A 144179-nucleotide genomic window follows, 5' to 3' on the forward strand; every position below is an offset into this window, starting at 1 on the left:
ACCAATGAGAGCCAGAGGAACCAGGAGCTGAAAGCAAGGTTCTGATGAGAGATGAAAAGGATGGGCTCTGAGAGCAGAAGTCATGGTGAGCAGTGTTCTGAATCTAATCTTTATCTTTTAATATTTATGCATATATACAATTTGGGTCCTAGCACAAGATTAATTTTTGCAGAGATTTTTGTATGATAAACAAACACATATGTTATTTAATATTCCTATTCTGAAGATTCCTTAACTTTCAAATTTTAATTTTTCCAAGTTTTTTTTTTATGCCTCATGACTTCCTTTTGTTAGATTTATTTGGGTCTGAGAGATTAAAGTTGACTATAATTATTGTTATTGCTGCCACTATCATCTTTTTGCAGTAGTTAATTTTGACTTTAAAATTTTAGATATTTTTTCCATTTGGTACATTATCTGTGGCATCTTTAATTATAACATAGCTTCTCTTTTTATCCCTATCCACACTGTGACACCGTGCTTAAGTCCCGAGGATAGAAAGACAAAAAAATAGTCCCTGTTTTCAAGATCTCAGTCTAATGTGGGAGACAACATGTAAACAACTATGTACAAATGAGATATAGAATGATAAATTGGATATAATCAACAGAGGGAAGGCATTTTCATTTTCTAGGTCTTTATTTTTAAAATGTATTGCTAGTATGGAACTTTTTTTTTGCTGTTGTTCTTTTGCTCATTTAACCCATCTTTTTTTTTTCATTTTATTGGGGAATTAATCTATTTGCATGTAAAAATGTTCTATCTTTGGCTTTTGTATCATTTTTCCTCATGAATATGTTCCAACTATTATCTTACTCAGAGAACCATCCCTTCTAGCAAATACAAAAGAAAAAAATAGGTAAAGCCAATAGACTGTTTGACAATACATACGTTTCAGATCCAAAATTTCCCACCTCTGACAAGAAAAGAAGGTACATTTTATTATCTTTTTTTGGTACTAGGCTTGACCATTATAACTAAAAAAACCATTCAGTTTCAGGCATTTGTTATTGTTCTTTCCACTTCCATTGTCATTATTTATGGTTTTTCCTCATTTTTCTTACTTTATGTCCATTCATGCCTTCCCATGTTTTTTTCTGGATTCTTTAAATTCATGATTTCAAATAGCATAGGACTCATATAGCACTATAAAGTTTGACAAGCACTTTACATATATTATTACATTTGCTTTTCAAAACAATCTTCTACGGTAAATTATCATTATCCTCATTTTACAGATGAGGACACTCCAGTTAGGAGATTGAATGACTTGCCCAAGGGCACAGCTACCAAGTATCTGAGGCAAGATTTGAACTCAGTTCTTTCTTACTCCCAGGGTACCATTCTATCCATTATGCTACACAATCCATGAGCAATTACTTTGTTTCCAGTTTTTTACTACTATAAAAAATGCTGCTTTGAATACTTTAGCACATATTGGTGGGGGTGGGGGTGGGGAGGGGCAGGTATCTGACCTCCTTACCATAACTACCCACTGTAATCTTGGGTTGGAGAGTATGGACATTTTAGTTACTTTCTTAGCATACTTCCAAATTTATTTCTATATCCATTCACAGTAAGAGTATAATCTTAAGGCACGTGTTTTCATTTATTTAGGGTTTTGGGGGTATTTTTCTCCTTTCCCCTCTTCTTTTAAATCAGCAGTTTATTTTTCTTTCTTTTTTTTCCCCAGGGCAATGGGGATTAAGTGACTTACCCAGGGTCACACAGCTAGTAAGTGTCTGAGGCCAGATTTTTAACTCAGGTTCTCCTGAATCCAGGGCCAGTGCTTTAACCACTGTGCCACCTAGCTGCCCCTCACAATGTTTTGCAGACATTATTTGACCATAGTCTTTATCTACAGGCTACCTCTCACTTCCCAAGTTTCTTGGGTTTGTGCTATAGTTTTATTTTCCTCCTTTCTCCCCTTTCCCTTTTTGGCTCAGAAACAATTGTGGCTTAAAATCCTCCCTCCCCTCATCTCCAATTTTTTGAGTGACATTCATTTGAGGTACCCTTTCCTGAAAAGGGTCAATTTGCTTAATTCCCTTCTTTATTCTTATTCTATTCTGAAATCTACTTTCCCATTCCTAAACTATATGTTTCTGCATACTTTCCCCATTTTATGTCATGTAAGGTAGGGCTCTGTTAGACAAATTTTGCTGCTTTGTACAATTCATCTATTACTGAGACTGAAGATCTTGCCTACTCTCACTTTTCCCTTTCTAGTTGGTTTTGTTTGGTTGATATTTAAAAGGGAATTTTGTCCAAAATCTTCACTCCCAGTCACTAAATTGGCTCTACTCCATGGCCTTAAATTTGCTACTTGCCCATGTGAAGTTGCCCAGCTAGTCAGCCTTGGATTACTCCTACCATTGACTGACTACCTCTGTTCCTACTTATATGCCACTAAATAAAGCTGGGAAAAAACCACAAGATTGTGCTGAATGGCTCACATTGCATCATCTCAACTGGGCCCTCACTGAAGCAAAGTAATCATTTTACACATCCCTAATTGTTTCACTGGGGCAGCTAGGTGGTGCAGCAGAGAGTGCACTGGGCCTGGAGTCAGAAAGACCAGAGTTCCAATCCAGCCTCAGACACTTACTAGCTGTGTGACCCTGGGCAAATCATTTAACCCTGTTTGCCTTAGTTTCCTCATCTGTAAAATGAGCTGGAGAAGGAAATGGCAAATCACTCTAGTATTTTTGCCAAGAAAACCACATGTGGCTAAGAACTGGAAATCAAAGGAATGTCTATCAACTGGGGAATGGCTAGGGGAAGCTAGGTGATGCAGTGGATAGAACACTGGCCCTGGAGTCAGGAGGACCTGAGTTCAAATCCGATCTCAGACACTTGAGATATACTAGCTGTGTGACCCTGGGCAAGTCACTTAACCCCAACTGCCTCACCAAAAAAAAAAAAAATATATATATATATAATTAAGAATCGGGGAATGGCTAAACAAGCTATGGTATATGATTGTAATGGAATATTATTGTGCTATAAGAAATGACAAGCAAGATTTCAGAAAAACCTGAAAAGATATACATGAACTGATATATAGAGAACAGAACCAGGAGAATGTTGTACACTAGTAGTATTGTTTGATGAAGAACTGTGAATGACAACTACTCTCAGCAATAATACATTTCAAGATAATCCCAAAGGACTTATGATGAAGCATACTATCCATCTCCAGAGAAAGAACTGATATTGATGGAACTGAAGCATGCTAATTTCATTTTCATTTTTTTCCTTTTATTCAAGTCTTCTTATAAAAAATGACTAATATGTAAATGTTTTACATAATTGCACATGTATAAGTTATATCTGATTGCTTACCCCTTTAGGGAGGGAGGAATAGAATTTGAAATTAAAAACTTTAAATAAAAATGTTTATTAAAAGAAAACCCCATGGGCTTCATTTATAAGATCACATAGAGCTAGACACAACTGAAGAATGATTGAACAACAAATTGTTTCACTATAGCACTCACTACGGAGACTTTTCCAAACCTTTTCATACCTCTCCCTCCCATGCCTCTCCCTATTCTCACCTTTCCAGAGAACCTTGCCTCATATTTTACTGAAAATATTTAGGCCATTCAGTAATTGAAAATTCTACCTTCTACAAAAAGCCTTGCTTCTGTATGTGTCTTGTTTATACGCTGCTGTTTGCATGTTGCTTCCCCATTAGACTGAGCTCTTTGAGAGCAGGGTCTGTTTTTCCCCACCTTCCTTTGTATTCTCAGGGCTTATCATTGTACCCAGCACATAGTAGGCCCTTTATAAATGTTTGCTGACTAACAATACTACCTCTCAACCTACGCTTCTTTGCTAACCCTCTACTTTAGACATGCTTAGGAGTCCATATACCTCTTTCTCTAAGAGATAAAGTTCTGCTTGGAGATAGGGGCCTCTTGATATTTCAATTTCAACTGAACAAAACTTTTGTGAAGTTCCTTGTGTTCTTCTTTGTGTGAACACCTTCCACGCCAGGTAAAAGTGACCTCCCAGTCTCCAGTCTTTCCCTTTGCTCTCAAATCACTCTTTTACAGTCTACCAGGGGTAGAAAGGGATAGAAAGCCCAGAGAGGGAGGAATATATATATGTACGTTTTCTTTCCTTTAGTTTCCTCTTCCCACCTGAACAAACCGTGCATAATCTTGTTTCTCCCCACTTTCTTTTTAATCCATAAGGGAAGACTGGTTTTAGTGTATACTGTCAATTTAGTTTTTATCCTTTCCTTCGCAAGTTTTTTTTAAACTTTCTTAAATTTCTAGCTCATTAGGTTCATCTGTCCCAGATGAACTACTTAATTTTAGAATATGATAACTTTTTTTTTGTTGTTTTGCAGGGCAATGAGGGTTAAGTGACTTGCCCAGGGTCACACAGCTAGTAAGTGTCAAGTGTCTGAGGCCGGATTTGAACTCAGGTTCTCCTGAATCCAGAGCCGGTGCTTTCTCCACTGCACCACCTAGATGCCCCCAGAATATGATAACTTTAAAAAAATATTGTCTTACCCTCAAAACATATGAAATGATTCATTGCTTAGTCTTTTGTTAACTACATTTATTTACCTTTCTGGTGTTTGTCACATTTAAAATGCACATCAAATAGCCAACTAATCTTTAAACTCTTTTAAAGGAACAATTCAAGGGCTTCCTTTAGATGAAAATCCTCCCCCCACCCCCCATGGATGATTAGGTTAAGTTTAACAAGATATTATGAGTGTATCCTAAATTCACTTCTTTGTGAAATATCAAATTCCCATCTCTTCTTGAATGTAAACTCTTTGAAGGCAGAAACTGTTTCATTTTTGTCTTTGTCTTTCCAATGCCTAGTAAAGAAACTGGGTATGTGGTAGGTGTTTAACGAATGCTTGTTGTTTCTCACTGACAATGAATTGTCTGGCACTATTCAAATTGTTATTTGTTGAAGGCTGAAGGTATTCCCATTACCACTTTGTAATATTTGTTGTTACATTTAAATTTCACAGTTAAATAATTGCAATCCTCAGATTCTATTAATCTTTGTTCTGCTGGCAATACTTGGGAGCAATTTTCCTGCATTATTTCCTGCTTCAATTCATTATTTTTTTTCTTTCAGGAAGACCCCAAACCTTCATATCCTTCATATCTTATCTCTAATGTCTACCATGTTTGCCTGTCTATAGTGCATAATTTTCCCACACTGTTCTCCTTTGTCTTTGTTGTGCTAGAATTTCCTTCACACCTATATTTTTGAGTTCCAAATCTGGCATTACCCTTGTGGGGCATTACCCCACAATTTCAGAGCCTTTATTTTTGGGGAAAGATTCCCTATTCTGTATCCTAAATTACCTATCCTAGCTTATCTTTTTTTCAGAGCTCTGAATTCTACCCATTTCCCCTGATAATTTTCTTAATTATCTTCTAAACAATTCTGAAATAGTTTGCTTTCAGTTCATCATTTTTTGGGGGTGGGGGAGATCCACTAGAATACTCTTGATTTCTTTTTTGGAATGGTTGGGTTGACTTCTATCACTGCATAATCCTTATTTAATGGCTTGTGTCTTTAGTTTATTTCCAACATTTCTCTGATAAGACCCATTGTCATTTGCCCTGTCTCTTCTCATTCGGACTCTGAAATGGTTGGCCCCTTCTTCCATGCAGTGATACATGTTTCTTTTTGTTTAGAATAGGCATGGGCAACTTCATTATGTTGAGGGGTGATAGCTTCTTGCTCCACAGAAACTCCAGGGGTAGAGGATCATAGCTGTTTATACCACCATCCCTTCTATCAAAAGGGAAGACCAACTGTACCCTCTTATGTCCAGTTGTTTTCTCTTTCCATCATGGTGCTGGATTAATTCAAAGCTCTCTCCCAGGGGAGGTCAAGCAGGGTCATTACCTTGAGTGAGGAGGAAGATAAAAGTCATCATAACTAGTGCTTGAAATCGAGGTCTGCTTTGTAGGTCAGTGAAAGGTGAGGAAGTGAGTCCTTTATTTAACTCTTAACCTTTTTTTATTCAGAAGAGTATATTGTGTGAAGGCATTTCCCATCTTCTCTTATCATTGACATAATTTTAATCACTAAATACCTGGCATATCTGTTGTTCTTTGGAAGCATCAGGGTTTGTGAATTTAGTCAAGAGTAACTCATTGTACCATCTTGTTAATCACATGTATGACAATTATATTTTTACTGGCTCTTATTTGATACATTGCATTCCCAGCTATGAGACTATAATTCCTATTTCTGAAATTATGGTACAAAGATCCAAGTCCTGTGCTTCAATATCATCTGAACCAGATGTTCCCTGCCCATGCTCACTCTCTTCTGAAGATCCTATTTTCATTTGGCAATAACAAAACTATCAAATTTGTGTTTCTCTAGTAAGAGTTCATAACCTTCCCCCTGTTTTGAGCCCTTTGAGAGTCTGGTAGACCTTATGGATTCCTTCTCAGAAGGTTTTCAAATGTAAAAACTAAAATACATAGGATTACAAAGGAAAACAACTATAATGAAATAGTTACCTATCCATCTACATACATAGACCCATGAAAATACAAGTTCATGGACTTCAGGTCAAGAACTCTTTGCCCATAGCTACATAATCCCTAAGGAATAAGGCTTCTTCTTTTTTTGTTCCCTACCTTTTTGCTCTCCTCTGTACTAGATTCCATCATAGTCATGCCCTAGACACTTCATCAGAAAATTCACCATCCCATGAGATATTGCATCAACCTTGTGCTTAGCACAGCACCTGGTACATAGCAGGCACTTAATAAGTATTTATTGACTGACAGACTTCTTCCAGTAGAATTTCTACGTGAATCACTGGAAGTGGGTATTTACATTCAGGTTTGGCAAGTCTTAAGAAGCTGCTCTCCATTCTCTCTCCAGACACATACAATCAATGGGAAGACAATGTACTTCCCAACTGTCATGGCTACACTGATATCCCCCAACTGACTCTTAGGTCTGGTATTGCATACCCTTTCTTTTTGTATAATGTGTGAATCATCCTCATTTCCTGGAGAAGCTGCTTTCTTATTAAAAGGTTTAGTTCTACATGGTGGAAAGCCTTTCTTTTCTTTATTATCTCTTTCCAGCTGTCTAATAAGAGGCTTCTTCAGATTTTTCTGCTCTCCCCTGCCCCCCTCCCACTCCCAACTAAAGTTCACCTTCCATTCCTTCAAAGAAATACTTTATTCTTCCTGATAAGCTGGAGCACAGAATAATTTACTCAGGTCTTTCACCTTCTGTTTAGGGAAACCAATCTTTAATCTGATGCATTGACATAAGTACAACTACAGCACAATCTCTTCAGGTTATTGAACATTCTTCTTGCCCTTTCACATTTACTGAATATATCTATTTCTCTTGCTATTAACTCACATGGTTACCTGCAGTGGCAAACTACCTCTTAGCTCTGCCAGTATCTGCTAGTATCTTTTTAATAGAGTATTTAAAAATTAATTTTATCCAATTAATAAGCCTTTTCCCATCTTTGACCTCCCCACTCCCCAAAAAACTGGAAAAAGAAAAACAAAGCCTTTGTGACATAATCAAGAAAACAAGTTCTCACATTGGCCCTGTGTATAAATATCTCATCGAATCATGGTTAGTCATTGAACATTGAAAAAGTCAAGACTTTCAATGTTGTTCATTGTTAAAATGTTATTGTAGAATAATTGTTTTATCTAGTTCTGCTTACTTCACTATGTATCAATTCATACAAATTTTTCCAAGTTGCTCTGAAACCATCCACTTCATCATTTATAATGTGTTGGTATCTTGGGGGGGAGGGGGAGAAGTGTGTGAAGCTTTTTGACCTTTATGTGGATTTTGGCAATCCCTGGGGCTACATACAGCTTAGATCTATTTACCTGCATCATTCTATAAGCTGTTTCTATCCTTTCTTCTTAACTCTCATTACTAGACAACAGCCATGGTTTAATTGCATCTTGCTTTCTCACTGTTCCATTACCTGTTGGCTTTCAACCACATGGCACCCTTATGAACATCAGAGATTTTAGTAGCAAACACAGCTACTATTCGTTCTTGAAATGGGGTTTCCTGAACTATAATCAAGAATGAAAACTTTTGATGATCACTGCATTTTAATAGCTATTTCCTCTTCTTAGAATTGTAATTGTTTTAAGAAAAGGATGGGGAAATGGTATGACCTACTCTTTCATATTTAAGATATACTTCAACAAAGGAAACCAGTCTTAGGAAAGGAAAAAGGGAAAACCACTTACCCCAACTTCCTATTATCAATAAGGGATGAAGAAATTCAGGATGCAGCTTCAGGAAATAAAAATGAAATCAGTTGTTCTCAAGTTTTTGTCATCCATTGTCACAGTAGGGATACTTAGCAGAATTGTCCAAGCTCTTATAGTGGATCTCCTGAATTGCAGAGTTCTTAATAAGCATAATTGGTTCTTCAGATATGATCTATGGAATTTCATTATGACTATCACTTTTGAATCAAAGTCATTTGTTGTACAAATATGACCATTATGCAGAAAGATTAACTAAAATGAATGTTTTAAGCAAGACCTCATAGCTACCAATATATCAAGTACATTATTACAGAGAACAGGTAAATACTAAGTATTAACTTTATCATTTGTACATCGGATGTCTGTGAGCATTTGGAACTTTCAAAACGTTTTTCTAAATGTATTTTTTACCCCACTGTTTCCAGAATACAACTGAAACAAGTATTGTGATTAAACAACCCCTACTCCCACAGCCACCCCCACAAAAACTAGGAAAATGTCTAAGTCTTCACTACATTTCAAAAGCTGAACAATAATCTGAAGATCACATTTCAGGTTAGATTCAGAAGTTATTAATGAAATTTGGCAGCTTTATGTCATCATCTTGTGCTAGCAAGACACCAGCTTAGAGATTTTTAGCTTCAGACGCTCAGGAAGAAATTAAATCAAAACCAGATACAGCCCAGTGATGGATGATATTTACCTCTGTTCTGCCTTGGGTAACACTCCCCTAAAGTCAGAATATGCACAGGTACTACCCTCCAGAGTCAACAGATGATCAGTGGAGTTAAGATGCTGCAGAGATCTTAGCAGTAAGTTATTGCAGGAAGGTACAACAAACAAGGGAAATGAATGGGAAAACTGAAGAACATGAAGAAAGGCAGCATAAAACTAAGTCAGAAAGAAGAAAAGAGTTTAATATGACATAAAAGAGGACAACTAAAAGGGAACTAGAGAGAAAAAAAGTAGTGGATTCATCACAAATACAGTATTATGTTTGAAGAAAATCATGTCAGTTTCCTTTGACTTGTTTTGGGATGTTTTGCATTATATCTGTTGCAATGGGGTTGAGTTTGCTTTGGCTGTCAGAGATGGCAAATTTCAAAACTAAAGAAGTATAGAAAACAGACCTTTCTATTTGAGATTCATTCAGAAACAATATACAACAAAATTCAAATTGTAGGACCTCATAAAATGATTCTGTTTTTTTAGACAAGAATTGGACTTCAATTAGAGACAACACCTGTATTCAGGGTGGTTATAGTAGGAGCACTGGATTTAGAGTAAGAGGATGCAGGTTCAATTTCCAGATCTGCATCTTAATATTTCTGTGATTACAATCCTGTGATCATGTATTTTGACCTAGTCCAGCCCTGATGTTACAGGTGAGGAAAGTGAGGCCCAATAGGTGAAGTGAATTGCTCAAGGTCACATGGGCAACATTTGGTCACCTTTCAGCTTCTTAACATAAGGAAAAAATGATAAGGAAAGATGTGTTGTCCCAATAGGTGAAGTGAATTGCTCAAGGTCACATGGGCAACATTTGGTCACCTTTCAGCTTCTTAACATAAGGAAAAAATGATAAGGAAAGATGTGTTGTCCCAATAGGGTCAATTTCCATTAAAATTTAATATCATTAACACTCAGATTTGAGCTTCTTCCAGTCAGATAGCAAGTGAGCTGGAAATTGACATAATATATAAAATAAATTATAGTAAAAATTTTAGACCACATACTGAAGCAGCAAACTGAATAGGAGGAGTCATTTCACAAGAAAGGCTAAGAGCTGATTGACTGTTTAAAGCCTTGGGGCACTAAGTTTATGTGTCATGTCTCTTGTTAAAATAAAACTATACATCTATCTCCCAATTTAAGCTATGTGAAAAACCAGATTTATGAGCTATATTACCAAGAAGTAGCACATAGTAACTAGAACTCTCAAATAATCACTCCAAAACCCAACAAAAAACAAAAGTTGTATAAAGCTTTCAATTAAAAACAAAAACCATGAAACATTCAGAAGTAATTTTGAAGGGCTTAAAACAAGATAATCATGGTCTTCAACATGAATCCAGGTAGGAGAAAACCTAAGTACAGTAAAATCTTTATTTGGAGGGCCCTATGTAGGTTACTAGCCCACCAACAGAGAGAAACTAAGACACAAAAGGCCCTTCAGTACATATTGAACACCTTGGCCTAGATCAATTGCTCTTTCAATTAAATTACTTTTGTGTAGCAAATTGCCAGTCACAGTCTTTAATCTGGAACACATCCTATAAAAAGATCCTTCTTCAGTCTCCTTTCCTAGATGCCTTTCACACTAGTGCCTCATAATAGGACATACTTTTTTTTCTATAATCACATACTCATCAGGCCCATCCACTTTCCCTCTAAACTCCCAAGAAAGACACTGAAGCTGTTGGTTGCTGTCATCCCCAGGTGCTTAAATCTTTGTTATCATACTACTTCCACTTTTATCACTATAGCACTGTCCCCTGGGAATTGTGGATTGGTCATTATTAGGTCATTCCCCTAGGAAATTTTCATGGGAGCACTGACCTAGCAGTCCTAAGACCTGTGATTGTAGATCTTTCTTTGACACTTACTAGTCATATGTGAAATCTTGGCCAGGTTCTTTCATGTCACTGAGGCTGTTTCCTCATTACAAAATAAGAACAATTCTTGCCCCTCCTATCTCACAGGGGTGGTGAGGCAAGACAATTTTCATGAAAATGCTTTGAAAACTGCAAAGAACAGAAGCATGTTACTATTATCCAGAGGCTTGGGAAAGTCCATGGCATCATAATCTAGAGCTAGAAGGTTTCTCAGAGACCATATGGGCCACTCTCTCTTCCCCACCATCTTACAGAGGAGGAAAACTGGGGTCCATGGATGTAGAGAGACACCTCCAAGCTTAAACAGTGTTTGTGAGAGAATTTGAACCCAAGTCCCTCTGACTCTGACTCTGAAGCTGGTGCTCTTTCCCTTAAATTATCTCACAGTTCTCAATAGAACCTTTGATCTATTAGCCATAACTTCTAGATCTGTAGAACTGCATCTGTCACAAGATGATTTTCCTTCAAACTGACTAGGTCTTCTCTCTCTTTACAGAATCAAGAGGACTTAAGGAAACTGAAACGTAAACAAATCAAAAGGACGGTGGTGGGGAATTTCCAATACACAGAAAATAGAAAAACTCTGAAATAAGAGGTAAAATAGATGCACCCTCTATTAAGGACAATACTCAGGTAATAGAACAATCTATTCTTCCAATTGTGACTATTGAGATATTACTAAAGATAAACAAGAATGTGGTTATTTACTTTCTAAAAAGATTTACTTTATAAAAGTGGTCAACAGAAGTGATCACCAGGGACAGCTAGATGGTGCAGTGGATAGAGCACTGGCCCTGGATTTAGGAGGACCTGAGTTCAAATCTGGCCTCAGACACTTGACACTTGCTAGCTGTGTGACCCTGGGCAAGTCACTTGACCTCAATTGCCTCACCCAAAAAAAAAAGAAAAAAAAGAAGTGATCACCAGAAAAGAATATCCAACCCAGTCATGGTTCTTTTTTTAAAGTGGTAAAATTTTTTTTCTTAGTAATTAAAAACTTTTCCTCCCACTGAAAGCATTAGGTCTTAGAAAAAGTAGGTGGATGGAAAAGTAGGATTTCATATCCTATTTAAAGAGATGAAGAAAGATACAGTGAAACAAGTATGAAAAAAAAATGCTGAAATTAGTTACTGATTTTCTCTATGCCTTGAGCCCAAGTCACTGGCTATTTCTTGTGAGAGCAGCAAAAACACAAGAGGGTAGTGGGGTGGGAGAAAGGTAGTGTTGGTCCAAATGAACTATTAAGGTTTTCCAGAAAAACAGTCTAAGGGGAAAAGTTAAGGTATACTTTACAATATACATAATTGGTAGATGTAAATAAATTGCCTATAAAATATTTGTTTCAAATGAGCAGGAAATACTATCAATTTTGTGCTTTAAAGTTCAGACTGAACTAGGGGTGTCTCACAAAATTAATAACACCTCATATTTATATGGGGCTTTATGGTTTATCAACTATCTTTTCCTCATAACAAACCTGAAGGTGGATAACCTAAGTAGTAGTAGTGCCTTGCCTATCGTCACATAGTAAAATTAAGAGCTGGGCTTTTAAGGTAAGTTTTCTGACCCCAAGTTCTGTACTTCTTTTATTATTTCACACTGCTTCTGCATAGAAGTAAGCTTCATTTTGCAGCTTTCCTTTTAAAAATATAAAGTATAAATGAAAAATCAGCTAGGCTTCTCACTTCATCCACAAAATACTATCCTGGTGCTAAATATTAAAATCTTATTCCAAATAAGTAAAAAAAGTATCCAAATTTAACAGGGAAAAATGATACCAAACAAAACCATGATCTATTAAGATTTCAGGCAGAGGTTCTACATTAACTAAAACCATTCTGTATTTTTATTCATATATTTTGTGGTGTTCACATATTTTTTTTTTGTTTTTGTACAGCAAACATAACACTGTAGGCCATGAGAAGCTGCAGCACTATTGTTTAATAGCAGCAAGTTATATTTTATATCAGGATATCTGAATAATAAATAGTCTGTTTCTTTGGATGTGAATGTTTAAAATGAAGTACTGCTGCAGCTTCATAATGTGATTGCTATTTCACAGAGCTTATACACAAAAATATATATGCAATCTTTGTCTATATTTTATACAAATACAACAGTAGTTTGTGAATACATTTTAAGTACATATACATGATAAGCAATTTGATTTCCCATATCACAGGATAGCAATTTTAAATGCAAGAGACATATACAAATTCAGTCTGGAATGCAGGGTTTTGTGGGTTTTTTTTTTCTATTTTGACTCAAAACTTTATCATTAGAATATTTTAGCGTTCAAGTCCAAACACTTTTTTTTTTAACTACCTTAATACAATATCAGCAATTCAACTCACGTTCGGGTACGACATCATCCTTTTCCTAATGGTTTCCCAGTTTCTTTTAAATTCAAAGGGCTTCTAGTAACATACAGTATGTTCTTCACTCCACACTATATATATAAAAAAGCCCATTATTCATTTTAACTAACAGTCATCTTATGAACAAAAGTTGGGCTTGTTCTGGTAAGGTGTGAATGTCCAAGATTTTCCTTTTGCAAGTGCATATGAATACATTGTGGTGTTGTAAAAGTTCGTTAATGACAAATTAAGTCACAGTATAAAAATATATCATACACCTATAGGTCTAATATAGTCCTTTTTCTATGGGTAAAAAGACATCTGAATGAGACAGGAAGGTTTGTAGCACCATGAGGAGTTGTTTCCCAAGTTACATTAGCAGCATGATCCAATAGAACAATATTGCAGGAGTGTTTCTGAGAAGATAAACATTCATTCTGGTTCAACTGTACCACTGAAGCTTATACTGCAAAGTGTTTATATATGATTAGCAATAGTTCTGTGTCATTTCTAGGGCTAGATAACTGTTATCAAAAGACACTGCCTTCCAACCATAGAGCACTGACAACCTTATTGCATAAGGGCCTTAAGGATCACTTAAATACGCCTTTAACTATGTTGGTTTTATTCTGTCTTGCTGTATAGCGGTTGAGGATCTTCAGGATAAACCTACATAATGTTATGTAAGTCTATATAGGAAAATAAAAATCAACAGATTCTCTGTGGAGTAGGATGTGTAGAGAGATGGCTGCTGAAACAGAGCATGAGGAAAAAGACAAAGTTAATATAGGCACCTACTTATCATAGATTTATAATAATCTATCATAGCTAATTATGAATATTTAAGATAATTGTTTAAAAGATCTCCTCCAAAGTCACTACATCATATGGTTTTTCAGTAGGCTAGGAAAAAACTTTAATGGCCTGGGGTATGGGTGTGTATATGTTTTAATGTACCCGGGGAAGACAGTGTGTTTTGAAACATGGAAATCTAGTTTGAAAAATTGTAAAACCTCATGAAAAAACACACTGGATTCTGTGCAATATAGCAAATTGATAAGAAAACACTGTAAAATGTACCTGTTTAAAATTAAGTCTACCATTTTTGTACACAAAGCAATATATGAAAGGCCTACATATATGTAATCTAATGGCACTTGAAACAAATAATAAAGATTTTATAATAAAAAAGCATAACCTATAAGACAATTTCTTAAAAGGTTTAGGTTTTCTTTTTTTTTGAAAGTGCTATATCTTGTAATATGTGTAACATAGAGGTTGACCAAGCTTTATTTTTTAAAAATATTGGCCTATAATACAAGTATTGCTCACTAGACAAATGATCCTGAAAATATGTACTCTTTAACATTCATTATTAGCTTAAAATAAAGCACTCAGCTCTGGCTCATGTTTCAGTCAGTATATGGTTTTTAAAAACCGCTACTGTCCAAATTAACACAATATATCACTATATTCCACAATTTTACTAATAATAAAGCACAAGCAACAAGTAGACAAAAAAATATAGTTTTGAAAGAAACACTACTTGAAATTAAAGAGTTGCACAAAGAGTGGTGCACGATCAGCCAGGACACATAAAATATGATTTTAAAATTTGAACTTGGTATTAGGGCTTTAAAATGGAAATTTTAATAGTGGCCAATAGATAAAAAGATAATACTCACAATATACTAATGTGTTAATATTGCTTACATATCAATCTGCTTCCATAGAGGCATACTTCTGTGTTCAGTGACAAAAAGTGAAGTCACAAACAGAAATTCTAATTGAATGGGGTTCCATATATTGTCTGAGGTCCAAACTTCCAAGTGAAATATTTTTATTAATTTCCATCACCACCTCCACCCCCTTTTTAAAACCAAGCTAAGGCACTACCAAAAATATTAAGAATAATGATTCTGGTTAATGGAAGATGAAAACAGCATTGGCAATAAGTTGTTGTTAGTCAAGTCTAATTGTAACAAACATCAACAGATAACAATATCTTTTTTCAGAATGTAAGAGCCAATCCTGTGCCATATCCTGGTCAGAATTCTGTGCAGTTCAAATAAACTAGCATGTATTTTTATAGGTGCTCTTCCCAAATTGCATTAATGACTACTATAGCCAATTTTAAACTAATTAGGCTAGATTCTCTCCTATTTTGAAGTATAATTTCAAGCCTATGGGATTGCAATAGGCGAAACTGGGAAATACGTGAAAATTAAGAGTATGCTAGTTTAACACTAGTGTCCCAATAGATGTTCTTCCATGTATTTGAATTACAGGTCTTCAAAATATGGGAAGAATTAGGGTTAATATCAACATATTGCCATACCCCACCTCCAAAAAGGTCAATTAATCCTGGTACTCCCTTTATATTAGGAAAAAAAAATACAGCCTACAAAGGCCAATGTCTCAATTCATTAATCCACTCCTACTGTTTAAAAACAAATGACAGAATAAAGCAGTGATTCCACATTTGCTATTTAATTTATAGTTGCTATTTAAAAATATATATTTTCTATTTCTTTGTGCTCTGTCACCATTTTTTTCTTAACGTGGCGAGAAAAGCAATATTGAACACGAATCATTCAGCTACAGTTTTAGATGAGCAATCTGTTTCATAGAAACTAAAGGAAGCAGGAAGCAGAGCTAAGCATCCACTTTCAGAGCAAACAGTCACCTACACAAAATGTTTAGTGACAGTTTGAGAATGTCATAAAAGGTTTTTCCTCAGTAACACATCTCGTTTTAATGCCTTTGGAAGAAATATTTTTTATAAAAAAGTTATTTTTAGCAATAAAATTTAAATATAAGTATAAAAAAACTACACCTGTATATTGCTCCCAGGATTAACAAAAACAGGAGCAGGATAAAATAAGTAGGAGCCGTAGCTCCTTAAATGGGAACAATTTTGTTTTTGTGAAGTGCTATATATACAGTGAAACCCCCTATTTACATTATTACAATTTACATTTCCTCACAATTTACACCTCCTCTCCCTGCCCCAAGTTTTAAAATATGCTATGTTGCTACTGTATTAGATTCAGTAATTTGCACAAATTTCTCAGAAATTCTCGGGACAATACCCCCATTATTTGAGTGAAACTAGTCCATTCTAGCATGTGCTGTTCTGCTGAGTGCTCGGCACAATTTTTCTTTTTCCTTTTTAAAAAAAGAGATCCACAGTTCCTCTGACAATCCCATAAACCTCATAAGGCTACCTATAAAAAAGTCTGCTGGGTTGAATTCCAGCTGATAATGAGGAAAGAGCTTTAATATTTTGTCCTTTGAGAAGGTACTTACTCAAAATGGGTAAAGACCATCTAATTCAATTAAGATCCTTATTAAGCACCTATAAGGTGGCAAGGCACTTGACTTGGTGATTGCAAAATGTTCTATGGTTACTGAGACTATATTAACTAGGATTTAACTTGTTCAACTTTAATTTGTCTCGTCACTTTCTGCCTACTTGTAATACCCCCTCCCCATTTCCTGGAGAAGTGTAAAAGTGGGGTTTTACTGTATATGTTTAGCCATTTATAACTTTGTATAATGCCTCCAAGATACTTGCCATGCACTTAACTTAAAATTCCTTATTACAAATGGCAAGAAAAATATGCTTTTACCGTGGGATTGGGCAGGTGTGGGGAGAGGGTTGAGATTTTTTTTTTTGTTGGTTTTTTGCTTTTGGCTCTTAAGACTGGGGAAGAATTAGAGTGTATTAAGTAAAAAGTGGTGTAAGCAATATGCTTTTACTTTACTCCTAAGAGTCCTGTTTTAAACCTTGGCAACAGGGGAAATTGTCCCTAACCAAGTTCCCGGGGTTAGCAGGTGTGATTAATATCTTATTGCTCAGGAGAATCACACCATACAAGCTGAGAAGATCCATCCTACTACAAACATACCTGACATTTGCAAATCTACACTGGCTCTCTGATTGTTGGCTAATTGACAATCAATGTAAAGTTTCTGGCTGGACCTGACCCACACTTTGGCTGTGAAAGGTGGAAAAGATTGATGAGGTCTACGGATTTGAACAGACTCTGAAGACTCCAATATGCCTTAATTTTAATACCACTAAGATGAAAGACAGCAAGTTAAGAAGTTGAAAGTTGAAAAATGACAGAATAATCTGTGGTACTAATTAGTTACTGAATACTTTTTTTCAAGGTCAATCATTACGTTCTTCCTACCAGTGCCATGAAATAGTATTATTTCATGTCAGAATGAAGATATTTATTGACTAGAAGAGCATTATTTCTTGAGAATACTGTTGCTTTGTGTTTAAATGGCTGTTTTAAAATAATCTTAATGTTTTAAAATAAAGACCACAAATATTTTAGCCAGACAATAGCAAGTCTTCAAAACATACTGACCTGAAATTGTGATAGCAAATAAAAACATTTTTTTTGCCACAAAAATTTGGATTCTTAATTCATAAGAAACATTTAAATTATGTATCAAATCAAAGCTACTTAATAATTTAGGAAGTCTCCAGGTATCCCTCAAAATTTTGAAAATTAACATTAAGTTGAAAATCTTTTTTTACTGAGCCAAACATTAATGGGTAGAGCCATTATTATTGGATAAAAATGAAAGGATTAATGTCTGAAAATTTTTAACAGGGGATATACTGAAGTTTAACAGTAATGGCTTTTCTATATCAATTATTTTGTAAAGCACGTCAATTGGCAGTGAAAAGACGACAAAACACTTTGAGACTTAACCAAGGTAAACATAATTGAACACAAACGGTTTCAGAGCTCATTAAAAAAGTTAGTTTCAATTTCTTACTGGCTTAATGAGATTGGTATTATACAAAATAAGCAGATTTTATAATGTCTTAATGTAGGCACTACATTAAAAATGGTCACCTAAGGCATTTCTACAAATAAATTTTTTAGTAAGACAGCTTTCTGAGTCCTATTGGAAAGCTTGGTGAAAGCGTGGTAGGGTGGTGGTTGTGCTTAGACTGCTTGTGAAGGCTGCTGACAGGGAGTGCAGAGAACCAAGGCCTATACTGTTTGCAGGATCTTGAGGATCCTGGGTCTGTGGTGGAAGCTGAGCCAAAGAAGAATGTGTCTCCTCTTGGGAATAGCTCAGTCCAAGATTCCCCACCGATACAGAAGGATTATAGGGTGGGCCATTTACAGGTATGAAATTGAACAACTGGGAAAAATCCAAAGATGATGTGTTTAGAGGTTCACTAATTGAAATGGAGCTTTTGGATAAAGACAGTTCCCCAGATCCATCATCTAGGGGTCCTACTTGAGGCTCCAAGCCTAGTTTAGATGAAGATGCTTGAGAATCCTGGGATGAGGAAGGCATACCACTTTGTAACTCCATTAAGTAACTCTCAATTTCCCCTTTTAATGGCTGTTCTTTTTCAGGCATAGAAATTGCATATGAGGTAGAACTGAGTGGATATTTCAAAGATAGATGGTGGGAAGGGTGAACAGATTCCATATCAATTGGGCATGTCATTCCCAAAGGTAACGATGTGGTGACCATTTGGTGTGCTGATCCAGAACTCTGCATGGACTGAATTTGTGTATTATAAAGATTTAACTGCAAAGTGTTTGTAAATGGCTTTGATGTTAGTTCACTGGAAGGTAAAGACATCACTGGAAGCAGCTCGTCTTTTATAGGCACAGAAACGTTGCAGGTAAAGGGATCTAGAAGGTCCATTGGTTCTGTTTTGACCTTCAAAAGTTCTTGATTGTGACTCTTTTTCATATGCCGAGTTAAATGATCTTTCCGTCCAAACCTTTGTGCACAGTATTGACAAAGGAAGTCCTTTCTTCCAGTGTGCACAACCATATGTCTACGGACGTCCTTGCGGGTATAGAAACGGCGATCACAGTGTTCACACTGGTGCTTTTTTTCTTTCACCCCACCAGAAGACTTGCCTGCGTGAGTTTTGAGGTGCTCCAAAAGCACCCCTGTACTTTCAAAAGTCTGCAAACATACCTTACAGGTAAGGTCACCACTTGTTGCAGCATGCAAGGCCAAGTGACGTTTAAACCCAAGCTTGGTATTATAGTTCTTGCCACATTCTTCACACTTAAATGCTTCTTTGTTGGGGTTGTGAGTATGTAGGTGATTCTTTAGATGATCTTTTCGGTGAAACATTTTCTCACAATAATTACACTTGTGGGTTTTCTCAGGAGAATGAGTAGCCATATGCCTTTAAACACAGATATATTCTGTAAGTAATTATTTTGATCAAAAATCACATGTGCTCACTTTTAAAAAGGAAGCTAAAATCCTATGCTAAAGTTTCTTCCCAACAGAACCTTTTTAGCTTACAATATGATACTACAAGGATAACTGAACATATCTAAGTTATAGCAAATCTGAGCCATTTAAGTTGTCATTATAGTTTTTTGCTGGCTTTTAGCCAGCGTAACAAAGGCAAATAGGTAAGACTGAACATACTCACGTAAATGTCCATAACCAAAAATTCTCAGTCCATACACTTTTCTTGTAGCAATTCCTTGTACAAATGGAAATTCTATTCTTATTAAGCTCTTTATTAAAAAAAAACCCAAAGACATTAACATATAAAATAATGCAATTTTGGAATTCTAAAAACAATCCAAAATCTAATTTACTTAACATTTCCTCTCTGCAAATCAGCTGAAGAATGTGTATACAAATAAATACTTTTACAAGGGCCTAAAATGGCCAACATAATAGAAAATATAATCTGAAAGATAAAGAGAGTTTAATACCTTAGTAATTTGTACTTAGAAACAAAGGCCTTGGTGCAGTCTTGTTGCGTGCACTTGTAGGGCCTCTCTCCTGTGTGAGAGTATGAATGAACCTTTAATTTCTCAACACTGTTAAAGGCCTTGTCACACAGTTGGCAAGGAAAGTTTTTTCTTGGTTTGGTTTCACCACGCTTACGTTTCCCTGAAGGGACTTTCTGGGTATCTCTTACTTCTGACAAATCACCAGGAATGACAGTGGCCATCGCAGCCTAAACCAGGCCTTCTTGTTGGACACTTGGGAACTGCCCAACTCCACTAAATGATTTAGCTTTAGATGGCTTCTCAAGTTTCATGTGGTCGTAAAAGAAAGCAAAAGGGGACTGGAAAAAAAAATAAGAAACAACTAGTTTGTAACTAAACTTAATTTATTTTTTTTAAAGTTTACTTGCTATGTGATGCTTCTGAATTTAAAAAAACCCATAAAACTGGATTCAGCTGGTCTAATGTAATATCTGTAGATTTCTTCACATTTGTTAAAATTATATATAAATGCATTGCTCAGGATGAACAGTTCCATATCTGCCTTGAAACTCCACCTAACCAACTTTACATTTTGGGATAATAATAGTGTTTTAGAGAAATCATTGGAGACATCCACACAAAATTAATATGAAGAGCTGCATTATGTCGGCTTCATTTTTTAAAAATAAGGGATTAGGAGTACATACATCTGAATAAAAACAAATATTTCAGTAAAAATTTCCCTCAGTGCTATTTAGTACTATTTTGAGATGACTGTATAATAAAAAAATAGGTAAGGCTAGGTGAAAACACTCATGTATCATTTGGCACACTGGAAGAGGCTATTTATTTAATGGACACTGAAGGCCTGAAAGAGTTAATGTACTCCCCCAAAATGAACAATTTACTCCTCTTACCAGGATTATCACACCCAATAGGCTTTCTGAGTTCAAGACTGGAAATGTCTTATCTTCGTAACAAGTCTGCATCTTGAAATGGTAAAATCTTGTGAAATTTAAATTAGGTCAGGATCATGGCTCCTTGTCATTATTTTGGAAGGATCAAAGACCTTGCTTGGGGCACAATGTCTGCGCAAGAACACCTAAAAAACAGTAAAACTGAACTACTCACTATATGAGGTGATTCAAGCTGACAAAAATGTTTCTGGGTCAGAGTAACTGAATTTATAACCTATACTGGGAAGATGTATATAATGCATTGTAAAGTATGTGGTTTAAAAAAACACCAAATACCAACAAGGATCTTAAAAGAACTTCATAAACATTAATTTACAAGAAATTCTTAAATGGAAAATAGAAAGAACTATACAGCTTGGAAAAACTAATACTGAAAAGGTAAATGGCTTGCCAATATCAAGTATTTAGTAAATATGTAACTATGAATTGTCCTACAGTGTCCAAAAGACAATACTTCTCCAGTTCACTAGAGTATACACAGAAATAACTTAACCTGGCATCTATATTTTAAAAAGGTCAGTTTCTGAAGTAAAAACCGAAAACAGCTGAATGCATACATTGTTACCTATTTTGGATTTAATTTGCTTTTTTCATGGTATTAACACAGAAAAAAATCCTTTATAACACTGTTGTTATGTGATAAAAATTCTTACTTACAAACGATCTACTGACATTATTTGGCTCATAGCTATATAGCTCAAAAGGACGCCATGGGACACCTAATCTAATCTCCTCTTTTTACAGTTAAGGAAACTGAGACCCTGTCTGCAGACATATTGTTTTCTCAGGACACAAAAGGACCCAGAGAACAGAGAGCTATAAGCAATAAATAATGTTGCTGTGGTGGCCTGGCCTTACTATATTTTAGCATCTAGATTGTGACAACACAAATAAAAGGGCAGGATACCAAGCTATTCATCCAAGTGTGTTATCTAAGTGTACGCCAAAAACTTAAATGAAATATTCCATGAGTATCCAAATAACTGAGACAGTGCTTTGAAGCACCTTTCCTTGAGTGTGAGTATAGAGTTAGGAATCACTGCTACTGACACTGCTAATTACTCACATGCTCTATTTCTATTCTTTCTCAAGAAAGCCTGAAGGATCTTCAAAAATTCCTTTACTTTGATCTTCCCTAATTCAGTAAGAGTTCCTATGTATCCCTCAGAAATTCCTAAATTAATAATTTTAATTAGCTATCCAGCTAGTTATGCCTTCATAGAATGTTTCAAAGTATATCTGCCATGTCAGAATCTCAAGGACATATTAGTCTGATTAACTATTTCCTATCAATAACACAATACTTTTGTGTACCTATAAAACAAATGGGACTAATTTTCTTCTACTTAAAAGTCAACATGCCTAAGTTGCTATGTACATATAATAGTCAAAGGTTTTTAGAAATTGGCTATATTTTTCATATTATGTGACCTAACCATAACAAATATAATTTTGGTTTGGACTAATTAAAATAAATTTTAAGTTGGTGAAATGTATTGAAAAAAAATCAAAGGTGTGACTGTGAAAATATGTACAAATATCACCTTGACACTTTAGACAATAGTTCACCTTTTGGTTTTTAAGTGTTACTCCTTTAAAAGAGTCAGATACTTTTACACCTGGATGTACATACTGAGCAATGAAGAATGATTTCAACACTGATGCTCAAATATTACAGTTTTCTAAGACCAGCTGAAAATATTTTATGAATAATAATGCCTATCTGTACTTAACAGAATACCAAAATTCAAAGTATAATTTTTTTTGGCGTTTTCATAACTGCAGGATAAACATAAGGTTCAATATCTAATAATAATTGCACATATTAAACAGTAAATACATACATTAAGTGATGACATATTAGGCTATATCTTAGATACATACATAAAAGAGAATTACAATGGTTTTGCTCAATGCACACCTGATGATAGCTGGTAAAATCCTCAGATACTGATCTTAGCCAGTCCCACTGACTCTTCTTGGAGGAGAGCAGAATCCAGTACTTCCCATTTTGGCTGATCTATAAAATAAAAAAAAAGAATGGACTATACACTAACAGAACCAGCATTTCTATAAATAAAGGTAAAAGGTAAGAAAAGTGTGATTTAGTAATAAGCACATGCTTAGATTTCATACACTACTAATTGTTCATGCACTAATATCAAATGTATATACTCTTAATTCTAAGTGAATTTATGAGAAAATAACAAGATAAATCATTTTGATAAATGTTACTTCATAATACTATTTAAATAAAATTTCCCATTCTTAAATTTATTTAATTATTTCTTATTCATTTATTTATTTAAAAAAGTTAAATCTAGCACACTTGGCTACTAAAAATACTATTAAGAAATATTTTTTAAAAATTAAATTGAAAGATTTGTAACCTAAGAATGAATATGAATCTTGCCAATATTCAGAATAATTACTACTAGTGGATTTCCCAGTATTTTAAATTTAAAGTTAATTAATCCTCTAAAGGGAGAGGAACTAGAGCTATGATTTCACTAGAAAAGGGAACTCCTGGGATGAGAATATTCCCTTGACTAATGAAGATCGCCTTCTCTGCAGTTTAAAATCTCTTCACTGCCCAAACCACTTCGACATTAACAAAATGACACATAGGCATTATATGTCAGAGACAAGTAAATTTTGAAATCTAGTCTTCCTGGTTCTGAAGCCAGGTCTTTATAGCACAGTTATTAATCAACATTCTATAAAATGAACGAAAATGTGGCATAGAAAAAAGCATGAAAATTTGTTCACAAGAAATTTTCAGAAATATTTATGCAATGGACTAATACTTGGAATGAAAACTCTGGGGTCTGAGAGCACAAACCTGGAACCTAACAAAAACTCAGGAGGATTCCACTTTAAGAAACACTGTGGTCTATTGGTAGAGAAGTTGATGCAGTAGAAAATAGTGGATTTGAAGATATAAGGCTGGATTAAAAACCTAGCTCTACTACTATCTATGTGACATTGGACAAGTCATGTCATCTCTCTGGTCAGCATTTTCTACTTCTATAAAATGGTAACCTCTGCAGTTCCTTCTAGTTCTCAATCTATTCATCTTATAAAAGGAATGAACTGAAGGTGAGGAAATTAAAACTAAATCCAACTTTGAGAATGTCAAATTCTCTCAGCATTGGTTTTCTCATATCCAGTACCTCCCTCTTTATTTCTCAGAATGGTATTTATATTAAAGATAGACAGGAACAATCTTGTGTTCCTTGGATTTATTATTTCATTGAGTTAAACATGTTGGTTAAATGGGAAAAAAGTCAAACCGCAATTTAAATTTTTATAGAACATTGTTGGAAAGTAATCTCATAGTAGCCCCCAAACAACCTATTAATGCAATATGATTTCAACAGATTAAAATCAAGCCTGGAAAAAAATGTAAAAAAAAAAAGGTAAGTTTGTGTTAGTAAAATTTATTTACAAGATATGATAGGAATGGAAAAAAAAACATTTAGGAAAATCTGATGCAGCATGTGGCACAGGCACAGGTAAGCAAGCAGTGAATGTTTGAGACATATTATTCAGAAATAAATATTGGAAAATAAAATATGAGGTCAATGTAAATTAAATGATAACAAACTATAAGGTAAGAATAACTTATTAATGACCAAGAACTAAAATCCTTTAGTAAAACTGCTAAACACAAACCAAACTACCTCCTCCCCCCATTCAAATTTTCATACAATTTCTAATTCTAAAAGGCAATATTATTTAACAAAAGGTCATTATTAAAGCATTGTATAAAAGGCATTACTAAGAGCACATTAGAAAAAAGAAATGGATATATGATACTTTCAAATGGAAGGTTCAGCTCCTGATTAAAAACTTTTAAAGTTAAAGAAATAAGTCTGCGTTCTTTTGCAAAGCAAAGAGCATGCATAAATAAGGTACCAGATTATTGCAAATCAAACTTTTAGGATGATAAAATTCAACCTTGCAAATACTTACTTGCCCAGGACAAATTGTGAGGTTTTAGCAGAAGAATAAGTAATAAAACAAATGTTGTTTATTATGTAACTTATATAGCTTCAGTGAAGAAGTTAGAGTAACACAGAAAATTTTATGGGCCAGTAAACTTTGTGAATTTATTTGCAAGGCTAAAATAGTTGCCAAGTCCCTTTTTCTCTCCATTTGAGTTGACAGGTAGCATCAATAAAGAATTTAGGATACTCAAATCTTCCTTTAAATAAGAGAGTATCAAAAATATATTAGCGTACTTAGAATTTTAAGTCTACATATATCAGCTGGTAAAATTAGGAAGATTATGAAATCTGAAATCAAAGTCAATGATAAAGAAACAATTCAATTCAATCTTTTCGATTCAATGTAAGGAACATCAGTTAAATTCTGATTATGTGCCAGGCACAATGCTAACCACAGTAAGAAAAAAATGAAATGGTCTTTGCCTTAAAGGAGCTTACTTACATTCCAATTGGGATATGACATGTACACAAGTAAATAAATACAAAAGGATAGATAAAATCAACTTCAAAAAAAGGAGTGATAAAATAGCTGGGGGGATCGGGAAAAGCTTTGTGTAACAGGTTTAGCTGTGAGATTGTATCTCCCCCCCAATTTATAAAACTCTCAAGTGCAAGAGACATTTAAAGTATATGAAACTATTCATATCGAATATACATAAGCTGTTTTTCAATGGTAAAACAATTTATAAGTTCAAGTACTATATAAATGTGAGCTATTACTAGACTAAGTTATCGAGCATAGGGACTGGAACTGTGAAGAACTCTTTCTACCAATCCAGATCAGTCAGTGGAGAAATGTTTATTATGTGCCTATTGTACGACAGGCACTTTGCTGAACACAGGGGCTACAGATGATGGCAAAAACACCATCTGTTCCTTTCTTCGAGGAGTTCACATTCACCACTTTCTCAGCGAATTATAGTCTTAGTGAGTTGCCTGCGAACACTGAGAAGTTAAGAAATTCATCCAGCAGGATGACATGGCCAGCATGGAGCAGAGGTGGGACCTGAACCCAGGTCTTCTTGGCTCAAGAGTCTAGTTCTCTCCGTTCTACCGTGTTACCTCTCAACCTGTCTACAAGCCTCAAATCTTGAATCATAGTTATTTTTTAAAGTTCTGTATGGCTTTTATCAAAATCAGGAGAATACAATCCTGCTAAAAAGTTTATGTCCTAAACTATGGTGAACAGAAAACAATAATGTAAGAATTATGACATTCACTCTAAACATTAAAGTCTATTTTCAAGTTACTAATTGCCTTGTAGGGCATCTAAATAGATGCTAAACTAGAGGAAACAAGAAACTAGTTAGACCTAGTTATTTCTTTATCCTGATATGATAAACACGAAAAGTATGGATTGTGTTCATATACAATGAATTACTATTTTTGGAGGGGGTGGGGCAATGAAGGTTAAATGAGTTGCCTAGGGTCGCACAGTGTCAAGTGTCTGAGGTCACATTTGAACTCAGGCTGGTGCTTTATCCACTGTACCACCTAGCTCTCCCCAATGAATTAATATTTTAAGGTGGTATCTCTATACTCTATTTGTTGGGATATTTTGTAAAATTTCTACATGGAAATACCATTCAGAGAACTGGACCATAACAATGGTTGTTCAGTTGTTTTCAGTTGTGACCAATTCCTCATGACCCCATTTGTAGTTTCCTTGGCAAAGATATTGGAGTAGTTTGCCATTTCCTTCTCCAGCTCATTTTGCAAATGTAGATACTGAAGCAAGCAGGGTTAAGTGACTTGCCCAGAGTCACACAGCTAGTAAGTGTTTGAGGCTCGATTTTAACTCAAGAAGATGAATCTTCCTGACTCTAGGCCTGGCACTCTCTCCACTCTGCCACTTAGCTTCCCCAGAGAATTGGACCATAACCTCTAGCAATTCCCTTCTATTATCAAAGCTCACTATTTTTTAAAACTGATGGAAGGTTCTTTGTCTTCATTGAAAAGAAAAAAAGCAAACCATTGCAAGAGTGAAAGTGTATGTGCCATACCATTTCAAATTGCTATTATGAGGAGCCAACACTTCAGAATATGCTTCCAAGGTTTGCAGGCACCAAAATACAGGCTCATTTCCACTGTACAAGTTAATAATGGAAGTTAGTCATATGCAATTACAAAAATTTTGGGAAATATCCATATATATACAATATATAGAATCTTCATTTTACATTTTCTAAAAGTGCATCCTGAACAGTAAAACAGACAATAAAATAAATAATGTATCAAATACGGGATTTACTAACAAATATTCCTCTTACATGAAAAGAAAGAACGTATGGTATAATTAATTTATTTTTTAAATTTCCCAGTTCTATGGTTCAATAATTGATTTATAAATTCCAATGAGACTTACCTGTATCCATAGTTCCTTAAAAATTTAACAAAGTAACATGCACTTTTCTAATAGAATGCTATTGCTAATCTCAGTTTAAGTCTTATAATCATGTCAATCACAAAAAAACCTTAATAAAAACATTTAATTAAGAAAAAGCATTCATTTGAGACATTTATAACTGTATATACCAATATAAAAGCTTTCCTACACCTAAGTAATGTAATGTAAATAAGATGGATTGGAAGAGAAAACTTACCGGGCTTGTAGTACACTTCAATTTGCATGTTTATTAACAGGCAGCACACAGATTTGAAGGGTATAGAAGAAACTACTCATCTTGTGGATATAACAGATTATGGTAAAGCTATAGCACACTAACAGTTGTTTTTTTAAATGCAATGTGTTTTGTAGTTCCAAAAAAAATCTCAACATTCCTCAATTTTTTTTCCTTTTAGTAGAAATCTAATATGGATTATAAGCACATTTCCTAACTGTGGGTAATGGGCCAAAACTATTAAGGCAATCACCTCTGATACTGAGCTCTTTCAGTTTAGGAATTCTTCTTCACATCCCTCTGTCTCTCCCATACCAAGGTCAGGTCCAATAGTGGGGAACCCTGTTGCCTCTGACCCCAACTAACACTGAATTTCTCTAAGCTTTGAGTTTTAAAAATGCCTACCTGCTTAAAACTTGGTTAAAAAATATAACTATATGTAGAATACAAATAAAAAATAGTTTAGTGTGAAAACTTTTTTTATGTCTCAATTATTTCTCTAATACTATAAAGTTACCAGAAAAGAAATATATACTTATCTTACAATTACAAAAGCCTAAAAAAACCATAATACAACTTTGAGTATGTTAAATATCCATAATGGAAAATGTCCCTAGTAGAGTATTCATTTACCTTTAAAGGTTGGAATTAATGTAACCTATAGAAACAATATGATTTAGTGAATGCAATACATAAGAGAAAGTTTAGGAAGCCAAGATTGTTTTTTCTGGTTTCATCAGTGATTTATTGGCTCACTATATAAAAACTATAGCCTCTCTGAACCTTACCTGGCTCTGGAAGCTTAAGGTTGTTTTTTTTAAAGTCTTGTAAATGCACTCTTGTTTATTCCAATAGATATCACTTTGTTGCTCATTACAACTGGTTTCATAACCATGAATACTTGAGTTATAAAGAATGTTCTCTTGGTTTTACCAGTCTTCCCTTACTCATATGAATCACTTGCCATAATGGAAGAAAAACACTCATACTTTTTAATTCAGTTCCAGTATTCTTTTTTGTTCTGAATCTATGTTTTTTCATCCATGGTAGGGAATTCCAGGTGTGAAAATTCCTTTGTTCAATGAAGAATGGGAGCTCTTCTCTAATGAAGTCTAAGAGATGTGACCAAGATCTTCTTGACTTTGTTTTCCCTCTATGCTGTGCTGCCTTGCCATAAACAACACAGCAATTACAAAAGGGAGTCAGGGAGCACAGGCTGACTAGTTACAGAAGCAGCAACATTTAACATAAACATTTTTTCTTTGAAAGAAAAATCTCAGTTTTGGTAAACAAATAGTGGATTCCAACTGTTTATTTACAAAGACAGAAAAACAGGTGACATGCAAAGAATTATGCAGTGTCTTGTATATGGTAAGAGTTTAATAAATATTTGTTGATTGGGGGACATTTTGAATTTATCTTGAGCAATACTTGGAAAATTCCACAACATAAGAATTAATAATCTTCTTGAAATTCCTTATAATTGGATTTAATCTATTTGGGTCCTGTTACTCAATATTTCTGTTGGCTAATGTTTAGAAATGTCTCAAGAGTTTAAAAAATCCTAAAGGTAAGGCAATTTGGTGTGTTGGACTGAGCACTCACTTTAGTCAGAAGACTTTGGATTCAAAGTCTACTTCTTATATGGGTCTCAGATTCCTCATCTATATAGCTAGATGGCTTCTAAAGTTCCTTCAAGCTCTAGATTTATGATTTTATGATCTTATGAGATGTGTTGGCTAAGCTGTATCTTAATTGCATTCTCCTCTCCCCAATTTGTTTTAATTTGGGACTAAGTAGAAAAATTAGGTTATCCATCTCTCAAGGATGTTTTAAATCAGGATATAGTTGTCTTAAATTCTTTAGAATGGGAACAAAGAATCTCATGAAGTTAAGAATGTACAAATCCAATATACCGATTCTGAATTTCAATGTGTCATGGTGGTCTGCTGAACTCCTTGCTGGTCCAGTGGTTAGGATTTGTTACTCTCACTATCTTGGCCTAGGTTCAATTCCCAGCCAAGGAAGATGTTTTGCTTGTTATCATAGTGGTAGAAGTGGTAAATATTCTTGTCTGTCACAGAGATACCTTGGACAGGGAGCTACAAGCTTTTAGGAGGATGAGTTTGGAGTAAAGAAGGACTTGAGGACTTTTTTTTGTTTTTGCACTGAGTCCTGGTTTCTTCCCGAGGACACAGCTTCCTCGGCCAACATTTCACTCATATTACATGATTCACTCATGGTAGGGGAGCTGGAATATCCCTCACCACTTCCAGGCTCTCCCTCTCTCACCACTGCTCAGTAACCTCTTCTCCTTTGAGGTTCATTCAAATCACATTTATCACCCAATCAAGATTCTAGTGGCTGTTATCTATCTAACATTTTCTTCAACAAATTCAGTTCCTGACTCAGCCTGTCTCCTGCCCAACTCCTGACCTCATACTAGGGGACTTCATCATACATACTGATACACTCTCAAATACACTAACATCCCAATTCCTCATTTTGTCTGACCTTCCTCTGTTCTACTCAGCTACACACAAAGACAGTCATACCTTTGATCTTGCCATGGCCCATTCCAATGAACTGGAGACCTAGCTCAAGTTTCTCCCTACTCCATTCCAGTATTTGAACATTTCCTGGCAGATAGTAAGTGCTTAATATTTCTTGTTGTTCAGTTATTTCAGTTGTTTCTGATTCTTCATGACCCCATTTATGGTTATCCTGGCAAAGACACTAGGGTGGTTTGCCATTTCCTTCTCCAGCTCATTTTGCAGATAAGGAACTAAGGCAAACAGTGTTAAGTGACTTGCCCAGGGTTACACAGCTAGTAAGTGTCTGAAGTTGGATTTGAACTCAGGAAAATGAGTCTTTCTAATACTTATTGCCTTAGTAAATGCTTGTTTTCATACTCTACTCAGCTGTCAAACTGATCTTCCTAAAGCTTACTTCTCATTACCCCCATCCTCCATTCAATCAACCTTGAAGATCAAATATACAATCCTCTGGTTTTTAAAGTCCATTATCACCAGGCCCCCTGCTACCTTTACAGTTTTGTTACAGCATACTCCCCTCCATAAACTTTACCATCCATGATTCTGGTCTCCTTTCTGTTCCTCAAACAAGACACTATCTCCTGACTATGTATTTTCACTGGCTATCCCCCCAAGCCTGGAACTCCCTCCCTCCTCATTTTGCCTCATGGCTTTTCTAATATCATTAAGTCTCAGCTAAATTCTCAGCTTCTGCAAGACTTTCCGGGTTCTGCCTTCCCTCTGAGATTATCTCCAATTTTTCCTGTATCTATCTTGCTTGTACATTGTTTGTGTATTGTCTCTTCCATTAGACTGTGAGCTCCTTGAGAATGGGAACTGTGTTTAGTCTCTCTTTATATAACACTTAGCACAGTGTGTGGCACAGAACAGTTACTTAATTTAGGGGGTGGTCTGGTCTGGAGATGCAGTTCCAGGTAGTAGGAAAGAAGGCAGATCTGTGATTTTTGTCAGGGATGCAGATCAAAACCCATCTTGTAGATAAGGAGCCTATAAATTTACTTCAGACAAGTTAAGTAATTTTCCCAAAGTCACAAAGCTAGTCAATGTTAAAGGCAAGATTAGAATCCCAGTATCTGTCTATCTGTCTGTCCCTCCCTCCAATCTCTCTTTTGGGCGGGGCAATGAGGGTTAAGTGACTTGCCTAGGGTCACACAGCTAGTAAGTGCCAAGTGTCTAAGGCTGCATTTGAACTCAGGTCCTCCTGAATCCAGGGCCTATACTTTATCCACTGTGCCACCTAGCTGCCCCCTCTCAGTTTCTTTTAATTCCAAGTTCAGAGATCTGAGTTCTATAATTATACTACACCTCTTTGTGCAGCCAACTCTAAATGTTAATCAAATTTGTTCATTCTGATCCAGGTTAACCTCACAAGATTAATCTGCCCACCCACCCACCCCCAATGAGAGTCTCTCTTGTTTCTCCAGGGAAAAAAAGCTGAAGTACATGGCAGTGGTTGCTAGAAGATTAACTCTGGGAAATGCTTGATGTAGAATACTTTTCAATTACAGTTCTAGGATCCAGAACCTTATCCACCCTTCACACTCTTGGGGGAAAGCAAGGAATTCCACCATTCCTATTAAAGATACATTTCTTGTCACTGGTAATTTTCAGATGCAGTACAGTCAACAGTTTCCCTGGTTTGCTCCCTTCTTAAGCACAAGTCCAGCCTCAACACCAGTGCTATTTTTCCCCATACCTCTTCTCTTCCCTCCTCCTCACTCCCCAAGAAACAAATTCCCAGACACTAGATATAGAGATTCCTCTCATCACAGTCATTCTACTTCACCATTAAAGTAAACATTCTGGAATCACAGTGATCATGCTTGGTTGCTCCCCAAGTAAGCAGTCATAGCTTTGGACCCCATATTTTATTTTTTGACAACATACATTTTAGTGATTTCTTTTGTTTTATACAACGAATATAATAATTGGTATTACGGAAATTCTGGCTTATCTTTGATAGATCTTGCTTCTTAAATCCTAGTGTATTCTAGTTAATTATTCCTGTCCACCCTTCCCCCTGTCTACCACTCTAGCATTCTCTCTTATTTACTTTGTAAGCAATCTGGAGAACAGCACAAAACGTAGCTACTTTCCTCATACTAAGAAATAACTGAATGATAAATTATTATTATATCATGAGAAACGAAGAATGTGAAGCATTCAGAGATACCTATGAAAACATTAAAAAAGTGATAAGGGAAGTAAATGGAACCAGGAAAACAATATTCACATTTACCACAATAATGTAAAGAAAAAACCAAAGAAACCCTGACAGACATTAGATTCCTAATCAATTAATTCAGTGACTAAATGTACCTTCAGAGGACAAATAATTCACTATGTTACCCTACTCTTGGCAAGAGAGGTGTAGGCTATAGGTGCACACTATGGCATACAGTGCCAGACATGATCATGTTGCTTTGTTTTATTTAACCATATTTATTTGTTTTGGAAAAGATAGTCACTGGAAAATAAAAACAAAATTTTTAAAGGGTATCATTTTTTTTAATGGCTGAGAGATTAAAGTCCTATTTATAATGGTATTTTCCTATCAGCTTGAAGGGAAGATAGCAAGCATTTATCAAGTACCTGCTATATGCTTAGCACTTTACAACATTTGATCCTCACAATAATGCTAGGAGATTGGTGCTTTTATTATCCCATTTTACAACTGAGGAAACTGAGGTAGAGATTACATAACTTGCCTAGGGGCACAGAGTTAAATAAGTGCCTGAAGCTAAATATGAACTTGGGTTTTCTTGACTCCAATGCACCTCCTAGCAGCCTGTTAGAAACTAGAACTATATATTCATAATAAGGAGTAAGTTTCAGGGAAGCAGGAAAATTAAAAGGCTTGGGTTCTCCTGAATGTCCAAACCTGGATCTATGGTGAAATAAAATATCAAAAAATTATAAAGTGAAATTTGGATCATTCAACAATTTGGACAAATTTCAACTTGCTTCTATCTGTAAAGATATTCATGAATTAAATTATGGATACTGGGAAGGAGATAAAGGAACACCGCAAGCCAAATATTCTCCATGGGGGAAAGACAGATAAACCTGTTTACAATCCCAAAATCTATACTGTCACCTCCATTACCTGATCCCTGCTTAAGTAGTTCACTGACAAACTCATTAATTCAACAAATATTAATTCCTACCTACTATTAACATGGCAGCTAGATGCTATGAGATGCAAAATACAATTTGACTATAAATGAGATGTTAAACTGAATTAAACTAGATTCATAAATAGCAAAATAAGAAAACAAAAGATAACACAAAGAAGCAATATAGGGTCTAAAGAGTCCAATAAATGGAGAACCAATATGATATATAGGGGATGGGAAATTAATTTTGGAGTCAGAAAAACCTGGGGTCAATTCTGGTTTCTGACACATACTACTTATATGATCATCAGAAAGTTATTTAATCTTGTTATGTCCCAGATCTAAGATTATTAATTAAGGTAGATTATACATGAGAAGGAAATTTTCTTTACTGATGAAATTATAGGTCTCTGCAAACAACAAAAAAAGATACAAAGGAGAAGTATTACAGGAACCCTTTTTTTTTTAAAGGAGAAATCACTAAAGACAAGAAGGATTAGAGAAGGCTTCATAAAGGGAAAAAGGTGAGCTATAAAACTTTTTATTTCCATTTTATAGACAAAAGAAGTTTAGGCTCAGATAACTTATATGCCTTGCCAAAGCTTAAGAGGCTGGTAGAGTAGAGGTTCAAATTCCACTCTTCTCCATGCTTCTTCTAATACATGGACTCTGCTCTTGAAGAATGTGAAGGATCTATGTAGGGAGAAAGTTAGAGAACATTCAGGTAAAGGGAACAGTATAAGCACAGACATGAGGGTAAGAACAGGAATGTCTTTTTGGGAAAAGTATGTATGAAAGGCAATGTGGTGTACAGAACAGAGAGCCAGCCTCCTAGACAGGAAGGTCCAGATTCAAGTTGTCTCTAACACAGACTATGCGATCCTGGGTAAATTGCTTAATCTCTTGGTGCTCTAGCCCCTAGCTTCTTAAACTGTGGGTTGTGACCCCATATGAGGTCAAGTAACTGAATGCGGCAAGAGTAAAAGGTTATGTAGAGAAGGGGCAGCTAGGTGGCTCAGTGGATAAAGCACCGGCCCTGGATTCAGGAGGACCTGAGTTCAAATCCGGCCTCCGACACTTGACACTTACTAGCTGTGTGACCCTGGGCAAGTCACCTAACCCTCCCTGCCCAAGCCAAAAAAAAAAAAAAAAGGTTACACCTATTTTATATACCTACATACCTGGGGTTGTGTAAAAATTTCTTGGGTGAAAAGGGGTCATGAGAGGAAAAAGTTTAAGAAACCCTGCTCTAGGACAACTCTTAAGAATAAGTAATAGAGGAGGTCCAAACCTTCTCTGGCAGAAGGAATTTCTTCATCAGAGTATTTATGATACTAGTGAAACCACAATTTTAGTCCTTATCTCTATAAATATGTATATGGAAAATATGCAAATATCTAAGAATAAGAGATATGCCTCAATAAAAGATCAAAAGACATAAAGTAGAAAATTTTCCAAAGAAATGCTATCACTGATTATAAGAAAAAAATCCTTCAAATTACTAATACAAATACAAATTTTTGAAACTCTGAGGTTTGATTTTAAAAAACCATTAGGCTGGCAAAGATGACAAACAATGGGAATACCCAATATTGGAGGGGTTGGAAAGGAGAGGGGCACTAATTCACTGTTGCTGGAGCTAGAGATTGATCAAGTCCTTCTGACAAGTCACCAAACTGTGCTTGCCCTTTGACTCATCAGTACTATGAAAAGGTATATATCCTCCTCAAGGATGAAAGAACTTACATGTCCAAAAATATTTATTGCTACACTTTTTATTGTACAAAGGAGCTGGAAACAAATTGGTGGCCTTCAATTGGGAAAGATCTGAACAAATAGTATTATTGTGTTGTAAGAAATAATGAAAACAAAAACAACAACAAAAAAAGAAATGATGAAAAGGATATATTCAGAAGAACCTTAGAAGACTTGTATGAACTGATGCAAAATAAAGTGAGCAAAACCAGAACAATTTATACAATGACCTATAGTATACTAAAAAGGAAAAATCAGAAAGACTTAAGAACTCTGATTAATGTAGTGAACCATTACAACTATAGAAAATTATTAATGGATTATGCCTCCTATGTCTTGACAGAGAGGTGCTGGAATATAGATGCAGAAAGAGATATACATTTTCAGACATTACTGTGTTAATTTGTTTTGTTTGATTTGGTATAAGGGAAGGCATTTATTTTTGTACAGGAGAGTTGAGTGGTGGTAGTGATAAAAAAAATTGATAAAATATTATTAACATGCACAAAAAAAGCAAAAAGAGAGTTCAGAAAGGGACAGTTTTCAGAAAAGGCAATGTTAGCCTTGGAAGAGTTTATTAAGTCTTTACTATGTGTGAGGGATACAAAGAAAGGCAAAAAACAGGCTCTGCTCTCAAGGAGCTCACTTTTAAAAGTGTAGGATGGCATGCAAATAATTATGTACCTACAAGATATACATGAGGTAATCCCAAAAGAAAGGCACTAGCATTAAACGAGACCAGGAAAAGCTTCTGGTAGAAAGCATATTTTTAGCTGAGACTGCAAGGAAGCTGGTGAAACCAGGAGGCAGAAATGAGGAGGAAGAAGTTTCCAGGAATGCAGAACATCCAGTAAATATTCAGAGTTAGGAGGTGGAGTATCTTGTTGGAAGAACCTAAGGAGGCCTATAGATCATAGAAAACATGGAAAGAAGTAAAGTGTAAGACAACTTATTGTAAAGATAGGAAGGGGCCAGTTTATGTGAAGGGCTTTACAAGTGGATTTTTACATTTAACCTGGAGATATTAGGGAGCCATTGGAATTTACTGAAATAGGGGTGGCATGCTCAGTCTTATGATTTATAAAGATGACTTTGATAGCTGAGTGGAGAATAGACTTGAAGAGGAACTTAAGGCAGGGAGGTCAAGCAGAAGGCTATTCTAATAATCCAGGTATGAGGTGATTATGACTGCCCAAAGGTAGTGGTAGTATCAGAAGACAGAATGGGGTATATATGAGAAATGTTGTGAAAGTAGAATTTATAGGACTTGACAGCAGATTGGATATTGAAGAGAAGGTGAAGAGAGACTAAGGAATTGAAAATGACACCTGGGTTGAGCGACTGAGTGACTGGAAGGATGGTGGTACCAAACAGAAATAGAGAAGTTGGGGGGGGGGGAGGAGGATTTTTTTTTTGAGGGAAAGATGATGATTTCAGATTTGGAAATCTTAGGTTTAAGATGTCTACAGAATATCCAGTTCAAGCTGACATTAGACAGCTTTTAAGGCAGTTAGAGATATGAGGCTGGAGGGCAGGATAGAGGTCAGGGCTGGATAAACAGATCTTAGAATTATCAGCATAGATAATAAATGAATCCATGGGAGCTGATGGGATAACCAAATTAGATAGTATATAGGAAGAAGAGAGACTGGGACAGAGACTTGAAGAATGCCCAAAGTTAGCAGGTATGGCCTGCATGAAGTTCCAGAGAAAGGGGCTGAGGAGTTGTCAGACAGGTAAGAGGAGAACCAGGAAAGAGCAGGGTTCTAAAAAACCTAAAGAGAAGACAGTAACAAGAAGAAGGTGATTAACATTGTCAAAGGCTTCGGAGAGGTCAAAAGAATAAGAATTGATAAAATTCCATTAGAGGCAATTAAGAGATCACTGATAACTTTCAAGAGAGCAGTTTCAGAGAATGATGAAGTGGGAAGCCATAACAGATTAAGAGAGTGAGAGGAAAGGAAGTGGAGGCACTAATTGCAGACAGTCTTTTCAATGGGTTCACCCATGAAAAGGAACAGGTACAACAAGGAATGGTGGATCAAATGAAGTTTTTTTTTTTAATTTTAAGGATGGGGCAATATGGGCACATTTGTAGGCAGCAAGGAAGCAACTGGTAGATAGGGAGAGTTGGAAGATTAGTGAGCACAGGGATGACAGAGAGACAATTTACTTTCTAGGGAAGGGAAGGAATGAGATCACTTGTTGGTATAGAGGGAGACTGTCTTTGCAAGAAGGGTTACTTATTCATATCAGGTAAGAGTAAAGGATAGCAAGGGAAAGTATTTGAGTGACATGAAAATGAGAAGGGAAATAAGAGAGCTCTCATGGAATGGTGGTGAGAGTAAAGAATAGCATAAGGGATTCTAAGGCAGAGGGAAATATAGAATAAAAAAAGATGATAGATAAATAGTTCAGAGTTCATGAACATAGAAATGTTAACACTTGTGAGTGATGACAAGATCAAGGGATCAAGTGCCAACATGGCCCTACAATATACTACTACTACTAATAATAATTTGTTGCAGGGCAATGAGGGTTAAGTGACTTGCCCAGGGTCACACAGCTAGTAAGTGCCAAGTGTCTGAGGTTGCATTTGAACTCAGGTCCTCCTGAATCCAGGGTCAGTGCTTTATCCACTGCGCCACCTAGCTGCCCCCTAAAATTTAGATATATTTAAATAAAGTATATATAATAGAGATTCATGGTTTAATATACAAGCCTCTTTTTCTGTCCTTTGTATATGAAAGTGTTCACATTTGTTAAGTTCATAATAAACAAACTCAGATGAGAACAGAGTTAAAAGGCATCTTTAGTTACTAGAAAACTCTGGAAATGAAGTTCCTTAAAGCAAAACAATCTTCTACTTGCCCCACGGAAGGTGTGAAGAAGTATATTTTCAGAAGGCTTTTCTATATCAACCTGAGGAATGTTCAGTTAGTTAAAGTGAGAAAGGAGAAAAGTTGAATGGTGTGGGGGTGGAAGAGAAGATAGGAAGCTGAACATCTCAGTGGTTCGTCCTAAGAGAGACCAACACCCTTCATATTTTTTTCCAGATGTTGTAAATTCCTAGAAAATTTGATGCACTTATTATTCAAAGAAGAAAAAATGGGAAAAACATTCCAAATATAAATCATTTTTCGATTATCCCTATTTGGGATTATCTATAACACTGCTTCCCTAAATTAACACGAGTAACTTAAACTTAATTTTTATGAAGGAAACTGTAAGAAAACTTTAGGTTATTATGTTGCAGGCTACATAACTCGAAATTCTTCCTGTTGGCTTAACAAAATAAAATTAATGCTGAACTAAGACTTGCACATACATGTTTTTATATTTTATGCACATGAAGTACAAGATGTGGATTAAAATAGTTTGAGCAGCAAGTTAGTTTTGAAGTGAATGCAAACATATACAAATGTCATAAAAAAAACACTGCTACTTGTGTGCCAGAAGCTGACATAAAAAAATTCTCAGGAAACCACATTTTAAAAAACCCAAAAAAACCATAGACTATTAGCAGACGATTTGTTAAAAAATGATCGGAAAAATTTATAGATTAATTTACAAGTACAAATCTCTGAACTATACAGTACAGAATGGGAAAAGGTAACAGAAAAGATCAAATGGGGAAAATGATCCCCATGCTTAAAATCGTGTTCCTCATTTTGATTTCTTTATTTAAAAAAGCAAATGACTTCGATTAAATGGCAAATTATTATCTGTATATACTAGAATGCTGGTAATGACCAAAAATGTATTTCTAAATCTGATAAGGTATATGTAAATTCTGTGATCCAAACTTATTAACTAAGAAACAAAATACATCACAGGAAAAATTGGAGATAATCAACTGAAAAAAGTCATCTGAGGCACAGACAGATTAAGTGACTTGCCCAGGGTCACAAAGCTAATAGGCATCCAAGGCAAGACACCTGTTAGTTTGAACAATCTTAAGTGTTTTAAAGCAACCATAACCTCTTTTATCTTCATAGAAGTGCTGCTGAAGCTAACAGTGTGCTCTGCCACTTACTCTGGCACACCTCGGGCACCGGCACTCCTGCGAGCTCCTCTCTCCCTCTCTGTATCATTTTTGTCTCTGTCTGTCTCTCTGTCTGTGTCTCTGTCTGACTCACTGAGATACGTTGTTCTTGGTTAGAAATTCCCCTTTACCCAATGCAGAGATACAAACTTATACCTACTTAAACCACTTCACTTGGTATCTCTGACACAAGTCTCTCCCACTCCAGGCACCTTCTACTCAGCTTATTTGATCTTCCTAAAGTCCACACTGCCCTACTTAAATTCTAGTCACTCCTTCTTACCACCAGTATCCTCTCCAATTTGTACATGATTTTTGTTTTTACCAGTGGAGTTCGATGACTCTGGAGGAGAGTGAGGCGGGTGACTTTACACAACTCGCCTCACTTAAATCCAAATTCACTCACAAAGACATCACCACATGATTCCGTGTCCTCTTTGAAAATGAAGAATGAATAACCACCACCACCTCCAGGATCAAATATAAAATCCACTTTCATCATCTGGTCCCTTCCTACCTTTTCAGTCTTCTATACATTTTACTGTCCTTCACATATACACCATCTATGACTCTGAGCCTCTTTTCTGTGCATTGTCATTGCCTGGAATTCCCTCTTCCTCATCTCAGCTCAGCTTTCCCAGCTTCCCTTAACTCTCAGCTAAATCCTCATCTTCTAAAAGAACACTTTTCAGGTCCCCCTTACTATTAGTGTAGTACTCTAAGATAATTGGAATATACCTGGACTATCTTGCTTGTACATGGGTGTTTCAAAGTCCGGAATACCTCATTAGACTAAGCTCCTTGAGAGCAGAGAGAGACTGGCTAATCTGATCTTTTGATCGGACCTACTTTTTTTTTTTTAACCAACATCAGATGGCTCTGATGACTGGCTGTTTTTATATCTTAAGGTCTGTAGGTACTCCCCCTCATCTTTACTTCCCTTAATATTCAATAATCTCCTGTATTTTTCAAATGAATTTTGGTTATCATTTATCAAGTCTTGTAGTAGTGTTGTCATTTGCATTATATTGGCACAACCAGTCACAAGCATTAAATATTCCTCCAGGTATTTGTCTTATTTCTTTAAAGAGCACTTTGTACAGAATTTATACAATTTTGGTATTTTGTGCATTTGTAGTTATTTGGGATGGGGTTTTTCTTATTATGCGTTCCTTGGGTTTTGTTGCCGTTATGTAGAAATGCAGCCAATTTTTTGAGGACGTATTTTGTAGCCTGAAACTCGGCTAGAGATATTATTTTCATGTCCTCAGTAAGTAGGGATAGTTATATTTTCCTCTTATGCTTTCAATTTTTCTTTCTCTTTCTTAATTTAGCATTTCTAGAACTAAATCAAATATAGTGAGGAGAATAGGAATCTTTGTTTTACTCCTCTATTTATTGGGAAAAGTTTTATTATATTCCCATGCATATGATGCTTGCTTTTGATTTTAGATAGTATGGCTTTTTTTATGATATTAAAAAGTCCCTCTAATCATATAATTTGTATTATTTTAGAATAAATGTTATATTTACAACGGCTTCTTCTGGTTCTAGGAGATAATCACGTGGTTTGGGATATTTTGTTTTTTTTTAATTTAAATTACTTTGATTGTTTCCTAATTTTGAACCATACAAATTGGTCATAATGAATGATTTCTTGAATAAATCAATGATAGTCCTGACAGGATTTCTTTTTAAAATTGAATCAATATTCATTAATGATAATCGCCTATTTATATTCTTTTCTCTTTTAGCCTTCCTAGTTTAGGATTAAGACAGATTTGTCTCATATAAAGCTACTAGTAAGGTTCTTTTCATTTTTGAGAATAATTTGTGTACAACTATTTTTTAAAACTTTCACAGAATTATTCTGTGAGCCATCAGGACAGAAGTGTTTTGTTTTGTTTTTAAATATCTGGTGGTATTCTGACAGTTTGAGTAGTATTTTGTAACTTTTAGGTATATCCTCTATTCTTTGGTGTTTTTAGCTTTGTTAGCATATAAATATGTAACTAGGTTCTGATAATTCTTACTTTATCCTGGTTTAGTAATTTTACCTTGCTCATTTGCTATTTTATTGACATGATTTTCTGCCCCTCTTTTTCATTAGATAGCTAGACTTAACAAGATATATCATGCACTCTGTTCTTATTCTCCTCCCTATCTCCCCTCTGTGGACTCTCCCACTTGTAATTCAGTATCACAAAACAACAATAACAACAACAACAAACGATTGATAAGCAAATCTATCATATCCATTTTATAATCCAAAGACCCCAGTTTTAAATTTTATTTATATTTTAATATTTGTTTCCAGTTTAATTATTTATCCTCATAATACTTATAACTCCCTATTCTGTACAATTTTAGTTTGTTGGTTTTCTAGTTTTTTAAAAATACATATCAGTTCATTAATCCTCTTAAAAGTTTTGGTTGGGGGCGGCTAGATGGCGCAGTGGTTTAAAGCACCGGCCCCAGGATTCAGGAGTACTTGAGTTCAAATCTGGCCTCAGACACTTGACACTACTAGCTGTGTGACCATGGGCAAGTCACTTAACCCCCATGCCTTAAAAAAAAAAAGTTTTTTGGTTTTTTTTTGGTTAATGATATTTGTAAAAATATGACCTCCCCCCCTCCCTCCCCGGGCTGCTTTGGTTTTCATCTCAGGAATTTTGGTGTGTTATTAACTTATTATCATTTTCTTCACCAAGTATTATTCCCATGATTGTTTTCTAGCTCACTCATTATTTCATTGTTGTCATCTTTTTCAGAATTTTTGTTTATTAAGTGTTCTTTGTATGATGTCCCCTAAGCCAAAGACTATAAAGGGCATATTTACATTTCTGGCTTAACATGTGTTTGCAATATCTTGGTTGCCCTAATACAAGTCAGTTTTTATAAAGGTTCACATGGTGATGAGAAATATATATATTCTTTTGTAGCACAATTTAGAAGTTGCCATAAATCTTTTAACTCTAATTTCTCCATCAATTTGTTCAGTTCTATATTTTATCTTTTGTTTATCATTCTATTAGACTCATCCAAAACTGAGAAAGGGACACTGAAATATCTTGTCATTATTATGTTACTATGTATTCTTGTAGCCCAGTTACTGTTTCCTTTCTGAATCTGGATGCCAAGGCATTTGGAGCATATAAATCTAATATCGAAATTGATTTTCTATCTATATATAGTTCCTTTCAGCATAATGTAGTTTCCTTGTTTATCCCCTTTTATTTTTCAAATATTTGTTTTTGCTTTGTTGGATAGCAAGACTGCAACTTCAGCTTTTGGGGATTCACTTGATACACACAGGAATTCCTCCCCCTCCCCCCCCCCATTCTGTGTAGGTCTGTTTTTTAAATGTTTCTTGTGAGCATCAGATTATGGAGTTTTGTTGAGTTATCCAATCTATCATTCTTTTTCATTTTATTAGATTACTTAATTCATTCATATTTAAAGTTATGAGAATTAGCTTTATGTTTACCTCCATTTGTCTCTAATACTGGTTTTTAAAGTTTTGATTACCCTTCCATTCATTGTAAACATAGTACATCTCTCTTTAGTTACTTTATCAATTTTTTGAGGTTGTTCTATTTCCACCAGCTCTCCTCTCACCCCTGAGCTCCTCCCATTTGTAACTCTTTTCCCTTTGGAGATCTGCTTTATGATTTCTTTTTCCTTTCCTGTTTTTATCTGGTTATTTAATTCTTCCCCTCTTCTTTTTCTTCTCAGTCAAGTAGAATCCCCCTACTTCACTTCCCCTTTAATTTGACCTGTTAACTAGCTTTAAAAATTTGATTTGCCCCTTTCCATCAAGCACCTCTCTTCCTCATTCTCTTCACTATCCATTCTCCTATCTGTCTACTCTAGACCCCTGTTATCTGGTTCACAGCCTCCATATTTATCTAGTCCCTCTCTAGTCTCTGAATTTTTCATAGAATCCAAAACTTCCAAGGCAGCTGCTCTAAGCTCTGCATTCTAAGTAGTTTCTGCACTGACTTGTAGAACTTGCTCCTACACCCCCTTTTCCATTGTGCCTCACTCCTAGGGTAAAAAATACCAATTCCTGAAAGTGATAGTGAGGACAGTGCCCTGTGAAAGGATCCCCTACTCCCACCCCTTAATATGCAGCCCATTACTGACTTTTGCCCTCCTCAGGTCATTTATCCTTACTGATAAGCTCCAAAATCTCCCAGGTTCCATGTTCTCCCACTTCCCCAAGCTCCAGTTGCTCCTAAGACCTCTGACTCCTCCAATTCAGGCATAGGATAAGTGGTCTTTCTAAGAATCAAATCCCCAAAGACAACACCCAGTGCAAGGTCTCCATCTACCTTTGCAGGACATCTATTTACCCACAGATGCATTCATCCATGGCTTCCCCTCCCCACTCTTTCCAATTCTTCCCTTGTCTCTTCATCCATTTCCCTGCATGTTCTCTACTTCATAAAAGATGCAGTCATGTTCTCCTCACTTCTAGTGCTAGACTTAACAAGATATATCATGCACTCTGTTCTATTCTCCTCCCTATTCCCCTCTGTGGACTCTCCCACTTTGTAATTCAGTATCACAAAACAACAACAACAACAACAAACGATTGATAAGCAAAAGTAGGGTATTGCAATACTCATTCCATAACCCTACAGGTCTGCTTCTCCACTAACATCTTCATCTGACTTCTGCCTTCACTCCATCTCCTTGTTTACATTTAGAAAGAAATTTCTTAATGGTCTCTCCTCTGTCTCTTTGTTGCTGCCCTTGGTTGCTACATTTGTTCAATCCCTTCTGCATTTCCGTTGTCTATAGTATTCAAGAAAGAAGTTGTTTCTTGAGGTTTGTCTTTTTTTTTTAAATAAGAAAACTTCAAATGTCTCTTTATTATTGAACATCTGTCTTTTTTCATTTATGTTTAAACTTAGATGTGCAGACCTTTCCACAAAGTAGGTCACCTTGTATTGCATTTTGAGCTTCAGAGTTTTTTCAAACATATTTTTCCATTCCCTCACTTTTTTTCTATTGGGTGTGAAATTATTTTATGTCATTGGAATTTCCTTTCCTTTGTATTTGAAGGTTCTTCTCCTGGTTGCTAGCAGAATTGATTGTTTCTCAATAGAATTATTAAATTTAACCACAATATGTCTTGGAGTTTGCAACCTTGGGTTTTTTTCTGGAGATGATCTATGGATTCTTTCTATTAGTACTTTGTTTTCTGAGTTCACAAGTTCTGGAAAGTTTCATTCTATTATGGTGTTCAGGTTTTTTAACCTGTCATGTTCTTTTATAAGAACTACAATCCTTATACTATCTCTATGCTTCCTGTCTTCAAGTATTATATATATCTGTGTGTGTATATATATATTTTTTTTTAATTTTTTTTTTTGCAGGGCAATGGGTGTTAAGTGACTTGCCCATGGTCACACAGCTAGTAAGTGTCAAGTGTCTGAGGCCAGATTTGAACTCAGGTACTCCTGAATTCAGGGCTGGTGCTTTATCCACTGCGCCACCTAGCTGCCCCTATATTTTGTTTGTACGCACAGTGTGTTTTTTAAAATTATATTGCTTTTTGCTTCTCTTCTTCCAGCTTGTCCTACACTTCTGTGTATTTTTATCTAAAATTTGCCCTCTTTTTAGCTTCTTTGGTGAGATTTGCCACCGCAGATTCATATTTTTCTTCTCTGTCAATTATTTCTGCTCTTCATGCTCTTAATTCTGCTCTCATAATTCTCAATTCTCTATTAAACAACTCCGGAACAGCTGTTGAATTAGTTTCCTTTGTATTTTAGTATTTATTCACAGGGACCTGAACACCTTTACTAAATCTAGAAGCTAGATTTCCTTTTTCTGTTAAGGTCTTCCCTGTTGGTTTATCTGCTTATGCTCAAGGTCTTTCAGTCTTCTTCTATTCAACATCTATGGTATCATTCTTTCCCCCTCTACTTTCCCCCTATTGCAACATTCTGACTTCTTCCCTTCTAATGGTGGTTTTTCTGGGGATTAAATCTTATAGTGTCTCAGCTTCCTCCCATGGGGTTGGCAGGTCACGGTTCATGAATCTAGGTTGTTGTCCCACATTGCTTTTCTTGGGGACAGAACTGGCCCCAGCTTGATGCTAGACTCTTTCCTTCAAGCTCATTGGAATGCCACAAAAAAGCCAACTTCCCCCTTCCCCACACATACTGCATCCCACTCTGTTCCGCAGTTCTCTGGTCAGATAGAGTAATGTTAATTTGTAGTTTTCTAAGTCTATATGCAGCCTACAGGGATCTATTTGTAATTGAGTTTGACCACTGCCCTACACCATGGAGAGAGCTGAAATTGCTTCATCTCTGGGGCACAATTTCTATTCTGTAGGTTTCAAAGGTCATAATATCCAAGAAAATGTCTTAGTCCTCCATCTTGTTGGGCATATAGGATCCAGAAGCAGGACATACTTTTTCAGATGTGGATAATGTGTTAATTTGGGGGAGAGAGTCACTGGCAATTGATAGTGATGTTAAAAATTAGGCCAACAAAAAATCTCAATTACAATGTTTACCTACTTATGTTACTCTTTCTGGAATCATAACTGGCCACCATTAAAATTTAGGAGAAATAAATGATTCTGTTTATGCCTATATTCAAAACCAAACCTATAAAACAAAACAAAACAAAAAAAGCCCTTTGTATTCAACAATTACTTGGCAGGTGACTACAGTCTAGGCTTTGTGCTAAATGCTGGAGACAGAGGGGTCCTTTCCCTTAAGACAAATCCTTTCCCTTAAGGAACATTCTACTGGAAAGAATATGCAAACTAGCAGATAAAACCTGCTCACAGCTCAGAAGTTTCATGCTGGGCCTAAACTAGGTTAGTAGCACAAAGAAAGAAAAAGCACAGGATGCAAGAGACATTCAAGCAAACTTTGGTGATGACCTCAATGTTTTGAACTTGGATGAATGGGATAATGATAGAAATTTATATTCACTTTTAGAAACACTGAGTTCATATGGAGATAATGTAGCAGGCAACAGAAGACTGGAACTGAACCTTAGGAGAATATTTTGTACTAAAGATATGGACAGCTATGAGAGTTAAAGTCATAGAAAGAGAAAATTCCCAAGTGAATTGTAGCTTGAGAAACATGACTCTGGAACCCTATTTGCAAATCACCTGTCCACAAAGGAGCCATGTGACTTCAGCATACCCCGTAGAATCTAGTATAAAACATTGTAATATGGAATTTATAGGTCTAGAATAGTTATTCCAGGTTCCATGTAAAAGATTCTAAATACAGTTCCAAAGTGAGCTGGGAGTCACTAATATGTAATACATGTTTTAAAATTAAGGAATAAAAAAGGTAAATTTATTTTAAAATCTAACTTTAACAATTAATTGAATAGCAGCTAATATCACTTATATTTTTAAAAATTAATTTCACTACTTTCTATACCTCAATCAAGTTTTCCTTTGCTTTTTGGCAGGTGCATTCACCAATACAGATGGCTACCTTGCCTCTTCCTATTCCAATTTTCTTACACTTTATTTCCCTCCACATACCTTGATGGTGCAACAATACTGACCTTCTTGCTTGTATCTCCCATCTCTGAGCTTTTTCTCTGGCTGCTGCCCATGCCTGAAACGTTCACCCCTCTCTTGTCTTTGCCTCTTGGCTTCCTTCAAAATTCAGCTACAATCCCACCTTCTTAAAGTAACCTTTTCTAGTTCCTGGTAATTCTAGTGTCTTCCTTTTGAGATTATCTCCAGTTTATCCTCTATACATCTATGTGCACGTTTTTTCTTCCTCCTCACTCACTGCCCCGTCCCAAAAGAAAGAAGACATTAATTTACAAGTTATTAATTTATAAGTCCCATTCAAGTTTTATTAAAGATGCATCTATATGTTTCTGAGTCACATTCTCAACTGTTAAAACATAGAAGAAGCCAGGTTAATTCACCTGTTACTTTAAGAACTAGCATATCACATTTCCTATCTAAATGTTCTACTATTAATGCAATCTAATAAGCTTGAGAAACTGAATAAATTCTGGGATAAAGTCCTTTGACCACAGTAAAATCCTTAAAGAAAAACTATGAATTTAATTGTATTAGCATAATTACTTGGCTTCATTTGGTTCATTAAACTAAATAAACAAAAGCTAAATTTTAAAAGGGATGAGAAAAAGAGGTAAAAACCATCAGTAAATAATTTTTAAGTTAATTTAAGTTTTGGACTTGAGTCATCATCAGAAAGCAATGTGAACCCTCTAAACCGTTGCTGCTTCCTAACCTGGAATTAGGAAGGTAAATATGCTGTCACTATACTGCTCACAGTAATAGTAAAAGCAATTTTCCCCATCTAAACCATCTCCTTTATGTCTTCACATTGCTTTCTGAACAAAAGAAAAAAAGAAAGGTGGGAGGGAAAAGAAGAGTGATGGCACCGAATCTTATTCACTATAATTTCCTAGAGCACAGTGACCCAAATATGCACAAATAAAATTTTGTGATACTGAAAAGAATTCCTCATCATGACAAAAACAAAACATTTAGAATTATGTAATTTTTTGTTCCCACTGAGAAGCTAATAATACGTCATGTCTTTCCATTTTCACACATGTATGTCTGTCTATGTGTGTATTTTTCTTGTTCTTTATACTTTGAAATGGAAACCAGTTAGGGTCAATAAGGAAATATTAGTCTAAAATTTTATCATTTCCGAGAGAGTTTTTAAGTAGAACTTTTTTGAAGTTCAAATTCCAGGTCACTTGCAAATTGCATAAATATAATATATACCTCAAGCAACGTTAGTATTAAATGGGATAGCACTTAACCAGCTCTAGAAAAAATATGCACCTGGTCTCCTCAACTCTAAGGAATGAAGTTTGGTTGTCCTGGGCTTCCCGCTCCTGAACCCTGCCCCCCATCTTTAAAAGTGGGAAAAAGAAAAGACTTTAGATGAACACCAATCTAAGAGACAGTCGACAATGACTTCAAGGAGCAGATCTTAGAACTGCAATATTAAACATATTTTTGGTATTTTCAGGAAAACCAGTACACATACTAATCTCTAAAACTGCCACTAACATTATTTTTAAAAAAGAAATAAGAAAACATGAACAATAAAAATGGAGTCTGACAATGGGGTCTATATATAAAGATATAGATAGTCAACGAGTGCTCAAATTAGGGAGTAGTATTTGCACAGTGCAAAGCAATGGGAAAAATAATCAGTCCTGTCTATTAGTGCAAAGAAGAGAGGTGAAAGGTACCTTGGGAAGCCACCAAAGTAAGGCAGCAGGAAACTCTCCTGTTTGATTCCTTGCAACCAATTTGCCTGAAGCTCAAGCAGGGTCACAATCAACATAACAGAAATACTGTAAATATCCTGTCGGCCAACTGGAATATGATGTTACAAAAGGCAATAACTCCTCAAATATGTTCAATTATCTATATGTGGATAATTGGAATTTACTACATAAAAGAGAACTGCCAACCCTCCTGTGTTTCACAGGGATTCACTTGGAATCAAGAGATTCCTGGCTTCCAGTTATTGTTTTGTTTTTTCCCTGGGATACCAGGAAGCAGCTGCGTGTAGTCGTTGTGCCACCTTGTGTCCATGCCTGGTATTTATTTCACAGTGACCAAGAGAAAGGGAAGTGGGGTGATTATGAGGGAAGGGGAGGTGATAGACAAAAACAGAACCAGCTATTCTTCTGTCCACAACTCACGTTTCCTAGATAATCATCTCTAATAAAAGCACACTATATAAAAAAATGAATCAAAGGACCTATGATTTTTGAACAGTGGCTACTTCCTTCACAAAGCCCAACTGACCACTCTTTTCTTATTCTGTGCAATTCCAGCTAACTTTTCATAAATCCTCTGTGGCAAACTTAAATACAAATACAATCTCATCACAACACTGAGTTCTATATGAAGCTACTTCTTCCAACAGTGCTTTGTTGAACTAATAAAAGTAATCCTATATAACAAGCACTCTGGTCCCTGTCCAAGAAACCCTTTAAAAAGAACTTGAGGGAGCTGGCACTATAGGTGGGAAAATGAGAACTGAACTGAGTTTTTATCTTGACAAGTTGCAATTATCCTTCAAATCTTCCTGTTCCTCCACTGAAAATCCACATGAGATCAAAATCCTAAATGATTCAGGACCTAGGAGGAAAGGGACATTAAATGGGTGTCCATTACCTCTCTTCTGAATTGGATTCAAAGAGTTTCTTTTCATTTACTAAACTACCATATAAAGGCTAACAGTTTATCTTTAATTAGATTTTTGCAATATTTGTTTTAACAAAATAATCTGATTGTCCCTAAAGCTATTATATTGGAATGTTATCTGTATATAAATGGAACCCAGATATCATCATATGCCACACCCTATTTCCTAAGTTCCTGGGGAGGGTTTGGAAAAAAAAAGAAGAAAAAGGAAACATACAGAATGTCTTAATAAGCAAAAATTAACCTGATCATATTTCTTTCCTTTATCATTTTCTCTAACTCCTTTAAAAGTTTCCTGTGGTTTTCACTCTACCTTTTCATGTATCTTAATTCAAATATCTTAGGCACCTTACACTATCATGCTTATCAAGTCTACCCATCACAAGTTTGCTGTTTTCCAAATAGTGCTCTATCACAAAAATATCTAGCATCCTCCCCCTATTCCTCTGGGAACTCAATATCAAGTTGTTTGATGAGTAGCAACAAAAGAGAATCAGGAATAAAGAAAGTCAAGAACTCTCTACCTACACTGGCTATTAAATAAGAAAGGAAAGGATTATTTGTAAAGTGTGTGGAAAGAATGACTGTCCAGTATGCTTAAAAACCCATCCCTACAGGGCCAAAGCTGTTCACATCCTTCAAAAGTTTCTTTTAAAAAGGAATATTGCTCTGCCAGGAAAGGAAAATGGTTATCCACGTGTAGATCTACTTTATCTGTGTCTTTCTCTCCAATATCAGAAAAGTCTAAAGTAGTTAGAGTAACTTGAAAAATATAGTTTAATGCCGATTTCAGTTTTATTATAAGCTGAGATGCATTCCTTCTTATTTTCCTTTCTTTGATTAACAAGCCTAATCCCAACAGTAAATTAATTAACTTCTAAAAGATCTATAAACTATTTTAGAGAGTTAGGATGTTGTTTAGTCCACAAGAGTAATTTTAGTTCATAAGATACCACTTAATAAATGTTACCTAGTTGATATGTTATAATTAATTTCCTACTTTAAAAATCATATTTTATATAAATCTAAAGAAAGAAAATACAATTAAAAAGTCTCTTATTAAATACAAATTAAATTTCATAATAAAATTCAAAGGCAGAAATGAGTGTAACAGAAAAATGCTGGATATGGAAGAGACTCATCTCAGAAGATTCTTGGCAGCATCATTCTCAGCAGGTCACTTCACCTCTAAGTGCATCCATTTCCATCAACAAGCATTTATCAAGTGCCTTTGTGCCAAAAACTGTGCAGAGCAAAGGTTTCCTCATCTATAAAAAGAACTTAATAGTATGTGTACTACCTATTTCATAGAACTGTAAACTTTAAAAGCATCCACATGTGGGTTATAATTATTATTAAAAGAATAGCACCATGAAATATTTTAAAAAACATAAATATTCATCAACCCAGAACCCACTAATTCCAAACTTATTTGAATAATTTAGAAAGACTGATTCTTGCCTCACTCACTCACTAGCTGTTGACTCTGGACAAGGTTTAACAAGAGGTTAGGTTAAGTACCTCTATTTGACTCAGTTTCCTCAACTGTAAAATGGGGATAATAATAGCAGCTACTACTCAGGTTTGCTGTAAGCTAATAATTATAAAGAACTTTGCAAATCTTAAAGTGCTATATAAACGCAAGCTATTTTTACCACATAGAAGTTCAAAGTAATTATTCCTGAATCTGCTGGATAAGTAGGGGAGGGTCTAGTTCCTGGCCTTTCTGGAATACCCATTCATTTTGCTCCTTACCAGCATCTCTTGGGGCTTCCAACAGTTATCTCACCTGAGCCTAACCATCCTTCTCCTCCACATAATCTTTTCAATGAAGGCCTAAAGACCAGAGATGATAATAAACTACCTAACTGCAGTGGCAACTAAGTGGTGCACTGGATAAGAATGCCAAGCCTAGAGTCAAGAGTTCAAATCCTAAATTCAAATCCCTGAGTAAGTCACTTAACGCTGTTTATCTCAGTTTCCTCATCTGTAAAATGAGATGGAGAAAGAAATGGCAAACCCCTTCAGTACCTTTGCCAAGAAAACCCCAAATGAGGTCACAGAGTCTGACAAGACTGAACAACAACAAACTCACATTCCCTCAATTCTTCCACATCCCATTGATTCTGAACCCCAAGTGTTATTGCACAACCCCCATTCTCTACCTCTACCCACCGATTGTTCCCTAATTCCAATCCCCCTCAATCGAGTCCCAACATAACACTCTATAACTGCCCATCCTTTCCACACCACTCTCTAGAATGCCTTGTTCCATAAGTAACAAAACTAGTTCTCAACTTTTTCTTTCTCACTCATACCATCTTTTTGTACTCCCTCCTGATGTCATAACCTGGCCACCTCTTTCAGCATTGGTTGCACTTTTACTTATATTACTCCCACTCACTAGTTGAGGTGGGAGAGTTGGATTTCTCCTTGCTCACCACTGCCACTTCTAGAATCTCTCCTACCACCATCACTCAGTAACCTGAGTGAATTCTGAGGTTCACTCAGTGCATATCTACTACCCCATCATGATTCTGGTAGCTGTTGTTTACCAATCTCCAGGAAACTCTCCTTCCTTCCTTAACGATTTCAGTGCCTGGCTTACAGTCTCTCTTCTCAACTCTTGCCCTTATATTAGGGGACTTCAACATACATAATGATAATTTCTCAAACAATTTAACCTCACAATTCCTCAATATATTAATTTTCCTTTACCTACTCTACCACACCATTTCAGCTACTCACAGAGATGGCCATAGTCATCTTGCCATCACCCACAAGTGATTCACTTCCAAGCTTATGAACTCTGAAATTCCTTATCTGAACACCCCACAACCCTCTCTACACTGTAACCCCCAATCCTGTTCTTCATCCTCCAACCCTTTCACCCTTCAGTTCTTTTTCTAGGTCATCCACCCCTACAGAGGCTACACTCTTTTTCTTTTCCCACTATGGTCCCCTTGGTTGAATTGGTTCAACTGTACACTGTCCTCTTCACTCAAATTCCTTCCCCTGGATCTTCTTGCCAGTCTAATCCTCACATCTGGTTACTGTCATCATCCTAGGGATAATAGCACCTACCTCATAGGGTTGTTGTGAGGATCACATAAGATGATTTTAGCACAGCACCTGACATACAGTAGGTGCTTAATACATGCTTATTCCCTTCTCTTCTCATATCTGCGTCCGTTGCTCCTATCCCGCCCCCCCGCCTTGCTTTTGAAAGTCACAAAACCAACTGGATCCACTACAAATTTGTCACATAACCTCAATTAGGTCCTCTTTGTACCAAGGTAATCCTACTTACACCTGCTTAACTGATTCACTGTCCCACTCACAGAGACTTTTCCAACCTTTTCACCCCTCCCTCAAATCTCCCAGGTTTCCTTCTTGTCCCATTCTCTCAGCTGAGAGCTTTGCCTCATAATTCACTGAAAAAATTGAGAACATTCACACAGAGCTCTCTTCCTGCCTCCTCATCTCACCCTCTCCAACTCCCCGCCTCATATGAAGAGGTGGTCCTCTCCTTGCCAAGGCCAACCCTCTACAGGCACAAGTAGACCCATTCCATCCTACCTTCTCCAGTAGATGTGCCTCCCCTTATTATCCCTACTGCCTCACTAATCTTCAATCTCTGTGTATTAACTGCTTCCCTTCTGCTTACATACATACATGCCCATGTTCCTCTCACCCTAACCTCAAAAAGCCCTCACTTGATCCATCCATTCCCTATTTCCATATATATATATATATATATATATGTATGTATGTATGTATGTATGTATATATACACATATTTGGTTATATACCTATGTAGAGAGATCCCTATATGTCTATTTAGATATGTATATCTTCTTTTTTGTGGCTAAATTCCTTGAGAAAGCTTTCTACAATCACTGTACCCTTTGCTTCCTTTTCTCTCATTCTCTTAACCTCTGTCGTCTGGCTTCTAACTTCATGGATTAAACTAAAAATGCTCTCCAAAGTTATCAATGATTTCTTAATTGCCAGATCTAATGCCCCTCCCCCCCAAATCTTCATCCTTCTAATCTTTTCTGAAGCCTCTGACACTGTCATTCACCATCTTCTTGATACTCTCTAGGTTTTCATGACACTGCTTTTTCCTGGTTCTCCTCTTGGCCTGTCTGACAACTCTTCCTCAGTCTCTTTTGCTGGATCTTTATCCAAGCCATGCCTAGAAACAGTGGGTTTCCTCTAAGCCTCTGTGTTGGGTCCTCGTCTCTTCTCCCTACATATTATTTCACTTGGTGATATCATCAGAATCCCATGGATTCAGTTATCATCTGTATTTTGATAATTCTAAGATCTACTTATCCAGCCCTAAACTCTCCCCTGACCTCCAAGTCTCACATCTCCAACTGCCTATTGGACGGCTTGAATTGGATGTTCTAAAAACATCTTAAACTTAAGATTTCCAAAACCCTGTGTCCTTCCTAATGTCCCAATTACTGCCAAAGGCACTATTTTCTTTCTAGTCACCCAAGCTCTAAACCAGGTGTCATTCTCTTTTACCTCCCACATCCAATCTGTTGCCAATTCTTGTCAATTCTACCTTAATAATACCTCTCATTTATGCTAACTTCTCTCTTCTGACCGTGACATCATCCTGTTGTAAAGCTTCATTACTCTAGGCCCAGACTTTGCAATAGGTTTCTGTTTTGTCTCTCTGCCTTAAGTCTCTCCCCATACTCCAGTCCACTTTCTCTGCACTTTCAAGTTGATATTCCTAAAGCACAGGTCCAACCATGTCACCCTGCCCTTCCCCCATTTAATAAACTCCAGTGACTATTACCTTCAGGATAAAACATAAAATCTTCTGTTTGGCTTCTTCAGTCCTTTTCTAACATGACTTCTTTTCCTCCCTTGCTAGTCTTCTTATACCTCACTCTCTTCCACTTGCTCTGCAATCCAGTGGAACTGGCCTCCTTGATGTTCCTACCACAAGACACTCCATCTTCTAATTCCATACATTTTCATAGGTTGTCCCCAATGCCTAAAATTCTCCCATCCTTTATCTCTGCCTCCTGGCCTTCCTAGCTTCCTTCAATTCTCAACTAAAGTCTTGACTACTGTAAGAAGCTTTTTCCAGCCCTCCTTATGTGTGCCTTCCTGCTAAGGCTGTCTCTAATTTATTTTGTATATATCTTGTTTACATTGAGTTGTTTACATGTTGTCTCCCCCATTAGACCACAAGCTCCTTGTGAGCAGAGACTATTTTTTGCCTTTATATCTCCAATATTAGCACAGTGTCTGGCATATCCTGGGTATTTAATAAATGCTTAGTGATATAACTGGACCTCTAGAAACTTGGTTGTTTTTTTTTCCTCAAGAAAGGTAAATTCAATTACCTTTTAATATAAATTTGTCTCTTCTCTCTCCCTCACATAGTAAGTTCTATAGAACCTAAGTTCAACCCACTAACTGTTACTCCTAATTGAGCTTTACTGTTTTGGTGGGGTTTTGGCAGTAGGGTTAACTTCTAAATTATGTTTTTCTTTCTTAAGTGAATATTCCAATTCTTGACCTGCTTACCTGACAAAGTTGTCATGAGGCTCAAATGAGATAGTATTTAAAAACTTAATACTTTACAATTCCAAGGATCCATGATTTTATTACTCTGTGAACTGCCTTGACCAACAGAGATCATAACTCCTTATAAGCCTTAGTAAAGTCTTTATAAACTGCTGCAGGTGGTAACCAGCTTTCCAGTGATGAGACTGATCCTCCAGCAACTAAAGGCAGTCTATCATTGGTTTATATTTTAAGCCTTTCCAGCTAGGTGTGACATGCCAGAACTTGTTCTAGAGAGCCAAAGGTTAGGCTATACCACGACAATGACCTAGACTGAAATACCCCATTCTGATCTCATACGACTTGAAAACAATAAAATCTTATGCAATTATAACATTTTGTTCATATTTATATGAGTTTCACAGACTCTCAGACTTGGAAGATCTCAAGGGTCATCAAATTTTAAATTATAACTCAATAAGAATCCCCTCGTAACATATCCAACAAGTGGTTACCCAGCTTTCACTTTGCAATCTGGCTTCTGACACCTCATTCAACAGAAACCAATGATCTTTTAATTGCCAGATCTGACGGCCATCCCTCAGTTCCCATCCTTCTTGACCTTCCTGTTTGGACTGGACAATGCACTTCACCCTCTCCTTCTAGATACTGCTCCTATTCAATTTTAGTGACAACAATCTCTCATTTCTTTTCTTCTTCCTCCCTGTTTGACCATTCCTTAGTCTCCCTTTAGCTCATTGTCCCTATCATGACTTCAAACACAAGTGTACCTACAGGTATCCTATGATTCCTTCTCTCCTCTCTTCTACGTGACCTCATCAGCTCTAATGAGTTTAATTATCATCTTTACATGGATGACTCCCAATTTTATATAGACAGTTTTAATTTTTCTGTTTTGAGCTTCAGCCCTGAATCATCAGCTGACTACTGGATATTTCAAACAGGACTTCCTCAGGGCAATCCAGCCTCATATCAAAAACAAAATTCTTATATTTACCCTTGATTCTCTTGCTCCATTTCCTAATTTCCCAATTTCTGTCCTGGGAACCACCATTCTTCCATCCTCCTAGGTTTACAACCACAACTCCTTGCAGTACTTCACTTCACATATTTACTCTATTGCCAATTATTGTTGTACCTATGTTCACAACATTTATTGTATATCTACGTTCCCATTTCTCTACTCCCACCTACTACCCTATTTCAAAACTTCATCATTTCTCAGCTAGGCTATTTTGATAGCCTTGGTTCTCCCTCTCCAAATCTTATACCACTCTATTACTTCCTTGATTTTAGTAGTATCAAACTCAAATAGAAACTGATCCCTAAAGGTCACCACATATTTACTTTAAAAAACCACAAATTAACATTATTTTTATTAATTTTGTTAAACATTTTTCAATTACAATTTAATCTGCTTTGTGAATTCCTATTATTTCTTTTTTTTTTCAGGTTAAACATTTATATTTATATTTTTCTGTTCCAATCTCTATCCTTCCTTTCCTCCCTCCCCTCAGTGGTAAACAATCCCATTATTTCTAATAACAAATACAAACACCTCTGCTTTTTAAAGCATTTCACAGCTTGGCCCAAACTACTTTTCCACACTAATTATACTCCAAGGTCTTGTTAATCTCACCTTCTTCCTTCTTCATACCTGACATTCCATTTCTGCTTTTGCACTGGCCATTCCCTATCCTTGAAACGTGTTTCTTCCCACCCCATCTCCTTGCCTATGCTTTTAAAAAATGAAACAAGAAAACACCCCAAAACCTGTTTGCTTTAGTTTCCCCCCAACTGTAAGAGGGGTAATAATAGCACCTACCTTGCTGGGCTGCAGTGGCACATAGCAGATGTTACATAAATGCTTACTCCTTTTCTTCTCTCCTCTAGTTTCCTCTAAGACTCAATTTAAGTGTTACCTCATACTTGAAATCATTCCTGATACCTCAGTTGCTAGTACCCACCCCCGTTACTTTGTATATCTACTTATATATGTAGAAATATAAATATCTACTCAGACAAATTAAGCTAGGTGCCACTTTTAACACTTCCACTTATGGATAGTTCTAATGGTTTTTAACCATACTGAATTTTTAATATGCCTCTTGCAACTTCTGTCCACTGGTACTAGTTCTATCCTGTGGGCCCAAGAAGAACAAACCTAATCTCTCTTCCATGTGATAACTTAAAAAAAAAGACTTGAGGAAAGAAGATAAATTAAGGATTAGGAGAACAATCTTTGCATCAAGTATGTCTGATAAAGGTCTATAAACAGGAAATGGAAGGTGTTAACACAAATATTGGTGGTCAAAGGATAAGAAAAATTTCTAAAGAATAAATACAAACTACAACCAACCAAAGAGTGCTCCAAATCACTAATAAAGAAATGCAAATCAAAACAGTTTCATGGGTTTACAGCCCAGTAGCCAAGATGACACAAGATGGAAATGGTCAATGTTGGAGGGACTAAAGGAATATAGACACACTATTATTGTCAATGAATCTATGGTCTAAGCATTCTAGAAAGTAATTTGGAATTCTGCTAATAAAGTGACTACTATGACTACTGATCTATGCTCTTTAAGGGATATCACTACTAGGAATATATATATATATATATTCTAAGGAGTACCTTTTGAGATAATGAAGAGATAGAAATAAAGTAGATGCTAGTCATTGGGAAATGGCTTAAATTATAGGACAGGAATGTCCTGGAATAATATTGTATCATAAGAAATGATAAATATGAAGAACTCAGAGAGACACATCAACTGATACCAACTATATCAGAAGAACCAGGAAAACGATATGCACCTATGATGTTAACAAAATAATAAATCTGAATTTTGTGTAATTATAATGACCAAACTTATAATCAGTGACAAGTAATTATAATAACCAAACTTATCAGCAGTGACAAGAGAAAATGTAGCTCTGCTTAGTATTGTAGAGATGGTCTTAGAGTAGGATTGTGTAATATTTTATATGCTGTCAGACACAATTTATGTGTTGGTTTTGCTGAATTTTTCTCCCTCTTAGAAGAATCTTTGTTACAAGAGATGACTTGGGGGCAGCTAGATGGTGCAGTGGATAAAGCACTGGCCCTGGATTCAGGAGGACCTGAGTTCAAATTCGGCCTCAGACACTTAACACTTACTAGCTGTGTGACCCTGGGCAAGTCACTTAACCCCAATTGCCTCACCAAAAAAATAAAAAAATAATAATAAAAAATAGATGACTTGCTGTGAAGCAAAAGTAGGGTATTACTTGAAATGAAAGTCACATATAACAATATATTTTTAATAATAAAAAAATCCTTTGGCAGCTAAAATGTTCCTCCTTCTCTTCACCGGTCCTCATGTCTTTTCCTCTGTTAAGGGCTAAAATTCTAGCTAAACTGTCTAAAATATCTAATGAGTGGTCGCCAATAAATTATAAGCTTTAGCAAGAGTTAGACTTTTAAGCATTTATTAAGGAGAATAAGAATTTGGTAAAGAGAGAGAAAGGCCTAGATTCCTATCTATTAAAGGGAGAGCACATTTCTAGCTCCGCTCTCCATCAGAGTCCAAAGGAAGAGAGTGAGAGCGAGCGCCAGTCTCTTCCTTCCTCCTCCACTAGCCCGCGTCACTTCCTGACGCCAAAGAAAAGACCTCCTGGTCTTGCCCTCAAAGACCTTCACTTCATGGGCAGAACTCTTCTACAGTAAAGTCTCCAGCAGGTGGCGTTATTCCAATCGTTACACCTCCCTTGGCTAAACATTTTAGTTCTTTCAAATGACACAATCCTCAAGACCTCTCAACATCCAATCACTCTCCTCAAGCTTATTCTCTCCAGTCTGTCAAAATTATAGCACCCAAAAACTAAACAAAAAACACACAAATCTCATATTGTAAAGGTGGAGTACAGGGAAATTACTACCTGATATAATTTGGAATACATTTCTCTTAAAGTAGACTAATATTGCAAAAGCTGTTTTTGCTGTCACATTGCAAAGTTGACCTAGACTGAATGTGCAGTTCACTAAAAACTCCAGATCTTTTTGTTTGCTTTCCTTCAGCACATATCAAATGAGGGAGCAACATGAGTAAGCAGGTGAGTTTGAAAATTTGCTAAGCTACAAAAGGGACTCTGCATTCAGTTAATCAATTACCACTATAAATCAATCTTTTGATGGGGAACAGTCAGTGAAAATGCCCAGAGTCAAGAGATGGAGTATCTTGTTCAAGGAATGGGCAAGGAAGCCCACTGGACTAAAGACTATGTGTGTTTAGGGAGAAGAAGGGTAGTGTAGGGTGTGACTGGAAAGATGGAGGAGAGAAGAAATCATGAAGGACTTTGAATGCCTGGAAGTCACAGGAAGCCACTGGAGTTGACCGAGTAGGGGAGTGATATGGGCAGACCTGGCTTTAGGAAGAACACTCAGTGGAGAATGGACTGGAGTTGGGGGAGGCTTGTGGAAAGCAGATCAACCAGAAGACTATTGCTAATAGTCCCAGGGTATGAGGTGACAAGGACCTGTACCAGGGTGCTGACAGTGTCACCATTGGAAGAAAGGGAGAGATTATGGAAGGTAAAACTAGACATAAGTGGGCAACAGAAGGGATATTGGAGGGTGAGAGGGAGTGTGAAAAGTCAGAAGGATGATACCTTAGGTTGCCTAGGCTGGGTGACTAGAAGAAGAATGGTGCCCTTCATAGTAAAAGGATAACAGGAAGAAGGAGACTTTTGGGAAAGATAATGAGATCAGTTTGGGACACGCTGAGCTTAAGATGTCTATGTGACATCCAGTAGGCTACTGAAAATTACAAGGAGGTTATGGCTGGACAAGTATATTTAAAAATAATTAATATGGAGATAACTGAATCTATGGGATCTAATATTACTAAGTGAAATAGTATAGAGGGAGGTAAGAAGAAGGCCCATGAGATACCCCATGGTTAGTAGATGAGACTCTGGATGAAGAACCAGCAAAAGAGACTGAGAAGATAGGTAGGAAGGGAAAACGGAGATATACAGTGTAACAAAACCTAGAAAGAAGAGAGTACCAATAAGGTAAACAGCAGTATCAAAGGTTAGAGAATTCAAGAAGGATGAGGACTGAGAAAAGGCCATTAGAGATTTTTAGTAACTGGAGAATTTTTGTTGAATGATGAGGTTACAAACCAGTCTATAGAGAGTTAAGAAGAGAGTGTGGGGGAAAAAGAGAGTGAGAGGAAAAGAAGTGAAGGCATCTATTATAGAGAACCTTTTCAAAAAGTTTTATCACAAAAGGGAGGAGAGAAATAGGACTATAACTAGTGGGGATGAATGGATCAAGTGAGAGTTTTCTGAGGAACTGGGGTTTGTGAATGTGTGCGTGTGGGGGGGAGCATTGGATATGTTTGCAGGCAGAAAACAAACAGCCAGTAGACAAAGAGATTGAAGATAAATGAAAGAAGACAATCTACTGGAGAAGACAGGATGGGATGGAATCACTTGTCAATGTAGTTGTTGTTCAGACGTTCAGTTGTATCCAATTCTTTGTGACCCCATGGGCCATATCACGCCAATACTGTCCATGAGGTTTTCTTAGCAGATACTGGAGTGGCTTGCCATTTCTTTCTACAGTGGATTATGGCAAATGGAGGTTAAGTGACTTGCCCAGGGTCACATAGTTTGTAAGTGTTTGAAGACAGATATGAACTCTAGTCTTCCTGACTCCAGACCCAGGTCTCTATACACTGAACCACCTAGCTACCTCTGTAAATATGGAGGGGTGTGTTTTGGCAAAGAGAAGGTCCACTTCATTATGTGAAACATGAGTGAGGGAAGAGATAGTGGCAAAAGGCATCTGGGTGATATGAGGGGACAAGAGAGAGTCCTCTTAGAAAGGCTTCAATTTTATTCATTAAAATATGAAGAGTCTCAGCTGAGAGAGTAGGGGGAAGAGGAGATCGGAAGTTTGAGGAGGGATAGATAAAAAGGTTTAAACAAGCCTCTGTGGTGAGTAATATGATGACTTAATTAGGGAGGTGTAAAAGGACTGCCTTGCCAAGGGTGAGGGCCCAGCCGATATTATATAACAAATTTTTAGTGGACTCAGTGCAGTTTCATGATTTTCTCCAGCTTTGCTCAGCAGCACTTTTGTTGAGGCAAAGGTAGCAAGGGTGAGAGTGACCCAAGATTAAGGCTTGGCATGGGGGTGGGGTGGGGTGGGCAAGATCTGTGATAAGATATGATAAGGAACAAGGGACTCAAAACAAGAGAAAATATAGAGTTGAAAATGGGGAAGAGTGGAGAGGGTAGCCAGTACAGAGAGACGACCTGAGAAAGAAGTGAAGCATCAAGGGATTAGAGGTCACCATGTGGACAAAGAAGAGGATTTGGGGTTGTAAGACAGAAGGACTGGTGGAATGACAATAGACTATGGTGGATAAAGGAATTTCAGAGTTCACGAACATAGAAGTGGGGCATTTATGGGGTTATATGACTATGTATAGCTGAGGGGGCATGTAGGAGTAGCTCATGGGACATGGATCAATTGGGAGGTTAGTGAGCTTGAGTGAGTTATCAATATGTATGTTGCATGAGGGCAGAAGTTGGGGAAGAGAGGAAGACTGCGAACCAGGGCAGTGAATCCACTGAGGAAAGAAGGGGAGTGTCCTGGAAGCTGGTAGACAATAGCTACCAGAATCTTGATTGAATGATAGCTATGCACTGAATGATCTCAAAGGAGGAGAGATTACTGAGTGATGGTGGTAGTGGGAGAACCTACAAGTGATAAAGGTATTCCAAATCCTTCATCTCAACTAGCGAGTGGGGGAAAATGAGTGAAAATAAAGCTAGTGATGGAAAAAGTTGCCAGGGAATCTGTGTCATCAGGAAGGAGCCAGATATCAGTGAGAGCCAAAAGATGGAAGGAGTGGAAAAGGAAAAAAATAAAATAAAAGCAAGTTTTCTGCCCATGGAACAGGCATTCCAGAGAGTAGTGTATGGAGTGGAAAGCTTCAGAATGAGAGACTGTGAGGGCTGAGTTCAGGGCAACACAAAAGCAAGGGGATAGGACAATATAGCTTAAAATGGAGGATATGCAAAGCATCTGTTTTATCTACATTACACAGTTTTATTTCTAGTCAGTTAGTGAATTATAGGTTATTAGGAACCAAACTCTATTTCTGTTGGTTCTCTCAATAGAAATAGCAAGCTATGCTCAATTCAGTTCAAACAACAAACATCTACTACACATAAATGCGCTGGACTAGGTACTGGGGATACAAAAATAAAATAAGATATGGTTTCTGTTCCCTATGACTTTTATAATCCATATAGATTAAGACAAATTATACAGTTAAATCATGACTTCTAGTATAGTTAAGTGTGTAGGAGAGATCCAAATAGGGTGGTATGTGAGATTTGAGAGAACTCTATAACTTCAAAAGATCCTTTAAATGACACTGGTTCTCTTCTGCTTTCCTGACAAGCATGAGTGAATACTGCTCTATACACATTGTGCATTCCAAGGCCAACCAGTTCTGTTTGGGCAAGTGAATGAGGAAGGAAGAAGGAGGTGTGGAGCAGGAAATTCTGCCATGTCACTGCAAAGCTACTATAAGATACCCAGAGCCAGATATCTGCCTATAGAAAATTAGTGATTAGTAAAGTCTTAAAGCTGTCACACACTTAGTAGTATTGCTATGACTACATATTTTGGAAAGAGGGGTAGAGAGAGTTTCCCTTCTACTATCTATAGGACATTCCCAACTGGATTTTTTTCTATCACCTATAGCAAAACATGGCAATTCAAGATCTTAATAAGGAACAACATTCTCTAAAAATATAAACACAACTTTGAATTTTAAGAATTAAAAAAACCATAATTTACAAACTTTTATATTTTCCATTCCCTTCCCCTTTGAGTACTTTCTTATTTTTACTTCTCAATTAAAGAAAGATCTCACTAGCCATTTTCCACTGGAAAAAAAAAAGTTTAATAAAACATAACCGGCCTCTTCCTTTGGAGATGTTAACACCTGTTGATCTTTTGCTACAGCAAGTTCTTCCTCCTTTTCACTGTAGTTTTATAGAAGGTGCACTCATCTAACAAAAGACAGATTTGAGACTTTACTATCACTAACTGTCTTTTGGATCTCAGTTCACTCATCTGACAAATCATCAGGTTGCATATGGCCAAAATCCAGTTCTCAAATACCAAGGTTCTAAGATTCAACTTCCCTTTTAAGTACTCTTTCTTTTTAACCTTACCAGAAACTTTCAGTCCTATCCTCTAGCTTAATGCCTAATTAAAGCATTAAAGCACTCCCTCCTTCCCTTTTGTCATCTTCCTCAAAATCCTTCTCTCTTAGGTGAACTACCTTTCTCCAACTGTGTTAAACTCTTTCCTCTAACAACTATATATCATCTTTTCCTTAGACTCCTTGTGTTTAATTTCTGCCACTACCAAGGCACGTAACAGTAATTTAGCAAATATCTGAAAACTTATTATTTTAGATACAAAATTAATGAAGATATAGCTTCTGCCTTCATTCTGTTTACAATCTAGTAGGAGATAGGATAGAATAAATAAGGGATTGAATTTAAGAACTACTGTGTAGTAGTAAGCTTAGCATAAAATTACAGTGACCTCAATCAGAATAATTTTGTGACTTTAACCACTTTACAAATCTGAGGTAAGAACTAAGAAGGTGGGATGGAGAATCTGCAGAATTCCAGTGAAGGCCCTCACCAGAATAGTCTCCCCTCCCCAAGTCATCCTCCACTGAGCTGTGAAAGTGATCTTCTAAAGCACAGGTCTGACCATGTCACTCCTTTACTCAATCAATCTCAGAGGCTTCTTATCCCCTACAGAATTAAACAGAACTATGTTTGGCATTCAAAGCCCTTCATAACCTCACCCAACCTTTCCAGTCTTCTTACACTTATTCCCCTCTCTCCCCCGATGTTCTCTGATCCAATGACACTAGGCATTTTGACTGGCTGTCCCCCACACATGGAATACTCTCCTTTTCATCTCGACCTCCTGGATTCTCTGGTTTCCTTCAATTTCCAAATAAAATCTCACCTTCTACAAGAAACATTTCCTGATCCCCTTAATTCTAGTGCCTTCTCTCTATTATTTCCAGTTATTTCCATTTTGTCTCTCTCTTGAAACTGTGAGCTCCCCAAGAGCAAGGGCTGTCTTTTACCCTTCTTTGTGTCCCCAGTGCTTAGCACAGTGCCTGATACATAGCAGGTGCTTAAAAATATCTACTCACTGATTGGATAGCGAAATGACAAGGAGGAAAAGGATTCAAGAGTGAAGGAGGATTTCAGAGTCAAAATGGCTAACCATCAATCAAGATCAGCTAGAGAAGGAATCAGAGAATCAAAGATTTGGAAGGGACCTTGTCTTGTCCAACACATGCCTGAAAAAATGCCCTCTTCTACGACATTAACAGCCAAGAAGTCATCCAAAGTCTTTGCTCAAAGAAAAAGGAACTCAAGAGTGATGAACTAGAATATAAGGAAAGAATCAAGGGACCAGGTTAGGAAGAGGGGAAAGGGTATGTTTCTGAGAAGCAAGGGAATGGGATGGGAAGACAGAGAAAAATTTCAGAGTTTGAGATCTTAGAGATGGACCAATTTTAAGTAATGGTGAGCTCCGAGGTATGAACTTCCTGATGGGCTAGCAGATGCAGTGAAGTAGTTGTGGAAGAGACTTGAACTTGGGGGGTATCTATGTCTGAATCCTTCCTATGACATTGGCTGTTTGCCATGTAGGCAGGTCAACTTAACCTCTCTGAATCTTGTATAAAATGGAAAAAATAATACCTATAATACCTACTTTACAGGGTTAACATTCAAATTAGATAATATACATGAAATACTTTGTAAACATTAAAGTGCTATAAAAATATTAGCTATCCCTATTATAAGTAAAATGGAGATGTTCATGAGAATTGAGGCAGAGGTCCTGTAAGTCAGAGGTGTTAGAAAGGTTAACAACATAAATATCAGAGTCGTGGAGGATGAAAACTGGAAATCAGATAGGAAGACTAGATTAGGTGGCAAAATCATTGAAGAAAATGATAAAGAGTGCCCAGATGCTTTGAGGAAATTCAGAATTCTAAAACCCTGTGAAAGTATCATTACCAATTCCGTGGAGGCTGTATTACCAAGGCATTTGGGGTGAAACTCTGCTCTACACGTGGTCATTACTATGGGCAGCTGGTAGGCAACTATACCCTGAATGGTTAAATGCTGGTGTCCAAAGAAGCCAGCATCCTATTGCTAAGAAAAATACAAGCTGTGTGACCCTGGGCAAGTCACTTAACCCCATTGCCCCGTAAACAAAAAACAAACCCCCCCAAAAAAAAAGAAGAAGAAAAATACGGCACCATTGCCATCAAGTTTTCCTGCCTTATGTTCAGGGAATTTGGGTAAACAGACAGTATCTACTTGACCAGGGTACAAGAGACTTGCAAGTCAAAGGCATCATAGATAATTAAAGTATATTCCCTTCCTTTGTCCCCATCCCCACTAAACATCCTCCCTTTTATGGAAGGCACATTACCTCTTCTAACCTGTTACATGATGTCCTTATTCACTCTCCCTCTACCCACCTGCAAAAAAATAAAAGGCTTTTCTGCTTCAGAGAGAGTCTGGGATGGGAAGATATGGTCTCCTTACTCTGTATCACCCACTTTCATATATTTCAGCCTAGATCTCACCACCTGTCTGGAGCTAAGCTATAAGGTTCTTTCTGGGTTTTCCTTTCTCTCTTTTCCCTTCCATCCACAGATCTCCTTCCCTACCTACCACAGCCTTATCCTTACCCACTTTGGATTACATTCACATATGCTCCTTAGGAGGCACACACTCCTCCCCTCATTCTCCCCTACGCCCCACCCCGAGCCAAAAAAAAAAAAAGGGGGGGGGAGACTGGAGGAATGTATTTACCTCACTACCACCACACACACAACTAGCATTTATGGAGTGCTTTGAAGTTTGCAAAGCACTTTACATATATTAACTCATTAATATGTAAACTACTGTCAATGAACTCTGGGTATCTGTGGCAAGGAAGAAGGACTGAGGGATGTGGCATCTTTCCACCACACAACAGATCCTGTTCTGTATATTTACTGGGTCCCTATATAGATACACATCTCCCCAGTTCCTCTATCCCTGTCTAAGAAACCTCCTTACCTAGTATGGAACTGCTACCAAACAACTTTTAAATTTAATAAAAAAATAAGGTAAATAGGGATGGATTCATAATTAAAATAAAATAATGACAATCCATAGATCTGCCAAGTCATCAGAATCAGGGATGGGGCTGTGCGAAGATGGAAAGAACTGATAATGACTTCCAAGTTATCTTATTATTATACTTAAATTATACACTTAAATATATGCTTGTCTCCCAAGGCAGAATGTAAGCTCCTTGAGGGCAAGAACTGTGTCTTTCTGTCTCTGTATCTCCAAGCAGCTTACGCTTTGTCTGGCATATAAATATAGTAGGCACTTAACAAGTGTTTTTGTGATTTATTGATTATCAAATGTGTATTTGCTAATGAACTTAAAAAGAAGAGGGTTTTCTGAGTGATAGCATTACAACAAGGGTTTGGAAGAACAGTGTCAAACAAGAAGAATGCTATGTCTTTCCCTTGACTAAGGGCATCGGTATTAAAAAAAGGTGAGGTCAACTTTGTATAGAGTGACAAGAAATATGGTATCCTTAGGGGAAAGTCAGGTTTCACTTAATGAAAGAGATGGAAGTATATGAGGAAAGACCACTGACATACCAAAATATTCATAGCAACATTTTTCAGGTAGCAGAAAAATATAAACCAGACAGATGTTTGCCCAGCTGGGGGGGGGGGGGCGGTGAAAGGCACAGTATATGCATGTACTGGAATATTACGCAGAAAAACAAAAATGAAGGAAGAATTTAGAGAAACATGGGAAGACTTTGAGGAACTGATGTGGAATGAAGTAAGCAGAAAAAAAAAACATGCATAGTGAATACAACACGAATGCAGAGATCACTAAAATAGTTGAATTTAGTAACTGAAAAACCAATTAAGGTCTCAGAGAAGAGATAATGAAAAATCCCTCTCTCTCTCTTATTGATGCAGAAGAGCAGGGGACTACTCTGCATATTGTCAAATGTGAAGATGTTTTTGCTTAATTGCTCTTCTTCCCTTCTGCACCCCAACCCCACCCAAGACTAGGCTATAAAGACAAAGGGCATCAATACATTTATCTCTTTTTTTGGGGGGGGGCAGGGCAATGGGAGTTAAGTGACTTGCCCAGGGTCACACAGCTAGTAAGCGTCAAGAGTCTGAGGCCAGATTTGAACTCAGGTACTCCTGAATCCAAGGCTGGTGCTTTAGCCACTGTACTACCTAGCTGCCCCCATTTATCTTAATAATAATAATAATTTAATCTAAAATGTTTTGCACAATAACTGTATCTGATAATATTAACAACATTCCATACCCATAGTTCCCACCCTCTCTACTTAAGTAAAGAAGGGAAAGGAGTTTATCATCTATTCTTTAGGACCAAAGCTGGTCACAGCAACTAATTTTAGTTTAGTTTGAGTGTGTTATTTTCATTTACATTATTGTAATAATATAATAATGTTCGGGGAAGCTAGAGCATCGGTCCTGGAGTCAGGAGGACCTGAGTTCAAATCTGACCTCAGACACTTAACACTAGCTGTGTGACCCTGGGCAAGTCACTTAACCCCAATTGCCCCGCCCCCCCAAAAAAAAGAAAAAGAAAAAAGAAAGAAAAAGAATAATATACTAATGTTCCTTCTATGTCCATTTTTTTCACTTTTCAATAGTTCCTATAAATTTATTAAATTTTTTCAGTGATCAAGCCTGTCAGGAAACTTTTGGCATCGCAACCTTTGTCATTCATTGTGTTAGTTATACCTCATAGCTCTGTACTGGCAAACTTGCTAAACACATCATGAGCAAAGCATGAATTCATCCCCTTCCAATAGACAATTAGTCACTAAAGACTACTCTTTGGGCTGGACTATCAATCAGCCTCCAAAAGTTAATTCTAATATGTTATGGATAGCTCACATCTCTCATTTTTTCCCCAAAAATGCAAGCCCTTTTCATATATGCTTTGTAAAATCTATGGTAAACTATATCCTATAGCAACTACAAAGTTATTAACTGTGAAGAAAGGAAATGAAGTTAGTCTGGCATAACGTTTTATTTTTAAAAATAAATTTTATGGGTCATAGGTTCAAAGATTCCATGGCTAGAAGGCACCTTAGAGATCATCTAGCCATATGGATCATTAACCCCAAAGGGACTGCAGGAAAACATGTAGTCCCAACTCCCAAAGTCAAGAGAATAAATGACTTTGCTGGATGGCACCTACTAAATGGGAGAACCATGACCCAAACCCATTTTTTATGACAGTAAAATCTAGGTTTTCTTCCACCTGTACCATGCTGTCTTTCATTTATGAAACTAGAAAAACCCAAAGGGACCAATGAGGCTTTCCTCTTCCGCTAATTTTACATCACTCATTTTCTGGAAATATCTTTCCCTCCCCCAACTAAAATTTCTCTTGAAAAAAAAAAAGTATGCAAAAAACCCTCAATGCAGAAGCTGTTTGATAATACAACATTCTGTGCAAGTAACCCGTCGCCCTGCCTGCCCTGTTCTTTAGGGCCTTTAGTCATGATCTATCGCTGTTTTTTTAATGACCCCCTTTTCTAGATGGGGATCCAATTAACCATCCTTTTAATTATAAGTTACAGAATTTAACAAAAAAACAAAGCTAAGTTTTTTGTTTTTTTTTTTTAATCAAGACAAGACATCTGTTCATCTCCTGTCCTCTTTAAACACCTTCCCTGTTCCTTTATGGCTTGGCAATAATATCCACCAGTTCTTTTTAGTACTGAAAAACCTAGTTTATCTGGGTGTGGTGACCTCTTATCATCTGCTTATTTGTTAAGACTGATGAAGTGATGTCCTGGGTAACTTGGGAAAAGATGGAGTCACAGACACAGAAGGCTGGGTTAGCCTTACCAAGAAGGAAAAAGATCTCATCTTCAGAAACAGAAAGGAAGGAGGAGAGAACAGATGACGATAGAGAGGCTCTGAGGATGGGATGAGAAGGAACCCAGATGGTCTCAATCCTCTCAGAAAATCATAAAGCAGGATCATCTGCTTAGAAGAGTTGAAACTGAGGCTCGGAGGAAAGAAGGTCTAGAATGAGCCTTGTGGAGAGTAGGAAAGGAGTCAATAAGTAGTACATACAAAGATTGCTAATTAGCAGTGCAACATAAATCTATCATAAATAACTTTCCATATATCCAGAAACCTCCCCTCTCTTGCATACAGGTAAAAATGCTGAAGGTAGAAAAAGGAAAGCCTCTGAACAATCAAAAGGGATGTCACAAAATACTTGCCTGTTATTATTAAACTTAGGCATTTTATTCACAGGCAGGCACCTCAGGTTCTTACTAACAACCAAGGAGCTCATGTTAATATGGAACTTTGCATATTTATATGTGGTTTTCCTTACAACAACCCTTTGAAGCAGGCAGAAGAAGTATTATGCCCATTGTATAGATGAGGAAACAGACTCAGTAAAGTGATTTGTACAGGATCACAAAGCTAGTAAGTGGGAAAAAGATGACTCAAATCCTTAATCTATTTACTCTTCCTCTGGGCACAATTTAAACAATCTTTCCCAATCTATAGCAGAGTTGAATAGAATTACAAACTGGTTAAGACTGTCAAAAAGTTAAGCAAAGTGAGTACAGAAGTAATAGCTAATAGCCAAAGACAGAAAAATGATGAAAAGCATAAAGAAAAATTTAAAAGATTTAAAAGCAATATGGATCCCACTAGGTATAGTGGCAAAAAGGCCAACATAACTTAATTATTCCTATATAATACCAAAGTTTAATGATCTTAATGATCTTCAGAGTGACAATTCTGAGTCCTAAAGAAAAGATTAAATATGTTCCACATTCTAAAAAGGTAAGTAAATATTTAATTCTTTCCCATGCAAAATAGTTAAAATTTTGGCACCTGAAAGACTAAACACCAATCATATGGAAACTTTACTTGGTGAAACATCTCCTTGCTAAATGATGCTAGAGAAATGAGGTACCATTGGATATTATGTATATTAGCAACATTGCTTGTTCAATATTTACTTAGTGTATCTTATCTGTATTGGTCAAATGTGTCTTTTGAGGAGATCATAAGCTCTTTAGAGATAGAGACTATATTTAGCTATGGCATTTTAAGCCCATGATCAAATATAATGCCATATACCTTGTAGGGCTTAATTAATGTTGCTTAATAGCAAGGAGGATGAAATTAGGATTAAATTACATACCAGTTTATGATCCTTAAAGTAAACATTTGTGTGTTAAGGTATGCATGTTATCTATTGGAAATATGCTCTTGTCAAAAAGGTCACCAGCCAATTTAATATTATACTATTCATATTAAGGCTCTAAATTTTGTAGGTATTTGTGGTTTACATACATGTCTATTAAACGACACCCGTAATGTATGATGTTCACTCAATGTATAAAATTATTCTTTTAGAACAGAGTAGAAACATTGAAATAAAATCCAAACAAACGCAATAGTGTGTTCTTATTGTACCAAAGCTGGGAGGTAATTTCTTAGTAGACTAAGGTAAGGTGTGATGTCACCCTGGGAAGAGATTGATGTAGATTGGTGTAAGAAGACTATGCTGGTATCAACTATGGCCTGTTATTATGTGATGTTGATTCTTGAAAAGGAAATAGCTACATTTATACATCACTTGTTGCTTTACAAAGCATTTTCTCACACTTTTGTGGTAGATAATACTCTGAGTCGTCATTGCAACCTATCCATGTCTCTCAACCTGAATGGCTCATTCACATCCCTTCATAAATATCCACATTCAGTCCATACTCAAGTTCTGAGAGCCATACTTTAGTTCACTTAACATTAAGTGAATTCACAGGAAATGTCCATCAGTTATTCCTTGCTCTCATCACATGACCAGCCCATCTTCTTCTCTGGTCACACAGCTCCCATATGGGATACTTTAGGAAGCTTTTAAGTCTTAACTGGCAATGTGCTGCACCCTACTCAAGCTGTCCATTCTGCTTGATATTACCTCTTAGCAAAGACTTCATGAGTGGCAAGACTCTATTCCCATTTTACAAATGAAGAAGTTCACAATGAATGGTGAAGTGGCTTGCCTGTGGTCATACAACTAATAAGTGGTAGACGGGGAACCTGAATGTAAGTTTTGATTCTAAGCCCACTCTTCTCTCCATCACAACTTACTTCAGCAGGCTGTAATGCATGAGAAAGCACAATGGACAGAGGACCAGAAGACAAGATTCTAATCCTTGCTTTCCATTAATTAGCTGAGGGCCTTTAGGTAAGGCAAAGATCTCAGACAGCTCAGTTTTCTCAACTACAAAATAAGAGGATTAGACTATCATATCTAAAATCCCTTCCATTTTGGACATCTTATAAGTCTCCAATCGTCTACATAAAAAGCATTTATTTTAAGCATTTATTAGGGTAAAAAGAAAGACCATGTGAGTTCTAAAATGTTGAGGTGGTTTCAAAGCATCAAGAAACAAGGGTTTCCAATAAGGAAGAAGCAGAAATCCCACTGGGCAGGGGGAAAAACAGCTCTCCTGGAGGAATTGTCCATGAGTACTTGAAATATTTTGGGCAAGTGTTTGGAACAAACACCTCTTAAGTAGGAGACAGGAGCTATAGCCTCATTATGCTTACTCTTCTATTTTCTCTCATTGTTTCTTTTCCTGGGCTTCTACCTTTAACTTCCTTGTCCTTGATAAGTAACCCCAATGAGGAAATCATATTATTTTGACAAATAGTATATTGGGAAAGAGCAAGGGGCTAGCCTGGGGTCCATAAATTTTTCTGAAGCATTTTGATAACTGTATTTCAATATAATTGGTTTCCTCAGTAATCCTATGTATTGTATTTTATGCATTTAAAACATTAATTATTCTGAGAAGCGGAGCCATGGGCATTATCAGACTGCCAAAGGATCTTGTTGTTGTTGTTGCTGTTTGTTCTTGAAGAGGGCAATGACATTAGGAGGTGATGTCATGACTTGAATCGAACTGGATTTAAGTAAGGCAGGCCTGTGCAAAATCACTAGCCCCACTCTCTCCACCAGAGCCATCGGGGTCCAGTGGTAAGATATACATCAGGATGACTGGAGATGGACTGGATATTTGAGGCAATCAGGGTTAAGTGGCCCAGGGTCACACAGCTAGTAAGTGTCAAGTGTCTGAATCTGCATTTTGAACTCAGGTTCTCCTGACTCAAGGCCAGTGCTCTATCCACTGCGCCACCTAGCGGCCAAGGGGATCAATGACACAAAAGAGGGTTAGAACTAGAAGGAAAAGGCTGGTCATCTATTCCAACCACCTCATTTTACAGATAAGGAAACTGAAACCTGCCGATTTAGTGACTTGGCTCAAATCACACATTAAATGACAAACTCAGGATTCAAATCCAGTTTTGTTTGTTTTTTTACTGTTAATCCAGCGCTCTTTCCACTGCACTCCACACTAGTCAAAAAGCTAAAAGAAATGGCTTTTTCCAGTAATCATCACTTTTCTGAATTCCAACAGCCTTTTTGGTGCTTTTTAAATGACATCCTATCTGTCTCATGGTATGATCATTTGTGACATAACTACTCATCTCGGTTGCAAACTCATGAAGCACAGGGACTTTGTCTTCTCCATGAGGGCAGCCAGTGAAGTAAGAGGGAGACGGATGGGGAGAGGGAGGGAGAAAAACTTCCAAGGCCTCAATTCTCTTCATCATTATGAACCACCATATTAATCCCCATCCCCACTAGGTCCCCACTGTCCTCACTCCCCTCAAACCCCTACAACACCAGAAACTCACTAAGGGACAATGGAAAAGGGAGAAAGAAAAATTTGTCTTACGGACAATATTCTCCTTGTTGGCAGGGCAGCTAGGTGGACCATTAGATAGAGTGCCAGTCAGGAAGATTCTTCTTCCTGAGTTCAAATCTGGTCTCAGACCCTTGCTAGCTGAATGACCCCTAAGTGGGCAAGTCACTTAACTCTGTTTGCCTCAGTTTCCTCATCTGTAAAATGAGCTGGAAAAGGAAATAGCAAATCACTCCAGTACCCTTCCCAAGAAAATCCCAAATGGGGTCACAAAGAGTTGGCCACTACTGAACAAGAACTTCTGACTGGAGTAGGAACTCGGGGAGTGTTTATTATTGTCTTATGTTCCTGGTATTTTAACTTGTAATAATGAATACATTTTTGCCCATAGAAAAATGGTTATAGATGCTAATTAGAGGTTTATGGTGTACTTTACGGGTTAAATTAATAGTTTGAGAACTAGTCTGGGAATTTAACCATTCTTCATAATATCATTTCTATACTAAAATATAGTACCATATTCCAATCTTTCGGAACACAACCTGTTCATAAATTGAAAAGTGCCCATATTTAGTGGATCATTTTGATTCACTTAGGTGGCAAAGTGGATAAGAATGCTGGTTCTAAGAGGCAGCTAGGTGGTGCAGTAGATAGAGCACCTGCCCTGGAGTCAGGAGTACCTGAGTTCAAATCCAGCCTCAGACACTTAACACTTACTAGCTGTGTGAACCTGGGCAAGTCACTTAACCCCAATCGTCTCAGCAAAAAAAAAAAAAAAAAAAAAAAAAAGGAAAAGGAAGAATGCTGGTCCTGGAGTCAGAAGAACTGAGCTCAAATTTGACCCCAGACATTTACTATGGGAACTTGGTCAGTTCACTTAACCTTTGTGCCTCAGTTTCCTCAACTGTAAAATGAGGATCATAATATTATTATGATCAAGTGAAATATTTGTAAAGTGCTTATCATGGTGCCTGGCACATAGTAGGCACTTAATAAATACTTGTTTCCTTTCCTTGGTGCAGGGAAAAGAAGTTTGATTCTTATTTTATACCAGCATAAGAATTATTTGTAACAAAATGCTTTTGTGGGATTTTTTTTTCCACTTCAAAGTGTATGATTTGTGGTTAAACTTCAAACAAAAATTGTTGGAAAAGAAGAGTAGCCAATCAAAATGGGTAGCAATATTTTATAGCATTTAAGATTAAAAAGTAACCACAAATAATGGAAATTATATAGACTGACAAAGTTGAAATTCTGGTAATATTTACAACCTCTGTGATTTTAATAAGAAACTGATAGCTAGCAACAAATCATGTCTCCTCAAGAAAGAATTGTTACTTTTTAATATAAAACTACTATTCCCACTAATTCTGAAACAAAATCACTGTGTAGGCCCAACTAGCAACACACCTAGAAACTTGGGGATTTAGAATTATAATCATTAGAATCAATAAATGTTACTACTACAAAAGACCTAATAAATGCTCCCATATCATTTGAAGACCTAGAAACTGAGGCCCAAGAAGATTAAGTAATTTGTCTGAAGTTGCATAGCTAGTAAATTATAAGTAAACAATTCTTCCTGTGACCTTATGAGTCTGCTTCTGTAACCAACCCTCTTAATTAGTTATTTCTTACAACCACCTTATATAAAATATTATATGTAACTCTGACTATGCCTTGCAAGAACTCCTAAGTTATAATGCTTCAATATTCATCAAGTCTGATTAAATAATGAAATTACAAGATTTTTCTACGCAAACCCAGTTATCCTTAGAAGGAGGAAGGGGAAGGTATTCCAAATTGCCCAAATCTATGCAGATATATCTTTCCACTTAATAAATCTCTAGAATTTAGAGTTCACAAAGTTTGAATTCATATTAAGTCAGACAATACCCAACTAAGTACAGTGTTCCTTCAACTCTTGTGAGAGACGAGTATCAATAACAATTCTAACTTAAATGTTTGGCATTTGGGATTAGTCAGACTTACTGAGCAGTAAATATTTAAAACCTGAATTTTAATTTACATTACCATATTTTTTCATAAATTAAGATTAAGAGTTTAGAAAGCAGTTGCTCCTCTATTCTAAATTAGAATATTTTGCTTTTACTCTTCTTAAGTTAAATTAGGAAAATTACATTAGAAAACTATTTCCAAAAAAAAAAAGAAAACAAAAACTATTTCCACCTTAAAAATTAAATAAACAATTGTTCTCAATTCCTTTCTCTAAAAAGTTCTTAATCCAATACCTGCGTTTCATTAAGTTTACAGTTCCTTAGAACTTTATATAACATTCTCTATAACTTGAGCATTTTAAATACCTTTACTTCTGAAATTCTAATAAAGAGATATGAAAATTAAATACTGTTTATTAAATTGATTAATGTTTTTACTCTAATATTAGCAAATTTTGAATTATTTCTTACAAACTTTCACTTCTTATAAATCAAGCAAACTGAACCATCCACTTTTATAGAGGAGAAAACCCTCAAGATCAGGGTCAGAATTCTAAAATCCAAAACTGTTACTGTCCCTCTCATATTACTTCTGTCTTGACCTCACAGGTTTGTTATGAGGATCAAAAGAAGTGTCTGTGAAAGTACTTAGAAAATGATTGGTACCACTACTATGGTGCACTTTACAAATAATCATCATATGACAAGGAATTATCTAATACTCCAAGAAGTACTGGAATATTAAGTTAAACAGGTAGTTTTGAATAACAACTATTAGTAAAAGGCTATCACACAAAATTAACCAATACACTTAGATTCATTGAAACAAACAACAAATTTTTTTTAACTTGGGGGGAATTTACTTATTAAGCAAACTTCAATAAAAAAAAATTAATCCCACCTTTAGAGGAAAATAAATCCTGTTTTCCTTTTAACAAATTTCAAAGCTGACCTTAAGACAGTGTAAAGGCAAGCTGATTTAGGAGAATGATAGACATATCTGAAAATTATCTTTAAAAAGTGCTCCAGAACTCCATTTTTGGCTTCTAAATGTTAAGCATTTTAATTCTGTGCCTTTTCACCTTCGATAATACAGCATCAAGCAGAAAAGCAAAGGAAATCTAAATACCCTTTTCAATTTTCTTTAAATACTGATCTTTAGGAAACAATTTGGAGTAGTATAGTTTGATAATATAGCACTGACAAAATCAGCGCAACACGAGTTCTGCCACAGACAGGTATTGCACATACACAGGGGTGGCAGCACTGAGCAATACGAAATACATACACTACAAGCATAGCCAAAGCACAGCTATACACACAAATGACTGTACACAGATATAAAACTGAATATGCAATAACTTCTTAAGAGCCCAAGGGTATATGGTGCCAATTAAATAGTTCCTTTACATTCTCACATAATTCTGGCTTTTAGATAAGCCATCTAAAGAATGTGTAAAATTGCAGTTTAGTAATAACACATTTAGGTAGAAACTCAATTAGCATCTCTGAGGACTGATTCATGAATAAACTAAAAACTCTGCCTTCCACCCTCCTCCTTTCCTTCTACACCTGCTGAATATAATTCAAGGACATCACTAGATACTAACCTGATTCAAATCCCATATTTTAAAAGTAATGTCATTCTTACCATGTGTTAGGTTAACAACAAAAATGATCATTTAAGATGTTTTGTTTCATTGTGAACCTCAAATTAATAACCTCTTCTATAACATGACACTTGGAAAGAGTAGTTTTATTAAAAGAAAATAGCTATTCTTAAAGCAAATACAATTTTAAAAGAAGTTGCTTAGATGTGGCTACATTATACTCACAGACTAAGCTATTACTAATTATGAAAGCTTATTAAAGAAAACATTACCTATGACATTTCTGAAATAGATATATGTTTTTTAAATATCCTGAAAATGGTTATAAGTGAAAATGTATTTTAAATAAGGTAAATTACAACACATTTTCATATCAAGAAAAAAATCCCCCTTCCTCACTTCTTTTAATAAACAGCAAAAAATTCTAAATATTTTAAACTCTGGCAAATTTGATCATGCTGTTGAAAATTATTTGCTTATATATTATCTAATCTTTAAAATATATTGTCATCAATCACCTTAGATTATATGCTACATGGAGGCCTTTCTTCTTTCTTTCTAAATATTAACCATTTTTATAAACTTCAGGGAATAAACAAAAATAGATTCAAAGAAAAAGAATTCATTTAATTTATTTTTCTTTGTTTTAAAGCAACTGATTATACTGTCTAGCTGAAGTTTTAAAACTCATTTCCTATTTCAAATTAATTCTATTACTTGTTCAAATATATTATAAATTAGACCAAAACCCAAGTTATCTCAAATTATTCAATTCACATTCACCTATGCTAGGCTGCTCTTATTACTGAAAGGCAAAATTTTCCTAAAGAATAATGAAATAAATTAATTAAGCTAAACCTGACATCTACATAATTTTTTTTATATACACAGATGACTCTGAAGATCTCAAAAACACCTTCTGAAGAAAAAGATAAAACACTTTGAGTATCACAGTGAGATAGGCTCTTGCACTAACCATTGGCAAGTGGCTTCTTTTTCAGATCTTTTCACCCTCCCTTCAACTCATAACTTCTGGGACAGCTCACAGAACACTGGTACAATTTACTTTCCTATTTTATTCTATAGCCTAATTCTAATCTAATATGAAACCCTATAAATTTCCAGAATTGTTTTCCTCCTCTTAACTATTACTAATGCCTCAGGAAGGCTACAAATATGGCTAAACTGAGAAAAATATTTTAAAGTGAACAAAGCTGAAGAATTCATAAAAATCTATTTCTTAAAAGTACTAGGAAACACTGTATTTTAAAAGTTTAGGAATAAGCAAATTCAACTGACAATGTTGATTATGATCAGATGCACTGTTCACATGCATCTTTATTCACAAGCTTACATTAAGAAAAGATGTGGTATTATCTAAATTAGGGAAAAGTCTTCCATGATCAAGTCGTAATTTCATAGAAATATATAATTTCTCAATTATTTGTAAAGAATACTTATTACACAAATTATACTAAAGTGGTGTATATAAAAAAAGAACTTCATTCTATAAATATTTATATTTCTTTTTCTAAAGCTGATTATAGCCTAATTCATTACTTCTTTCTTTCTATTAGAATGTACTTCAGAAGCAATTGTTCTATATCATAATCTCAACATTAAGACACTAAGAAAAAGTCAAGTAACTGAGAAAATCCAATAGATTTATATTAAACTGTCACTTTTTCATCAACCACATTTGAACTACTCAAGTTCAATGGTTCAGTTTCCTGAAAATTTCCTAAGAACAATGAAAAAAAAACATTTTTTAAATCATCTATCCAGTGAACTAAAGGAATTTTATCAACATCTATATTTGATAGTTTAGCAAGTGTAGTTAATTCCCTGTTTTCTAACTGTTTATTTTAGAATCTTCTTAAATTTTAATCAAAACGAATGACTCTACCTTTTTAACATATATTCATTGAAAAGCTATAGATCCAAGGATGTCAACTTTATATGGCAGCTCTTTGCTTCAGTCATTTAATACCTATACCTATATTTGGAGATTGACTATCAGTCAATCCTAAATAATCAATAAAATATGTAATTCAAGTAACAGCATGTAAAATATAAGTAAAATGTTTGTTATTAAAATTTGTACCTCTCAGAAAGATTGAAGAAATTAACCAGACACAGAAACTTTATTGACAGTGATTAAAAGCAAAGATGTAGTTGTTTGTTATAGGATTCCATCCTCCTTTAATTAAAATGCCTCTCTCTACCTCTCAAAATATTTTCCAGTAAAATAAAAAAATTCTAATACTAAACACTAACAAAACTATATTTTTCTTTAAATAAGAAATAATTTGATGTTTAAGATGAAGAAGTAATTCTTTTCATCCACAGCATATCCCTATGTGCAGAGAATGTAGTTTAGAAATGAGTAGCAACCATTACATCTTTCAGATTATATTAGGTCTGTAAGAAATGGTCATATTTTCCACACAGAGTCCAGAAGACAAGTTGTTTATGATTAAAGAGCTTTGTCCTGGTTTCATTAATCTAAAAGCAAATTTTGGACTATCAGATGAACTGTAGATAATTTTTAAAAATGTGCTATTGTCAATAGTTTCTGATGATGAAAATAATAAAACTACAAGGATCTTGGTACACCACTCATCCACAATTTCAAATAATCCTACATTTAAAATAATACAGGATACATTGTTTTCTTTTTGAAAAGAAATTTAACCCAAATAGTCACTATAAATAATTCTAAAAATGTAACTTCCTTTAATGTGATTAGGGAAAAATAGCCTTCTTTAAGAAAGGTACTTGGAAGGTCATGTTAAAAAAGCACACTCTATGGTACCTATGATAAAAGACATTTAAGTTCCCCCTTCTCCTGGCCACCTATTTTTCGTATATTTAAACATCTGGCTTTGTAGTTATTGGTCCTGCATTTGCATAGGTCAAATTTTAAACTCACCATAATTTTTATTTTATTTCAAAATCCTTATCTACCCATGAGCTTCTCATCTATTTTGTGCTTTTTAGCACTCGGTTATGGTCATACATGTATGCATTTTTATTGGTTAAAAATTTAGTCTTAAAAATGGAACAAAAATTTTTTTATTTGCTTTTTGACACTCTCTAATTTTTAGAAATACTTGTTTTTCAAGATTAAGAAAAGCATTACCTTAGAAAAGGTAATACAAGGTATAGGGAAATGTTTCAGGCAAAACTGCTTATCCTGTTAACCTAAGATATAATTGCCTAAGTTCGCTCACTCAATGTGCAAGTATGCACACACATTTCTTAGGTAGTCATCTCAAATTCCCAACACACACTGTGGTTAGTTTTAATACCATGATCCTGCAGTAACTCTGTTTACAAGATATCCAGGGACTATTTAAATACTAACATTTAAATGTATTCTGAGAAGAGCCCCATCCTCTGTGAATAGTATCACACCATTTCAATTTTTTTAAGTGACATAACATTCCTCCTCTCTCCTAAGAATGTTTCAAAATGCATCATAAGCTAAAGAAAATGAAGGAGCCCCCCACCCAACTTAACAACAAATGCAACACCACATAGAAAAGTAGAAAACAAAAACACCAAAGTGCTCTTGGTAGTTCCATAGCACCATATTCTTGCTAATATTACCCTGTAAAGAAGAAGCAGTGACAGGTGTACACATTAAGTAAAAATGCAAAATACTGGGCAGCAGGCCAATGTATTTAAAAGGAAAATTTCAAATATGGGACTATAAAAAATTCTACTAAGTCTTCATATCTGCATGCTTCTCATGGCCTCAATCACTGATAACTAAACAACAATAATTGTATGGAAAATTATTATAATGTGGAAATTTTAGTTTAAATTCAAATTAATTCAAAAAATTTATTTCTTTCATGATAAATTTAATTTACAAATGAACGTGATGCTAGTCTGTCATAAATTTACAATATTGATATATTGTATTCAGGTTTGAAGAATCTGTGACAAGCATTTGAAAATGCTTGTGTGTAATAATGATACATTTTTGAAAGATAAAATTTTTACCAATAAGATGGTTTCTTAGTCCAATGCATGAAAGAAACTCTATATGAGAACTGTAAAATCATACTTAGCTTACAGCTCATCAATACAGATGTACCTTGCCATCATATTTAACTTATTTGTAAATACTTTTCTAAGGCTACCTAAACATTTACTAATTGGTTAAATATGGTGCCTACTCTGCTAATTTCTGTTTGCATTAAAATTTTAAGGAATCTAGATGCTCACTTTTGTACAGATCTGAATACTGTTATTCTGAAGAAGTGTTCAAATATTTTATCAAAGATACTTAAAACACAAAAATGTTTCAAAGGAGGATTTATAGCCCTGTTGCCTTTTACATTTCCTCTATCTTACACTTTGATGAACAGATTCATTTGTTCTACACTTCTGAAACTCTTCTTTTACTCAAAGAACTTAACTTAAGAATCTAAGATATTATCAGTACAAAGAGAAAAGTTTTAGATTTCACCAGATTCAATACATGTAGAGACCTAGTAGAAACACTACAAGAGCCTAGGCAATGTAAATGAAGCTATACAAGTGAAATCACCCAATTTATTAACCTATACATTTTAAGACACCTTCATTTACTGAATGAAAAAGATATAAATAAAAACATATTAAACACTCCAAGTTGGTACTATCACTTTGATTGCATAGCTAGAACTTCAAAGGTAGCTTACCTCTGTGATAAAGTTATCTTTTTAAAGTGTGTGATAAAAGATAAAACATTAAATTTAATTTAGCAAGAAACAACTTAAATCTTAAAACGGAAACTCATCTTTTGCAGAAAACTTAATGGACCAAAATATTTACTGTAGCACTCAAGATTCCATGAAATGCTCAAAAGGTAGACTTTGATAATAAATACTAAAATCAATAGCCTTACACTTTTTGAACTAAAGTTAAGACTGAATATCAATAATAATGAAGTCACTATCTTACTTGGCTGGAATAGATCTATAGAGTTTAAAACACTTTGAGAAGATCTATTCTGAGAATTTTATCAAAAATAACTCTTGACTCTTTTTAAATAGAAGAACTAAATTCTTCCTAGAACTCTCATTACCTTTGAATTGGTGAGATTAGGTACATTTAAAATAAGATCTCAGTCAATAAAAGCATTCTCCCAAATGGGGGGTGGTGGTGAGGGGAGGAAAGGTTTGATTTTATACAACATCCTCAGAATATCTAAGTAGGTAGGTACCTATAGAAAATCAGCAGACTTTAGTAGCAACAGGGGGAGAGGGATGCTCAACAGGTAATATTTCTGGTATACAGTAAAAGTTTTAAAAAAGGAAATTCAAATTAGATACCGTGCTGTGCTCTATCAAAAGAGAACTCCCCTAGGAATTACTAATTCCATACTAGTACACACTGGTAGTATTTTCTAATTCAGACAGTAGCTAGTTGTGTGAAACCCACACTCAAACTCATACTATTTGGGGAACAGGGGTAGAAGGTAATCACAATACTGTTGCTTTTATTTAAATTGACAAAAAAATAATGACAACATGAAGTTTCCAAGTAGCCTGGACAACTCAATGACCTAATGTGTGTTGTAGGAAATGCTTTTCATTCACTTTTAGAGAAAACTGCTTTCTTGGTGTCACTTTCTGGGTTATTCAGGTACTGTTTCCTTTCTTTTAAACATGTAATGCATTTCTGCCTATTCTGAGGCAATAGTAACTTTGTCTTTTACTGAAGAAAAGGTATATGAAAACTGAGGTCCACTAAGGCTGATAACATTCTTAGATCTTTGAAAGTAGAGACATTTATTAAAATTTAACTTCAATTTTTCATATTAGTAGATTAATTCCTTTCTTATTTAAGAGTAACTAATGTGATTTAATTTTTTAAGTGAGTTTTTTTAAAAAAAGTCTAATTGCTTCCAAAATCAGAAACCACAACTGATACTCAACTAATCTAGTGTAATGTAGTTATAGACATTTTAGAGAAGTGGCAATGATAAGAGATCAGTTGTGAACACAGGTTAACATACAATAGACTACAAAAAGCATCATGTTTATACAGCAGGAAAGGTGATTCTCTAAGGAAACCTAAAAACTCAGCTCTCTTATCTAGGAAAAGAACCACTTAGTATTTAAGTTACTTTCATTAAGAATTAAATATAAAAGAAAAACTAGGATTTCTATCAGAAACCTGCATACACCTGTGGAAAATGCAGTGCAAGTAATTTCTTATAGATTGTACATACTTTCAAACAGATCATCACTAACACATTACAGATTTTTAAACTAATGGAAAACAAACCCTTGAGGGCAGATGATATAGCTCACAATAGGAAAACATTCAGCAGTTAATAAGACAAATAAATTATACCAAAAGATGCAATCTGATCGTTCTTATGATTTTAAGAACATTTTAAAGGCTCAGAACCATAGGGGAAGTAGGTATGGTACCTTTCCAGATTGAGTATATATGTAAACCTATCCACAGTTCATACATACTTTCACAGGAATGGCCATTGCTCAACTGTTCAAGTCTCCCCCCAAAAAAACCCCCAAAACCAAACTTGTTTACAATTTTGAACAAGAAGCCCACAAAGTAACCATAAGCCAAAGTGACTATTATATATTTTAAAGTTTTCACAAAATGGCTATAAAATACCATTAGGGACCAACAGAGCCCTTTGATCTCATTGCATGAGATTCATAACTTTAAATTGTGCTATGCTATTATTATGCTATACACCTTAAAGTATTTCCATTTTTCCACAATTCCTTCCAAAATCAGTTTCCAAAGCAAAGTAATCTAACACAAAAAGTTCCTGTGAGGACTTGTTACACAAAAGGAATGCTTGGATGCAAACAAATCTACACATTTATCCCTCTTATGAAGTTTTTTACTCCATCCCATTCCATCTCTCCCAAAGCTGAATGTATTTCTGTAATATAAAGAAAAGACCCCCCCCCCTCACTCCCCCCCCATACTACTCCCCCCCCAAGCACCTTTGCCTTAAGTCCAGAGACAGCTTCTGCATAGGTGATGATAACTATAAGAAAAGAGAAGCTGTCTCTTTAACATGCCCTGTTCTGTCCCTGATCCCACGTGGAACCAACATCAGCAGCACTTTCCCATTAACTTCAATGTGATGCAAGAGGCATCATCCTTTTATATACATAAAACGAGAAAATCTCAGCTTACATTCTTTACTTAAGACGAACAGGTGAAACAAAGGTGTCAGGAAAAGAGAAACCGAAAAACTCCTCAGCCCTCCCCAAAAGGTGCACTTAGCTTACTCTCTGTCCTCCCTGTGCAACATCACCTCTACCCCTGACTACTATAGAGTTCAGTTTAAATAAAGGAGGGAGCCACTAACAAAACCTGAAACGTAAAGGCAACGAAAATACAATTTACAGCCGGAAAGGTTTATTCTTTTAATCACACGTACCCACTGTACGAAGAAAGTGACATTATAAAGACATCCCTTCTTTTACTCCCAAAACTCACGCAAAGATCACGAAAAGGGAGTTATAAAATAGCAAATGCAGCATTTATCTTATCTCAGATCAGTCCACATTACCAATAAGTTTAGCAGTTTCTGCACTACCACCTCCCCCCTCCCTCTCCCTCCTTCTCTTGCATCGGATTTTCACGTTTTCTCATTGTCGGTTGTGAGTTATAAAAGGCTTTTGCCCTTCGAAAGTTTTAAAAAAATAAATAAATATTAACTCCTTGGTCCCTGCAAAGTCAAAATGGACCTGAGGGGAAACGCGGTGGATACTTTTACCTTTAGCGAGAAAAGGGGGAGCATCCCGGGTTTTTAGGCATTTTTTGTGATTTTTTAAAAATTTTTATTTGGTTATATGCCTGAGTTCTCCCTCCATTTTGGTTGTTTATGATACTGACAACAAGCTGTCCCTGCTCTCTGCAGATCTCCTGCTTTCATTTAACACCCCCCCTCCCCCTACCCCCCCAATGCAACCCCCCTTCCAGGGCTCACACCTCCCCCCAAGCAAATAAAACACCCCAACCCCAACTCTCCTACCTGGGGAAAGGGGAAAAACAAATTCATTTCTCTGGAAAGAAAAACCTCTGGTGAAAAAGGGGCAAAGTTACCCCAAGTCACTCAAAGTGCCCCCCAAATATTGCCGACTGCGGGTTTCCGCCGGGGCCCTTGGGAAGCGACTTTCCCCGGGGATGTTTTGGTGGAAAATGCGGAGTGTTTACTCTCAAAACTGAATTTATATTAATTTTTCCCTGATTTTTCGGGTCTCTAATGTCTTCCGCTCTCGCTGCTGCCGCTGCCGCTGTCACAATATTCACAGCACCAGAGAAGAGGAGGAGGAGGAGGAGGAGAGGAGGAGGAGAGGAGGAGGAGGAGGCGAAGAAAAAAAAACTTTTCAAACTTTCCAAACCCTTCAGAAAAGGGGGAAAAAAGTTTCTTTTTTTTTTTTTTCCCACCGACTTCACCTTTTGGTCCCCGGGACGCGTCGCCTCCGGCCCCGGCAGGAGCGGGAGCTGGGGCTCTTCGCTGCCCTTTCCAATGATTTTATTTTATTTTATTTTTTTTCATTTTATTTTGCTCTCTCTGGGGTCCCGAGCAGGGGCTGCGAGGAGCACAAACTTTTCCTCCTCCTCCTCCTCCTCCTCCTGCTCCTCCTGCTGCTGCTGCTGCTGCGGCGGCTGCTCCTGCTCCGGCGGCGGCTGCTGCTGCTGCTCCTCTGCCCCCTCAGCTCGTCCCATAATTTAAATAACCCTGATATTTCCCCCGCTAAACGCCTCTCCGCCCGCCCCGGACCCCGGGAGAACTCACCGCGGGGCTTTAACATCCTCCCTCCGGCCCGTCCGCCGCCTTTACACCGCCCGCCGAATTTCTAATAATTTTTTTCTCATATTTCGGGCTGGACGCGGCGGGCCTGGAAATTGTTTCCTTTCGCCTCTTTCCAGCAGCCATTGTAGTGTATGCGCTGCCCCTGCAGCCCAACTTGCAGCAGCCGCAGCCGCAGCCGACGTCGCGCCCACCGCCGCCGCCGCCGCTGCCGCCGCCGCCGCCGCCGCCGCCGCCACCGCCTCCCCCGGCCCGCTCGGGCCGCCGCCTCCCTGATGGCCCGCCCCTCTCCGGCCTCCCCCCCTTCGCGCCCGCCCTCCTTCCCCCCCTCCCCTCCATCCTCCCTCCTCCCCTCCACCCCATCACCACCACCCTCCACCTCCGGGCCTGCCCATTGGGCGCCGCTGCCGGCCTCGGACCCATCTCTGGCCAGTTGGTTGGTCAATGCAGACGTCAGTCATGCAGCTGGTGTTAAGGGGTGGGCGCAGAACTGGGGTTGGGGGGAGCGTGGGGGAGGGGGAAATAGAAAGGGAGGCGGATACCTCCCGGGCTTCTCCCCCCTCTCGCCTCCTCCCTCGCTCCCGCCTCCTCGCGAGCTGGGGGTGGGGAGGGGCCAGCCGGATTGAAGTCTTCGAGCGGCCGGTCGGGTTGTCAGTCACATGAAAATGAGAGCCGATTGGACAAAGCGGCAACCGGGTGGAGAAGGGGCAGCGAGTTAGGCTGCGTAGTACATAAGGCGCTGCTGCGTGATCCATTGACGTGTTTGGAGCTGGAGACGGCCTGGGTGCTGGGGTATCCGCGGTGAGAGGTGAGTGGATTTTCTTCGTCCTCTGGGGTAGCTGGAGCCAAGATGTACTCGGTCCTTTCCCCCACCCTTGCCCCTCGGTCTTGTAACTTGAGCCGGGGGCCCCGCCGTCTCCTCGGGCCGAAACGGCGTGTGCTAGGCCTAGTCATGGCTCTGTCTCCTGCTCCTTGCTCACCTTCAGGTCAGGGAAGCAGCTTCCCCAGTTATACCGGGACGGGGAAGGTGACTTCTCCCCACCGGGCAGGGGTGTGTGTGTGTGTGGGGGCAACCTCCTCCCCTTCTTTACCCCGCCCCCTCAGGTGTTATCTTTGAAGACCTACCTCAGCTCCTTGTTTCCACCACCCTCCATCAAGCGCCCCCTCCCTCAGCCCTTTCTGAAAAGGGGCGGGGGGGGGGGAAGCTTTGCTGGCCACCGCCGGGTGAGATGATTTTGGCCTTCCCGGGGGTCAGAGGTCACACGTCACTCCCCTCCCCCCACCCCCGGGTTTCTGTCCCAACCACCCCGGACAGGCCTGAAGCTGCAGCCCCCTCGAGTGACCCAGGTTTGGAATGCCTTGATTTTGTTTTTCAGGCTTCGCTTAGTGGCTGGAACCATCAGACCTCGGGGGGGACCCGAACCCCTCCAGTGATCGGGTCAGTCGATGGGGATGAACGTGCTCCTTGATATTCCGGTCCCTTCCCGTTTCAAAGCAAAGCAGGAGCCGAGAAGAAAGCAGCTGTTTGGGGGGGAGTGAGACCAGCGAATAATAACCTGAGAGCTGCCTGGGTAGGTTTGATGGGAGGGAAGGGAGGGGAGGGAAAGCTCAAGCAGTCTGTCTACTGTTACCTACCCCCGCCCCCACTGTCCCCTTACTCACAAGAGTGCCCTTGTTGACTCTTCAGTGTTCGAGGAACAGACGCCATCCAGAACCACAGTAGAAGGCTTCCTTTCACCTTCAAAAAGTGGACCAGATACCTCAGGACCTTTGTCATGTTAACTCTGTTCTTTACACTCAGTCTGTCATCTCATTACTTCCTTAGTCTAAATGGACTTTGATTTGAACTCGACTTATTTTTATTGGAAGAAAATTGGTGCTAGTGGTATAGTGACCTTGAGAAACTTAAGCATTTTTGGTAATAGGGTCACAGAGTACAAATACTGAAGGGGAAAGGGAGCAGGCCTTGCTATTAATAAACCAGTCATGTCCCTCTTACCATCTTAGTAACAGACCCTTAAATCCTTCCTTGAAGAAGTTGCTTACTTTCAGGTTATATTAGGCACTTGAGTTCCAGTAAGTGTCTGATTAAACAGTAAACTGAAAACAAGGTATATATTTGCTAAAGGCAAGCACTAAGGCATTAAGTGAATAGGAAAAAAAACCCATTTAACAACACATTGGCTGTCATTATACAGGGAAAAATAGGACGATGTAAAAATGTTCTTAGGAAGAAAAGAAACTTCTAGTGGTTACTTAACAGTTATCATCTTGAATGACTGTTGACTTCTACTTAGGACTTCTGTCAACAAGAACCAGGGCCATGGAGCTATACATAGGAATCACTGCAGGCCACATATTGTCTTAGTTTTAGTGTTATGTATCTTTTATTGCATTTTTATTTATTTCGTTAAATATTTCCAAATTACATTTTAGTCTTGTTCAGGCAGCATTTTTTTACATCTTTAGAGCATCCTCATCTGCATTTTCTAAATGTTGAAAATGAATGACTACTTTTATTAACTAGCCCCATTGATGCTAGAAAGCAGAAGGGACTAAACTTTTTTCATCATATGTAAAATAATTCATCAGGCATCTCCTATCCTCACATAAGAAATCCAGCCTAGGTACCCCCTAAATCTTACACAATCTTGATATATCATCCCCCAGAATCTTTTCTTCTTTCCTCCTACCGCAACCCCCCCACCCCCCAAAAAAGGCCGGGTTATATGGTTTATCAAAACAAGGCAAGAGTTTCTCTTTGGGGATGTGCATAATAGTTACAAGTGTAATTTTTAAAACTTCACAATTGTCTTAATTTAGTCGGTTGTGCTGTCATTTTTAATGAATTTCCATCTCCTTTAGGTAGTAATTTGATAAGTAAGAATAGAAATCAGCAGTAGAATATGCTTAAACTTTCTGAAAGGCTTCTGAAAAAATATTTCATAAGAATCTAGTCAAGGGAGAAACTTAATTCCTATGAAAACTCCTACTTTGGGATGGTTTAGAACCTCACTGCACAATATACCTATAGGTATAAAAACTACCTATAATTTCATTGAAAAACAAAATTTGGGGCAGCTAGGTGGCGCAGTCAATAGAGCACTGGCCCTGGAGTCAGGAGGACCTGAGTTCAAATCCGGCCTCAGACACCTACTAGCTGTGTGACCCTGGGCAAGTCATTTAACCCCAATAGCCTCACTAGAAAGAAAGGAAGGAAGGAAGGAATAAAAAAAGAGAAGAAAGAAAGAAAAACAAAATTTATTTACCAATGCAAGTTATCAACTTGTCTGCAAATTAAAGCTTGACAGTTGCCTAGATCACTGGGAGGTTAAGTGCTTTGCCCAGGATCATAGCCATTATGTGTTAGAGTCAGCTTTAGTGAAGGTCTCCACAGTACATGGTGAATATGGTATTGGACTTAGGAGTCAGGATGACTTGGTTTCAAATTCTGCCATTGATAACTTAATAGATATATGTGACCATGGGCAAGTTATTTTAATTTCTTTTATAAAACAGAATGATACCTGAATACCTATCTCATCTGGTTATTTATTGTAAGGTTCAAATGAGAATATATATATATATGTACTTTTAAACTTCAAAGTGCTATGTGTGTGTTGGCTAACATACCTCAATATCATTCCCTGGAATGGAAGCCTTTTATCTAAGGGCAGCATAAATTAACTAATATGATTTGAGATGAAGTGGGAATTATGTGAGACAGCATTTTTGAAGAAAGACAGCAATTGGCTTACATCCCTTTTTTATTTTGATACTTCTAACTTCTTAAACTACAAAGTGAGGGGATTCGTCTGTATCACTAAGGTCACATAACAGCACTAATATTCTGTATCATTCTTTGATTCTTCTTGCTACTTTCTTCACCTCCCCCCAATTTACACACACTTGAATTGAACTTAATTGGGTTTTAACTGGTTCATACTTCATTAAACAACAGAGCCACACTTCAATATTTAATTGCTTAAAATAAACTAATCAGATACATAATATATACGTTTATAGATATGTAGTTACTATATATAGTTTATATAGTCATGTAACTATAGTATGCTTACTGAGATAAAATTATACACACAAACACATACACTTGAGCAGTCTGGCTACTTCTAAAAGCAGATTTGGACAAAATTTAAACAATTCTACAGCTATGGGTGTGGGGCAAAACATGTAAAGTACCTGTTTCTAATTGTAAAACTTAATTGACATTCATAGTAACCATTATGTTTTTCAGAGTAATACAATTTTAAATGTTTTAGTTAATTGTGATGCCAATAGGCTTTTAAAAAATGATATAAATAACCTTTCTTTCTAACTTTTAGCTGCAGTAAGAAGATTAGGATGCCTATTGTTACGAAGAGACTTAGAGACCCTGACATAAATCCTTGTTTGTCGGTAGGATGACTTTTTTTGCTTAACTTTAATAGATTTTGAGTTGGAAGAATAAGCCCCAATTTTGTGATTTAGAATTTCTGTATTTTTGTAATTGTTGAATAAACTTTTAAAAAATTCTCAACCATTGTATCCTTATTTCATAGAACATTTTAAATATTCACAATTTAGTCAGTGTATTTATTGAGCACCCAGTTATTTTCTTACACTTTTGTATGATATATATGCATTTATAAATCAAACCAATTGGTTGTCAGTTGACACCTAGACATGCATATATAATGTCAAAGAAAAATCTTTAGACCAAATGTAGTTTTTATTACTTATATGGAAAGTTGGAAGGTGCGGCATTTTAAAAACTTACATTGGAATTTAAGTTCTTTTCCTGTTTCCCAATTCAGTGCTGTCCATGAAGCAACATGACTAACTGTAGAGAGACCTATTATAATAGAACTAACTTTTTAAAGCTAAAGTATTTTCTAAAAGGTGCAGTATAAACAAAATATAATTCTGTATTACAAAATTTTTATTGGTATTTGTTGGGCATGACCAGCAACAATTACTCATTGCCTTCCTCCCCCCTCACTCCAGTAATGCAGTCATCTGAAACTTAAGCCAGTGAAAATTATATCACTTAGTTCTATATGCATTCTCTCATGTATATATATTCACTTTTTTAAATTGTTGGCATATAAACTTAGATCCTTTCATGTGTTAAAATAGTTCCTAATAGCTTTGTTATAATTAAAAGAGCCTATTTGAAAAGAACATGTTTTCTTATGCTTATGAAAGCAGATAATTATGCTGTTCATATAGTTCTATAGTTGACTGAAATTCACACATATTCACTTTGATGTTTGGAGTTATCCAATCTACTTCCGGTTCAGTTTAGACTACTTAAACTTAATTCCCAAGTGTTAGGCATATTCCTTTAAAATCAAATAGCTCTTTTTTCCTGACTTATATATATATCTTTCTTTAAAAGTTGCTTGCTTAGCATATGGCATTGACTAGTCTGATGGAAATAGACCTAAAGGCAGTATGGTGAATTAAGTGTAATCTAGGCTTTCTTGAAGTTAATTTGGCTCAAGGATCATCTATATTCTGGTTTTGTCTCTTAGATCAGCTTGTGTTAGAAATTCCTAACCCCTACAGATAGGGTGTCATGACTGTATGAGGGAGAAAGAAAGTATGAAGCCATATTCTTTGCTCAGACAAGTTGAATTGGGAAAAAGTTAAACTGAAATTTTGTCCGTGAGTGTACTGAAATGATTTCCAAAAAGGACTAGTTTTTTTCTCTCCATTATTAAATATTGTATATTTTGCATGTTAAAGGAATCAGATGCTTCTACTAGATGTATGGATGAAAATAATTATGACAAGGATATGTGTAGCACTAGCTTCTTGAAGTACAAAAACTGCAGGAAATTTTGGGTAAGTAGAATTAAACAAAATTATATTTGAAATGGTCATTTAAGCATTAAATTAGCTATGGCCCAAACTCCAGTTTGAAAAATGATATGTAGGGAAATCAGAACCCAGGTCTACTGTTAATTGTGACTTTCAGAGCAAAAGAAAACTGCAGATGCTTAGCAGCTATTTTCAACTTTATCATTTCCATTTCTGGCATAGAGGTATAATGGGTAACTTATTTCTCCTATTCAAATTTACTACCTTTGTTGTATCATACAAAGGTACAATATAGTCTCCCACTCATGGATATTTTTTATGAAGGACAGCCTTACAATAAGACACTAGAACCACCTCTAAAATAACTAGTTTCCCTTAGGGGCTTCTTTTGTTCTTAAACTTTTCCCATGTTTAGAACTTAAGGGAAAGACCTCTACTCTTCCCTTCCATTCCCTGTCTACCTTCTCCCACCCCCACCACTGATAACTGCCAACTTCATTTGACAAAAATTTTTATTCTTGAGGGCTGCATTTTTCCCTGACTTGTTTTTTTGTGCTTTGTTTTGTTTTAATCTTGACCTTCGAAACGTGGATATGTTTTTTTTTTAATTTGCCTTTGCGAGGGGGAAATTGTTGTTTGCTTGTATGTTTTATGTAGTGGAATAAAGTTAAAATAAATATAAAATTAACTTCAATTTTTGTTTGCTTATATTTAGAATGCCATTATGCTAGAAAGACGACGAAATGGAGTTAAACCACCTATGCCCACAGCTGCAGAAAGAGAGAAAATTTTGGGAGCAATGGAAAAGATGCCCTATTAAAGGCTTATATACAATAATATCATTTCTTTGACTTGATGTTTTGGAGCAGATCTTTAAAAAATATATTTAATGCATTTTGATTTTTATACCAACCTATTTCCAAAGAACTTCTCTGCCCTCCTCTCTCCCTATCCCTCCAGCTGTCAGTTCCTCCACAGTGCCTTCCATTAACTTTTTTCTTTTAACTGACACAGAGCTGGTACAATTGCAACTTTATGTTACAGAGAATGTAGTATTCTCTACCCAGAGTTAGGGGTAAATACTTTAACTATTTCTAGTTCCTACAAACATGTCAGATTAAAAAAACTTGGTTAATGTTTCAAGGAATAATTGCATTATTATTGATGATCTACTCTGTAAGAACACGTACTTATAAATGCAATATCTTGCATTTATGTAGTGTTTCATTTTATTCAGGGTACTCTGAATATTAAATATTCTATTTTACAGATTAGGAAACTAAAGCTGAGAAGTAGAAACTTGATGGAGATCATTTATGTAATAAGGAATTCTAACATTGACCATTTGATGTTCAGTCTACTCTCCTGCATCTGAAAGTAATCTCAGAATCTGAACTGGAAAGAGACCTCACAGACTGCCTAGTTGAATTTGGACATCAACAAGAATCACTTCCACAAAGATGATCTTTTTGTCCTGTTATTAAGAAGATAATCCAGATAACATATCATCACAGTATCCAGCATGACAATTACTATTAGCTTTCCTGTTCTGATGCATTTTTTCAAACAAAATCACATTGAAAGAAGTTTGGCATACAGCTACTCACACTTTGTTTATATACTGTTGCCATTGTAGGCAGGATGGAGAAATTAAAGGCTACCCTCCTCCAGTCCCACCCCGCATCAGCTAACTCAGATTAACACATTCTTTTCCTACCTTCAGTCATCCCCAGTAGTTGTAGTTCAGAAAGTTCTTAAACACGGATCCAGTAGAGAAAACAGTTTAGATGGTGAAGTTATGTAAGTGATAAACTCCACCCCGTTTTTCTTCCCCTAATTTCATGAATTACAGTAAATGATTTTGAATCTGGTCTTTTTTTTTCTTTTCCTTTCTCTTCCTCTACTCCCTCCCCCCTGCCATTTTACAGATGTGGGAAGTGACGGATGTCATATTAGATGATTTAAGACCCTAAGGGTTTAAAACATTACTTTGGAATTAACTAGAGACTAGGCATCAATCCTGAAGCTAAAATGTCGAAATTAGGGAAGGGAGGAGGAGAATAAGCATTTATATAGCACCTACTATGTACGAGGCCCGTGTGTATTTAATCCTCACAAATCAATGAGGTGTGTGCTGTTATTCACTTTCACACTTGAGAAAATTGAGGCAAACAAAGGTTAAGTGACTTACCCAGGATCATATATATAGCTGATGTGTTAAATGAGATTTGAACTTGGGTCTTAACTCTAGACCCAGCTTCTATCTACTCTATCATATAGCAGCTTCTAAAGAGTTTGGTTTTAAGTCTGCTACAGGTCCTTCAATATACCTCCTCATGTACCTTTTGTCCCATGGACTACAGACATAAGATCATAAAGATTGAAGGAAGGAACCTTAGGCCAGGTAGTTCTACCACCTCATCTTATAGATGAAGAAATTGAGGCCTAGAGAGATTCAGTGATTCATCCTAAGACACCACATCAGAGAACTCAAACCCAGGTTTTCTGACTCCTGCTAGTAACTTTTTCCAGTATACTACACTACCTCAACCCAAGGGAGTGCTAAAATCATACCTCCATGTTACAAATGCAGCTCACCACCGATAACTATTTTTCCTGCTCTGTAGCAGCATTTCAATAAGACTAAGAAAGTAATTAGAGTACTGGTGCCCTATGATTTCCAAGTCTATAGGAAATTCACCTTAACCTATGATCTAGCGGAGGTCTGGCAAAGTTTTAGTAATGCTTCCTAGTATCCAGTGTTCAGCTAAGTGGTAAATACAAACTAATTGGAACTACAAAGCTTTCTTTGCTTTATCACCCTGTCTTAATTCAGCAAAACAAAACAAAACTTGCCTGACTAGCTCTGTTTCGTACATTCCTACTGCATTTACTGAATGAGCCAAGTTACAGTTAGCTCCTGTTTCTAGGCTATGTACTGAACTAAGTTCCACAAGGACAGTGACTGTCTTGAGGCAGAGAATGAAAGGTAACTAATAGAACCTAGAATTAGATTACAGGCTCACTATAACATTTAGATGATACTTTAAGGTTTGCAAAGGGCTTTTCTGACAGTGAGACAGGTAGGTCAAACAAGTACTAGTTTGAAGGATGAAGAAACAGCTATTTAGGCCACTTTCTACTACAACATGCATAGTATAAACCTATCTTGCATTAACTAGAACTCAGTTTTTCTCCTGAGTTTGAACCCATCAAACAGCCAACCTTGTAAGGGTAGGCTATATTTCAACCATGAATAAACAACCCTGATGTTGCATTTGAGGGGCTGGAGGTTTGAAGATTGAACTTAGAGCTGTTTTCATCAAGTAAATGTGTACATTGTGATTTTTCTAAAACTAAAAATGCATTTTCATCAGAAATATTTCCTAGTGATGAATGGAACTCTGCCAAAATTCAGACTATCTTACATGGCATAAGTTTAAGAAACCAAAATACTACTAATTTCTATAATACAGTGTAATTGTGTTATTTTGATCTAAGCAATTCAAAGCTCCCTATTATACTTGAATGAAGATGTATTGTTGCAGAAATTTTGGAGTTCATCCGGAAGTGGTATTTTCTAGGTTTTATGTGGTTACTATATTTATAGAAATTAAATATGCGTTTTATATAAGCTTGTTTCCATTTCAAGTAGAAATATTTTAAGAATATTTCTTAGAGGGCTTGCAATTTTAACATCACATCTTTTATTATGGCAGTCAAATAGTAATTTTTATAATAGTTCTGCTGACAAAGCTCTTATCCCATAAGTAGATTTCCTATAAAATACATTTAATGAGGAAATGACAAAAATATTGGCATTTTGAGATAACACAAACACTTCCAAACTTAAAAAAAAAAATCAACAGCATGCCTTAATTGCTAAATTAGGGTAAATTTGCTAATTGTTCAGTCCCTCTTCAGTAGGTTACCATTTCTTCAGTCTTGCTTTCCACACAGAATCCAGTGTCCCTGAGCTGCCATAGGTATGCCAATATACCTTCATTCTCTACTGGAAAGGTCCTATACCCTATGACTTTGGTTTGTTTGGGGGTGAGAAAATGATGTGTAGTTCTAAGTGGAAGTATTACCTACATAATGTGTTTGTATTTGTTATTTTATACAGCTATTACAAGTTTTGTGAGGTAGGTGGTATAATTATTATCTCTGTATTACAAATAAGGAAACTGAGGCTGCAGTTGTGATTTAAACATAGTCATGAAGTAAATGCCAGAGCAAAAACTTGAACCAAAGTCTGACCTCAGTATAGTTCTAGTTGTGTTATAATAGAAGATGGGGCCTCAACACAAACTGAGAATATCAGACACCAACATAGGGAAGGTTAGGGAGACAACTCCTTATTTCAAAAGAAGAATGTGCTGCCTTGTAAAATAGTGGGTTTTCCACTCAGTTCTTCAGGCAGTCTTGATGACTACTAGATGAATGTTGAAATGGGGAATTTCTTTTGGGTATGCATTACATTAGAGGGCCACTGTGGTATCTTCCTCCTGAAATTCTGAGTATGAAAAAGATGGTTAAAGTAGGCCTTTTGGCAACTCTCAGATCATTCCAAATGGCCTACTGCTTCATCTACTCATCTGATATTCCCTGAAGTGAAATAACTTCCTGAGTACAGTTTTAGAGCAAACAGACAAGCTAAAACACCTTGAAAAACCATTTTCACCAATTGACTTTACTTCCTACTTATGTTTTTTTAAAAGATCTGAAAAAATGCCCACCCTTTTTCTTATGTTTCAAATGCTTTGTTATGATTTATATGGAGAGGGAAGCTGAATTTTGTTTCAGTCAAAAATCAAAATTCTCAGGGAACTGTTTTGAAGAACCTATATTGTTTGATCACAGTCCTAATAGAATCACTTCTGTGGATTACTTGTTTCATCCAGGGACAGGTTGTCCACATTGCAGTGTAGGGGCCCTGATGGTTTCTTTCAGATATACTAGAGTTTTTGGTTTGACAACTGGATGGTGCTATTGTGCAGCAGAAGTCTGAAATCCAACAAGTACAACATACCTATCACCTGCTTGAAAGGATCTTTAAAATGAAATTAGAAAGAAAAATCCATCAGCCTGCTAAAACATCCACTAACCTACCTACTGATTATCTGTGTCCCTTCTCAACACCCTCTACTTCCCACATCAACAAATTTGAGTTGTGTGAACAAAGCTATATTGCTGTCATGCTCAGGGCTCTACTGGTGGATATCTATAGAGAGAACTAAAAGAAAATGAGGTGAATTTAAAAGTTTTTTTTTGTTGTTGTTTTTTGCGGGGCAATGGGGGTTAAGTGACTTGCCTAGGGTCACACAGCTGGTAAGTGTCAAGTGTCTGAGGCTGGATTTGAACTCAGGTACTCCTGAATCCAGGGCCGGTGCTTTATCCACTGCGCCACCTAGCCGCCCCCAAAAGTGTTATATTCTTAATGTGAGTAGAGTGAATTAGGACCAAGGAAATGGAGCAAGCAGTGAGAAACAAGGGAATGTTGACACAAATAAAAAGAAGGTAATGACCTAGGCAGTTCATGGCAGGATATGAGTCTTTCTTTTAAAGACTTATGTGTGTTTATAGTAATTATAATTTGCATGTTTATAGAAATAATCTCTACCTCTGGTAATGAATGAATTTCAAGGATCCACAATGAAAATAAATGTGTGTCAAAATCTCAAATTCTTAATGCAAAGTTTTATGTATATAGTAATTTTTATATGTTTCTAGAGAAATACATAAAGGCAAAGTGGCATAGTGGATAGTCAACAGAACCTGAATTTAAGTTCTACCAATGACACATACTGGCTTTGTGACCAGGGCAAGTCACAACCTTTTAGTGTTCTTGGCAAAGTCAGTGCTGACTGACATTGGTAGAGAGAATTTTCTCATTTGAGAGTTCCCTATAGCAATGAAATCACAACTCCAGACACTATTTTTATTTGCATACACATTCACATATGTTCATTTATATACTATACTATATATATATATATGCATGTACTAAAAAAATTAATACATACATGCATATACACACACACATGCACTCATACACTTTGGGGGGGTCTAGATTTGTGATTTTATTGCTTTAGAGAACTACCATTACCAATGGAACTAAGCAAGTATTGCAATTTACAGTTTTAGAGTTCCTCAAGGGCACACTAAGGTTGTGACTTGCCTAGGCTAAGGTCACACAACCAATATCTGCCATAGGCAGAACTTGAACCCAAATCTTTTTGGCTCCAAGGCCTTCTCTATCCACTATGAAGAACTGTATCTCTCTCTCTCTCTCTCTCTCTCTCTCTCTCTCTCTCTCTCTCTCTCTCTCTCTCTCTCTCTCTCTCCTCTTTCCCCCATCCTTCCTGCCCCCTTATATATATATATATATATATATTCAAAGTTTTATATATACATACATATATGCATACACTATATTTGTATACATTTAAATTGTTTTCTATACATATTTTAAAAATATATGTAATGCCTCTGTATAAACCCAGTGATAGTAAATGAGAATCACAACTAATTCTGAATGATCTCTGGTAGTAGGGAAAAAGAAAACCTCAGTATTAGCTTAAAAATTCTAACACTCTCCTACTACCATTCTTTAAAAAAAATACCTCTTATAAATGCTAATAGGTAGCCAAATTAGCTTGTTTCCATTTCAATCTATTTACGTGCTTTCACTTTTAAAATCTTATTGTATTTTTCCCCACACAAAATATTGTCCTCTCCATAGTTCATTTACCCTCTTCCTCCATCCAATAAGCATTAATTGGTTGTTTACTACTGTGCTAAACTAAGTGCTGGTCAGACAGGGAAAGACAAAAACAGTCCCTGCTCTCAAGGAGCTCACATTCCATTGGGTTAGAAAACATAAAAATAACTTGGTACATACAAGATATATACAGAGAAGATGAAAGCTAATCCCAGAATGGAAGGCTCTTCTAGCAGCTACTTCCTGGGGTTGTTCTGAAGATCAAATGACAGGGTATATTATGCACTTTGCAAAATTTAAAAGTTATGTCAGTGTAAGCTACTATTACCTCTTACCCACCAACATTACCTTCAGATTCTCTGTACCCGTATATAACAGAAGAAAAATGGGTAAAAACAAAACTAGGGGACAGGTGGAACAGATGAGATATGAAATTAGAAGTCTTCTAGATCATAGGTTATTAGCTTGAAGTCCAGGACTGTTTTAAAAAAATATTTTTATAAAATTGTATTCCAATTTTGTAATCCTATGTATTTTCTTTCACACATTTAAGATCATTATTCTGAGAAGTGATCCATAATTTGTACCAGACTGTCAAAGGGGTCCATGACATGCAGAAAAAGGTTAAGAACCCCTACTCTAGATCATTTAAAATCCTTAACCACAGTTTAGGAAGCACTGTTCTGTATAGGAAACTTTCTTTTCATAGAAATGAAGAACATCCTAAGAAAGAAGAATTAAAGTATGTAGCAGAGATAAATGAAATCTATTGACCATGAAAAGGTCTTCATCTCTAGAATACACTATTCCTTAGTCTAGAACAGTCCTCAAACCAAGCCCCCATCCTCATTCAAAATGTACTTTGTCTCACCTTCTCTGTAAAACCTGCCCAAGCTAATTCTACCTTGCACTAGTCACTGTTTATTCTAGTAACCCTACACTCCCACCTACAGGATTCCCTTCTGCCTACCTACCACTTTTAAGGCTTAATAGTAATGTGCATAACCCTAAAGTTGTTTGTGTGCATGATTATATGTCTGCATCTATTACTTATCTTTGTATTGTATTTATAGGTTTGTCTTTGTCATCTCCCCCATTAAAATAAAAAGTCCCCCCTCTCTCTTTCTCTCTCTCCTCCCTCCCCCAAACTTCCAAACTTCTTGTAGTACTTTGCCTGACCCTCTTCCTCATATTAGTTTTGTTCTCCCTTACATCATAGTTATCTGAGTACATAGGGTATGATAATGTTCAAAGCTAGAAGGAAACTTACATATAATTTACTCTAACTTTCCTATTTTATACTTGAAGAAACAGATCCAGAGAAATTAAGTGACTTATAGAAGGTAGTAAATAGCAAAGACAGAATTTGAAATCAGGTCCTTTGACACACTTTCCAGTACTCTGCCTATAGTATATGCTTAATAAATGTTGAGTCTAACTGAATCAATAGCTGCTCTAGTATTCTATACACAGGGGACTCTTTGTATTCAAATTCATTTACCCCTCCCCAAAAGTTGTTGGCTGGCAGAGACATTTCAACTTCCTCCCCTTCTTTACTTTTGTAGGAACTGTGAATATTAAAAAAAAAAACAAAACAAAAAAAACAGCCAAAACACTACCTGATGGATTTCACATCTTCTCTATTCATCAACAGCAACAAATGTTAATTAGCGACCTACTATATGCAGGTCACTGTGGTAGGCACTGGAGTTCAATAACCCATCCTCCCAAGTAGAGTATTCATGAGAGGTGACATTTCTAAGTGTGAGGCAATGGGAATGATGAGAAAAACAAGGGGCCCAGATGAGAAGCAAAATGTATAACTTCTTCCTGGATAATTAAATTGATTGTGTCCTTTTGGTGTCTGGAAGGCATCCTGTCAACACAAGCAACTTTAATTGTTCAGAACTTTGGGGGATTGGGGTTGTTATTGATTTGTTTGTCTTTAATTTACAGTACATTCTTGGTAGCCTGGATTTCTTCTCATCTTTATGTTTCTTGCATTTTAGATTTATACGTCACCTTGTATAACAGCATTCCAATCCCTTGACAGCTTCTGTATATAATTTCCACTTTTGAAGGATGTCTTTCACACCCCTAATAAACTCCTGTTCTCTACCACTTAGAAAAACAAAACAGTCAAAAGAATAGAAAGGTTAATTCTGCTGTAATCAAGTTTGTTGCACTGGTGACCTGTCCTCAAGACTTCCCAGTCATGTTGCCCCTCACATCTAGAAAGTCTTCTGCCCCCCTTCACTTAACTCACCCACATCCCTATTTTTCCTTCAGTGCTGCCTATAAAATCTTTCTTCTCCATGAAATTTTCCCTCAAGACGAGGTGCTAGGCTCAAACTCATATCCAATTTAGTCCAGTTACAGTTAATATAGTTCTCCTTAAATCATGCAAGAAATGGAAAAACCTTGACTAATTTCTACCTGCGTGTTTCCTTGCCTGTGTTTTTTTTTTTTTCTAACTGGATTACAAACTTGTCTAAGGGGAAAACCCAGAATTTATTCCATTCTACCCATCCTTTACCTTGTTGTGTTTTTTTTTTCCCAGCCAAAATTCTTTGATGGGGAACCCTGCTTCTGGAAAAATGCCATTTAGCTTTCTCCTTAGTTTAGACTAACTTCCCTCTTAGTTCCAGACATAGAACCCACGTATTTGTTTTTTTGTTTTGTTTTGTTTTTTTGGTGAGGCAATTGGGGTTAAGTGACTTGCCCAGGGTCGCACAGCTAGTGTCAAGTATCTGAGGCCAGATTTGTACTCAGGTCCTCCTGAATCCAGGGCCAGTGCTTTATCCACTGCTCCACCTAGCTGTCCCGGAACCCACATATTTTACAAGCCACATTGTAAACTGAATCCCCACCTCTCCCTTCTACCACCTCATTTCCCGAAGAAGTTTTAGAATCAGTAAAATCAACCGTATTAGGTGGTATGATTTCATGGACCTCAAATATCTCCATCATTAGCCTCTGCTGGTATGTAGAATGCCCAGCTAAAGGTGCTACAAATGGTAAGTTCTGATCAGCCAAGGATCACACTGGCATTGGTGAGTGCCTAGAGGTAATATGTACTTATCTTAGGAAAAGGACAGGGTAAATGAAGTTTTGATGAAGAAAAAGAACCAATTGAGAGGTTAAAATACTTTTTTTTTAAATTGCCTTTTTCACAATGTTCAGAAATCCCGATCCAATGTCAATTATTCCATGGCTTCTGGAGGCAGAAAGCTGGGAAACAATTTTTGAGGCCAGTACTTCTGATAAAGGCCTCATCTCTAAAATATATAGGGAACTAAATCAAATTTATAAGAACCCAAGTCATTCCCCAATTGAGAAATGGTCAAAGGATATGAACAAGCAGTTTTCTGATGAAGAAACCAAAGCTATCTATTCCCATATGAAAAAATGCTCTAAATCTCTAATGATTAGAGAGATGCAAATTAAAACAACTCTGAGGTACCACCTGACACCTATCAGATTGGCTAAAATGACAAAAAAAAGGAAAATAATAAATGTTGGAGAAGCTGTGGGAAAATTGGAACACTAATCCATTGTTGGTGGAGCTGTGAACTGATCCAACCATTCTGGAGAGCAATTTGGAATTATGCCCAAAGGGCAATAAAGCTGTGCATACCCTTTGACCCAGCAATTCCACTTTTAGGTCTTTTTCCCAAAGAGATCATGGAAGGGGGAAAGGGACCCACATGTACAAAAATATTTATAGCTGCTCTTTACATGGTGGTAAAGAATTGGAAGTTGAGGGGGTGCCCATCAATTGGGGAATGGCTGGACAAGTTGTGGTATATGAATACAATGGAATACTATTGTGCTATAAGAAACGATGAGCAAGAGGAGTTCAGAGAAACCTGGAGGGTCTCACGTGAGCTGATGATGAGTGAGATGAGCAGAACTAGAAGAACATTGTACATGGTAACATCAACATTGAGTGTTGATCTACTGTGATGGACTATATTCTTCTCACCAGTGCTATGGTACAGAAGAGTTTCAGGGAACTCGTGATGGAAGAGAATCTCCAAATCCAGGAAAAAAAAAAAAAGAACTGCGGAGTATAGATGCTAAATGAACCATACTATTTCTTTTGTTTTCGATGCTGTTGTTTTTTTTTCTATTTTGAGGTTTTCCATCATTGCTCTGATTTTTTTCTCTTATAACATGACTAATGCAGAAATAGGATTAATGTTATTATGTGTATGTATATATATATATATAAAACCTATATCAGATTACCTGCTGTCTAGGGGAGGGGGGAGGGAGGGGAGGGAGGGAGAAAAATCTGAAATTGTAAAGCTTGTATAAACAAAGGTTGAGAACTATCTTTACATGTAACGGAAAAAAAATACTTTATTAATTTAAAAAAAAATATTCCATGGCTTTTTCTAAGAAGTAAGGCACAATCCATCATATGCATCTCCCATTCTTTGGACTGGAGAGGAGAATCAATGCCATCCTCATTTTCTTGGCTTTAGTTTCATTTTCCTTTTCTTTTAAATTTATTTCCTTTTTAGTTTATGGAATAAACAAATATTTCCATAACAATATAATTAAAAAGTTGATTGCACATGGAACTGCAAATCTGCTATGTACAACTTACTATTCCTTTTAAATATACAAGAAAGTTATCATAAATTTTTTTGTTGTTTCCTTTTTGATTGCTGAGGAATTGCATACATCCAATTCCTTCAAACAAAACCTTGTACCCTTTTCCTAGAATGGTTCTAGGGCCAATTACTTCTTGTCACCCTACAATTTCTTTGTAATCAAGAAGTTAATTTTAAAAAAATAGCACTTAGAGCTAGGAGACTTGGATTTGATTCCTGGGCCTATAATTAACTACTTGTGTGACCTTGAACAAGTCAAGGCAGCTAGGTGGCACAGTAGCTAGAACACTGTATCTGAAGTCAGGAACATCTAGATTTTAAAAATGGCCTCTTGGGGCAGCTAGGCCCTGGCACTGGCCTTGCAGTCAGGAGTACCTGAGTTCAAATCCATCCTCAGACACTTAACACTTACTAGCTGTGTGACCCTGGGCAAGTCACTTAACCCCAATTGCCTCACTAAAAAAAAAAAAAATGGCCTCAGACACTTAATACCTATGTGACTCTGGACAAGTCACTTAACTTCTGCCTCAGGTTCCTCATCTATAAAATTGGGATAATAATAATGCCTCCTTCCTAGAGATGTTGTGAGGATAAAATGATATATTTGTAAAGTGATTTTTAATCCTTAAAGTGCTATATAAATGCTAACTATTATTTATTATTATCATTCACCACCTCAAAGCTCCAGGTTTTTATCATCCAAGCATTAAAATAAGGAAATTGGACTTATGGAACTAAATCTATAACCCTATCAAAGATAACATGTCAGATATGATCTGGATCTCCATCAGTTGTGGACTCACTGAAAACTGAGATTCAAAACACCTTGGTTAATCATTTACTTAAGTAAGAGACGTTTAATTAAAAAGTATGACAAAATAAAGGTCAAGGCATATTTTAGTGCTATCTCCTACCATCATATATACAAAAAGGCACATTCTAAGTAAGAAATTTGCAAGACCAAGGCAATAGAAGTGAGGAGGGAAACACATCCCTAGGGTGGTGTCTCTAGTGGAATACCTTTCTGGCTCTTCTTATTCCTTCTCAAAGCTGTCAATGTCATCTGTTGAATTAGTGATGTTATTTGACTTTAAGCTGCTTCATTTATTGTTGCACAATGCTGGAGACCTCTACTGGATTATTTTTTTTTTCTCTTCTAACATTTGTTGGTATCTGATCTGAGAATGCTATCTGATGGGGTCTCCATTATTATCATATTCTGGTTCTCTGCTGAATTATAACTACTATGTAACTTTCCCAATTTTTAGTTCATAGCCCTATGGGCTATGCCAGTTCTTTTGAGATTTAGACACAACCTGGACAGTCAGTCAGCCAGAGAAGTATTTCAACATTAAGGTTGTGTACATATTCTGTCCCCATCTCCTACTCTTTGAATTCAGTCTACTTTTTTATTTAAATGGAGAAAATTCCTTTAACTTCTATTATGCCAGTCATGTTATAAGCAAAATCACCCATAAGAGTTTCATTTATAAAGACCAAAAGGAACCTAGATGAGGCTGGCAACATAAATCTACTTTCATGCTGGTAACAAAGTTGTGATCCTCCCTCTTTAAAAGTTGTGACCCTCTATAGTATCAGAGTTTAAGAGCCTCTGCAATTAGAATGTGAACTCCTGAAGGGTGGAAACTGTTTTTTATGTTTTTGTTTTTGTTTTGTTTTGTTTTTGGCAGGGCAATGAGAGTTAAGTGACTTGCCCAGAGGTCACACAGCTAGTGTCAAGTGTCTGAGACTGGATTTGAACTCAGGTCCTCCTGAATCCAGGGCTGGTGCTTTATCCACTGCACCACCTAGTTGTCCCCAGAGACTATTTTTTACTTTATATCCCCAGTACTTAGAATAGCTCCTGGCACACAGTAAACATTTAATATTTCACTCTGAGTTGCATCTTGATATCCTTTGCTCTTTGGTACACATTATTCCATTTTCTTCTATGGTTTTTAGGGGACATAGAAAAGGTTTGTGTTATTTGAATTTCTTTTCCTTTATATTTGAAAGTCTTTCTCCTGGTTGCTTGCCATGGGAGTTTTAAATTTAACTACTCTGTGTCTTAGAGTTTGCAGCTTAGGGTTGTTTATTTTTTGAAGGCAATCTGTGGATTCTTTCAGTTTGCACTTTATTTTCCATGTTCAGAAATTCTCCGTGGTTTTCCTATATTATTTTTTATATTATGAAATCCAGATTGGTTTTTTTGTCATGTTCTTTTGGGAGAATTATATATTCTCTTCAAGATACGTATTGCTTGTATAGATGTTATGTTTTCTTTTAACATTATCACTTTTTGCTTCTCTCCTTCCAGATTGTCTTTTATTGCAGTGTATTTGAATTTCCAATTAGTTGTTCTCTTTTGCATTTCTTTGGTGAAATTTGCTACTGTAGATAAAAGTTTCTCTATTTTGCTGATTATTTCTGCTATGTTGGCCATAAATTCTGCTTTCACAATTATTTTTCTCTCGGACCTTTCGGGAACATTCTGATATGATTCCATGCTCTCTTAGGAATCCACAGGGCCCTCCATCTCTTCAAGTGTTGATTAATTTTCCTTTCTTACAATATTTATTCAGAGATGTTTGGAATTGTTTAGATGACCAAAAGGCCATATTCTCTTTTGTTATTAATATCTTCCCTGTTGGTTTATCTGCATGTCTTCAGAATCTTTAACTGAATTTTCTTCATCTTGAAATCTTTGGTAATTTCATTCTTTTTTTCATATGTTGTTCCATCATTCACTTTCTGACTCTTTCCCTTTTGATGGCAGTTTCTACGGGTGGGTGTGGAGGGATGGATCTTGAAGCTATCTCAGTCTCTTCCTTTGTTGGGAAATTAACTTTTCACTGGTCTTAATCTCTGACCCAAATGATTTGGGGGGGACAGATCTAAAATCAGGTGGATGCCAGTCCCATTTCTGTAGGCCTGGTGGAGACCCACACATATACTGGCATCCAATTTAATCTCCCCTCTACCTCAGTTCTCCGAGCATAGTATATTGCAGCATAGCATACTCCCATGCTATCTCTGCAGTCCCAAGATGAGCATGCTTACTACTTTTGCTTTCTACAATACAAGGTAAAAATTGAGGGCTGGGAGGGAGAGTTGAGTTCCCTTAAAACCTTATGTGAGGGGCAGCTAGGTGGTGCAGTGGCTAGAGCACCGGCCCTGGAGTCAGGAGTACCTGAGTTCAAATCCGGCCTCAGACACTTAACACTTACTAGCTGTGTGACCCTAGGCAAGTCACTTGACCCCAACTGCCTCACTAAAAAAACCAAAAAAACCCCAAAAAAACCTTATGTGAGGTGGAGCAGCTAGGTGGCACAGTGGATAGAGTACTAGCCCTGGAGTCAGGAGGACCTGAGTTCAAATTCAGCCTTAGACACTTGAAACTTACTAGCTGTGTGACCATGGGAAAGTCACTTAACCCCAATTGCCTCACAAAAAACAAAAACAAAAACAAAACCTTATGGTGCAGTGGATAAAGCACCAGACCTGGATTCAGGAAGACTTGAGTTCAAATCCAAACTCAGACATTTGACACTTACTAGCTATGTGACCCTGGGCAAGTCACTTAATCCTCATTGCCCACCCCCCCAAAAAAACCCATCTTATGTGGCCCTGCCAGACCATAAAGACTGGGCAGTAGGGATGATTGAGAACATTAAGGATTAGGATTAACCTTATCTGCTGAGTTGTTACCTCATTAGGGTTCTTGGTGTTTTAGACCATGGAGAAAACTGAAATTGCCTTTTCTCTTGAATTTACTTCCTATTTTGGAGAGATTTAAGTGGTAGTAAGGATCAAATGAAATATCCTCCAGTTTTTTGGTCATGTGATCTAGAAATTTATAAATGCTTAAAGCTTGTTGATGAAACCCCTGACTGCTGTATAAAATGAAAGTAAGGGTGACTTAATTTGTTTTAATTTTAATGTATCTCAAAGCATAATGATCAGGTCTGACAAAATCTAGGTGAGTAGGAACCTCTGTTAGGTAGGGAAAGAAATAAAGTTGGGGAGGTAGTTCAGGGAGGCAAAAGGAAACACAGAAGTAATTTAAAAATAGGAATATTTTGAGGGGAATATAGGGAGAAATAGAATGATGTTGGGAGGGTGGGGTGTTTGTGTAGTTTGATGGCACTGAGAATCTAAGAGAGATACAAAGGGAAATGATAGGATTCCAAAGATTGGTTTCACTTTGAAATTTTGCCTAGAGTTTGGCCCTGTTAGTGAGAAATGGAAGCAAGAGAAACATCTGGAATCAGGTCTGGTATGTCCAGAATAATACCCTTTCCTTCAATATCACTGATGTTTCAAAGAGATTGGAGGAAGCACTTCACAGTCCTCCTTCCCACCCCCATGGTAAACACCTTTTCTCTTAGCAGTCTTTTTATTCATCGCTCAAGGATATATTCCTCCTTGCTACCTTGCATCCTGAATTGATTTTCTAATAAAATAAAAAAATCCTTAGTATTTACAAGTATGCTAGTATTTGAACAGGGAAAGAAAAGAAGATATATTTGAGGCTGTGAAAATGACAATTTGAAAAACTGAGATTGCTGAAATGGTGTGGCTAAAGCCATAGGACTTTGAGTAAGTTTAGAGCTTTCTTACATTCTGAAAGTGGGGCAACAGGAATTAAAAAAAAAAAACTTAAAGAGTTGAATAGTTTTAACATATATATATATATATATATACATACATATATATAAAATATATAAATATAGCTTATAAATATAGTTTAGACCTAAAGTAGGAGCATAGCTATATAACCATTACTTAAGAATTAGTAAGTCTATAGTTCTATTTTCATACTTGGGAAAAAGAGACTTTGGGAAATTTATTTTTCTTTATTCCTCACTTAAATACTTAAAAGAGCATTTTCATACACACAGCAGAATACAAAAGGATTTTCTGTGAAACTGTGAATCTTTATTGCATACCATTTACTTTTTTAAAGTACATAATAAATTCCATACTCTTTCAAAATTCCTCCCCACTCTTGAAAACCAAGAGAAATAAAGGGGAAAAAAACCCTTTTAACAAATAAGCAGTCCAGCAAAATGAATCCCCACAGCAGCCATGTCCAAAAATGTATGGCTCTTTCTGCACTTTGTATCCATCAGCTCTTTGTCAGGGTGTGGATAATAGGTTTTATCACGGGTCTTCTGGAAACATGATGATTGGTCATTACATTGATCAGAGTTCTTAAGTCTCTGGAAGTTGTTTTTCTTTACAATGTTTCTGTCCTTGATTAAATTGTTTTCCTGCTTCTATTCACTTCACTCTATGACAGTTCATACTTCCTAGAATTCTTTGAAATCATCTTCATCATTTATAACAGTGCAAGAATATTCCTAGAGTTACATTCTGATGCCTCACTTTGTTCAACTATTTCCTAATTACCTAAGAGGCAATCTAAGGCTCCCCCTTAGATTCAAGTTCTTTGCTTTCCTTTCCCCCTTTTGCCTCCCTTTTCTCCACTCTTCAGGGTCAGGAAGTTTGTTTTCTTTGTAATTATTCCCTCTTTTGAATTATTTTCCCTTTTAACAACCTGCCCTCCCCATACCCACTTGTTTTCCTGTTGAGTATGATGAATTTCTATACCACACTCTGTGTGTGTTCATGTGTATGTATGTGTGTTCAATCCTCCTTTGTTCATTTTTGATAACAATGAAGTTCTTCTAATGCTTACTCCCCCCAGACCCTTCCTTTTTGTTTGTATATACTTCTCACGCACCCTAATTATGAGAACGAGCACATCCCACCCTCTTCTTCCTCTTTTCTATACTGTATTCCTTTTACCCTCTCCTCCTCTTGTCCTGATTCATATCCTCATAATAGAACTTATTCACCCTTAGGATCTCTATTTTTTCTTATTTAACTCCCTCCATACCATTTTAAGACTTAGAACTTTTAAGGTTCTAAGGACACATTTTTATGTCTTCTATTAGAAGGGCTGCATTACATCAGCTATTCCTGAGTGTTCAAATAAATTTACCTTTCTCAGTTCATCTAAATTCCTATGTTTGTATTTCAAAGTTCCTATTCAGCTCTGGTCTTTTCATCAGAAATCAAGTCAACAAATCTTTATTAAATATCTATGATGTGCCAGACACCATTCTAAGTGTTGGGGACACAGAAAAGGGAAACAATAGTCCCTTTCTTTCTTTTTGTTTTTTCTTCTTTCTTTCTTCCTTTCTTTTGGGGGGGGGCAATGGGGGTTAAGTGACTTGCCCAGGGTTACACAGCCAGTAAGCGTCAAGTGTCTGAGGCCAGATTTGAACCTGGGTCCTTCTGAATCCAGGGCCTGTGCTTTATCCATTGCGCCATCCAGCTGCCCCCAATAGTCCCTGCTTTTAAGGAGCTCATAGTCTAATGGAGAAGATAACTTGCAAATAATTATGTACAAACAAGTTATATACAGGATAAATTAGAGATAATTTCAGAATGAAAGCACTAGATTTAAGGGGAATCAGGAAGGGCTTCTGGTAGAAACTGAGATTTTAGCTGGAATCTGAATGAAGTCAGGGAAGCCAGCAAAAAAGAGATGATGAAGGGTATACTGGGCATGGGAAACAGCTGGTAAAAATTCAGGGGTTCAGGAGATGGAGTGTTTTGTGGGAGGAACAACAAGGAGGCCAGTGTCACTGAATTGCCAAGAATGTAGACAGGAATAAAATTTAGGAAGACAGGAAAGGTAGGAACATGTCAGCTTATGAAGGGTTTTAAAAGCCAGAGGATTTTATATTTGGTCCTGTAGGTAATAGGGAGCTACTGGAAAGAATGACATGAAATGCTTAAAAGTCCATGAAAGGGGCAGCTAGGTGGTGCAGTGGATAGAGCTCTGGTTCTAGATTCAGGAGGACCTGAGTTCAAATCTGGCCTCAGACACTTAACATTTACTAGCTGTGTGACCCTGGGCAAGTCTCTTAACCCCAATTGCCTCAAAAAAAAAAAGTCTATGAAAGATCTATTATTTCCCCTGTAGGATTACACTCATCTTCTTAAGGTAAATTATTATTTGTTGTTGTTTGTCCTTTGTACTTGAAGAGGACCATGATGTCAGGCTGATTTCATGACTTGCACTGAATTGGATTGAAGTGAGGAAGAAGTGTGCAAAGTCACCAACCTCACTCTCTTCTCCAGAGCCATCTGGGTCCAGTGTCAAGATATACATCAGGGTGACTGGATATGGCCCCAGATGATTAAGGCAATTAGGGTTAAATGACTTTCCCAGCGTCACACAGCTAGTAAGTGTCTGAAGTGAGATTTGAACTCAGATCCTATTGATTCCAGGGCCAGTGCTCTATCTACTGCCCCCAAGAAAGAAGTAACTCAAGTACCAAGGGACTACAGTCAAATTCACACAAGATCTAGCAGTTACAATTAAAAGTGAAAGCTCTTGGTCTTATAACCAAGAATAATTTACCCTAAGGGTCAGCTAAGTGGCACAGTGGATAGAGCACTGACCTTTAAGTTGGGAGGAACTGAGTTCAAATGTGAACTCAGACACTTACTACCTGTGTAAGCTTGGGCAAGTCACTTAACCCCAATTGTCATGGTCCTTTCCAGAAGTAAGGACAAACAACAACAACAACTTTTTTCTGGATTCTGGCAATAATTTTTTCTTTGACAAGGGACATCTGGATTTTGTCTATGACATTCTTGGGACTTCTTTTTTGGGTTCTTTTTAGAAAGCAAATGGTCCATTCTTTTAATCTTTACTTTCTTCTCTTGGCAGTTATTATTAGATTTTTTGAAATATAGTGTCCAGACTTTACCTCCCTCCTCTCCCCTCCTTCACATTTGAACTCAGAAAGTATTATAATCATTTCTTGTCATGTTTTCCAGATCAGTTATTTCCAATATCAACTATCACATTTTCTTCTATTTTTGAATCTTTTTATTTAGTTCATTTTCTTTCTGCCTCGTGGAGTTATGGATTTCTGTTTGCTATATTCTAATTGTCAGCGACTCCATTTTGCAGCAAAATTTACTATTTTCTTTTGAACAATTTATTGTCCTTCCAATTCTTTTCTTCAGAGTTTTGTTTTATTTTTATCTCTTTATTTTTTCTAGGTATTTGTGTAATCCTTAAACTACTTCTTGCAGTTATAATAGAATTTCTCTCTCCTTTGGGGGTGGGGATCTCTAGATTTATAATACTTTCTGATGCTGCTGGTTGATTTCTTTCAATTATTCATATCTCCAACTTTAGTTCCTGAATTGGGATTTTGTGCCAGGGTCTGTCTCCACCCCCTCCTAAACTTGGGGGTTGGGGGAAGTTGTCAGTTTGGTCTTGCCCTAGGTTCCTTGATTTCCTGTACTGATCTCCACCTCCCCTCCATCTTCAAGACACTTTCTGATATCTCAGGCCAAGAGTATTAGAAACCTCAATCTGAAGGCTATTGCGTAGCTATTGTAGGTAGTCCAGGTGAGAGGTAATAAAGGTCTAAACTAAGATGGTGGTCAAGGAGGAGAGAGAAGGGTACATTTGCAGGAGATGTTGAGGAGCTAGAATCAACAAGGTTTAGCACCTGGTTGGATACATGGGGTGAGGAAGAGGGAGGAATTGAAGATGATTCCAAGATGGGAGCCTGAGTGACTGAAAGGATGATGTTGCTCTCAATAGAAATAGGGAAGTTCAGAAGAGAGACAACAGATTGTTTTGGGGGGACTTAAAATATGCATGTTGTTTTATATATGTTGGGTTTGAGATGCCGCAAAAGATAGATGTCTAATTTGGTGGACACATCCCTGGATTTGGAGTCAAATTCTAGTTCTGCTACTTAATACTTATGTGACCTTGAGCAAGTCACTTAACTTGTGTGGGCATTTCCTTAACTATAAAATGAAAGGGTTGGACTCATGTTTTCTAAGTCAGTGATTCTATGAACATGATTCTCTTTTGTACCCTTTCTAGTTTGGAGCATCTTTTTAAGCAATTTTTTTCCTGTTTTCTTTGGTAGTTTTTTCCACCTAGCCAATTGGTTAGTTTTCATTGGGTAATACCTGAAACAGAAAAAAAAAAAGTATATGTTTTGTGGGAAGAAGGATAAAGAGAGGAAGAGGATTAGAGAATGGGAGGAAGGCAGTGCCTGGGGCATAGGAGGAGTTACTGAACTTTATTTCATATCTAAACATTTTTTATAGAGCAGCTGTTTAAGCTTGTTGGTTTAAAATCTTCACTGCGCTAAAAGATTGAATTGCTCTATTTTATAGAACTGAGGGAAGGGATGATGTAGTCATATGCATATATATGCATATGTATATACACATGTGAAATATATACACATATATCATAAATAAATATAATGTATAAATAGGAATATAAACACATTATACAAACACATATCTACCCGTACAAACACATTATCTGTCTGTCTGTCTCTACCCTTTCTTGCATTGGGGTGGAATGATAAAAATGAGAAAAAAGTTGACTGGTTTGTTCTAAACAAATTTGATTCAGTACTTAAGTAGTTTCCTCAATTGGCCAACAAATGTATTTTGATTGTTGAGTGTGTTTCATACTTCAAATACAAATCGATAGTAGTTTATCATGTCAATATATATTTTGATGGATATACAGTACTAAGTTTGCCTGGTAACATTCCTCACAGGCGTCTTTGAAGATCTCCAGTAGTATGAGTACAGGGACTGCATTGTAAAAGGACATCCATCTGCCATTTTGATCACTTAAAGCTTAAAAAATAATTTTAAAACTGATTATACCTCATAACATATGGGCAAAGTTATGTTCCTATCTATGTAACCAAATCAGCATTCAACCCATCACAACTTTATCAAGTATCTCCTGGGTGCAAGGCACTGTCCTAGTAATTGGTGGTAGCAAGACTAAAAAAAAAAATGAAATGATTCCTGCATTCAAGGAGTTGAAATTGTAAGGGCAGGATACAGCATGTACACAGATAAGTAATTGCAAAGCACGTGCAAAATAAGTTGAGGTTGGAGAGCTCTAACAATTAGGGGATCAACAAAAATTTGGTTTAGGAACTGGTGCCTGAACCATACCTTGAAGGGAGCTAGGCATTTTTGGATGTGGAGGTAAAGAGGGGAAGAATTCTATGCATCATGGTCATCTTCTGAGAAAGCATGGACTGACAAAATACCAAGTACAGGGAACAGCAAATTAATTGATCTCTTTAGTTGGAACACAGAAAACGTGAAGAAGCATTTGGTGCTTTACATTAGAATAAATACGGAAAAAATGTGTGCATATAAAAAGTTGGTTGTAGATACTTTTTTAGCTCTTAATTTTGAAACAAAGCTAACTGAACATTTAAAAAACAGTAGCAAAGGGGCGGCTAGGTGGCACAGTGGATAAAGCACCAGCCCTGGATTCAGAAGGACCTGAGTTTAAATCCAGCTTCATACACTTGACACTTACTAGCTGTGTGACCCTGGGCAAATCACTTAATCCTTATTGCCCCACCAAAAAAAAAAAGTGGTTTGGAGACCTGGTTCTGAGAAAGACATGGTTCATGTATCAGAGCTTTGTGTCTGGGAGGCACTCTGCAGTCTAAGGTTTTTTGGGGGGAAGGGAGACATTGGCCTGAGTGTGGGCATCCTGGTGTGGATAGCTTTTTGGAGGGAAGGATTTCTTCCTTACATCACTTGGTGGGTATGTTCTGAACTCCCAGATTCCCTGATGCCCATTGTCCAGGGATTTCAGAGAATATCCTTCTCTCTGAATCAGCCACTTAGGGAATCTGCATCAGCAGAACATATTGATGCACTCTACACATACACCAACCCACCTTCCCACCCCATTATGAAAAAGTAAGATCATTTGGAAGGAAAGGTGTAAGGACCAAAATTTGATATTTGGAGCATTAATTGGGTGATTCGCCAGAATATTGGGGTCCCTGAAATATGAGGGACCTTTTAGGTTCACCCTCCCCTCTGAACTGCCCTTTTTAGATATTTCTCCCAGGCCAATAAGAAAGGAGCCTTTAAGCTTTAATTCACAAAAGGATCAGATTTTATTACTTGGGAATTAATTAAACGACAAAAGTGAAACTAATAAAACTAATAAAAATCAAAGACAAGGAAATAGGAAAAAGAAATACAGATAAATACTCTTAACTCTAAAACTTAGCCTATGCAATCCCCTGATTGTTTCCAATTAAGCTAATTCAAAGGAATTTAGGGTTTTCCATAATTAACTCACCAACACCTGGAAAGTCTGCAGTTGCTCACGCTACCAGAAGGGGAGAAGAGAGAGAGAGAGAGCACGAGCTTTAGTTCCGGAAGAACCTCCGCTTTCCTTCAGGGAGTGTTCAATCTTTCCTCCCCCGAAAGGGGAGGTCCTTCAAAAACTGCCTATGGAGAGTTCTCCTGACCTCTGTAGCATACATAGCTTCAGGGTGGGACAGGTGTGGCCCCTCCCAAATGAGTCAGCTAAAACTCCAATAATAATTTTTACCACAAAGGGAACTAGCAGCTGGGAGGGGATCAAGAAAGGCTTTAAATTAGAAGGCAGCAGTCGAGGTGAGATTTGAAGGAAACAAGTGATTCAAAGAGATTAAGTGGAAGTGAATTTCAGGTTTAGGGGAAAGTCAGAGATGGGAGATGTATTATTTTTTTCTTTTTTTGAAGAAGAGCAAGAAGATCAGTTTGTCTGAATATGGGAAGTTGGGGAAGCTAGGTGATGAAGTGGAAGGAGCACCAGCCCTGGAGTCAGGAGAACCTGAGTTCAAATCTGGTCTCAGACACTTGATACTTACTAGCTGTGTGGCCCTGAGCAAGTCACTTAACCCCAATTGCCCCACAAAATAAATAAATAAATGAATATGGGAAGTGATATCTGGAAAGAAAAGTTACAGCTAGGTTGTGAAGGGATTTAAAATAATTTATATGATATAATTGTAATGAAAGTTTGAGCTGTGGGGATACTGGGATCAGGATTGGGGAAGGTGGGGGGAAGGGGGGATGTTGCAACCAGGCAGCCTGGCAAAGAAATGAAGAGAAGTAGGGCACCTCCACTTTGGGTGACCGGAACATTCTCCAAGCAAGCTCTAAGCTCTCCCTTACCCAATGTGAAGAATGATGAATTTGGACTCAGAATACTTAGGTTCAAATCCCAACTTTTCTGCTTCGTATCTATGTGATTGACCTTTGGAAAGACACTTTACTCCACTCTAGGACTCAGTTTCCTGCTCTGGAAAATGAAAGAATTGGAATAAATGCTCTCTATGACCCATTCAAGCTCAAAATCTATTATGTTATGATCTAGAGATAATAGGGAGTCACTGAAATTTAATGAGCAAGAGAGATATGTGGTAGAATGACCATAGAAAAATCAATTTAACAGCTATGTAGAGGATGAATGGGAGTGGGAAGATAGTTGAGGCAGAGAGATAAATTAGGCAGCTCCTGATGTAGTCCAGACACCAGAGAATAAAGACTTGAACTAGGGTGGTGAGCATTTGAATAGTGAAAATGGGACAGATAAGAGAAATAGCATTTCAATAGTAACAAAAATTAAGCATATGAATAAGGATTAAAACATGTTCATAGATATTGAATGAAATTTCAAGTCTTTGTGGTTCTCTTTCCCACAAAGGTCTTGTGCAGGAGATAACAACTTTGTCTTGCTGAAAAGAAACTTTTGAATTACTTGGTCTTATGATCATCAGAGATGAGGTGAGAAGACTATGAACAGAGAGAGTGCAAGTGCTCTGCTATCAAAGGGTATATGTAAGCAGCAGGTGGTTTTGATTTCAATTGGTAGATTTCAGTCTTTTCAGAAGCCATTCGTATTCCACTATGACCTTAACTAAACGATTTAGGAAGCCATTTTCTAGATGGTTCCTAGAATGCCCAGTATGGTATGTTCCCTTCCCCCTACTCCATTCCCACAAATAAATATTTCAAATCCTTCACACTTTTTATGGGATTTTGTAGGAAGTCAGAATATAGGTGTGGGGATGGGATGGACATAGCAATACTGAGATATTCTAGGGCCAACAATCAAATGATCCCAATTCTTTGGTAAATTTAGCTATCCTGATGTACAAGCAGAATCAAGAGCTTAGTATCACCTAGGTTGTGCCCATTGAACTCAATTAAATTAACATCAATTAAGCTCCCACAGAGTGCAGGTCCACAAGTCATCTGGCTGGGTGCTGGAGAGAAACAACTTGAGGGAGAAGCTAAGACAGAAGGTGGGGCTGATTTAATTTATGGTTCTGTATTTGGTTCAAACTAGCTACAGGGCACTCTTTAGTCACTGACCTGGTTTCCTAGAGCCACAATAATTACTAGAATAGCTAGTATTTACATAGAATTTGAAGGATTAGCCAAGCACTTTACTTGCATCATCTCATTTGATCCTCACAACCACCCTCTGAAGTAGGGGCTATTATTCTCTTCATCTATCAGATGCGGAAACAGAGGTTGAGAAAGGTTAAGGGATTTGCCTAGAGTACCACAGCTAATAAATGTTTGAGTCAGGATTTGAATTCAGCGCTTACTGACTTCAGGGTTAGTTCTCTATCTATTGCTCCATCTTGTCACCTATGAATGAAACAAAACCCAAATGGGTTGAATATTGTCAATGGCTATGAAAAATGGGAATAGCTTGATTTTGATTATTTTTCTAGGATCATTTACCCTATTCTTTTCACCAATTTTGTACTTCTCTTAAATTCTTTTTTTTTTTTTTTTCGGGGCAATGAGGGTTAAATGATTTGCTCAGGGTCACACAACTAGTAAGTGTCAAGTGTCTGAGTTCAGATTTGAACTCAGGTCTTCCTGAATACAGGGCTGGTGCTTTATCCACTGCATCACCTAGCTGCCCCCCTTCTCTTAAATTCTTGATCAGGAATGTTCAGGTTGGGGGTTGAGGTAGGACTTAGGGAAGATAGGATGGAAGAAAACTACTTCATGGAAGTAGCTTTGTTTGTTTGGTTTTGCCTATGAGTAGAACTTAGAGCAAGGGAATTTTCTAGTACTGTGGTTCTCAGACTATCTCATTTCTACAAACCACTTAGATAGGGAAAAAGAACATGGGGGTCATCTACCCCATCCTCTCCCACATATTAACATAAAAACAAATCATAGGGCAGCTAGGTGGCACAGTGAATAGAGCACCGGCCCAAGAGTCAGGAGTACCTGAGTTCAAATCCGGCCTCAGACACTTAACGCTTACAAGCTGTGTGACCCTGGGCAAGTCACTTAACCCCAATTGCCTCACTAAAAAAACCCAACCAAACAAACAAACAAATCATAAACTGAAACTTCTGGGTACCATTTTGGAAGAGATGCCAAGGGAGTAAATAAAAAAAAAATTCTGTATAATCCTTCATTTTTAGAGGCTAAGATTTCAGCAGAACCAACAGTTGCATGAAACATCTGCCTGTCACTGGCTCTGTCTAATATATGTTGCATAAAGCCCAAGAGAGGAACCCTGGGAAGTATGGTGTAGTGAAGAGAGCTCTGGATTTGGAGTTAGCAGACCTGTGTTTGAATCCTATCTCTGCTATCGACTTCCTGTGTGATCTTAGGAAAGTTAGCCATACATATGTCTTCAGATGTGACCAATGTGGGAATTTGTTTTGCCAGACTATACAGTTATGTATTGGGAGTGTTATTTTTTTCAGTTTATTCTTTTTATTGGCTACATGGGAGTGGGGAGGGGGTATTGAGGGTAGTGAGTGGGACAATTTAATAAAATATTTTTTTACACTGAATATGGTGGCTTTATTGATGGCACACAATATAGGATTCTAGGCTTCTCCCCTCTACTATAGGGGTGCTTTGGGACAACAATGTGAATGGGGCATGGGATCCTCAGTGTAGGAACATAGGTTAGGGATGTGGGCTCCCTAGTGGTGGAATTCCTTTTTTGTCTGGGGATAAAGATCCATGGCTTTCCACTATACTCCTTGGAGGCCACGTAGAACACCAAGTCTACTACATAGTGGCTATAAGCATACTCATTGTCATATCAGGAAATAAGCTTCACAAAATGCTCACTGCCAGAGCCAGCATCAAAGGTAGAAGAGTAGGTATTGCTATTAAAGTCATAGAATATGACCTCGTCCTCTGTGTAGCCCAAAATGCCCTTCAAGGGTCCCTTTGATGCTTCCTTCACCACTTTCTTCATATCATCATATTTGGCAGGTTTCTCCAGGTAGCAGGTCAGATCCACAACAGACATATTGGGAGAAGGAACATGGAAAGCCATTCCTGTGAGCTTCCCATTCACTGCAGGTATGACCTTGCCTACAGCCTTAACAGCACCAGTGGAATCGAGGATGATATTCTGGGCAGCACCACACCCATCTGGCCACAGCCCACCAGAGGGGCCATCAACTGTCTTATGGGTAGGAGTAATGCCATGGACTATAGTCATGAGTCCTTCCAAAATGGCAAAGTTGCCATGAATGACCTTGGCCAAGGGCACCAAGCTGTTGATAGTGTAGGAGGCATTACTGACAATCTTGAGGGAATTATCATATTCCTCATGGTTCCCTCCCATCATGAACATTGGGGCATCAGCATAAGGGGCAGAAATAATGACCTACTTGACTCCACCCTTCAAGTGAGCCCCAGCCTTTTCCATGGTGGTAAAAATACCAGTGGACTCTACAACATACTTGGCTCCAGCATCTCCCCATTTAATATTGGTGGGGTCCTGATCCTGGAAGATGGTAATGGCTTTTCCATTTGTCACAAACTTTCCATTCTCAGGCTTGACAGTGCCCTTGAACTTGCCATGGGTGGAATCATATTGAAACATATAAACCATGTAGTTCATGTCAATGAAGAGGTCATTGATGGTCACAATGTCTATTCTGAAGGAGTTGAATGCAGCCCTGGTCACCAGGTGCCCAATATGGCCAAAACCATTAACTCCAACCTTCACCATCTTGTTTCAGAGATGCAACTGAAGCAGCAGATCCTGGCACTAAGCTTGGGAGAGGAGCTGAGTGCCAAAATAAACTTTAAACAAAAGAAAAATACACAGAGGAAAATAAAAAAGTGCAGAACATACAAACACACAAAGGAAGTTTGTTGCTTTTTACATCTAGTATGTATATACATGTCCCAAAAGTCTTAGTGTAGTTTTAAACTTGTATAACTTCAGAAATGTAACTACTACAAACTTACAAAGGACATCATTCAAAAGTCTAATTATTTTTTAGTTTAGTTTAGTTTTTTTATGTGTGTAGGGCAATGAGGGTTAAGTGACTTGCCCAGGGTCACACAGCTTGTAAGTGTCAAGTCCCTGACACTGGATTTGAACTCAGGTCCTCCTGAAAGCAAGGCTAGTGCTCTATCTACTGTACCACCTAGCTGCCCCCAAAAGTCTAATTATTTAAATTCATTTTCTACTTATATAGTTTTGTGAATTTTAAATTATAAGATTTTAATTTCAGTTTAAGCAAGATACCTTTTCATTATGTTTGGTAGGTATGACAGTTTCTGTTTGACACTTTCTCAGATCAGTCAGTAGATGAGGTCCTTTGGCTTGATCACCTCAGTCACCTGATCTATTTTCTTATGGAGTCATATCAACACTGTCCTGTTTATAGAAAAACCTCATTTTTTGAATGATCTTAAGGCTACAACTACAAATGCTGTCCTTTCAGTTACTGATGAAAGTTTTACAACATTCCAAAATCTTTGTTATGTATAGCACAGTATGGTGGTTATGTTGAATTTTTAATAAGAAATAAGTCAATATTTAAAAAATGTAAATAATTAACCTTTCAAATTTTGCTATGTTAAGTCTGTAGCATTTGTATTTCTAAAGTTATTCAAGGTTAAAATTACACTGAGGGGGCAGCTAGGTTGCACAATGGATAGAGCACTGGCCCTGGATTCAGGAGGACTTTAGTTCAAGTCTGGCCTCAGACACTTGACACTTACTAACTGTGTGACCCTGGGCAAATCACTTAACCCTCATTGCCCTGCCCCCCACCCCCCCAAAAAATTGCACTGAGATTTTTGGGACACACCATATTTAAAAGAAAAACCCAAACCTTATGTACATAGCTCCACAGGTTTTTATACCAACTTGTTTCTTGCTCTTTCTTGTATACAGAAATGTTTGTATTTATTAAGTTCACTATGAAAAAGAACAGCTTAAAAAAGAAGAAAGGCAATCAGCCTTTTGGCCTCAGTTTCTTCTATAAAATGGGGGGCAGCTGAATTAGATGATCTCTAAGATCTCCCCAAGTTTAAATTCTGTTTCTCTTAATTCACTGAGTTATATTCATGAAGAAGGGAGGTGGAGACTGAGTTAGTTAAGTATTTGCAAGGACATTATCATATGACAGTCTCACCAACAAATCAGCTCAGTGGCATGAAAGCATCAGCCCCCATTACAAGAGTATTAGCTCATGACAGAAATAAAAATAAAGCTATGGATAAAAACATGAATACTATAAAAACCAACTCATTGGCCACCTAAAGGTTCTCACAGATCATTAGTGGAGGAGGTCAAAGTAACCTAAATCAATTATAGCGCTTTTGTAACACTCAAAATATAGCTAGAATGTTACCTACCACATAGAACCCAATACAATGTGAACAATTATTCATACTAGAAGTCAGTTTCTGGGAATTTTAATTATAGTATTTTGAGATGCTTCATTTATGGCTCCTAGAGACATACTCAACTATTTTATTAAGTCATTTACTATCCTATTTTGCAACTGTTAGCCTCCTATTACCTTTGATTTGCTTAGCTGCTCATTTTCTCTTCTACTAGCTCAGTATGACAATTTCTAAAAGAAAAGAAAAGACTTTCTTATATTTCACTGCTCTTTCTACTATATCCTAAATTCCAATATAAATAGCTCTATGCATTTCCAACAGAGGTGGCTGGTGGTGCAGTGGATAGAAAATTGGGCCTAGAATCTGAAAGACATGAGTTAAAATCTAGCCCCAGAAACTTTACTGTCTGATTCGGGGCAAGTCAATTAACTTCTGTTTACTTCAGATTGTAAAACGGCCTAGCAGGGTTTCTGTGAGGGATAATGTTTGTAAATCAGTGCTTAGCACAGTGTCTGGCACACAGTAGGTATTATAAAAATATTTATTCCCTTCTCAGTTATCTTTATTACATGGGTGTATTTTTTGCTTCTTAAAGAAATCTCCCTTGTGTTTTTATTTTGAGATTTTCATATTCTTCCCCCTTTTGTTCCAAAATCATGTTGAAACAGTCATCCTTCTTTTCTCTCAATCAGGTTATATAAATAGTACACCTGGTTCCTCTGTTTTATTAGAGGGTCTTGGACAGTCCTCCAAAATATGTCCCCTACTGGTCTTCTATGGTGTCTTAAGTATACATGTAGAATAAACATTGTAACTAGGGTATAGTGATAAGGGTTTCTTCCAGGGCACTGTATTTCAAGAGCATAGAGAGTACTTGCAGTCCTTCAGTAGTTTAAAAGCAGAGCTAAGCACCCAGTTTGCAAGAATAATTCAAAATAAGATGCTACCAGAGGACAGGCTGCAGTGAGTTAATATCCACCTCAACTAAGACACTTCATGTCATTTGCCCTTGATACAGTCTGTAGTACTTGCTCCCAGCACAAAAATTCCTTGTTAAGTCACAGGGTTGATAAAGTGGGGTACGGTGTGGGAGGGAAGTCTAATAAAGGAAGAAGGGTGGTAGGGACCTGAAGAGAAGGACACAAGGAGTTTCATGTAGGACCTTTGCCTACTTTAGTTTTGCCTTAAGCAGTCCTGGAGATGAGCTTTGTTGAAAGGGGATTTGCTTGTCATACAACATTTTTTAGATGTTTTCAAAATCCCCTAAATATTCAAATGCTCCACAGGGGGCAATTTGATCATATATTGAACCAGACCCTCCTCCCTCTAAGTGGTGCCTTAAACATTTCTCATTAAAAGTGGTCTCCCCTTCACCTGATCTTAGAATGGCTAGTCTTTTTTAGTAGTGGGCTTTTTGTTGTTGTTTGTTTTCCTCAACTTGAAGTAATTGTGTAATTACTTAAAAAAATAATTTGGGGAGTATTTGTTTTTAATTAACATAGATTCACATGTAATACACATTTGGGTTGGGCACATCTCCAAAAAAAGGGGTGTGATCATAACTACAATACCATGCCATGTTATATCATCATAAAAATGCAGATCAGAGGAAATTTGGAGTATAAGTGAATGCTGACCTTAGCTGGAATAACTTGTTGTTTTCAGCTTCTTCATATGCATAGTTTCTAGGGAGTTATTTGGATACATATGTTTTTCACATCTGTTGACTAAATCTAAGAGCCAAGCTTAAATTATAGCATTTGGGGACATTATGTAAATTTGTGACCCCCTCCTTGAAGGACACAGGCCCCATTAAACAATGAATAGATTCATGGAGACTTCGCTACAGTATTTTAATCTATGACAGATTGTTCCAATGTTATTCCTATTAAGAGCTACAAAGGAAGAAGACTGACTTCTTCAGATCAACAATTAATGCTTGTGAAACCCCTTGGGTTCCTCACATGAAATTTATCACCAACCTGAATGCACTTAGGTATCATGGGCAATACTATCAATAATATGGTACTGAAGTATACTGAGGGTACCTGCACCTCTCTGTTGATCTGGAAAGCACCATATTTCGTTAGCATCATTGTTCTTGAACAGGATACTGTACCGTTTGTCCATTCTTTACAGTTCTGAGAATAGCCTTGTCAGCAACTTTATGGAGGGTCACCCATGCTTCTTTGGCCATTGACAGCCATAACTCTGTATAGCCAATGTGTAACTATAATACGATCGCAGAACTCTGACTGGACACCTAAAGCCATTAGTCTTCTTTTGATTTTTGTTGTTTGTTTAATTTTAGCCACTGTGAATGGGAACATAGTTTGGACACTGGTTTACCTCATCAGTACCTAACTTGTTTAACTGGTTGGGGTTCATGGTTGGAGTTCTTCAGAGAACCTTATGAATCCAGCTGTTTCTACCTCAGTGGGTGCAGTTTTCCTTGGTATTGTTCAGTGACAGTCAAGTTGAAATTCCGTCTCTCTCTATGCAAGGCAATAACTCAACTCCATGCTGCCTCCTAGTGGTGTCCCGTTTAGCTGCAGCCTCCCTAAATCTAACAACCATGCCCATTATATCTAATGACCCACAGAGATATAGAATGTATTACAACTGGAATGGACTTCAATGGATCGATTCAACTACTGCTTTCAGGCTTGTAAGTCATTTCTAAGCCCTGTTTTACAGTTTGGGCAACTCAGGCTCGAATAGGTTCTTTGTACTCAAGGTCACACAATGAATTAGTGGCACTCCAAATTTGTAATAGCATCTTTGGTCCTTCCAAAAGATCTTGCTGGGTGTATTTGTCAAGTAGGATTGGCCCTAGGCAAAACTAAGAGGTAGGTGGATTGTTTTTATTATCTTCTGTTCAGCCTCTCTTTCTAACCCTTCACCCTTTCCCTGTTTCCCACCTTGTCAATACCTGGCCGGGGGCGGGGGGGGGGGGGTTGGAGAATATTATTCTTTACATCTCTCTGAAATCTTTTCCTTTTAAGCCTGTAATGAAATGTTATGGTATATGAATATAATGCAATACTATTGTTTGATAATAAATTATACAGTCTTGAGGAAACGTGTATAAACTGATAAAGAGTGAATTGAGTGAGTGAGACAATCAATAAACATCTAAGTGTGTCAGATGCTGTTTAAGTACTAGGGATATAAAGAAAGGCTTAGAAAAAAAACCCCAAATCTAGTGATCACTCTTTTTTTTTTGTTGTTTTGTTTTGTTTATTTTGCAGGGCAATGAGGTTTAAGTGACTTGCCCAGGGTCACACAGCTAGCTAGTGTCAAGTGTCTGGCCTTGCACCACCTAGCTGCCCCCTAGTGAACACTCTCAAGGAGTTTACAATTTAATGGAGGAAACAGCATTCAAAAAGCTATGTACAGGATAAATTGGAGGAAAATCTCAGAGGGAAGGCACTAAAATTGAGTAGTGGAAAAGACTTCTTGTAGATGTTGGGGATTAATCTGAGAATTGAAAGAAGACAGGAGGCATAGGTGAAGAGGGGGGAGTTTCCAGGCATGGAGGACAGCCAATGAAAATACTCAGAGGTGGAAGATGAAGTATTGTGTTATATTTGATGCTGGAAGTAATAGGGAGCCACTGCTCAATTTATACAACAGCAACAATATTGTAAAGACAAATAGAATGGAAAGAGTTGAGAATTCTGATCGATGCAATGATGAACCAAGATTCTAGAGGATGGATGATGGCACATGGCACCCACCTCCTAACCGAGAGGTGATAGACTCAGGGTACAGAATGAGATATGAAGTTTTTGGACATGGTCAATGCATTAATTTGTTTTGCTTGATTCTAAATATTTGTTACAAGGATTTTATTTTTCATGTTTCTTTTAATCTCTACCCCCCACCATGGTGAGGATGGATTTGGTGGGAGGGAGATAGAATCAATTTTTGTTTATTGAAAAAAAATAAATTAAAAAACCAATAAAAAAGAAATATTCCTTTTCAATTATGGGGAGGGATAGGACTCAATAATACATTAATATTTTGGTATATCTGTGAATTCTTATTGTCATTGCAGTAGCAATATGCAATGCTACCCATATAGACCTAAGGAAATGTGCATAAGCAGAGCCATTGAATTGTGAATCAATGATTGGATGTTCAGTTAAAGATTAGGAGATGTCCATTCTCTGTTGGCCTTTGGGTGCATCATCCACCAATTTATTTGTCATTAGTTAGGTACACATAATTTGAGAGTTTGAAAAAAATCTCATGGGGGCATTGAGGTGGCACAGTGGATAGAGCACTAGCCTGGGAGTCAGGAAGAATTCAGTTTAAATCCAGCCTCAGACACTTAGTAATTGTGTGGCCCTGGGCAATTCACTTAAACCAGATTGCCTCAAAAAAGAAAAAAAAGAAAAGAAAAAGAAAAAAAAAAGTCACAGACCATATATGCCATCCTGTAACCTATATAATTTTGTAGCTTCGACAACAGTGGTACCAAATTCGAATAGAAACAGATCTTTGTCCTTGACTTAAAAAGCACAAATTAACATTATCTATGTTGCATTGTATTTTCATTTATTTTGTCAAACATTTCCCAAATAAATTTTTACCTGGTTTAATCTGCATTTGGGAGTTTTGTTGACAAGTCTGAGATCTCTGTTCTACAGCATCCTTTATGAAGGATCATCCAGTTTCTACTGGAATCCCCTATGTTGTGAAGCAGCCCTGTCCTTTTTCTGGTTAGGTGTAAACAATGAGGAAGTTAGGATCATGGATCTAGAGTTAGGAGGGACCTTAGTTGCCATTTAGTTCAACTTCATCATTTTACAACTGAAGAATCTGAAGCCCAAATTAAAGGTTAAATGATTTGAACAGTGTCACAAAAGTATTAAGCACCATAAGCAAAATTTCAACCTTGGTCTTCCACTGGTGTCAAAAATCTACCTCTCTACAATTCGCACCCACTGCTCACAGTTCTGCCCTATGGTCCAGAAAAGAATAGGCCTAATCCCTTTCCAACATGATATCCTTTCATGTATTTGAAGATACCCTCATGTAATTTTCCATGCCCAAATCTTTTTCCTCCCCAAATTAAATATTCACAGCTTTTTCAACTGGTGCTCATATCGCACTGACAGTTTTGATTGGGGGAAGCTATGTGGTGCAGTGGATAGAACACCAGGCCTGAAGTCAGGTTGACTACTCTTTTTTTTTTTTGTGGGGCAATGAGGGTTAAGTGACTTGCCCAGGGTCACACAGCTAGTAAGTGTCAAGTGTCTGAGGCTAGATTTGAACTAAGGTCCTCCTGAATCCAAGGGCAGGGCTTTATCCACTGTGCCACCTAGCTATCCCCCAGGTTGACTACTCTTTGTGAGTTCAAATCTAGCCTCAAATATTTAAGAGCTATATGACCCTGGGCAAGTCACTTGCCTTGTTTACTTTAGTTTTCTCATCTGTAAAATGAGCTGGAGAAGGAAATGACAGTCCACTCCAGTATCTTTGTCAAGAAAACCTCAAATGGAGCCATGAAGAGTCAGACAGGACTGAACAGCAACAACCAATGGCAAGAGTATCAGGATTAAACTGAACTGACTGAACTGTTCATCTTCATCCCTACCTTCTTTGCCCCAGTGTAGTGCCTGACAATAAATCTCTTCAGAATACCTAAGAGTTTACCATGCAATTGGTGGTAGAAGGTATGGTGAGATAGAAGAGGAAAGGCAGAAGAAAATGAGGAGGGTGGACTAGTTTTTAGTTTTTCCCTTGAGATAGGAGAAATTGGTAGCAGTTTGAAACCTAAAGGAGGCACCAGTGAGCTGAGACCTGGGCTTGCTAGTAGGTGAAAAAAAAGTGATGTTAAAACGTACATGCATCCTGTTGCACCCACTCCATGAAAACATGGTGTTTACATTTAATCATAAAGCTGTTTAATTGTAGAATTAAAGTTTAAGCAATTTCAAATAATCAGAAAGCAGATTGGAGATGATTTTTGTTTTTGTTTTTTCTTTCTTGCTGAAACCTTTTCCTGGTGACACAAATTACACCACCCACCTAATTCTACCTAAGAATTATAGATTATAAGATTCTGTTTGATGGGGTCTCAAAAAGTTATATACTCTAATCTTATCCATGAACCTCCTCCCATTAGTTTTTTTTTTGGGTGAGGCAGATCTAATAATTAAGCTTTTTTCTTAACCTGAGTTAAAATCTATTTCCTATTTCTACTCACTCATTGGATCTAGTTCTTCCCTTTGAGGCCATGGAACACAAATCTAATTGCTTTTCCACTAGACAATTCTATTTGAAGGTTAGCAATTGTGCTACTTCAAAACATTCTTCAGGCTAAATATTCCTAGCTTTTTTTAACCAATCTTTAGCTGAAAAGGGCCAAGGTCACCCACTGCATCTGGGGTCATTGCCTGTCATCTTGACCTATGTCTTACCACTGGACCCTGATGACTCTGGAGGAGAGAGTGAGGTTTATGACTCTGCACAGCTCTTCCTCACTTCCATCCAATTCACTTACAAGCTAAGACATCACCCTCCTGATGTTATTGGTCCTCTTCCTTTGTTCTTGAAGAGGACCATGACATATGTCATGACTTGAACTGAATTGGATTTAAGTGAAGTAGGGCTGTGCAGAGTCACCAGCCTCACTTTCTCTTCTAGAGCCATCTAGGTCCAGTGGCAAGATATAGGTCAGGGCAGCTGGAGATGGCCTTGGATGTTTAAGGCAATTGGGATTAAGTGGCTCGCCCAGGGTCACACAGCTAGCAAGTGTATTTGAACTCAGGTCCTCCTAACTTCAGGGCCAGTACTTTATCCACTGTGCAACCTATCTGTCCCTCGAGAACAAAGGACAAACAACAACAATCAACCCACTGATGAGATGGCTTCAAGTCCCTTTCACTGTCCTTCTTCTCTCTTTTAGACATAACCAAAGAAGAATATAAAAGAATGACACGTAAGAAGATTTTTAGGAAGGTGAAATCCACACAAAAGCAAATGCTTGGCAAAAAATAACTAATGACAACAACTAAAAAAGGCTTTTTAGTTATATGAATCAGAAAAAGAATCACGAAAGTTTAGCTTTACTGACTGGTATGGATGGTAGGATGAAGACAATTAACAGAAAGAAGAATTACTTAGCTCTAATTTTGTTCCTTTTTTTTCTTGAATCAAGGAGAATGGTTGTTAGATTGTAAAAGATTAACCAAATTATTAAAAGGGAATTGGAATATCATGAATATATATATATGTAAATATATATTTACATACATATGAGAAATACTTTAAAAGAAGGGATTGAAGTGCTAGCTAAGTGAATAAATATTAAAAGTATCTTGCTACATTAAATAAAGTCACCTGCACTGGATGAATTATATCCGAGGACATTGATATGGATGTGAATTGCTGAACAATTATAAATTATTGAGGATATTCCACCCTAATTATAACTTTAGTGAAAATACTAATTTAGCATCAACAATGGAAAGAGTGCTAAATTTGGAGTCAGGAAGACTTGAATTCAAATCCTGACACTCATTAATTTTATGTACTTGGGTAAAACACTTAACTACTCTGAGTCTCAGTTTCATAATCTGTAAAATGAAGGAGTTGAACTCAATGACATTGAAGATCACTTCCAATTTTAAATCTATTATCCTATGAACTCTGAGATGCAAATCTACACTGGTAGAATGATTTTCCTTGCTCAAAGTTCCTTATAACAATGAATTCATGGGTATGGTAAAAAACAAACAAACAAACAAAACTAATTTAATGAACCTCTCAGGTAAAAACAAAACCAAAACAATTGGGCTAATATAACACAACTGGTTTAGTGAGTCAGTCAATTAGCATTTATTGAGGGCTATGTGCCAGGAACTGTGCTACGTGCTAATGAAAGGCAAAAAAGAAAGAAAGAAAGAAAGAAAGAAAGAAAGAAAGAAAGAAAGAAAGAAAGAAAGAAAGAAAGAAAGGAAGGAAGGAAGGAAGGAAGGAAGGAAGGAAGGAAGGAAGGAAGGAAGGAAGGAAGGAAGGAAGGAAGGAAGGAAGGAAGGAAGGAAGAAAGAAAGAAAGAAAGAAAGGAAGAAAGAAAGAAAGAAAGAAAGAAAGAAAGAAAGAAAGAAAGAAAGAAAGAAAGGAAGGAAGGAAGGAAGGAAGGAAGGAAGGAAGGAAGGAAGGAAGAAAGAAAGGAAGGAAGAAAGGAAGAAAGAAAGAAAGAAAGAAAGAAAGAAAGAAAGAAAGAAAGAAAGAAAGAAAGGAAGAAAGAAAGAAAGAAAGAAAGAAAAGCAGACCCTATTCTCAAGCATCTTAGTTTAATGAGTGAGACAATGTATGAACAACAATGTACTAATAAAATATATGCAGGATAAAAAGGAACTCTCAGAGGGAAGGCACTAAGATTAAGGAGGAGTGGGAAAGGTTTCTTGTAGAAAGAAGGGTTTTAGCTGAGACTTGAAGAAAGCCAGGAAAGCCAGGAGACGTAGATGAGGAGGGAGAGAATTCCAACCATAGAGAACAGCCAGTGAAAATATTTGGAGCCAGGAGATGGAATATCACTTGTGAGGAGTAGCAAGGAGATGTGTGTCACTGGATTGCAGACTACATGGAAAGGAATTAAGGTATAAGAAGAAAGATAGGACTGGGTCAAGGACTTTCTAAGCCAAACAAGATTTTGTATGTGATAGTAGAGACAATATCAAGCTTTTGGCATTTATGGAATGAATAGATGGGTAACATGGTCACACCTGTCTTTAGGAAGATCAATTTCACAGATGAGTGGAGAATAGATTGAAGTAGGGAGAAATTTGAGACAAGGAGACCAAGCAGCAGGCTATTGTAATTGTCCAGTCATGAAGTGATGAGGGTCTATGACAAGGAGGTGGTAGCATCAGAAGAGAGAGGATGGGCATATATGAGGTATTATGAAAGTAGAAATGATAGGACCTAGCAGCTCTTTGTATATAGGGGGTGAGGGAGATTGGGGAGTTCTTGTTGTTGTTGTTTTTAAATTTTTTTTATTTTTAGTGAGGCAATTGGGGTTAAGTGACTTGCCCAGGGTCACACAGCTAGTAAGTGTTAATTGTCTGAGGTCGAATTTGAACTCAGGTACTCCTGACTCCAGGGCCGGTGCTCTATCCACTTCGCCACCTAGCTGCCCCGATTGGGGAGTTCTTAATGAACCCATTAAGAGGACAGCACAATGCATTGGAAGGTGTGCTGCATTTGGAGTCAGTTCAAATTTGGGTTTGAATCTCAGCTTTGCCAACTTGCTACCCGTGTGATATGGAACCTTGGCTGTTAGCCTCTCTGTTTCAGTTTCTTCATCTAAAAAATAAGGGAGTCAGACTAGATGGCTTCAGAAATTCCCTTCCAGATCTTTGACCTATGTTCCTGTGAGCCCATGTTGGCTCATTTGGGAGACCATACTTACATTTCAATCAATCAACAAGTATTTATTGAACACCTGCTATGTACCAAGCACCATGCTACGAGCTGAGGATACAACAACAAAAAATGAAAAAGTCCCTACTAAAAGAGCTTGTTTTATAGTGCTCACAAGCTTCCTTACAAGTAATCTATCCAAGAAGTTTCTCAGGAATCAACATTGTACTCATCATCCTACAGTTTGAAAGCAATCTTTTTGTTTGAAGATAGCATATGTTCTGTTCTCTTGTACCTTTCCCGTTTGCCATTATTCCTTGAGGATCACACAGAAGATCAACAATGCTATTTGAAGCTCTTCGAGGACTCTGGGGATATGGTTTTGTTTCTGAGTTTTTTCAGTCATGTCCTCTTTATGACCCAATTAGGGATTTCTTAACAAAGACACTGGAGTGGTTTGCCATTTCCTTTTCTGGATTATTTTACAGATGAGGAAACTAAAACAAAGAGGGTTAAGTGACTTGGTCACATAGGTAATATGTATTTAAGGCCAGATTTGAACTCATGAGAAGTCTTCCTGAGTCCAAGCCCTGTGCTCTATCCACTGTGGCACCTGGTAGACAAATGACTTGAACTCAGTATGTTAAGCTTTTTGGAAGATCACTTTAGATAAGGCAGAGCTCTTCCCCTTCTGGAATTTATAATCTAGTAGACACAGACATAGATAGCTATGAATACACAATAATATATGATGATTGGAATAATGAATTGCAAAACAGAATGCTTTGTGAGTGTTGACTGGGGATATCATTCCTCACCAGGTTGATCAGGGAGGGCTGCCTGGGAATGGTTCCTCTGGAGTTGGGATTTAAAGCATGGACATCAATTCCGCAAGCAGAAGGGAGGGAGGAGGACATTCCAAGCATAGCATACCTTTTTACTGTACAATGCTAGCTTGCCTCACCTTCTACCTAATCTATTCTTGAATGGCGTGTACCCTTCAATTGTCACATTAGTCATCAGTCACAAGCCACTAAGCCTCAGTTATATCTCTCAGGTCATGTTTGCCACCCTACATTAAAATCTTTTTTTTAAAATATAAAAGTATTTTATTATTTTCCAGTTACATGTAGAGATAGTTTTCAACATTTGTTTTTATAAGATTTCTAGTTTCAAATTTTTCTCCCTCCTTCCCCTCCCTCCCCTCCCTCCCCAAGACAGCAAGTAACCTGATATAGGATATATATGTACAATAACATTAAACATATTTCTGCATTAGTCATGTTATAAGAGAAGAATCAGAGCACAAAGGAACACCCCCCCCCAAAGAAAAACAACAGCACCAGAAACAAAAGAAATAGTATGGTTCAATCTGCATCCATATTCCACAGTTCTTTTTTTTTTTTTCTGGATTTGGAGAGCCTTTTCCATCATGAGTCCTACATTAAAATCTTTTTTTTTTTCTTTTTGCAGGGCAATGGGGGTTAAGTGACTTGCCAGGGTCACACAGCTAGTAAGTGTCAAGTGTCTGAGGCCGGATTTGAACTCAGGTACTCCTGAATCCAGGGCTGGTGCTTTATCCACTTCACCACCTAGCTGCCCCCACATAAAAATCTTTAGTTTATCTTGTTTATTACTTATTCCAATTGCATTGATATGTAGGCATCTGAGCCCATGCATATCACAAATATAACTTCTGTCTTTCTTCTCATCATTGTCTCATGGATTACTGCGTAATAAACTGAGTAAAAAAAAAATAATACTAGGGCTATTTGTTGTAGATCATACCTCTTGCCCTTAGCAATATCTGATTTAGAAGGAGTATCTGGGCACATTTCTTTCTCCATGACTTTTAATTTAAAGCCCCTTTAGGGGCAGCTAGGTAGCACAGTGGATAAACCACCGGCCCTGGATTCAGGAGTACCTGAGTTCAAAACCGGCCTCAGACACTTGACACTTACCTGCTGTGTGACCCTGGGCAAGTCACTTAACCCAAATTACCTTACCAAAAAAAGAGCCCCTTTAATGCCAGTGGTCAGAGAGTCTACCCACCTTTATGCAGATGATGCCCAGATCTCCAGTTCTGATTTCTTTCTTGCATGTCAGACCTATAGCTTCAGTGTAATTTGATTTAATTCATAGATCATAGATTTAAGGCAGCAGGGACCTTTGAGATTACCATTTAGTCTAATACCCTTATCTAAAAAAATATTATAGTTTTTTTTGTTTAAATCACAATAATTTTCTATTCTCTTCCAGATTGAACCATCGTGTTATAAAGGAAAACAATTAAACTATTTAAATACACTGACAATATTTGAAAATATATGCAATATTTTGTACTAGAAGTCCCTTACTTCTCTGTCATGAGGTAGTTGTTCTGTTTCTTCATCTGTTCCATGGGGCCATCATTGGTTTTTTGGTTACTAAGATTTTGGCTTCTTTTTATTGATCTTTTCAATTACATTTTTTTGGTAGTCATTGGATATATTGTTCTCTTGGTTCTGCTTATTTAATTATGAATCTGAATGAAAATTCTTCACATATTCACTTGAATGTAATATTTTATTACATTCACATATCATAGCTTTTTTTAGCAGCCATCCTTTAGGCAATGGGCACCATTTTGTTTCCAGTATTTTGTTAATAAAGAATTTTGCCATAAAGATATATTAGTACATTTAGCACATTTGGTTTTGCTTCTGACTTTGACTTTGGGGTATATGCTTAGTAGCAGGATCATTGGGTTAAAAAATATGGACAACCTAGTCATTTTTCTTTCATAATTCCAAATTGAAATCCAGAATGGTTAGACCTTTTCAAAGCCCCACTTTGTGTACATTAATAGGCCTGTCCTCTTATAACTATTCCAACATTGACTCTTCCCATTTTTTGTCAATATTGTCAAATGATATAATAGTAGGTAAAACTTCAGAGTTATTTTCATTTTTCTTACTAGTGATTATTTGGAGCATGTTTTCACATGGTATTTATCATTTGCAGTTGTTTTGAAAACTTTGTCCATGTTTTTTGACCACTGATCTATTATAAATTTCTTCATTTAACGGATAAAGAACCTGAGGCATGAAGAAGTGAAATTATTTGGCTAAGGTCTACTTATAGTATATGTAAGAGCTAGGATTCAAACCCAGTTTCTTGGACTTGAAATCTAACACTCTTCACTATATCACTTTGCTCTTGATTCAACATATAGTATGTGTATTAAGCATTTCTTTGTGCTGGGCACTGGGGATACAAAGATGAAAAAATAACAAGCTTCCTTTGAGGGGGCTTCATAATTCCATAATATTGAGGCAGTTATGTAGGGGATACACTTAAGCACAATACAATGCATAGTGCACTAGGAACAATGGAAGAGGTCCAGACAAAGAGTTCTAGGAAATTTTTTTTTTTTATAAAGAGTGAATGTTTTTTTACTTAGTGGAAATTAAGAAAAAAACTACACAGATTAGGTAGCACCTGACCTAAATCTTGAAAGAAGAAAATAATTTTGACAGGAAGAGGTAAAAAGGAGAGTGCATTCCAAACATGGGAGACAGCCTACAAGCTATACATGGGAATGGAAAACAGCATATCAAGTTTGGAGAACAGCTAATAGTCCAAATAAAGGATACATGAAAGAGAGAGATGAGAGATAAAGTTGGAAATTCAGGTTGGAGTCAAATGAAGGAGTTGTCAAGACCCTAGGATGCTGAGAGGTTAATGGGAGAACAAGAGAAGTGGTTGCGTCCTCTCTGGATGATTTCCTTCCCATCTTTAGCAATAGTGGTTATGGCTATGGGCTAGGGTAAAGGGAAGGGGGAAAGGAGAACAAGAGCCTTCAGTTTCCTGGATGGGGGTGGTGGTGGTATTTAGAAGCATCATTAAGTAGCCTCAAGGTTAGTGTAGATTGGTTGGTGGTTTGGGAGATCAGCCTGGGAGTTGTGAGAACTTGTAGCAAGGATAGAATGGGCAGGCAAGTAGTTGTGATAAGATTAGTATTCTCAGTGGGAGTTCACATAAGATCAGAGAGTGAATCAATGTATTAACATTGTGCTCTAGAGTTCAACCAATGTATTTGAGATTTGGCTTTAGAGACACTTGAGAATGGATTTCATGAAATCAAAGAACTTCAGAGTTAAAAGAGATCCCTCTGGCCATCTAGCCCAATTCATACTTTAAAAGGATCTCTTCTACAGACTACCTGACAAGTGGTCATTTAGCCTTTGCTTGAAGGTCTCCAATTAACCCAGTAACTCTTGAGGCATTCTATCCCACATTCAGACAACTCTAATATTGAGCAAGTTTCTTCTGATATGAAGCCTGAATACCCCGGTTCTTCCATGTTATCTTTTGCATCACTCCCCTTCTCTCTTTTCTTACTATGGGTCCTCAATGAAATCCACTTGGATTGTAACCATAACCTCATAATAAACCTTCCCACTGACTATCTCTCCTTCCTTGAATCCATCCTCACATAGAAGTCTAACCTTGTTTTTCCTATGCTTTAATGCCGTCATTTATTCCTCTACTCAAAACCTTTCAATTGATCATTAAAAAGGATCGACACGTACAAAAATATTTATAGCAGCTCTTTTTGTGGTACCAAAAAAATTGGAAATTGAAGGGATGCCCATCAGTTGGGAAATAGTTGAACAAGTTGTAGTATATGAATGTAATGGAATACTAATGTGCAATAAGAAATGATGGACAGGCAGATTTCAGAAAAACCTGGAAAGATTTATATGAACTGATACAAAGTGAAATGAGCAGAAGCAGGAGAACATTACACCCAGTAACAGCAACATTGTGTAACGATCCCCTATGAATGACTTAGCTGTTCTCAGCAGTGCAATGATGCAAGACAATTACAAAGGACACATGATAGAAAAAGCCATGCACATCCATAGAAAGAACCGATGGACTCTGAATGCAGATTAAAGCATATTATTTTCACTTTTTTTGTATTTTTTCCCTTTTGGTCTGTTTCTTCTGTCACATCTATGACTAATATGGAAATATGTTTTATATGATATTTGATAGAAAAAGCCATGCACATCCATAGAAAGAACCGATGGACTCTGAATGCAGATTAAAGCATATTATTTTCACTTTTTTTGTATTTTTTTCCCTTTTGGTCTGTTTCTTCTGTCACATCTATGACTAATATGGAAATATGTTTTATATGATTGTACATATTTAACTTATATCAAACTGCTTACCATTTTAGGAAGAGGGGAGGAGAGGGAGAAAGAAAAATTTGGAACTCAAAATTTTATAAAAATGAAAGCTAACACTTGCCTTTACATATAATTGGAAAAAATAAAATACTGTTAAAAACTTTCAATATATTCTTTTTTTTTTCTTTTTTTTTTTTTTATGGGGCAATGGAGTTAAGTGACTTGCCCAGGGTCACACAGCCAGTAAGTGTCAAGTGTCTGAGGCCGGATTTGAACTCAGGAACTCCTGAATCCAGGGCCGGTGCTTTATCCACTGCGCCACCTAGCCGCTCCAATATATTCTTATTACCTACTGAACAAATTTCAAACTCCTTCACCTGACATTCAAGGCTGTCCACAATAAGATACCACCTTACCTTTTCAACCTCATTTCATGTTATTCTCTATGTACATTGTGCTCTAACCAAAGTAGACTAATTTGAGTAATTCAAAGGAAGAACAACCACTTTTCTCTCTCTGTCTCTCTCTGTCTCTCTCTCTCTCTCTCTCTGTGTCTCTCTGTGTCTCTCTCTTTCTTTCTCTCCCTCTCCCTCACCAGATCATGCTTTTCCCCTTCTACTGGATTGTCCAGTGGCATGATCTTCCTTTTGGTCCCCAAGGGAGTTTTGGCTTAGGCACTCACATCTAAGACACCTAGTTGTAGTTACAACAATAGCTCATTCTTTTTTTCCCCTGGGGCAATGAGGGTTAAGTGACTTGCGCAGGGTCACACAGCTAGTAAGTGTCAAGTGTCTGAGGTCAGATTTGGACTCAGGTCCTCCTGAATCCAGGGCTGGTGCTTTATCCATTGCGCCACCTAGCTGCTCTCAATAGTTCACTCTTTAACCCAATGTCAAATTGGTTCTGGTTTATGTTTCTTTCTCTCTGCTACATTATGAACTTAATAAATAAAAATAGTCACTAAGTTCATCTCACAGTTCAGTTTGAGGAGCCCCACTTTGGGAAAAACTCTTATGCTTTGTACAGATATTTAAATCTCTGATCTAGTTAAATTCTGTAATTTTATAGTTAGTGTGATGTGTAAAATGAAATGTGGTCACCTTATTTCTGCCCCAAGTTTAGGGAAAATTAGCTGGGGTTTATCGTATATTTGTTACTTAGAAATTAGAGGCTACTGCACCGATTTGGGGCATTAAGCAGTTATTAAAACATATTAAATATTAGTAAAGAGAGCTCACATGACTCTGAAAGATAGGAAAGCCTAGCTGGGATCTATGGGCAAAAGAAGAACAAAAGGTGCCTTCACCCACGAGTCTCGGACCAAAAAGAGAAAGTTCCTGTCCCTGTGAGAGGGGAAGCTACCTGTGGGTCCAGAAGAGAGGTGGTCGCTACACACCACTCCAAGCTAATTGGCCAGCATCACCCAAATCCATTGGTTCACTTGATTTGAGGGCAGTCCATGAGTAGAACTTGCTGAGGTAAGAGATCAGATCCTCTGCCAGGAAAAAGGCTTTCAAGGTAGGTGTGGTCTTGAATAAGGTAACTTCCTGACTCTGGGCTGACCTTAAGATAGGTCAGCCAGGCTCTCTCATCTCTCAGCAGGGGGGGCCCTGGAAATCCCCAAACCCTTATTATTAATAATTTTATCACATTAGTCATTGTTGTTCTCTATTTTTGACCTCCACGGTATAGAATTATTATTAATTATAATTAGTCATGACTTATATACCGCTTTAAAGTTTGCAAAGCACTTTACATATTTTATTTAATTGACCCTCATAACAATCTGTAATATAGGTCCTATTATTATGACCATGTTATGATGAAGAAATTGAGACTGGGAAATGTTGTGACTTGCCTAGATTCACACAACAGGTATCTGAGGCAGGATTCACACTCAGGTATCTCTGATTCCAAGTTCAGTGCTATCCATTATGCCACCTTGATGTCTGCTAGGAAATAACATACAGACATAGCACCAAGAAGTTATGATTGAGGATAGACATTTTTCATATGAAAAAAATCAGGAAACAGAAAAAGCTTAAAGAAATAGTGAGAAAATAATATAGAAATATCTGCTAGCAGCAGTTACCTTAATAAATACCAGTTAAATTAAGGAAAATTGTGAAAGCTTCTTAGTCTACTTTTAGGCTCCAGAGTTCTCCAGTGTCCTCTGTTCCTTCCCCAGTTCAGATCAAAACCTAATTTGAGAGTATTCTTTCATTCATATAGAACTGTGAACACTTGATAAAGGTGATCCACTTTCAAGGGTATTGCATTTTAAGTGATTGTGACTTCATCAAGAAGAAGGGAAAAGAAGGAGACAGTGGCTTAGATTTTGATTTGAACTGGGGATGGGAATAGGTTTGTATCCTGACCACTTAATTCCACTGACACCATGTGCTCTCATGGAACAGAAATGAATGGAATGATGGAATAGGAAGTTCTTCCTTTACTTCTGTATGTAGTCTTCCTGTATTGTAGGAGAATTAAATTCTAAAACATGACACTAAGTAATGGCAAAATATGTATTTACCTTCAGAGAACCTTGCCAGTTTGCAAAGGTAGGAAGTGGGATACCTCTCAGGAATCACATTGGTCCTTGGGAGATGGCTTTGCTCCTATAGAACTCAGGGGACTATTCTGTTCTATGTTAGAGTCTAGAAGGCCAGTATTTCTGGATCAAGGTGAGCTTGCCTCTAGTTGAAGAGATAAGACAAATTCGTATGAAAAGATTTTTTAAAAATAGGTAGTCAATGAGTACTTTAAAATTACACAAAGATTTTTAGCTATTTTTTCAATTAAGAAGCATTTAATTTCTCTTCCTCCTCCACTGGGGAAAAAAATCATTTTTTAAACAAATATGTATAGTCAAGCAGAATGAATTCCTATATTAGTCAAATAAAAATATTCTGTATATTTGGTCCATCACCTCTGAAAATTTTAATTTGATTTAAATTTAATTCAAGGCTATAAACTAAAAATCTGAGTAGGAAGAAAAATTTCCAGACATATTTGCAAAATCAGACAGTGTGAAGGGCTTGTATAATATAGGAAATAAGAATAACAATGGATTTGACCAGTAATTTATCTAGATTTTGTAGCCTACCACAGTACCCTAAATGGAGTAGGTAGATAATAAATGTCTGTTGAATTAAACTGAAAAGTTGCAGAGATTATTGTTCTAGGCCTTAGATGCTTATCTTCCAAAGTTCAGAGAATGGGTATTATCACATCAAGTCAGTCAGCTGGTCAGTCAACAAGCATTTATTAAGCATTTACTATATACCAGGTACTATGCTAAGTATTGGAGATTAAAAAAAAAAAACACCCAACAGATCCTCTTCTCAAGAAGCTCATAGTGGAATGGGATACAACATGCCAACAACTGTGTACAAATGAGATATATATAGGTTAATTTGGAGGTGATCTTATAGGGAAGGCACTAAGATTAAGGAGGTCTAGGAAAGGCTCCTTGTGGAAAGTGGAACTTTAGCTGAGACTGGAAGGAAGCTGGGGAAGCCAGGAAACAAGGGGTAAAATGTTTGAAGTCAGGAGATGGAGTATCTTTTGTGGGAAATAGCAAAGAGGTCAATGTCACTCGATTGAAGAATACATTGGCAATGGAAAGGGTGGTGTTGTGTGGTGTAAGAAGACTGGAAAGGTAGGAAGGTGTCAAGTTATGGAGGGCAGTAAAAAGCAAATGGAGGTTTTTATGTTTTATTCTGGAGGCAAGAGGAAACCAATAGAATTTATTGAATGGAGGTGTGTATGTGGCATAATACAGTCAGACTTGGGTTTTAGGAAGATCGATTTAACAACTGAGTAGAAGATGACTTGGAATGGTGAGACTTGAAGTAGGAGACCAATCAGTGAGCTATTGCAATTGTTCAAGGATGAGATGATGAGGGTCTGTGCCAGGGTGGTGACAATGTCAGAGGAGAGAAAGGGACATATGTGAGAGATGTTAGGAAGGTAGAAAAAATAAGATTTGGCAATCCGTTGCATATGATGGGAAAGAGAGAGAGGAGTCAAGGATAGCACTTGGGTTGTAAGCCTGGGTGAGTGGGAGGATGGTGACTGGGAGGACCCTCAAGAGTGATACAAAAGTTGAGAAAAGGTCAGGTTTTTATTTTATTTTTTGGTGGGAAAAAGAAAGTGAATTCGGTTTTGGCTATGTTGAATTTAAGATGTCTGTGAGACATTCAGTTTGAGATGTCTACTAGACAACAGGAAATGTAAGACTAGTGGTCAGGATAGAGGGTCAGGTTTCACAAATAGATCTGAAGATTATCTGCTTGGAGATGATAATTGAATCTGTGGGAGCTGCTGTGGAGAGGAGAGATAATGAGTCAACTAGAGAGCTGTAAAAGGATTGCCTTGATGTAGTGAGGACCCAGTTAATATTGTAACATAAATATATAGTTGCTCCAAAAGGCATGGCTTTGTGACTATCTCTATCTTTGTTCAGTAGAAGGTGAATTGGAGAGAAGGCAGCAGATGCAGGGAATAATCCAAGGCTGAAGCTTGGCAGGGTAAGATCTTTGGTAGATCTTAAGATACTTAAGAGAAGAGGTCAGTATAGAGTTAAAACTGATACACCTAAAGTTCAAGGTGGGGAAGGGAGGAGAGTGTGGCTAGTGGAGGGGTTATAACCTGGGAAAGAAATGAGGGAGGGAGGAATTGGAAGTCCTGGGAAAGACAAAGAACAGGTTTTGGGGTTGCAAGTCAGAGGGAGAGTTGGAATAACAACAGATTGTTATTAGTCAAAGAAATTATTATTATTAGAAAATTATTATCTAATTGTTATTAGAATTGCTATTATTAGATAAAAGATTATTATTAAATAAAGGCGTCTGAGTAGTGGAACTTCCTTGCAGGTATAGACAATTTGTTGAAGACTAATATCTCTTTCTCACCATGAAATCACCCATACCTAGTCAATAAAGACATGAAAATGTAGAGCCCTTGATCAGCCATTTAGAATCTTTGCCCTTATAACGTTGCTTCTGTTGGAGGGAGGGAAAGCAAAGGTGAGATCTTTTAGTCAGAACACTTTGATCTGGAGGCTCTGAGATGTGATGACCCCTTTGCCTGTGGGCCTATATCAGTGACAGAATTGATTTGGAGTCAGAAGACCTGGACTTGAATACTGTTTCTATCACTTAATATTTGTTATCTTTGGGTAAATCACAACCTTCCAACTTGTTTTTTCATTTATAGAATGGAAAAAATATGTCTATCCCCCAAGTTAGATACTCTAGGGGGTGAAGATAACCACAACTAAGAAATAAAAATAGTAGCTGAGATACTCATGAATTCATGGTAGACAAAATTCAAGAAAGAAAGCAGCAATGAAACCTATATCCTCAAGTGTCTATACAATAAATACCTAAAGTTTAGACGATAAATAAGAGGTTCTTATGCAGAGGAGAAAATTTGATCTCATAGGTATCACTGACACCTGATGGGATAAAAGGCATGATTGTAATATGGTTTTGGATAGGTATACCTTATTCAAAAGAAATGATAGGTAAGAAGAGGATGAGGTGAGGAAGCATTGTATGTTTAGAAAGCATACACATGTGGAAATCCAAGAATCAGAGTAAGGAAACGACAGTCATGTTTTGGTGAAGGACAAATGAGGGAGAACTGGTTGTGTCATTGGGGTATGTTACAGACCTAGACAAGAACTGTTAATGGCTTAATATCAGTATGGCAAGATGTCTCTAGTGAAGTACCAAGGGATCTGTGCTTGGCCCTTTGTTTGCTATTTAACATTTTTATCAACAACAACAATATTCTCATCAAATTTTAAGTTGACCCAAACTCAGAAGGGATAACTAACATCCTGAATGAGTTACAATCCAAAAGCATTGGGCTAAATCTGACAAGATGAAATTCTGTAAGGATAAATGTAAAGTCTTAGACATGCATTAAAAAAAATCAGCTTCACAATTATAACAAAAGGGAGACATGGATAGAAAGCAATAGTTCTGAAAAAAAGATCTGGTGCTTTTAGTGTACCATGAGCTCATTATGAGTCTGAGGAGGCAGGTGAGAAAGCTAATATGGTCTTGGGCTACATTAAAGGGTATATAAATTTCCAGAAATACGGGGGCAATTGCCCCATCGTGCTCTGCCTTTGTCAGACAGCAGCTAAAGTATCATGTTCAGTTCTGGGCATGACACTTTAAGGATATTGATAAGCAGGAGAATGTCCAGAAGAGGGCGACCAGGGGACTTATGGGCCCTGAGTCCTTAACATATGAGCATACACTAAGGGACTGTGCATGTTCAACCTGGAGAAGACCCAGACAACGTTAGCTGTCTTCAAGTATTTGAAAGGCTTTCCTGTGGAGGCAGGATCAGACTCTTTCAATTTGGCCCCAGACGACAAACCAGAAACAAGGGTCAAAAGTTTCAAGGAGGCAAATTTAGGCTTGGTTTCTGAAAAAACTTCCTAATAATTAATGCTGTCCAAAATTGGAATTAGCTTCCCCTAGGGGTGGAGTCTACATTGGTATATATACAAGCAGAGGTTTATATATAAAACATACTCTGCTTGCTGAGTATGTTATGGTGGGGAATATTTTCATGTATGTACCTAGTTATTTAAATATGGTCCCCTATTGGAATGTAAGCCCCTTGAGGGCAGGGACTATTTCTGCCTTTCTTTCAGAGCTTAGTATAGTGCCTGGGATATTGTAAGCACTTAATAAATACTCAGACTGCCTGAAAGTATAGGTTGGATTAGATGGCCTTTGAGTTCTCTCCCAACTCTCAAATCCTGTAATTCTGTGAATAATTGTACATATATCACTTACATTCTGTTACAATCAGATTTTAAAATTTTAAAACAGATTTTATATATACACATATATAAAAATCTGACTCAATATATATTTATACATATATAAAATATTATTTTATATTATAAACACATATATGTAAAATATGTACACATATTTGCACACATACATAAAGTTATATGTATACACACATATTATATATGTACATATGTATAAATAAATTTTGTTGTTCAGTCATTTCAGTTGCGTTCAACTCTTTGTGACCCCATTTGGTTGGTTTGTTTGTTTTGGGCAAAGATACTGGAGAGGTTTGCCATTTCCTTCTCCAGTTCATTTTACAGATAAGGAACCTGAGGCAAACAGTGTTAAGTGACTTCCCTGGGATCCCACAGGGTAATAAGTGTCAGAGACCAGATTTGAACTCCGGAAGATGAGCCTTCCTGACTCTAAGCCCAGTGCTTTATCCTTAGGACTACATAGCTGCCCAATGTGTATATAATTTTGCAGTCCTTAAAAAGTTATATAGGGGGCAGCTAGGTGGTGCAGTGGATAAAGCACCGGCCCTGGATTTAGGAGTACCTGAGTTCAAATCCGGCCTCAGACACTTGACTATCTGTGTGACCCTGGGCAAGTCACTTAACCCCCATAGCCCCGCAAAAAAAAAAAAAACCAGAACCAAAACAAAACAAAAGTTATATAAATGTAAGTTATTATGTTTTGTATGCGTTCTTAAGGCAGTCATGTGTTGGCCTATGCTACAAGCACAGGTCTTGGTCACAAAGAACACTGTGGAGTTAAATAATGAAGCTGTCATAAGGTCAGAGACGTTGGAGTACACAGTCACATCTTCTGAGCACTTTTCTAGCCTCCTAGGAATGCCTGCCTGTGTCAGAAGTCAAGCAATCAGAAAAATGGTAATAAGCATGTCAAATTTTTTTTTAATGTATAAGGTATTTTATTTTTTCCATTACATGTAAAGATAGTTCTCAACTTTTGTTTATACAAGCTTTACAATTTCAGATTTTTCTCCCTCCCTCCCCTCCCTCCCCCCTCCCCTAGACAGCAGGTAATCTGATATAGGTTATGTCTATGTATCTCTATACATATACATATAGATATAGATATATACACACACATATATACACACATAATAACATTAATCCTATTTCTGCATTAATTCTGTTACAAGAGAAAAAATCAGAGCAGTGATGCAAAACCTCAAAATAGAAAAAAAAAACAACAGCACCCAAAATAAAAGAAATAATATGGTTCAATCAGCATCTATACTCCACAGTTCTTTTTTTCTTTTTTTTTTCTTGGATTTGGAGATCCTCTTCTATCATGAGTTCCCTGGAACTCTTCTGTACCATTGCATTGGTGAGAAGAATATAGTCCATCACAGTAGATCAACACTCAATGTTGATGATACTGTGTACAATGTTCTTCTGGTTCTGCTCATCTCACTCATCATCAGCTCACGTAAGACCCTCCAGGTTTCTCTGAACTCTTCCTGCTCATCATTTCTTACAGCACAATAGTATTCCATTGTATTCATATACCACAACTTGTCCAGCCATTCCCCAATTGATGGGCACCCCCTCAACTTCCAATTCCTTGCTACCACGTAAAGAGCAGCTATAAATATTTTTGTACATGTGGGTCCCTTTCCCCCTTCCATGATTTCTTTGGGCAAAAGACCTAAAAGTGGAATTGCTGGGTCAAAGGGTATGCACAGATAAGCATGTCAATTTAAGATCTGCAGAACAAGACTAATGATTAAAGTGACAAAAGTAAAGTAAAATGACAAAGTTGAGTTGATTAAAAATAAGAAATTGTACAAAAAATGCTTTGCAAGCCTTAGAGGCTATCTATTATTATCTATTAACTATTATTTAAAATAATAAAATGGGCTTCCTTTTAATATCCTAATTAATAACAATACCAGATCAGATTAGATCAAATGAAGTGCTAGAGTAATACTATATGCAAAGGAAATATATGTTTTTGGGGAAATCCAGTAATCTGGAACAGAGAGGAGGATGAGGGGATGATGGGGAGCTTTTGGGTAAAGATAAAAAGGAAAGAGAAACATACATGAGATTATATTACTGTTGTTCAGTCATTTCAGTCCTGTCCAACACTTCATGACCCCATTTGGGGTTTTCTTGGAAAAGATGCTAGAATGGTTTGCCATTTCCTTCTCTAGCTCATTTTACACATGAGGAAACCGAGACAAACAAGGTTAAGTGACTTGCCCAGGGTCATATAGCTGGTGAGTGTCTAACACCAGATTTGAACTCAGGAAGGTGAGTCTTCCTGACTCCAGGCCTAGCACTCTTTCCACCATGCCACCTAGCTTCCATCCTCATGATATTTTGATGAAGGATATTTATAGAACATCTGGAATATTGGGGGGAAAATTGAGTTCCTGATGCATCAGTTTAATCTGCAGATTAGCAAACTGATTCACAGGCAGGATACTGTGATGATGTATGGGGACTGACCTGATTGATGTTCAGGTAGTTTCATCTTTGAAAAGGTATAAGAAGCAACATAGGAAGCTACAATTCCGAACCCAACTTTGACCATCTGATACAAGATATGTGATCCACAGTCATCATCAAACAGCCATAGAGAAGAGATTCTTAACCTTTGTATGTTACAGGGCCCTTTGGCAATATGGTGGAGCCTGGGTACCACTTCGCCTAAATTGGATTTAAGTTAGGCAGAGTTGAATGGAATCAACCTCACTCTCTCTTCCAGAGTCATTAGATCCCACTGGCAAGAAAAAAACTTAAGACAAGTGGTGATGGCTCTGGATATGATTGATGACCTTGGTGTCTTTTATGCTTGATCAGACTCTAAGCACTCCATTGCACCTGATTGTGATGCCTTCATGGCCCATTGAAGCAAAATGTTCACATCTGCCTATTCCACTGGGAAAGTCT

The 144179-nt window shown here is 37.0% G+C and overlaps 2 protein-coding genes and 1 pseudogene across 3 annotated transcripts; 1 reads left to right on the forward strand and 2 right to left on the reverse strand.

The window, feature by feature from the left end:
- Window positions 1–12730: 12730 nt before the first annotated feature.
- On the reverse strand, window positions 12731–85334 carry PLAG1 (PLAG1 zinc finger). 2 transcript variants are annotated; one of them, XM_043976404.1, is made up of 4 exons: window positions 85140–85334; window positions 22887–22985; window positions 19989–20347; window positions 12731–19441 (listed from the first exon to the last, which is right to left on the reverse strand). In XM_043976404.1, exons 3-4 carry the CDS (start codon window positions 20228–20230, stop codon window positions 18178–18180), a joined length of 1506 nt encoding a protein of 501 aa, XP_043832339.1. In that variant the 5' UTR covers window positions 20231–20347; window positions 22887–22985; window positions 85140–85334; the 3' UTR covers window positions 12731–18177. The 2 variants fall into 2 exon arrangements, with proteins under 2 accessions (XP_043832339.1, XP_043832347.1); XM_043976412.1 differs by lacking the exon at window positions 19989–20347.
- A 493-nt stretch (window positions 85335–85827) lies between these two features.
- On the forward strand, window positions 85828–91814 carry CHCHD7 (coiled-coil-helix-coiled-coil-helix domain containing 7). The gene is made up of 5 exons (XM_043978266.1): window positions 85828–85962; window positions 86531–86725; window positions 89498–89570; window positions 90903–91001; window positions 91693–91814. The coding sequence occupies exons 3-5, from the start codon at window positions 89517–89519 to the stop codon at window positions 91795–91797; spliced, it is 258 nt and encodes an 85-aa protein (XP_043834201.1). The 5' UTR covers window positions 85828–85962; window positions 86531–86725; window positions 89498–89516; the 3' UTR covers window positions 91798–91814.
- A 25222-nt stretch (window positions 91815–117036) lies between these two features.
- On the reverse strand, window positions 117037–118227 carry LOC122748213 (annotated as a pseudogene).
- Between the last annotated feature and the right edge of the window lie 25952 nt (window positions 118228–144179).

This window comes from Dromiciops gliroides, chromosome 1 (genome assembly GCF_019393635.1).
Source record: "Dromiciops gliroides isolate mDroGli1 chromosome 1, mDroGli1.pri, whole genome shotgun sequence".
Taxonomy (NCBI): Eukaryota; Metazoa; Chordata; class Mammalia; order Microbiotheria; family Microbiotheriidae; genus Dromiciops; species Dromiciops gliroides.

Excerpts from the sequence above, each read along its gene's own strand:
- PLAG1 (XM_043976404.1), bottom strand. The coding sequence starts at position 20,230 with ATGGCCACTGTCATTCCTGGTGATTTGTCAGAAGTAAGAGATACCCAG. Across the intron at positions 19,442-19,988 it reads TCTAAGTACAAATTACTAAG|GCATATGGCTACTCATTCTC; the intron begins GTATTAAACTCT and ends CTGTGTTTAAAG.
- CHCHD7 (XM_043978266.1), top strand. The coding sequence starts at position 89,517 with ATGCCTATTGTTACGAAGAGACTTAGAGACCCTGACATAAATCCTTGT. Across the intron at positions 89,571-90,902 it reads ACATAAATCCTTGTTTGTCG|GAATCAGATGCTTCTACTAG; the intron begins GTAGGATGACTT and ends TGCATGTTAAAG. Across the intron at positions 91,002-91,692 it reads AAAACTGCAGGAAATTTTGG|AATGCCATTATGCTAGAAAG; the intron begins GTAAGTAGAATT and ends GCTTATATTTAG.